This window comes from Antechinus flavipes, chromosome 5 (genome assembly GCF_016432865.1).
Source record: "Antechinus flavipes isolate AdamAnt ecotype Samford, QLD, Australia chromosome 5, AdamAnt_v2, whole genome shotgun sequence".
In the NCBI taxonomy this organism is placed as follows: domain Eukaryota; kingdom Metazoa; phylum Chordata; class Mammalia; order Dasyuromorphia; family Dasyuridae; genus Antechinus; species Antechinus flavipes.
Genome location: NC_067402.1, coordinates 143,152,927 through 143,297,105, shown reverse-complemented (window position 1 = coordinate 143,297,105; position 144,179 = coordinate 143,152,927). Strand labels below are relative to the sequence as shown.

Here is a 144,179-nt window from a genome sequence, read left to right as displayed (position 1 = left end):
AAAACAAAATGCAAGCAAACAGCAACAAAAAAGAGTAAAAATGTTATGTTGTGGTCCATACTCAATTCCCCACAGTTCTCCCTCTGGGTGTAGATGGCTCTCTTCATCACTGAATAAGTAGAACTGGTTTGAGTCTTCTCATTGTTGAAGAGAACCGCGTCCATCAGAATTGATAATTGTATAATCTTCTTGTTGCTGTGTATAATGATCTTCTGGTTCTACTCATTTCACTCAGTATTAGTTCATGTAAGTCTCTCCAAACCTCTCTGAAATCATCCTGTTGGTTTTTTCTTATAGAACAATAATATTTCATAACATTCATATACCACAATTTATTCAGCCATTCTCCAATTGATGGGCATCCACTCTGTTTCCAGTTTCTTGCCACTATGAAAAGAGCTTTCACAAACATTCTTGCACATATGGTCCTTTTCCCTTCTTTAGTATCTCTTTGGGGTATAAGCCCAGTAGAAACACTGCTGGATCAAAGGGTATGCACAGTTTGATAATTTTTTGAGCATAGTTCCAAGTGCTCTTCAGAATGACTGGATGTATTCACAATTCCACCAACAATGCATCAGTGTCCCAGTTTTCTCACATCTCCTCCAACATTCGTCCTTGTCTTTTCCTGTTATTTTTGCCTGACAGATATGTAGTGGTATCTCAGAGTTGTCTTAATTTGCATTTGCTTGAATTCTTATAAATTTGAGGCAATTCTCTCTATATTTTAGAAAAAGGCCTCATCTCTAAAATATATGAACAATGAGTCAAATATTTAAGAATACAAGTCATTCCCCAATTGATAAATTCCCCAAAGGATATGAACAGACAGCTTTCTGATAAATAAATTAAAACCATTTCTAGCCATATTAAAAAATGCTCTAAATCACTATTAATTTGAGAAATGCAAATCAAAACAACTCTGAGATACCACTACACACCTGTCAGATTGGCTAAGATGACAGGAAAAGATAATGACAAATGTTGTAGGGGATGTGGGAAAACTGGGACATTGATGCATTTTTGGTGGAGTTGTGAAATAATCTAGCAATATGGAGAGCAATTTGGAACTATACTCAATGGGCTATCAAACTGTGCATGCCCTTTAATCTAGCAGTGCCATTATTGGGATTATATACCAAAGAAATCAAAAAGAGGGAAAAGGACTCACATGTACAGAAATGTTTGTAGCAGCTCTTTTTGTGGTGGCAAAGAATTAGAAAACAAGTAAATAGATGCCCATCAATTAGGGAATGGCTGAATAAGTTATGGTATATAAATGTAATGGAATATTATTATTCTATTAAAAAAAACTGGACAGGTTGATTTTTAAAAGGCCTAAAGAGATTTACTTGAATTAATCCTGAGCAAAACAAAGAGAACTAAAAAAACATTATACATAGCAACAGCAAGATTATGCGTTGATCAACTATGACAGACTTGTTTCTTCTCAGCAGTTCAGGGATCCAAAGCAATTCCATTAAGCTTTGATTAGAAAACTCCATCTGCATCCAAAGAGAGAACTATGGAGACGGAATGTAAATCAATACAAGCTATGTTCACGTTTTTTCCTTCTTCTTCTTCTTCTTCTTTCTTCTTCTTCTTCTTCTTCTTCTTCTTCTTCTTCTTCTTCTTCTTCTTCTTCTCCTCCTTCTCCTCCTTCTTCTTCTCCTTCTTCTCCTTCTCCTTCTCCTTCTCCTTCTCCTTCTCCTTCTCCTTCTCCTTCTCCTTCTCCTTCTCCTTCTCCTTCTCCTTCTCCTTCTCCTTCTCCTTCTCCTTCTCCTTCTCCTTCTCCTTCTCCTTCTCCTCCTTCTCCTCCTTCTTCTCCTTCTCCTTCTCCTTCTCCTTCTTCTTCTTCTCTTCTTCTTTCTTCTTCTCTTCTTCTTCTTCTTTCTTCTTCTTCTTCTTCTTCTTTTTCTTCTTCCTTCTTCTTCTTTCTTCTTTCTTCTTTCTTCTTTCTTCTTTCTTCTTCTTCTTCTTCTTCCTTCTTCTTTTTCTTCTTCCTTCTTCTTCTTCTTCCTTCTTCTTCTTTCTTCTTCTCTTGTGGCTTTTCCCTTTTGTTCTGATTTTTCTCTCCCAACATAATTCATTAGAAAACATGTTTAAGAAATGAATGTACATGTACATATTTTTTTAAAAGTTGTTTCTACATGTAACTGGGGAAAGTAAAAATAAAAAAAAAGTACAATGAAGGGTTAACATGTTTGTAAGTAGAATAATTAAGCATGTTTAAACTAGTCTGCAAAGATTGTATTTAGATTTTGTGAAGTCTTTGAGAACAAATGCTTTGGTTTGGAGACCAGATGATTCATTTATAAAATATTCTGAATGTTGATTTCAGTGAATTTGAAGAGATGGACAATATAGGAGAGCTCCTAAATGTTGGAAGAATTATGAAATATGCCTTGAAATAATAATAGTAATTTACATCTACACAGTGGTTAAAATTTTTACACTTTCATTTAATAGTATGAGTGTATTTTATTAATAATTTATTGTATTATTTTTCTCTTTTATTCTGACCAAAGGAAAAAAAGAAAAAAGGTAAAGCCTCTAGAAAAAATTTATAGAGGGAGAGAAAGAAGGTGAGGCAGTAAAGGAATGAGGAACAGGAGGAAGACTTCTCTGTGCTCCAAAGGAGTTAGGTAAGAGTAAGTACCCTCTCTGTTTCAGGAATAGGAAGAAGAAAGAATGAGTTTTAATTCCTTCCTTTCTCTTCAGCATTGCCTATCTTGATTTCTTCTATAGGATTTGCTTCCAAATTTTTGACTCCAAAGTGAATGGAAGGCTTCCAGGAAAAGCTCAAGCTAGAGCAGCCAGATGATGTCAGTGCTGTGATGTACTTCTCATAGAAAGTTGTACTTATTACCCAATAATGATTGTAGACTTTTAGACTTCATTTTTTATTTTAGCTTTTCCTGTCTCCCCATTATCAGGAAGAGGCAAAGAATAATTATATGAGTCTGACACACTCTGTTTCATTATTGAATTGTGATTAACACACACAGTGATTCAGTTATTGCAGTGAAAGAGAAAAAAGGGAGGCAATATGATATATATAATTGAAAAGAGTATATGTTCAGAAGAATTAAATACATGAATCACTGGGATTAGACTAAAAGGGAATAAGTATAGTGTTGCCAACCAGGAAGTCAAACCGTTGATGTTTAGAAGTTAAAATCCAAAATATTCTTGAGATTCTGGGCCAGTTTCACAAAACATTCTCAAAAGAATTAGTAGCTTTAAACCTTTAGTTCAAGAGACAAAGATTTTATTATTACACTCTTAGCAGTGGGCTAGATTCTGAAAGAGAAATTAGCAAAGTAGTGGGAAATAAACAGTGTATTTATGGAGGTAAAAAGATTTCTTGTTTAGGGGTTTGTTTAGATTAGGGTACTAACTTTGGGTTTAGTTTCAAAGAAAGCCTTTGATTTGTTAATTTTATGAAGACTACTGATATGCTAAAGGCTCAGTTCCAGTATTCTACTGATATGCTAATTTTATGGCTTAGAGATTAGTTTAGAGTTAGAGCTAGTCTTTTTCCTTCCAGAGCCATAAACTGAATCCATAAAAACCAACATTCTTTTGTAGTTAAACTAATACAGTGTTCTTAAGGCAGATATCTTGGAGTCAAAAAGTATACACTTAATTGATAGCCATGGTACAGTATCCCTGAGATTACAATCACATCAAAACCACATTATAAAATTAATGAAAATAAATCTGAAAACCAAAACACAACCCAGTTCTAAACTATTTTTTAAAAGTATATAAAAATGTTGGACAATGTTACATAAACCTGCAAATAAAAAAGTATCAGTTATTGGTGGTAACAGAGATTGGGAAAGAGGTTCCCCAAAAAGTCACAGAAAAAATAGAAAAGGTAATATTTCACTTATTTATTTATCTAAATAACCCATTAAGTCCTTACTATGTATAAGGCACCATGCTAAGTTGATGGGAAAACAAAGAAGAATAATCATATTATCATATTTCCAGAGCTTGAAGAGAATTAGATGGTCATCCAGGTCAATTTCCTTATTTTATAGATAATAAAACTGAGAACCAGAGAAGTTAAACTACCTGTTCAACATCACATAAGCAGCCATACATGACAGAGATGGAGTAGTAAAGGAATAAAATATTTATATAAATAAATATTGCAAATCAGAATGAGAAAAGTATAAGAGAAACCACTATTTCATAATATGCTAAGGCCATCCATGATCACTTTTCTCTTAACTCTGTATTTTTTGACCTGTTCCTTAACTGAACCCTTTAGGCCGCTTTCCCATTTTCATTTCCCTTTTAAAGATATTCTCCTTTAAAATATAAATTCCTTAAGATAAGGATTGAATTAAATGTTGCATCTTTCTGTCCATTTATCTATCTATCTATCTAATTATCTATGTATCTATCCATCCATTTATCCTCAATCTATCAGAGGCTAAATGCAAGCATAAGTAATTAGGGAAGGAGGGATCTCATTCAACTGTAAGGGATCATGAAAGGTTGCATGGAGGAGGAAGTACTTGCACTTGCTTCAGAAGAAAGGGAGGGATTTTAATAGATGAAGATACAGATGTACATGCTATAGATGGGAAGAAAGAAAGGATGTGGGGAAAGGGAATAAGAGATGGGGGAATGGCTAGTTGTCCACTATGACAAAAAGACAGAATGCAAAGAGCAAAGTTGGAGTCAAAGCATGGTGGACTTTGAGGGAGGATTCTGTGTTTTATATTGGGAGGCTACTGAAGTTTTGTTTGTTAAGGAGGATAGTGATACGATCACACTTGCAAATTGTTCAGTCATTTTCAGTTGCATTTGACTCTTCATGACCCTATTTAGGGGTTTCTTGATAAAGACACTGGAATAATTTGCCATTTCCTTCTCCCGTTCATTTTACAGATGGGGAAATGAGGCAAACAGAGTTAAGTGACTTGCTCGGGGTAGGAGGTATATAAGGCTCAATTTGAAATCAAGAAGGGGAAGGCAAAGCCTAGAGGCATAAAGATTACAAATCAGAATGAGAAATATCCAAAAGAAATAGCCATTTTATGAAGTGCCCAGGCTGTGTATGGTCACTACTCTCTTGATGCTCTGAACTGTTCTGCTTTCTTCCCAACAGAACCATTATGTTTCTTCTTTTCCTAGAGGCAGCTATACTGGTCCAGAGGCTTTTACAATGAGAGAAAAGGAGGATTGGTGACAGAACAGAAAATAGATAAGAATATAGATATTTTAGGGAAATAATCAACAGGACTTAGAAATTGATGACATGTAAAGGACTTGACCTTGAAAATAACACCAAAGTTTTGAGCCTGGGTGATTGAGAGAATGCAGTATGAGCAACAAAGAAATTAGGAGAAGGGGTAGATTTTTTTTTGGTGGGGGTGGTATCAGTAGGATATCCTAAGTGAAGACATCTGATAGTATAGTATATTCTAAGAATGGTGCTAAGGGAGGGGGAAGGGAACAAACATTTATATGGTTTGAGCTTTATATGCCAGGAGCTTTACAAAAATCATCTCATTTGATCTTCACAACAATCCTCTGATGTAGTGCTATTATTACCTCCATTTTACAATTGAAGAAGTTGACTTACCCTGGCTCCGTGAGTGTTTCAGATCAGATTTGAACTTGGCTGTTTTTGATTCTAAGCCCAACTCTCTATCCAATGCACCATCTAACTTTCTCAGATAGAATTGGGGCTGACTATGAATGCTATAAACAAAAAAAGGATAAGAATAATGTTATTATTTATCTCCATTTGAATGTCTCATAGGAACATCCAATGTAACATGTCCAAGATGGAACTCTTTATCTGATCCCCCCAAAACGTATCCATCTTAACTTCTATTGAGGGTATCATTACCCAGACTCATTTTTCCTGACCCCTGTATTTGATCAATGGCTAAGTCTTATCTATGTTCTCCTCAAACATCTTATACATTGATCTACTCTAATCCGTTAGAAGAGCCACTATCCTAGTACAGACTCTCATTACCTCTTATTTGGACTATTGTAATGGCCCCAATTGGTCTTCCTTACTTCAATTTTTCCCCACTCTGATCCTTCTTTCACATAGAGGCCAAAGTGATCTTCCTAAATGATATTCACTGCCTTTCTCAAGAATCTTCTGTGGTTCTATATTGCTCTACAAGATAAAATACAAATTCCAACCCACCTTTCCTGAGTTTCTTATTACTTCCCCTCATACATTCCATGTAACAGTCAATCTGGACAATTTGTTGTTTCTAATACATGATAATCATCATAATCTGAAACTGTGTTTTTGCATTTGTTTCCCATGTAAACATCTCTATGATTTTTTTTTAAAGGAAAAAACATGGAACCTATAGACTATGGACAATCAAATTTAACTTGGAGTACTAGAAAAATTCTAGATTTTTTTGTTTAGGCTGAGTTTATGCTTTCTCTAGATCTCTTTGGGGCTGAAGTGATACTGAAGGTTAGCAAGTTAGTGATAGTGCTGGTTAAAAGATGATAAAATATGTTTTTTAAAATATACAGAAGAAAACAAGTGCAGAAGGAAACATACACACATTGAATAATTTGGTTAATATCTTAAAATATTATCTTAATTTCTTAATTATCTTAATATCTTAAATTATATGTTTGTGTGTGTGCATATACATACACATACATACACACGTGTATATTTATATGGTATCCCATAAGTCAGTGCAGTTTAAAGCTAAAAGTTAAGGCTTAAAACTATGGTAAGACTTTTGGGACACCATATATATATCTGTGTGTGTGTGTGTGTGTGTGTGTGTGTATATGTACATGTGACTCCTCACCCTGTAGCTGATATAATTACAGAAATGGGGGAATAACAGAGATAATACCTTTTTTTTCAGGTTTTAATATGATAACAAAGGAATAATAATAGCATTTTTATAACTCTCCCTAAGGTATACAGTGTTTTATAAATATTCTCTCATTTTATCCTTGTAACAACCTAGATAGGTAGATGCTATTATTATCTCTCTTTTATAGTACCTGAGGCGGATAGAGTTTAAGTGATTTCTCTAGAATCACACAGCTGATAAATGCCTGAATGGAATTTGAACTCAGGCCTTTCTGACTACCGGTCTAACACTGTACCCCTCAGCTGGTCTGGTGCAAAAAAAAATGTCTAAAGCTTAATTTAGCATGGTTACTGGTACATAAGTGCTTAATAAATGCTCTCGCTATTTATCCATCTATCTAAACCCATCACCTTACATGAAAGTGTTGTCTGATTGAATTGGGCGGACAATTATCATCTGTCTCTCAAATCTCTCATTCAATAGGCACGATTAACTCAAAACCCAAGCATTTATTAAAATACACACTAAGAACAGTATCTACAGAATATTGTCCCCTATAAACCTAGTGGACATTCTCCTACAATAATTGAATTGGAAGAAAAGGAAAAGATTATTTACACTCTTGGAGCTCTTTAAGGGTTCCAAGCTTGGAACAAGTCCAATTGTTTGAGAGAGCGAGTTGCTTTGTGAAAATGATCTCTGAACCTTTACCAGAGGACATAAGGGCAAGATAGGTGATTTTCTCCCCTTCCCTCTATTGGCCATGCTTTCTTGTGGGTAGGAGACACCTTGAGAGAATCAGCAAGAAACAGAGACACCGGTACTCACTATGGAACCGCCAATACCAAGAAAAACAACATTTCTAGCAGGAAGTAACTTCAATAAACATGATTTCTGGAAGCAGAGCTAACTAAGAACTAATTCTGATAATGAAGAGCTGAGGTATGGTGAAGAAAGAGCCAAAAAGAAAATTTGAGTGACCTTTCCAACAAGATATACTGCCCCAAGAGAGGAGCAACCTTAAGGTTTGACACCAAAAGAGAAAAGGCTTTAGGCTTTTGTGGTGTTGGAGAACTGAGTTTCCTTGACCATATATTTTCCCCATTAGCACTAGTGTATTATTTGTGCCTGTTCTTCCCATGTATGCCATGTGTATTTGTAGGAGAATGTCTGCTAGGTTTATAGGAGAAAATATTTTGTGAATACTGTTCTTACTCTGCCATCTTAGTAAATGCTTTTGCTTTGAGTTAATTGTACCTACTGAATGACAGATTTGAAAGATAGATGATAAATTAGATAGTTAAAACATTTATTCATTTACAATATGCCAGACACTGTGCTAAATTCTGTGGACACAAATACAAGTAAACAAGATAATTTCTACCCTCAGAGAGCTAATATTTAAATGGCAGGAGACTGGGGATACAGAGGGAAAAGGGAAGAAAGAGTGCTGATATGGGAGAAGAGGTATCCATCCTTCCAATGCTCTCATCCCATTTGGCTCATCTCCATCCTTTCATTCCTGCTACTTTTCTAGCTTTTGCTTGCTTCTAGAACTCCAACTCTTTTAACATTTTCAAATTTCCCATTATTCTAGATCTTTTATCTTCATTTCTCCAATTAACAAGCATTTATTTTCCCTCCCTTCTACCACACTCTTCAAAACTCAAAACATAACTCAAAAAAATCAAAACTCTATGGAAAATATGTAATGTTAACAAAACAAAAAGCTAGCAAAGCAAAAACAAGTTAGCCACCTTATCTACATCTTAAAATGTATGTCTTGTCTTTTGAACCCACCACCTTGATTCAGGAGATGGTTAGTATAGTTTATCCTCATTCTTCTATAGTCAATTTTAATCACTGTATTGGTCAGAGTTTAGTCTTTCAATATTTTTTTCACATGATTTTGTTATCCTATAACTTGTAGAGATTTTAGATGTGATATAGAAATGGAGCAGCGAAAAAACATTTATTAAGAACTTACTATATGTAAAACACTGAGCTCAAGGCTGGTGATGTTGTTGTACAGTAATGTCCAACACCCTGGGTTTTTTTTTTTTCCTTCTCTCTGGTGTTTTCCATTCAGAGTTTATTGGGAGTTCCTTGAATCACTGAATTATTGAGAACTAAGTCTATCATAATTGATCATCACACAATCTTTAAAAAAATTTTTTCCAAATACATGCAAAGATAGTTTTCAATATTTACCTTTGCAAAACCTTGTGCTCCAAATTTTTCTCCCTTTCACCCTGACACCCCCCTCCCCAAGACAGCGAGCACTCTGAGATAGGTTAAACATGTCATCTCACAATGTTGCTGATGTCCAACACTGTGACCCCGTTTGTGGTTTTCTTGGCAAAGATGCTGGAATAATTTTCCATCCCTTTCTCCAGCTCATTTTACAGATGAGAAAAGTGAAGTATACAGATTTAAGTGACTTGCCTAGGGTCACTCAGCTAGTAGGTGCAGCTTGAACTCAAGACTTCTTGACTCCAGGCTCTGAATTGTACCCACTCTACCACTTAGCTGGCCAAGTTCTGTTTTTACAAATTAAAAATCAGAGACAGCCCCTATTCTCAAGATGTTTATGTATTAATTAGAAGAGAAAACATATTTTAAGAGGTTTCAGTTGCAAGTCACTTGGAAAAGATCCATTGTATTCTGGGTTCACTGTAAAAACAGGTTGTAATCTTTCTTTTTGATGTCATTTCACCAGTAGAACCATATCCATTTCTAATGCTGAACTATTTGATAATACCAATGATTTAGCGGTGAAAACTTTTTCTTTTCAGCTTTGAATGACTGTGCTGTGGATGATGGGCTCCTTCTCCATAGGGTTGTTTCCTTGGCTATTGTCTTTGAAGTCTGAACTGGAAAAGGGATGATTATCTGTTGGGGACTTGGAGTATTGCTATTCCCAGGACTCTTAGTCTCAAGGATCTTTCAGGGTTTGAAGGGAGGTGACAGTCAAGGTAGTACCAATGGTTTGACTCCCTTTGGGCATCTGTTCCCTCCTGTCTCTCCCTCAGAGTGCCTTGTTGCTTTAACTAGTCTGATTAGGATCATTGAATATCAGAGATAAATGGATCTTGAGTAAAAACAAAAAACCTTGGACAGAAATAAGCATTGATTAAGCAGTTACTATATGGCAGGTGCTGTGTTAAATCCTTCACCAATATTATCTTATTTGATCTTCACAATCTCCCTGGAAGATAGGTAGATGCTACTAATATTCATTTTATAGTTGAGAGATCTTAGACAGCCAGAGGTGAAGTGACTTAAGAGGTCAAGACAGTAAGTCTCTAGGGTCAATTTGAATTCAGGTCTTTCTGATTAGGTCCACCTAGCTGCCTTATGGAGGTATCTTAAGCACCTCATTAGGATTCAAAAATCAATGGAAATTTAATATGACATTGTTTTGTTTTGGCTGGAACCTTAGTTTTCTAATTTTTCAAAAAAAAATTAAGATTTATTTATTTATTTTCTTTAATTTATGTAATAAAGCATTTCTAAAACATGGTATAATAAAAAAGATGACTGCACACACAACTGCAAATTCACTAGGTATAATTTGCTATTCCTTTTCCCTACACAACAAAGTTATTTTGTAAATTTCCTATCTCATCTTTATTATTCCCCTCCATCAATTGAGGAATGATTTAACAAGTTATGGTATATATTTGTGATGAAATACTACTATGCTATAAAAAATGATGAACTCACTGATCTTAGAAAAACATGGAAAGATTTGCATGAAATAATGAAGAGCAAAATGAACAGAACCAAAAGAATACTGATTACAGTAAGAGCAAAATTGTTTTTAAGAATGACTTTGAGAAAATAAGTTATTTTGATTATCATAAATATTCAAACATAAAGGACATATAAAGAAAGATGCTATATATATCTAGAGAAAGAACTGATAAACAGAAGTATGTATAGAATAATTTTACATATGTGTGTATGTATATATATAATGTATATATACATATACATATATACGTATATGTATATATATATATGTGTGTATATTTGTGTGTAATGGTCATAATCTAGGTAGAGGAAAGGTGAGAGGGGAAAAAAAAAAGGCTGGGAATTTAGCTTTTTTTGGCCTAAGGAAATTAGGAAATTTCCCACCATGGAAATTTCTTTTATGAGTACAAATCAATAGATCCAAACTCATTGTCTTAGAGTAGCTGAGGCAGTTAATGATTTGCTTGTGATAATACTGCTAATGTGTGTCAGAGACAAGACTTTCAGTATCCAAGCAGTCCTTTATTCACTTTTATGCCCTGTCACTCATCCCTGGGTTAAGATCTGGATGAAGTTTGGCAATGTTTACATCTAGTCTATTCCAATCTTTCCTTGGTGATTCTTCCTAATTTCAGTTTCAATGACATCTTTGATATTGTTTTCAAATTCTGAGTGTACCCTGATTGAAACTTGTACTGACTCAATAATCACTTCTGATTTATTTTCTTCAAGGAATAAATCCTGAGAAGAAAAAAGAAGTGAATTGAATTATTGAGTGTTAATTAAATGCTGAGCAGTGTACTAAACACAAAGGTTAGAAATAAAAAAGTCTTAAGCCCCTGCTCTCAAAAAGCCTCCATTCTAAAGAGAGGATACAATCTAGTAGACAGAGTATAGCAAAGCTATATACTTTGGAGCAAAGCTGACCTGGGTTCAAAGTCTGAAACAGACCTTTCCTAGCTATGTGATTCTGGACAAGTTCCTTAACTTCTCCATGTCCCAGGAAACTCTCTACAATTAAATGGTATTGATAAATGTGGAAATGTGTTTAGAAGGATTGCACATGTTTAAACTATATTGGATTACTTGCTGTTTAAGGGAGAGGGAGGGAAAAAAAATTGGAACACAAGGTTTTGCAAGGGTGTATGTTGAAAACTATCACTGCATGTATTTTGAAAAATAAAAAGCTATCATTATTTTTTAAAAATTTAAAAAATTATATGCTGAATAGCAGGTTCATATCAGCATTAGTGCCTTGCTAAGATTTCCACATCAAATTCCTATATTAAAAAACAAACAAACCTGTGCTTGTAGATTCATCCATCTAGAACTGGAGAAGACCTCAGAGATCATTTAATCCAATAGTTTCATTTTACAGATGGGGAAATTGAGAACTAAGCTGGAGATTGGGGCTAGAGTCACCACTCTGCCCTTCAGAGATGGGTACAAGAAGAAGATGTGATAGCAAGCCATGATACTCAAGTGACCTTTCCAACATTACAGAGATAGTATCAATATTTGTCAAGAGGGAGGTATGGGGAGAAGAGTTGTTGAGAAGTGATGATGATATATTATTTTTAAAAATTATTAATTACATTTATTAATATTTTGAATTTCTATTTAATAAAATGATTTTAAAATGTGCCTGAAACTTTTTTCCACTCCCTGATCCAGGCTGTTGACTAGGTTGATCCATTTTCCATTTCTGCTTTGGTATGATGTAAGAGGGCAACTGAGGTTTTTGAATTTATATAGGAAGATTTTTTGTGCAAAATCCTAGAATCAACTAAAAAAAACAGTGAGGGTTCAATTTTCAAGCTTTTAATCCCATACTCTGAAAGTTGTTCCCAAGTTAACGCTTATATGATGACCTCTTTGTCTTTGGTAGGTTTGAATGACCTTAAATTATTATGTGTAGCTCCCACTCATTGGTTGTTTTGAGCTCTGTGCTGTCAAAATTTATTCCTTCAGTGGATAACTGTGGCAAAAGAGGTTGGCAGATCTTTCTCCCTCCAGGCTGAGTTCTTGAGATAGAAAATGAATTCAAAAATCAGCTTTCATTGGAATGTCACATCAGGCTTCCAGGAAGGTGTGTGTTTGTGTGTTGGGTAGGGTGGGGGAGGGAAAGAAGGGGGAGGACATGGAGAGGATACTTTTAAAAAAATTCTTTTTTTAAAGTTGTGTATTAAATTTTGATCCCAGGCCAATGCTCAGCTGTCTGGGAGATGACCAAAACCAATTCTCAGGAAAACACCTTAGAGAGAGGTGACTTCTCTGTTTTAGTTTGAAAAATGAACAAGGAAAACAAACACTTGGTCCTTTTAATCCACCAAGCAGGTGTTTCCCCCAAGGATAATTTCTTTTCTTCCCCTTCCCAGAATTCCTTCTCCATTGCAAATAAACTGGTAGTCTGTACAGAGAAGGTTGCAACCCTAAAATAGATCAAAATCAAAAACTGGCTTCTTTCTTATGCCAGATATTTTAACAAAGAAAAATATTTTTTCTTTCTTTCTTTTTTTTGAAGTGGGAATTAGATTCAAACAAACCACGATATAGTTCAAAGAGCATCGGGCTAGAAGTCAGGACATTAAAGTTGTAGTCTGTTTGGGCAAGTCTCTCAAACTTCCTGGGCCTTGGTTTCCTCATCTTCCAAATGATAGCATTGGATCCAGGGTAAATGATTAACAGGCTTTCCAAAACAATGTATGGTCTACATATTTTTTAATTTAATCTGCATTATTGTCATTTTCTTCATTACTTTCTTAAGTCTAGACAATCAACAAAGCAATAAATCAGATATGATTTGTAACATCTGACTATTGCTGAGGTATAAATGTTCACCATGAGAACTTTACAATGATTCAAGATCCCTTTTGAGATGATTCCAGCATATTTCTCTTGGATTGATTGCTTTGCCAGTTTTCTAAGGTTATTTCAGGCTTTAAAATTTTACAAAGGAGATACTTCTTTCTGTCCAGCTTCTCATCCCCTGATAACATTTCACCTACCATTACTCCAGAAAGTTAAGAGTTTTGGCAGAGAAACTGCATGCTAATTCCTTTATTCCTTGACTGAAAAATGAAGGTGGTCTGTCATGTCTCAGTTCAGAGAAAAGAAATGGGAAGCCTATATTCACACCCTTGTAAGGAAAGCTAATGGAAGGACCACAACATGTGGAATGGACTTTTTGAGAGGGGTTTATACAAAGCATGGACAAGGAGGTCATAGGATAAGATATGGATGGGTTGCAACCTGCATGGATCTTCATGGATCACTCCCGCCAGGAGTCCTCAAAGTACGGGCCGGCCGGCCAGATGCAGCAGCTAAGGACAATTATCCCCCTCACCCAGGGCTATGAAGTTTCTTTATTTAAAGACCCACAAAACAAAGTTTTTATTTTTACTATAGTCCTGCCCTCCAACAGTCTGAGGGACAGTGGACTGGCCTCCTATTTAAAAGTTTGAGGACCTCTAAAAGTAATGATGTTGTATGTGTATATGGGTATATAGGAGTGCATAAATAGAAAGACAGATACAAAGATAAATGGATGGTCAGATGGATAGATAGATAAATAGAAGTGGCTCCTACATGTATAGACAGGCGCACACATGGCAAAGCTTGTTGTATGGCTTGAAGAGAGGCAGAAGACATTTCTAGCTTCTCTCCAAGGGAGACTTTTATTTCTGCCAAGAGAAGCAGGAGATTGGGGCTAGAGTCACCACTCTGCCCTTCAGAGAGATGGGTACAAGAAGAAGATGTGACATAGCAAGCCATGATACTCAAGGTATTGCACTATAACTGGGTAGATGTATAAATTGAGAACTTGGGACTTCCACCAGACATCATGTCAAGTATATAAATAAATCTTCTGACATTAAATCTAACTTCCTTGCTGTGGTTGTCTGTGGATGACTGGAACTGAGAACAGGTGGCTGATAAAGAATTAAGAGAAGTAATAGAAGCCCCAAAGCAGGGTAATGATCCTACTCATCTGAAGGTCCAGAGAGCAGAAGGCACCTTACTTCTGAGACAATGGCAGACAATGGAGCCATGCAGTAGAGTGCCAATCATACAAGGGGACCAGGAGGCAGCAGGTGCTACTCAAAGCATATTGCTTAAGAGCTCTGAATATCTTGTATGAAGATTTTGGACATATGGGGCAAGAAAGGACCCTGGAGCTGGCAGAAGATCTGCAACACAAACAAAGAATCCTTGAAATGCCAGAGTGTGATATCAAGATCTTCAACAAGGAGATGTAGTTCTATTGAGAAATCAGCATTCAAGGGACTCACAATTTAGCAGGCTGATGGAAAGCACCCATACAAAGAAATTGAGAAACTTGGCAATTTGCCTTTTTACAAAATAGCCCCAGAGAATAGGGGTACCTAATGGAACTCCTAGGACACATTTAACCTACAGAGGTTGAACATATTGATAATGAACCTGATATAGCTGCCAGCCCAGGTGTACACATGCAAGTCTACCATGATCCCGACAATTAGCCCATACCAACTACTGGCTCTGGCACAGGAATAGAGAAATCAATCAGTGATAGGAGAACTAGTTAATAGCCTAAGTGATAATATTATAGGTAAACCTGAAAATGCCATTATACACTTCTTTGGGGCTGCTAAGTAGTGCAGTGAACAGAGTGCCAGGCCAGAATAATGAATATCAGAGTTCAAATCTAAGTTCAAACACTTATTAGCTGTGCGATGCTAGACAAGTGACTTAATTGTGTTTATCTCAGTTTCCTCATCTGTAAAATGAGCTAGAGAAGAAAATGGCAAATTACTCCAGCATCTTTGTCAAGAAAACCCCAAATGGGGTTCAAAAGAGCCAAAGGTTACTGAACAACTAAGCAATAGTGCTAGAAATTGCTCATGTGAAAACTGCCTTGTAAGTTTACTACATGTTTACTACTATACATATAAATTTCTGCAGATTTTAATGTGCTTATTATTTTACTGTTATGTTTCTTGGGCTGCACTCATGTTATAACAATGCCTGTTTATTGTTTTGCATATATGCTGCAAACAATTCTTGTTCTTTAATATATAGGCCTATTTCTAGTGTTATTGTTGCAACTAGCTAGATTTCCTTTGTTGGTTAGCCAAACTAGCTAGATTTCCTTTGTTAGTTAGCCAAGCTTTTTGCTTTTGATGATTCCTGTGTACCATGGATTTGCACGTACTTTTTTGCATGTGTTATATCCTGTATATAGTTAAACATACTGCCACTGTTTTATTCTAGGAGATGATATTCTTTATAGTGCCGTCTTTATTGTACATATTGTCAAAATTCACTTGTTTCATTTCAGTTTCAACAATCGAAAGGTTGATTGCCTATGACACAAGGGAAATCATCCTTGTTATTTTATGTTTGGGTTTATATCGTATATTTCCAATTTGGGATCTGTTCCAATTGATCTTTGTTAGGAACTGAAAAAAGTTTCAGCTCATGAGAGAAATATAACCCCTTTCCCAAACTCCACTGGTACAGGTCTCTATCTCTGTCTCTCTCTCCCTTCAGCCCTCCCTTCAAGAAGCACCTCAGGGATTTGTAATTTTTTCTAATTTCAGGAAGTGTGTGTGTGTGTGTGTGTGTGTGTGTGTGTGTGTGTGTATGTGTAACTAAGTGAAATTAGTCACTAAAGGAGGGAAAAAGGGGAAGAAGGGGAAGCAGGAGAATGTAGGGGTTGCACAACTTCCAGAGAATTTGGAGGAACTACCCACAGCTCCCTTCTGCAAGACCAAGAGAATGGACAAGCAAGAAGCTATGTGTGACAGTGTGTGTTTTATTATGGGCTCTCCCAGTGGTAGAACTGTGACTCAGCCAGCTGAGGAAGAAAAAACAGACTTGTCTTACTCTACTCCAACTTTATTTCTGCCCATGTTTTTAAAGAATACATTTGCTAGATTCAATATTATTTTTCAAAACACCTCTGGTTGGCCCTATCCTTTCATTGCTGGTTATCCTTTTGGTTGCAGAATGTGGGCTCAATGGGAGCCAGGGAAGAGAGAAGGATCTTTCTTAATGGTGGTTTAGAGTTCCACCCCCAGCTTATTGTTAAGAGTTGTCTCTTTAATTGGGGGCACAACCACAAGTTACTTCATATCTATCCTTCATGCAGAATAACTATGAATTTGGGTATAAATCTATCTCAAGTTGGAGCTAAATGTATATTTATACACATATATGTTTGTATAAATATAGAGGTACACATATACATACATACATACATCTATATATATGGATATTTTCTTGCTTTAAAAAAACCCATCATTCCTTTCACAGGCCCTGCCAGTCTTGCTTTCCTTAGAGTGCTCACAGTTCCCAGAATGAGCTCGGAATTCTTTAAAAATCCCATATGCTAGTTTCATTTTCATTTTTAAACATCTCAAGAAGATCTTACCACTTGAACATATTACAATATATTGCATAAAATTTGTCTTTCCAGTACAGTTACTAATTTAGACTGAAATAAAAATAAACCACCTGCCTTCTCATTTTATTATATGAAACAATTTTTTTCATTCTACTGATGGCAAATAAATTGATTCAGAATAAATGAAATTTTGAATGTTGTTGCCCAATATGTAGAAACCAATTTGCAGAAAGACAAGCAATAACATGCTCTGAAAGAGAGCTATTACCATCACTGACATGTCAAGTTACTCCTGAATTGTGATAAGTTGGGAAAAACAAACAAAGAACCCTTTTATTATGTCTGTGAGATATTCCTGTTTTCAGAAATTTACTTGGATATCTGTGAAGCAGTGGGATATAGTATTTAATCCTTGTAACTCGAGTCAGACATAATAGTCCTAATGATTTTGAATAATTTTAACAACAGTCTTTACTGGGTCAAAATATAAGTTTTTCTTGCTCTGTAATGAGAGATCTGTACTCAAAAGCAACATGTTCCTGTAAAGAACAGTTTTTTTTTTTTTTTAAATCCAAGCTTTTATTTCATAGTCAAGAGGGAAAGGAGAAAGTTCTGGGTAAAATTGCTTTGTTTTGCTTGACTGGATATAATTTCCTACATGTGAAGAACTCTCTGCTGTGAAAACAGCCTCCTCTGGTGTAGATTTGAAATTCATCTCTAGAGTCTAATCTCTGCTCAGGTTGCCCCTCCACAGCTGGAATGTCCTCCCACTTATTTTCTTTCTCTTTTAAGGCTCCCCTCGCATGCCATCTTCTACCCAAGTACTTAACAGGATTCCTCCACCACCATGATCTTTTTTTTTTTTTTTTTTGATAGTTACTTTGTATATATTTTGAATCTTTCTTTATCCATTTTATTTTCCATAAAATGAATCTATAGTACTTTTGATGAGATACATCCTACTTGTCCTCTCCAACATCCATAAATTGGGAGGGGGGAGGGTGGTCTCCTGAGAGAAGACTATCTCCAGTTCTAGGTGCTCTGCGAATATTAGAACTGTAGCTTATGAGTTTGCAACAATATTTCTTGTCTCTGGTTAACAAAGGACACAATTAGCTCAAAGCAAAAGCATTCATTGGAATAACTTATTAAGAAGTGTAGTAACTAAAAACTTTCCTCATAAACCCCATAAAAGAGACATACTTTCCTGCACCAATAAACAAAGTGTCAAAGAGAAGAGTGGATATAAAGAATTCACAAAAAACTCTTTGACACTTAGCAGAGAATAAATGGAGTCAAGGTAACATATCTTTTTGGTTGTCTCTGGATCCTGATGTATTCTCATTGTTTCCACAATATAACTTGTGGGGTGCAGTATCTCTTCTGGGCACATTATGTTGCCCCATTTGGTTTGCTCCTGGGCAAAGCAGGTGGATGGTTCTGATGAATAGCTGGGGTCTTCATTCACTACAATTTGGGGCTCAGTTGAAATCCTGGCCTCAGGTATTGCTATGTACCTAATTTAAGTACCAAAACCCACTTTCTAGAACTAGTAAGAGACTAAGCTCCTGGTTCTATCATCTCTGATTGGGATTCCAGGTCAAGATGCCAGACTCTTCTCTCCTGAACTTTTTTGTACTCATCTGGACTCTGAAGCTGGACCTTCTCATGACCTTCTGTTATGGCACGCCATTGCTGATGAGTCAAATGGGAGATCTCCATTGCTGCACTCTGCAGGAGGCACAAGAGAAAAGGTCAGGTGTTCACTGCCCACACCTGAGTCCTTTGCAGACTCTATTCTCAATTAATACAAAAGCTCAAGTGCTAATACAATTGGTTCCTCTGATTTTAAAACCTCTATTCTTCCAGTTTACCCCTATAAGTAAGTCCATTGTCTTTACCAATTGTCAGCATGTAGCCAAGCGCTATTTTCATTTTTGTCATCTTGTATCTTAGATAATTAATAAGCTAGAGTTCTGAGTTATTAAGTGACTTGTACTTTTAGTATGTGTCACAGACATGACTTAAATCCAGTTTCTCCAGACTATGGAGGTTAATTAACAATAACTTGGAAAACAATCTGAGTTATACAATTTATTAGCAAAACAGGTATAATAAATAGTTAATGGCCTTTTCTATCTATCCAAAGATCCTGAAAACAGAGACAGATTTTTATGTATTAATAAGTTAGTCAAATAAAACCACTTAATTATAAGAAAACAATTAACCAGGTTAGAAAATTAAGTGATCTTATTTGTAATTGGAGGAAAGATTGGAGACTTTCTGAGTTGGGAATACATTTGGGTGAGTTGGGAAGGGGTGACCAAGCTTACTTAAATTACTTAAATTCAGAGTTTTTCTTTTCCCAGAATTAAGGGATGCTGATTAATTGTATTTACCTGTACTTATAAAGCAGTAGATGGCTTATACTATTTAGTTTTCCATGGATGATTTGCAGAAAAGCAAGTTGTGAAAACATAAAATGAAGTCAACATCCATGAGCGATTCTAATTGTTCTCTTGATTCCCACATCAAACAACTCATCATGAGTTAAAGGGAGGCCTTCTATTTATTACCTCTCAAAACTTCTCACATGGAATTGTTATGAATCCTAAAACTAGTAAGTTTTGAAGATTTTGAAATAATCTTGTCACTGAATGCCCTAAACAGACTATTCCATAGTCACATAACTCTAAGAAATCAGAACAAAGATTACTGCCATCATTCAGTGTCATTTCAGGTACAGGGAAATATATTTCAAGTATAGGATGACAATCAAAGCAAAAAAAAAAAACAAACTGTGTAATCCTTCCTTTAGGTTTGGAAGTATTTTCTTATATCAACTAAACACTCATATTTCTTCATACCAAGTGGCTATGTAGGAGAGGTAGTGCGGTCAAGATCCCTCTCATAGTATCTATGTAAATCATTTAACTCTTCAAGACTCCAGGAAATTCTCTAAGACTATAAATTATGTTTTGATCTACATTTGTAGAAGAATCCCTGTCCTGGGAGCCTCCAAGTTATAGTAATACTCCTGAGTGGCTTGGTAGTTGAGAAATATGATTATGGGGGAGGGGGCAACCCGGAGTTCTCATATACATATCTAATATACATAATCTTAATGCAACTACATTCTTGTGGTATGAAGCAATGGTTCCATATGTACATCAAATCATTGGGGTGAGGGTAGAAGAAAGATATTATATCAATTGTCTAGCTAGTCCATAGCTATATGCAATGATAAGATGATGTCTTCTGCTAATATCACATGGAATCCTTCTTTTTGGCTCCCCTCCCCACCTTTTCTTTCTGATTTATGACTATTCTTGTACAACTGAGACTTCTCAGAAAAACAGCAAACTTACTTACCAAGGATTGTTGTGTCCTGTGGGTTTATTATGAATATAATAAATGCCCCTTTTAGAGATCTATTCAGTGTTTGCTTGGTTCAAAGTACTTAAGTATTAAAAACCGTGAACCAATATGTGTAATTTCCTTTCAAGACTATTGGCAATGGAATTTCTTTCTTTCTTTCATGCTTTCTTTCCTTTCCTTCCTTCCTTTCTATAATGATACATGTTTTTCAGTTGACTTTCTTGTTTAATTTATCTTGGTCTCAGGTACTTGGGAAAAACAAGTACAAGTAACTAAAAAAAGTTGCAAAAGCTCTAAACACACTCCCACAACTGGTGAATCAGAAGATTCACCAGAAACTGAAGTCATGAGCAACCAAAATGGCAAGATGAAGGTAAATGAAAATTTATTGAAAGCCAACTCAGTAGGACAATGAAAATAGAAGACATTTGGAAAAGTGACAATCTAATCAGGAAGACAGAATATATAGATGTATACAGACACAGAACAAAACATATGAGATCAAAAAATCAAAAGAGATCAGTTATCAACAATTGTCTACATAATGATAATAACTTTATGGAAAAGAATAATATTGAAAGATATTAAGAATTATGATCAGTGTAATGATAAAACCAAAGATGAACCATGCCCCTCGCCTCTTGCCAGAGAGATGATGGACTTAGATTGATCAGATATGAATTTTCAGGCATGGACAATATGGGGATTGGTTTTGCTGGACTACAAGTTTACGGGTTTTTTTTTTTTTTTTCCTTTTTTTGTTCAGTGAGGCAGAATGGGAAACATGAATTGTAAATACATTTAGAAATAGATTAACTTAATTAAAAAAATTATTGTGTGCTAACTGAATGAATGATGACATTTTAGTGAGAATATCTGAATCTGAATCCTGACTCTTATGACTTCTACCTCTGTGATATTGGGCAAGTCACATAATTTCTCTGGCATTCAGTTTTCTTACCTGTAAAAAGGGAGTTGTAGTGTCAGATCTGATGATTTCCCTTCAATTCAAAATCTGTGAATACATTGAATACTTAAATATCAGAATCACCAAGTAAGGGATTGTTTGAGCATTGATGGATAAACTAGAGCTGGAGGGCCAGATCCTCTGCTTTGCCTATTTTTATATCAATGAACTAAGAATAATTTTTGTGTTTCAAAATAAATTTTTATCATATTTTAAAATTTAAAAGCCATTCTTAGATGGGTGCATACAAAAAGAAACGTGGGCCAATTGAATCATAGTTTGTCCACTCATCTTTTAGGGGAGGAGTGAAGGTCACCAAGTTAGGTTTAGTTGAATGATTGAGTTTTGAAACATTATTTGAAAACCTTCCATTAACATTATGGCCTTATCTATCTAGAGTACATAGTAAACATTTGGCAGCTGGCTCTCCAGGCCAAAAAAAGTATGCTTGATAAACTTTTAAGTTTAAACTATCCTATTACCATTTTCTCTATCACTTACTTAAGTCTAGACAATCAACAAAACAAATTAATTCTTCATTTATAATGTTTGCCAATTTCTAAGGTGTAAATGCTCACACTGAAAATTTAATTACAACTTTTGAGAGTTAGTATGAGCTGGATCTGGCATAATCCTGCACAAAATCTACATTAATTACTATAGGGCAGCAAAGGAGTTAAGGGGATCCCTATATATATCATGATCATGTGCAGAAAAGCACAAGATTCCCCACTCATAAGAGATATTAGAGGCAACTCCAAATGCATAGATTATGAACAACCCAAGTAAATCTGGTCATTCCCAGGGTTGACTTGTTTTTCCTTCCAGGGTTTATCTCACCTCTAAAGGTTTGTCTATAAAATTAGAATACTCTGCTTATGGGATCTCCTGCTTATGGAAATTTGCACATACTAGGAATATGATATTAATACATTTCTCTTCCATGTGAAACTTCTAATTGGGACCAGAGGCTGTTTCTTCCCTCCTGAACTTCAGCCCACACTGAAGAAGATATGTCTCTCATCTTTTTAAATGGATAGAAATCTCTTCCCAAATGTCCCTAGCATCAGTCATACCAGACAAAGATTTGGCAATCTCTGGATTTTCTTTTGTTCTTAATCAGACATAGAATACACAGTCTAGTTCTGGGTGTGTCTGGGGATTCTGATTAGAAGGTAAATCACATAAAGGAAATTTGGCTTTAGCCAAATGGTAAGTGGTATGGCAAATCAGCCTTTAGGTTTTTCTGTTTCCTGCTCAAAATGAACAAGAATCAGGTACAGGAAATAGCAGGCATCTCACTGTTAATGAGTGTCACAAATCTACTGTATATCTAGCTAAAACCCTGGAGGAAAGCAATTGGGGAGCCAGAATGATGTGGCTTGACCCTGCCAGTGATATTCTCTCCGACATGGTAAAGAATGTGTGTCTCATATTCCACCTTTCCTTGTATTAGAAGCTTCCAAGGTCATAAAGGATGTTATCAAATTTCTGAAATCTCAGATAGTATCTTTCATCTCCATAGCAATACCATCCCAGTGGGAGCTCTAGAACTCAGGGTTACAACCCAATTTCAGTCATAAATGTAAATTAAACTTCATCTCCTACGTGCCTTTGATGTGTGTGTGTGTGTATGTGTGTGTGTGTGTGTTTAATCCAACTATGAATTCTCTCCCACACACTTCTCCTTTATTTTCTATTCTCATTGTTAGCACTGAAAAGCTGGGCCTCATTATTTCATGTCTGGATTACTGGTAGCTTTCTAAGTCATTTCCCTGCCTGCCATCTCTCTCATTTAAACCAACTTGCACACTTTTACAAGATTAACCTTGTTAAAATACAGCTTTCATCTTTTCATATACCTGTTCAAAAGCATTCAGTGGAATGCCACTGCTGCCAAGAAATTGATGTCAGGGTTTTTCTATTTTAAAAATAAAACATAGTGGCAAGAAATAGAAATAGAAATTCCATTTAAAATAATTCCAGATAGTATAAAATATTTAACAATTTACCTTCTAAGACATATACAGGAACTCAACACAATTACAAAACACTCTACAAAAATAAAGACAGAAGAGAAAAATATTAATTGCTCATGGGTAGGCAGAGCCAATGTAATAAAAGTGACAATACTACCTAAATTAATTTACTTAGTGTCATAATCACTCAAACTACCAAAGAGTTCCTTAATAGATTTCAAAGCCAAAATTCATCTGCAACACCAAAAGTCAAGAACATCAAGGTAGTTAATGTAAAAAAAAATAAAAGGAAAGGGGCCTAGTAGTACCAGAGCTCAAACTACACTACTAAAATGAAATAATCAAAACAATTAGTCACTGGTTAAGAAATAGAGAAGCTGATTGCTGGAATAGATTAAATATATAATATATAGAAGGAAGTGAGCACAGCAAGTCAATGTTTAATAAACTCAAAAATCTTAGCTACTGGGGCAAGAAATCATTATTTAACAAAATTGTTGAGAAAACTAGAAAGCAGTGTGACAGAAATTAGGCATAAATCAGCATCTCACATTATATGTCAATCAATCATCAATGAGCATATATTAAACACATAAATTAATCACAAATATATTAAACACATACTACAAACACATATACATAAACATTGGGGATACAAAAAAGTAGCAAAAGATAGTCCCTACCATAATGTCAAGGACTCATGATAAACTTATTTTTCTTCTTCCTTCCCCTCTTTCCTTTCTTTCTTTTTTTGAATATGACTAATGCAAAAATTTATTTTACATGACTATCCATATTGGTAATAATTTCTATTTTTTTCTTGCCTCTTTAATAGGTAAGGTGGATGTACAGATGGGAAATAAATTAGAACTGAAGAAAAAAATAAAAGTCTCTATGCTTTAAAAATAAATAAATGAAAATTTTAAGAAGAAAGAAAAAAAAAAGAATAAATCCGAGTGCCTTAGTTTAAAATTCAGGGTTCGTGTTATTCTTTGTCAATGCTATTCTCTTATCCAACTATTTCAGGGAATGACTAATACCCTGTCTCTTCCATGAAGCTGTTTGTGATATAGTGGAATGAGCATAGGCTCTGCAGTCAGAAGATATGGTTTTAAATCTTACTCAGTGCTTACTAGCTATATGATTTTGGGCAAATCACTTAACCTCCCTTAGTTTAAATCTTTTCATCTGTAAAATGGAGGAGTAAGATCTGGACCAGATGGGCCTCTGAAATGCCTTCTAGCTCCTTCAACCCTTTTTTGTGTTTGTAAAAAAATTCCCCATAATGCATCATTTTGGTGGTCTGTTATGGGGAGATTCTACACCCTGAATCTCAACAGTTTGGTCTAGACCTAATTTCTGCCATATTGCTTCCCATTTTCCTCAGAAATTCCCCCTCTTCCCCAGAGGGAAGAGCTTCAATAGCTGGGATCTTGGGTTTATCGAACACTATGTTACTGTTTGTATCTGCTAGTTGTATATTTTATCTGTGCCATGGATATGCCTCTCAATTACCCCATGATTTTGATGATTGTATTTGAGAAAAATTTGAAATCTTGTACTGTTGTGGGCCAGAAGTTGAAACAAGGTGCTAAGTAAGTGGAATTGAGGAGACAGTGGTTAAATCTAATTTAGCATTGATTTAATCCGACAACAAATAATGGTTTCCTAGTGATATAAATGTAATGTCGGAGAAACTGAGCAAGACAGAGATTAGAGAACAATTTAATAGTTTATTAAATGGAGAGATTTACTGGGACCAAATGATCCATGTTTGGTCCCAGGTCTCAAAGAATCCAGCCCTGAGTATCAGACAGCAAGACTCTTTTATAGGATAACAAGAACAATGACATAATGGGGGAGGGTACCTGGATGGGGATAACCTAATGGAGTGGGGAGGCTCCTAGGATGACACAATGAAGGGAGGTACTGGAGAGGTTATTGATATTCTAATGATGTCTAAAATGGATAAACCTTTATCCTGTCAAACATTAAGAAGAAATGATTATAGCCTAAAGATATAAAACCTTTATTTCATCAAACATTAAGAGGGAAAGGTTATAACCTGAGGCAGAGTAACCGAATAGAACAATTGGGAAACTGGGTCAGCACATTAAAGGGAACTGTGGCACAACATAATGGTTGGTGTATACTCAGTGTGGAACATATAAGGAGGAATGAATCTGTCTCCGCTTCCGAGAGCTTTTAGTGCACCTGTCCTTTCTGGCCATCTTCCACCTTTGTTGTGGTTGGAGACTGAAGCACAAATCCTTAGAAGTCCGGGAGATTCAGAAGCCAGAGAAGGCAGTTAGGCAGAACTAAGGAAGACAGAGAAGTGGTGGCAGGCTGTCCTGTGGAGAACACTGAAACCAAGATCCGGAAAGCCCCTAGAAAACTAGCGGAGCCCCAAGTGAAGGAGACAATAAAGGATTTGGACTTTAACACCTGGCTGCATTTGGGGTGATTACTGAACTAAAAAGAAGGCTTCCAGAAGCCCTCCAAGAAACCTGCTCCCGGAGAATATTACATTTTAGAGAAGAATATCACATGGTACTTTCAGGCTACCTTTTCCCTTCACTTCTGTTTTCATTATACTCTAAATTTTATTCTCAATGTTTGTTCTCCATGTAAATTCCATATTCTTCTAAGTTTAATAATTATTTGGTAACTTATTTAGTACAACACTAAGCAAATTAGTTATTATATATGGTTTCATCATTTTTATTTCTTTTTTAAATTAAAGCTTTTTATTTTTAAAACATATGAATAGATAATTTTTCAACATTGACTCTTACAAAACCTTATATTCTAAATTTTTCCCTCCTTCCCTCCACCCCCTTCCCTAGACAGCAGGTAATCTATGTTAAACATATTAAAATATGTTAAATCCAATATTTGTATACAATTTATATACAATTATCTTGCTGCACAAGAAAAATCAGATCAAAAAGGAAAAAATGAGAAAGAAAACAAAATGTAAGCAAACAACAAAAAAAATTCTATGTTGTAATCCCCACTCAGTTCCCACATTCCCCTCTCTCTGAGTGCAGGTGGCTCTATTCATCACAAGATCATTGGAACTGGCCTCAATCATCTCATTATTGGAAAGAGTCACGTCCATCAGAGTTGATCATCATGTAATCTTGTTGCGGTTTATAATGATCTCCTGGTTCTGCTCATTTCACTCAGCATCAGTTCATGTAAGTCTCTCCAGGCCTCTCTGAAATCATCCTGCTGATGGTTTCCTATAGAACAATAATATTCCATAGCATTCATATACCATAACTTAATTCAGCCATTCTCCAACTGGTGGGTAGTCACTCAGTTTCTAGTTTCTTACCTCAAACATTTTTGCACACAACATTTTTATTTTTTTAGTATTTCCTTCTATGAATATCTAAAGTACTATAATCTTGTGTTACTTAGCTGCACAAGTTCTAGGCTCAATCTTCTAATCCACATTTAGACTAGCAGGTCAGGTCACCAGGTGCCCTCCCTCAGGATTCTAGGGATGACCCTCAGGAATAACAGAGTTACTCTAATATTTCCAGTCATGTACCCTTCCCCCAGTGGGTCCCCTCTCTCCCAGGGTTAACTGACCAGTTAACATTTCAATAAATTTGTTCAGCTAATTTCTCTTTCATATCAATTCAAATGAATTAATCAATTAACATTAAGCTTTTTATAAAAGGTTATTGTAAGGGATGGACACTGGAAAAGTATAGCAAGGACAGAATTACAAAAACATTTCCCCTCCTCCAACCAGGGCACACTATTACCTGCATATACCTATTCTTACACTGGGAGAGTGAAATCAAATAATGTGATTACCAAATGCTCCCTCCACCTAATTTGCTTTTGGGCGTGTCGTTGCTGATGGACAAGTTGCTTTTTTGTATGCATTATAACTGTGCCTTGGCTACCTGGCTAATTCCCTGCTGGGCTCCATCAAATAGGTTTCTTCCTGGAGCTTTCACCAGACTTGGCTATTGTGGCTGTCTTGACTCTGCGTGATGGACCTCTGATGATTTTTCTGAACTTTTAAAGTCTCCAGATTTGTAACCTTGTCTATTCTGTTTCTGATACTGATTCACCTAAGGAGAAGAAGCAGTAAACATAGCAACAAGTAGAAAGAGTGATGCAAGGTACTCCTAGTCACATGGTGGCCCCAGGGGAGGTGGAGGGATAATTTAGGTAGCAGTGCCGGTTACTTTTTCTTCCCCAGAAGCTTCCAAATAAGCTTTATTTTGTTCAAATATTTTGTATACAAGTTCATTTTCAGCATAGCAGTCAATTAAATGGCTTTTTTTCCTCACCACATGGATGAGGTTACATCCAGCATGTAATAGGCTACCAGCTTATGCTCTCAAGTAGGAAGAGGAAGAGTACCTTCATCACGCTTTCCAGAAAGGTCAGTAAACCTGGAAGTGGGTTGACACTAGGCAGAGTATATAATATATGCTCTAAGGAACGAGCCTTCATTAGTTAGTCCCCTTAGATATTTTAGCATTTTATCATGTACTATTTTATCATCTGTTCCGTGTGTATATATATCTTTTAATTCTTACCAAACTATTTTAAAAAGTCATTAAAGAAGCATTTGTTATCATGTGTCAAACACTGGTAGGCAGTAGGGATACAAAAACACAAATTAAATAGTCCTTTGTCCTTAAAAACATATTCTTCAGGGGAAAATTTACTCTATAGTTTCTGAGGAGTAAAACTCCCCTTTTCCTACTCCCTCCCACATATAAGTCATCTTTGTCTCTAGAGATCAGGAAGGAATTAGGTTCATCACTTCTTATCTCAGTTCCCATGAAAACACTCCTTGTTCCAAATCTAAAACCATTCTTAGACAGACTTGAGTCCCAGGCATTCTGGTTTCTCAGAGCTTCCTTGATGGATAGGCTGGTTGCAACTTCCCACTTAGAATCGCACCTACAAGGATGTCATAATTCCAAATCCCAGGTGTAGGCTAAGGTGGGGTGTGGGGGCAGGATCACTACCTATACCTCGAAACAGAGGGCCAATGAAACAGAACAGAAACTAACAGCCTTTTTCTTGGAGCCATGGAATAAAAATGAAAGGGAAGGCAATCCTCTTTCTCCCTTCACTAGATCAATTCATGATAACCCAGTTGAAGGAGGCTATTCCAAGTCGTGTGATAAGATGAATTCTCCCAGAAGCGAGTCTCCAGAATCTTCCCTTGTTTAATCTTAGCATATACACAGCAAGCTCCAGTTATACAGATAAGTCTGGAGTAGCTAGATGGAACAGTGATAGAATATTAAGATTGGAGTCTGGAAAAAATAAGTTTAGATCTAAACCTCAGATTCTTAGCTGCATGATTTTAGGCAATCCACTTAATCTCTTTTTGCATACTGTGCCATTATTTGCAGTTAAATATCTCTTTAGAATATAATTTTGGAGTAAGATGTTTGGTTTAAAGTGAATGAACACATTTAGTAATTTTTCTTGAACAATTCCAGATTATTTTTCAGAATAGTTGAACCAATTCATAGCTACAACAAATCTTTTGTCAATTTAATATGGACATGTGATTATTTTGATCTCTAATTATTAGTGATTTGAAGCATTTTTTTTCACATTTACTTTTCATATGGCTGTGGAACTTCGGATTTCTTCTTTTGTGGTTCACTAAGTAAATAAATGAGTCTCAGTGTTATATAATTATGCCCATTCTTTAAAGATTTCATGTTAGTTAGAAATTAAATGCAAAGGTTTCTTTTAAATCTGTACCTTTTCTCAGAAGTTTTTGTAAGGGTCAATGTTGAAAAATTACCCATGCACATGTTCTATATATAAAAAGCTATAATAAAAAAAAAGAAGAAGAAGAAGGAAGAGTTGTTTAAGGTGACAACTAAGATCCATTCTAAAAAAAAAAAAAAAGTAGATGCACCAGTAATTGGGGAATGGTTAAATAAATTATGACTAAGTCAGTAATAGAATATTATCATATTGTAAGATAAAATTAACATGAAGAATTACGACAAGCCTGTGAATGTTTATAGGAACTTAAGGAAAGTTAGGTAAACAGAAGTTGCAAAAGAATGTACAAGATAACTAAACAATGTAAATAGAAAAACAAAAATATTGTATAATTACAATGAATAAATTTGGCTCCCTAAAATGAGAAAAAAAAATCTATACCTTTTCTGATTGTGGCTACATTGATTTTGTTTCTGCATAGGCTTTTTAATTTTATATTTTAAAAATATTTCTTTTTGTCTTTTCCAACTCTTTCTATTTCATTAGGAATTTTTTTCTTCACAATTATGGAAAACAAAACCTTCCATATTTTCTAATTTTTTCATGGTGTCATTTATCCATTTGAAAATTGCCTTTATATATGATGTAAAATGCTTGTTTACCCCTCCCCCCCCATATTTAGTTTTCCTAAAAGTCTTCGTTGAATAGGGAGTCCCTTTCCTAGACATTTTTGTTTTTCAGCTTTCTAAGTATTAGAATTTCACACATACTACATACATCTATCTGTCTTTAGTTTTTTTGTTTGTTTATTTTGCTGAGGCAATTGGGAATTAGGAAGAGTTTAGTGTCTGAGATCAGATTTGAATTCAGGTTCTCCTGACTTCAGGGCTGGTGTTCTATCCACTGAGCCACCTACTTGCCCGTAGGTATTTTTAAAAAATCTACTCTATTCTATTGTTCACCTTTTTTTTTTTTTTTTTTTTTCCCCCAGTACAAGACAGTTTGAACATTACTTGGCTGTAGAGGGCTGAAACTTTGTATGATTGATTTAAACAAGGTGCTAACTCAGTGGAATTGACAAGAAAATGGTTATCTAGTTTAGCATGGTGATTAATAATTCTTTAGTTCAATATGATTGAATTAATCTTACAACAAATAATGGTTCCCTAGTGATATAATGATTGGCTTATACTCGGTATGACGAATGGATTTAATTGTAATAGAATATTTAAGAAGGTCAGAGTCAGACCTAGAGGAGGATTGAATAGGACCAGAACAGACTTGGGAAAGACAGAGGACTGGAGGTTGGAGCACAAGCTCTCAGACTGAGACAGACTTCAAGACAGAGACCATTGTGGTGGTCCTTCTGCCTCCCCCCACAGAAACCAAGAAATATTCCGGAGGGCCTTCAGAAAGCAAGCCCAGGCCCTGGGCAAGGAGACAAGACTGTGAAGGAGACAATGAAGATTTTTGGGCCTTATCTCTGGTTATTATTGTGGTGATTACTCTGCTGAAACGAGGGCTGGTCCAGAGACCTCCAGAAAACCAACCAGAACATTACACCTGGTAATCAAAGCCTATTTGCAAAAAACTCTTGTTGATGATGATGCTTAATTACTCAATCCTCTATGTCTTCTCCAGGGCTGGAGTTAACAATATCTTAGGAAAGAAGAGATATTACAATTCTGATTCCAAGAGAGATTCAAGAAAGAATGCATATGCTTCCTAATTCTCTGCAGGGAGAAAATGACTTTAGTAAGTAGCAGAGGTATAACAGCATCTCAGTTATATCATTATCTCCAGCTAAGAGAAACTGAGGGATTTTCCATTGGGTAGAATCTAGAATTCTTTTTCTCTTAAGCTAAGATATATAGATCCCATTGGCAGAATTTATTTACTTTGTGTTTTATCTAATATAGTTTCATTGGTGTAACTTTGATTTTTCTTTGCTATTCAGATACACAGTCTTTGCATAACCAGCATTTTAGTGGGAATCAGGCCTTTAGTTATATAAACTGGGCCACTTCTTTGTCATTAAGGGAAAGTGATCAAGAACAAAACTTAATCTAAAAATTATTTATTAGCAAAACTTAGGGTGAAGTGGGGTGATAGCTTAATTTTAGCTAGCATCATTTAAGGAAGAGAGTAGAGGGTCTAGCTTTATGTCTCCAATCTCCTGCTCTTCTCCTGGGTAAGAATTAAGAATCTCCAGTAGAGAAAAGTAGATGAAGGAGACTCTATAACGAAGCCTCCCTATGAACCATATCTACACAGATCCCATGTCTATCATTAATAATGACATAAAAACATGTTTTATGATTATATATGACCTATGACACCAATAATTACTGCCTTATAATATATTTCAAGATCTTCTTCCTACTTTTTTCATTATTTCCTTTGATATTGGTAATCTCTTATTTCTTCAAGTAAATTGTTCATTTAATCTAATTCCATAAAAATATTCCTCTGAAGAATAATGACAATGTTGGAGGAGATATGGGAAAACTGGGACACTAATGCCTTGTTGGTGGAGTTGTGAACGGATCCAACCATTCTGGAGAGCAATTTGGAATTATGCTCAAAAAGTTATCAAACTGTGCATAGCCTTTGATCCAGCAGTTTTTCTATTGGGTTTATATCCCAAAAAGATATTAAAGAAGGGAAAGGGACCCACATGTGCAAAAATGTTTGTGACAGTTCTGTTTGTAGTGGCAAGAAACTGAAAACTGAGTGAATGTCCATCAGTTGGGGAATGGCTGAATAAGTTATGGTATATGAGAGTTATGGAATATTATTGTTCAAAGAAAGGATCAGCAATTTGATTTCAGAGAGGCCTGGGAAACTTACATGAACTGATGCTAAATGAATTGAGCAGAACCAGATCATGATACACGGCAACAACAAGACTATATAATGATCAATTCTGATGGACTCTTCCAACAGCGAGGTGATTCAGGCCAATTCGAATTGTCTTGTGATGAAGAGAATCGTCTACACCCAGAGAGAGGACAGTTTGTTTTCTTTCTCATTTTTTCCCTTTTTGATTTGATTTTTCTAGTGCAGCAGCATGATATTTGTAGAAATATATATAGAAGAATTGCACATGTTTAACATATATTAGATCACTTGCCATTTAGGGGAAGGGGTGGGGCAAGGGCAAATTAGAACACAAGGTTATGTAAAAATGGATGTTGAAAATTATCCATGGATATTTTTTGAAAATGAAAGGCTTTAATTAAAAAAAAGAGAGAAAAAATGATCCACTGGTAATTTGAATGCTATAACACAAAAATCTGTGGAGTTATTTGGGTAGCATTATTATATTTATTTCAATGGTATGCCCCAGACATGGACATTTAATATCTTTCTGATTTTTTTTTTATTTCTATGAAAGTTTTTTGTAGTTGCATTGTATTCCAGATATTTAATGTATTTTGTTGTTATTTTATATATAATTTATGGAAAAGCCATAGACATCGATATCCAGATGCCTCTTTCCTATGAATCATGCACAATTTCTTCAAGAAGAAATTAAGGTAATAGACATGACAAACACCAAACAATGTCACAAAACTGACTTTATTTATTCTAATAGAAAGTAAATGTGTCAGTGTCTGTATAGTCAACCTATTAACTTCAAAGACAAACATTAGTACCAAATGAGAAGAACAAAGCTAACATGCAATTGAAATAACTACAACCTAATCTATTTAATCAAATTGTTAGTGCTGAAAAGTGCGAAATGGAAAAAAGAACAGACAATGACATAAACTATCACCATGTCCTAAGTTTAATTGATATAAATCAATCAATACCATATGGACACCAAAAGGATCAAGAAACCATGTTAACTAGCGCACATAATCTTTAAGAGGAAAAACATGACAGTTAAGGATGAGAGCAGTTTAAAATGCTTTATCTTAATCTCATGAAGACAGTTGGTAGAAATTTATAGGAAGTGTCATTTCGTAAAATAACCAACAAAAAGACATAGAGCAAAAAACATATAGTCATTTACTGTCCTATGCAGGTCGCTAGAACTTGTTCCGATTTGCCATCTATGTACTTCCCTGAACTGTCAGAAATAATCACATTTTCCCCGAGCAATAACACTGCCCATTTAAAAAACAACAATCTCCTAAACTTCTCTAGAATATAGCTTCTGAGACTTCTTGGCTCCAATCCATACTGGCTTTATCAGTCGGTTATCTTATGGTAATAGAACAGGAAAAATACTATGCTTTGGCAACTTTGAGCTCCAGAACCTCAGGGTCTGAAGGTGTCTAGTCACCTCTCAGCAGTAGATCTGTAAAACTACAATGGGATCTTCTGAATTTTTGTGATCAGACCATCTGGATTGTGTCTCAGGATAGGAACTTCAGCTAGAAGGATATCTACAATCTTTGCTTCCTGGAATAGAAGAGGGATTGCTTCCTTTCACTTTGGCAGGGGCTGATATAGCTGCAGGGCAGCTTTTAGACTCTTCTTTCTTCTGATAACCTGTTTGAATGCATTCATTTTCTATCTCTTGTAAGAATCTATACTGTCTACCACTAGGTATCCTGCAAACATTCCTGTCCAGCCAGAATGCAGGTTAGGATAATGTTCTTACCGGCTACATTCCACACAGACTTGTGGAAGATATCGTTCTCAAGAATAACATGTTTCACTAATATCTTAATAAAACAAAAACAAAAATTAAAAACAAACAAACAAAAAACCCTCAAACCAAACAAAACCAAACAAAAAAATCAAATTGATTTTCAAATAGCAATGACATAAAACTACATTTTATTGATGTCCTTTGTTTAAACTGATTAGGCTTAGACCAGCATCTCATACCTTTTAACATAATAGTCACCAAATGAATAAGTGACTTAAATATAGAAGATTAAATTACAATTAAAAGTGAATATAAGGCAGTTGCTATTGAGTCATTTTCAATTGTGTCCAACACTTCGGGTTTTTTCTCCCAAGTCAATTGGGGTTAAATGACTTGCTCAGGATCACACAGTAGGAAGTGTTTTGTGTCTTAGGTCACATTTGAATTCAGGTTCTTCTGACTGTAGGGCTAGTACTCTATCCACTGCACCATCCAGCTGCCCCATTTGGAGTTTTCTTAGAAAAGATTCTGGAGTGGCTTGCCATTTCTTTCTTCAACTCATTTTACAGATGAGGAAACTGAGTCACTTAACAGAGTTAAGTGATCTGCCCAAGGTCATACAGTCAATAAATATTTGTCTGAGACTGGATTTAAATTCTCAGGTCTTCCTGACTCAGGGCTGAGTGCTCTACCCACTATATCATCAAACTGTCCCAGTTAACATTTATGTAACACTTATTGACAAATTAGTCACATAATTCTAAGCTAAATACATAGTAACAATTTAGGTCTTCCTAACTGGAGGCATGATACTCTATTCTTGTAAAACCTAGTTTTTCACATAATACATAAAAATGCATGGATTTCATGTAAAACAACATGTAGCTTAACATTTGGATGAAATACAAAGGTCATAAAAAGAATCAGAATACATGGTTATTTAGCAATAATACACAGAACAAAGATGAATAACTAAGATCTGTATTATGGCATAGCCAGTCAATAAGCATTTACTAGTATCTGAGAGTCTTTGAAATAACGTTTGCTCTCTTTGTGGTGGTAAAGAATTGGAATAAGGGGATGCCCATCAATTGGTGAATGACTGAACAAATTGTGGTATATGAATGTAATGAAATACTATTGTTCTATAAAAAATAACAAGTAGGTAGATTTCAGAAAAAAAAAATCTGTAAAGACAAATGAAATGATGCTCAGTGAAGTGAGCAGAGTCAGAACATTGGACATAGTCACAACAGTGTGCAATGATCAATTATGATAAACTTAACTCTTCTCAGCAATATAATGATCTAAGACAATTCCAAGAGACTCATGAAGGAAAATGCTATTTACAGAGAAAGAACTATTGAGTCTGAATGTAGATCAAAGTATACTATTTTTTTTTTTTTTTGGTCTGTCTTGTAGTTTTTCCTTTTTGTTCTGATTCTTCCTTTATAACTTGATTAAGGTAGAAATGTTTTTAATATGGTTGTACATATATAATCTATATTAGCTTGTTTGCTGTCAGGGGAGGGAGAAAAGAAAAATGAAAATCAAAATCTAATAAAAATAAATATTGAAAACTATCTTTATATATAAGTGGGAAAAAATACTATTAAGTGAAAAAGGAAACAAAAAACAGAACAGCAATGCTTCTAGCCACAGCCATTACCGGGGGAAGCAATCCCTGTGGGATATAACATGGCAATAGTCAACCGCTTTTAAAAACTCACCCAAAAGTAGTATCTTGTCACCAAAGTTCTTGGTACTGGTCATATGGTTTAAAGTAGTTAATCTGATTACAGTAAATTAAAAGGCTGTGTACAAACATCAGAAAGATATGATTTTATCAGTGAAAATGACATTAAAAAACATGTTATTGTCTGAGTTTTGTTTTGGGCTTTTTTTTTGGGGGGGTGCACACTAAAGTTCAGTGAACCAAAATGCCCCTTCTCCCTGACATATTGGCTTATTTTTCCCTAAAAACTGAAAAGGTTGTCTGGCAGATTTGTTGGGTCAGGAGGCTAAAAGTAAGGTAAAGCGATTCTTTCCTGAACAGGATTCCTGGTAGTCCCAGGCTACCAACAAACTATTAGCATATTGAACTTCCTTGTAACCTAAAAGCATAAAAATGTCCACCCTCTGGAGTCAGATCCCTTCAGAATTGCCAGATGCCATATCACAGGAGCCACCATATCACAGCCTACTCCACCCTGCTTGCCAGGTGCATTTCTCTATAGATATAAGGGTAGCAGTGTCTATTTAAGATTAGTGCTGTAGGATCTTTGTTGAATATTCTTTTTATGTTATGAATAAGGAAACTTCCTTTGATGAATTGTTGAATGTTCTCCCAGTCTTTTATTAATTTAAACCAATAGAGAACTGGTCTCAATTGTTCTTGTCAACTTCAGGAGCTGATGGGTAAGGATACCATTCATATAGTCTGGCAGTGATTGCTTCTGTGTTTGGACAAGGATGACTCACAAATCAATGGTCACAGACTTAGCATTAGAAAAGACCTTAGTCATATTGAAAAATATTCTAAATCATTATTGATTAGAAAAAATGTAAATTAAAACAACCTTAAGATATAATTTTATATCATCAGATTGGCTAGCATGATTAAAAGGGAAAGCAATACATGTTGGAAGGGATATGGAAAAATTGGGATATTAATTCACTGTTGCTGGGACTGTGAATTGATCCAATCATTTTGGAGAACAATCTTTAAATTATGCCCAGGGAGTTATTAAAGTGCCTATATACCCTTTTATCCGGCAACACCACTACTAAGATTGTTTCTTAAGATGATAAGGAAAAAAGACACAGAATCTACATGTTCTAAAATGTTTATAGCAACTCTCTTTGTGGTGGCAAAGAATTAGAAATTGCAGAGATGCCTGACAATTGGGGAATGGATGAACAAGTTGTGATATGTGATAGTGATGGAATATTGTCCTATAAGAACTGATGAGCTTGATGATCTTAAAAACACATGGAAAGACACGAAATAATGAAGGGGGAAATAAGCAGAACCAAGAGAGCAATATTGTTTTTAGAATGACTTTGAGCAAAGAAATTATTTTATCTACTATAAAAACTCAAATTAAATATAAAGGACATATGAAGAAAGACAGTATCTGCAGCCAAAGAAAGAAGTGATAAATAGAAGTATGTATGGAATACTTTTATATTTATCTATCTCTCTATCTATCTGTCTATCTATCATAGTAGCCATCCCTAGAGTGAAGGAAAGGAGGTAAGAAAAAAAAAGAAATTTAAAATAATTTTGTCATATATTTTATAGAAATAGCAAATTGCATATAATAGATTTGCAGTTTCATGTACAATCATATTTTTTATTGCACTATGGTAGGGAAATGCTTGCTTTATTTCATAAATTATGTGTCTAATGGTATATATAGCTAGGAGGTGGGAAAGGGAAGAAAAAAGAAAAAGAAAGTTCATTTATTAATTTAACTCTATTATATACTTAAAGCTAATAACCAGTTTTACATAATAAATTTGCAGATTTATGTGCAATCATCTTCCCCTCTTACCCATTCTATTATGTTATGGAAATGCTTGTTTTATTTCTTAAGTTCAGAATAAAAATTTTAAAATAAGAAGAGACCCTAGAAATATATATAGGAGCTATATGAACACAATTATAAAACACTTTTCATCTAAATAAATAAAGAAATAGTAATTGCTCATGGGTAGGCAGAATCAATATGATAAAAATGATAACGTTACCTAATTTGCTTAGAGTCAGTGCCATAATAATAAAACTGTCAAAGAATTATTCTATGGTACAAAAAAAATACCAAAATTAATCTGGAGAAACAAAAGGTCACGAATATTAAGCGACTTAATTAAAAAAACAAAACAAAACAAAACAAAGGAAGATAGTCTAGGAGCCTAGGGGTACTAGATCTCAAACTATAATCAAAACATTTTGCTATTAGAGTGATTAATGGAATAGATTAAGTTTACAATATACAGAAGTAAATGGCCAGAATAATTTAGTGTTTGATAATCTTAAGAATCTAAGATATTGGGACAACTCTCACTATTTGACATAAACTGGATAGCAATCCAGCAGAAACAAGATATAGACTGACATCTCACACCATATATGAAGACAAGCTCAAAAAGGGTACATGATTTAAACATAAAGAAGGATATCATAAGCCTATTAGGGGAAAAGAAAAAATTCAGATCTGAATGTCAATCTATGGATAAGAGAAGAATTTATGAACAAACAAGGGATAGAAAAGATCATGGGATATAAAACGGATAATTGTGATTACATTAAAAGTTTTTATGAAAACAAAATCAATTCAACAATAAAAGAATTTTTTTTATTTCTTCCCTTCCCAAAAGGAAGAATAGAGAATTTGGATTTGAAAATAAAATAAAAATTTAAAAAGAATCTCAAAAAAAAAGAAGGGAACTAGAGACCATCAAGTTCATACAGTTTATATATGACAAAACTGAGTCTTAGAAAGTCTAAGTAACTTGCTAATAGTCATACAGTTAATAAGTGTCAAGAGGCAGAGGCCCATGTGCTGAACCTAAAACGAATCCTCTATCCATTAAACCATACTATATTTGATTAGAAATGTCAAAACAAGGATTAGAATTCACATTCTCTGACCCTAAGATCAGCATTCTTTCCATTGCACCATTTTCATCTTAGATAATAAATTATATATAATGTTGACTGAATGCAAGTATAATGTGTAATATTTTAGTATGTGTAGTTACATATGCATTATCTATGTGGTCCACTGTGTGAAATTCTACAACAGGATATTAAAATTTTTTGCATGTAATCATACTATGTATAGTATGATTGTACATACTGCACCTACATACTATCTGCAAATTCTTTAGCAAGTATGTACAAAAGTGAGTAGCAGTGAGCTAAACTCTTTTCTATTTTTCACTTCCTTTCTCTCTCATGTGAGGGATAAGGGAAGGCAGCAAGATGACATATATTGATGAGAAAGGGCCTTATTTTATCATAATGTCAAAGACAGAGATACATGTACAAAGAAAAGGAGCAAGGAGTTTGGGGGAATAGGTATTCCTATTGAAGATAGACGAAGAAGAAAAAAAAAATTTCCCAGAGAGTTTACCATTAGATCTGATAAATTGCAAACATGAATGTAGTCTAAAAGTGATTTTGTAGAGCGATAGGACTGCAGAAAGATGGAGGCTGTTGCAAAGCATAAGAACAATGCCTGAGGACTCCAAGAAGAAGAATCTGAGTGACAATCAGGAATGAATGCAGAACTTGGATTTGTCAGAAAACTCATCCATCCAGTACACTAAGACTCCTGTTGGTTTTTTTTTTTTTTTTTTTTTTTTTGGTTTTGAGCTTTTCTTTGTTTTAATACTTTTTAATATTTTGACATAAGACAACTTTCTAGCAAATATCCATATCCACAGTGCTACAAAATACTGTCCTTGAAAAGAGTTGAACTGTTTAAAAAATTGATTGCAAAGAAATATACAAGTTATTATTATTATTGTTTTTTTCTATTGAAGGTTACCAATTGCTAACAGAATTATTTAACATTTATGTTATGATAAGTATTTATTTAGCAGCATAACAAATTGTACTCACTTATAAGTGGGATACAGATAATTATCCTTTTGTAAAAAGGATAATAGTCACTTCATAACTGACTGTTCTGAATATTCTATACTTAAATGTGCAATTTTTTTTTTTAAGGCAATTGGGGTTAAGTGACTTGCCTAAGATTATACAGTGATGTGCACTGTTAGTCTGTCAAAAATAGTACTATATATCTGTAAGAAAGAATTACGATGATCCAGATTCTAATATACTCAGAGAAAAGATTCTGAAGTTGAGGTCCTAAGTCTAAAAGAGAATTAAATTATTGAAAATCCCTTCAAATTTAACTTGGGGCTATTTAAGCTTCAATTATGGGCAATGGTTATAACTTTATGCAATTATCAATTTTGTTTTTGTTCAGTCACATCCAATGCTTTGTGACCTCCTTTGGGGTTTTCTTGGCTAAGATACTAGAATGGTTTACTATTTTCCTCTCCAGCTCATTTTATAGATGAGGAAACTGAGACAAACAGGGTGAAATGAGACTTACCTAGGGTCACACAGCCAGTAAGTACATAAGGCTGAATTTGAACTGGGGAAGATGATTCTTCCTAACTCAAGGGTCCACACACTACATACTGTGCTGTGTAGCTGCCCTCCAAGAATGTTGTTGTACTTGTAGTCAAAAAGTCCTAGAGTTTCCCATGTCCATCATTTAATAGTCATGTGACTGTGTAAGTTGCTTAACTTCTATGTACTTCAAGCAACTTCCTAGGACTTACCTACTAAACTCTATAGATGAATTGTCCATTTATGTTGGGGGAAGGAATTCTCATATGTGGAGTTACTCATGCTTATAAAGCCACACACAGTTCCTTCATGTGTAAAATCCATTAGAATTTTAAAAAATTAATACAATAAATAATGCAATAACAATAGCTTTTTGCTCCTTAGTATCACTCCCCCTTACCATGTTTCAACACATACCTCCTACTGATTCTAACTGATATATATACACAAGGGCTGCCAGGCATTTTTGCACTCTGTGTCCAAGGTCACCCAAGCTTGGGTGAGCTTCCCACTAGTTCACAGTTTGACCTCTGAATAAAAATATCACTATTTGAATGTAATATTATTTAATGTGTTTGTCCTTGGGAAAACGGTTCACTTTTTGTTTAGTAAGAGGACTCACCTAAAATTCATTAACTTTCCCTCCTTGATTTCGAATGCAGAACTGTGTTTCAGAAGTGTTATTTCTTTTGATACAAGTTTGAGACTAGATTCTCTAACCTTTATGAAAGAGAATTAGTCAATAGACTTAATATAAACTCTGTCTCATGAATGGGCTATGAAATTGTATCTGATTAATTCTGGATCTTCTGTTGTTACTAGAGCAAACTTTCCTGAGCCTAAAATAAAACAACTCTTTGCTATCACTGAGCAGTTTAAAACGTTCTAATTACAGGGAAGTAATGGAAAGATCTTTGAAACCAGAGTCAAAGAATGTAAGTTATCTCTGCCATTTACTAGCTTTATAACCTTGGGTAAATGAGTGTACCATTCTTCTGGATCTTGATTTCTTAATCCTTAAGATGATTCAGCTTATAACCTATGATACTAGGACAACAAAAACAACGTACATTTATAGAACACTGTACTTTCACCAGCACCAGAAACCAAACCCTCAAATAACAAGGCTAAACTCTGTTTGATAGTAGAGTAAATAGCTATTGTACCTAGTTTATAGATGAAAAACTGAGGCTCAGAGAATTTACATGACATGTTCCATGGTATCTGCTAGAAAGTATCAAAAACTGTGTTCATACTAAGGACCTCCTGAATTTAAGCCACTTCATGGCTTATATTGTATGACAATGCCTTTCTCAATATTTTATTATTAATTTTTTGCATTTCTTATTACAAAGTTTTTACTTTCCTTTTTTATGGAGGGTAAGAGATGGGAAAAGAAAACATATTTTTGTTCATTAAACAAAAATAAGATAAAGATAATTATTAATATGAAGCTAATTTTTAAAAAAATTATTTTCATGAATAAAATCTATTTTCCCTTATTTCCAATCCATTCACAATTAAAAAAAACAAAACAAGGAAAATCAAGTCCTTAACAGCAAGTATACATAGGCAGACAAAGCAATTCCCTACAATGGGTGTGTTTTTAAAAGTATGTATTATTCTTTACTTTGAGTATATTAATTCTCTTGTCAAGAAGTAGCTAGCATGTTTCATTATCTGTCCTCTGGAATTCTAATTGGTCTTTGCATTTATCAGAGTTCTTAAATCTTTCAGTTATTTTTATTTTTTAGAAAATAAGTTTTTGACTTCTGAGGGTGGAACTATAAGATGGTAGAGTAGAGGAAGTACCAATCTGAGCTCTTCCAACATTCCTCACCAAATTAGTTTAATTCTGGAGTGGCAAGAGAAAATCAGGGTGACATATTTGTGCTCTAATTCAACTTAGAAGCTTGGAAAGGGAGATCTGTGACATAAGGGTGGAGGCTGGCCTGGAGTGAACATGGATGAAACACTAGTGGTGGGAGTAGGTGATGGTAACAGAAGCAGCAGAAGCTTTGTGAATTCTCAGTGAAGGGATCTGGTCAGAAAGAGATAACTGGAGACCCTATGAGATTGGGCTTAATTGGCAGACTAAATCCTGAAAGGGATTTAGCGCCTAAAGAGAGTTAGAGTTAACTGGAATTGAGAAGTATAGTAGGGTTAAGGGAGACACCATGTAGAATGCAGAGCAATATGGGGAACAACACTATGAAGTAAAGTGCTATGGGGGACTGACCCAAAGGAGGAGTGTCTTTCCTCCCCTAATCAATAGCTTCCTTGAGGTTTAACCTCAGTAATACACTCTGGTTCATAGTATGGACTTTTTAGTCACTTTATTTGCATAATTCCAATTTGCTTTTCAAAAAGGTTGTGCTATTTCACAGCTCCAGTGTGTCTAGATTTTTCATAACTCTCTAACAAAGATGTTACCGTCTTTTTTTTTTTTTATTAAAGCTTTTTATTTTCAAAACATATGCATAGGTAATTTTCAGCATTCACCTTTATAAAATCTTGTTGGCAATTTTTTCCCTCCCGTCCCCCTACTCCTCTCCTAAACAGCAAGTAATCCAACATGTTAAACATGTGCAATTCTTCTATACATATTTCCACAAGTATCATGCTGCATAAGAAAAATCAGATAAAAAAGGAAAAAATAGAAAGAAAACACAATGCAAGTAAACAACAATAAAAAAGGTGGAAATATTATGTTGTGAACCACACTCAGTTCCCACAGTCCTTTCTCTAGATGCACATGGCTCTCTTCATCACAAGATCATTAGAACTGACCTGAATCACCTTGCTATTGAAAAGAGCCATGTTCATCAGAACTGATCATCATATAATTTTATTGTTATATATAGTGATCTGATTCTGCTCATTTCACTCAGCATCAGTTCATGCAAGTCTCTCCAGGCCTTTCTGAAATCATCCTTCTGATTGTTTCTTATAGAACAATAATATTCCATAACATTCATATATCATAACTTATTTAGCCATTCTCCAACTGATGGCTATCCATTCAGTTTCTAGTTTCCTGCCATTACAAAAAGGACTGCCACAAACATTTTTCATATATGAGCCTCCTTCCCCCTTTTCATCTCTTTGGGATATAGATGTGGCTGGATCAAAGAGTATAGTTCCAAATTGCTCTCCAAAATGGTTGAATCAGTTCACAGCTCTACCAACAATGTATTAGTACCCCAGTTTTCCCCACATTCATCATTAAAAGATGTTACCATCTTTTCTCATTTTTTCTAATTTGCAGGATATGAGGTAAAGTCTCCAAGTTATTTTGATTTGTATTTCTCTTATTATTAAGGAGTTGAAATATTTTTCATGTGATTATAACAACAATAATATTATATATAATAATACTTTGAATTTTTTGGAGAACTGTATACTTATATTCTTTGACCATTTATATATTGGGAAATGATTATTAGTTATAAATAAATTAATATATGTACATGTGCATACATATATATAACATTTACATATAAACATAAATAACATATAGCAAAAGTAATAAAAATATATATAAAAATAAAATATACAAATTTTGTTTATCGTCATAGATACCAAGACTTCATCAGAGAAATTTAACACAAAGATTTTTTTTCTCCTATTTGGCCACTTACCTTCTTATCTTAGGTATACTAATATTGTTTGGGGCAAAAGTTTTCTCAGTTTCAGGTTCTCCTCTAGATACAATATTATGTTCCTTTGGTTACTTAAAAAAATTTTTTTAAAGGTGGCTCTGTTATCACTGGCTCTCACACTCAACCCTAATCACTATTACTTCTTTGCTATTTTCCATTCTTCTCCTTCAGCTGGTACAATTCCTTGATTTTAAAATTTCATTTTTTATACTCAATCCCCACTTCTGAAGGGCCGGCAGCCTTTGAAGAGGGCAAGTTAGTAATGTAATTATTCCCAACCACCAGAGCATGTACTACTTAACCAGCTTGGACTAAACACTCCTCCCCCCTCCATTAGGGACAAGTTTCTCTTCCTTACTTTTCCTTTATCAAAATTAGGGGGAGATCTTACCTAGGGAGAAGATGACTGAGATGAACTTTGTTTTTCTGGCCAAGATTGCTAGAGGCAACTGGCTCTCATAAAGCAGCTAGCATTCCTTGAGAGCCAGAGAGGGTAAAATCAGTTCCATGTGAAGGCCAGCCTACTTTCCTCACCCGGAGACTAATCCTAGCACTTGAGGATTAGTCTCTTGAGCCCCTGGGAGGTGGGCACTATGATGTTTATCTTTAGTTTTTGAAGAGGACCAATGTCTGTTATAGGGAGCACTGGATTTAATCGAGGAAGAGTTGCACCAAGTCATCAGTAATGAGATTGAGTGTAAGCACCAAATGATGGGGTTCAGGAGCAATTCATATGTGACGAACTCACAAGGGCTTTCTTCTTAGCCAAAAGGTACATTTATTTAGAAGAGGTTACAGACAAAATGAAGAGGTAAAATAGATACCAGGATTATTTAAAATTAAACACACTTGGGATAGTAATAGGATTACTAAGGAAAGAAGTTTGGAAGAGTCCATTAAGGGAAAATGCCATGAGGTGTGAGTGTGCCATTGACTGGCAGGTTAAATCCTTAGGAGTTTAACCAGGGTTAGCTATAATAAGGAGAAAGATGCCATTAAAAGGAAGACTTATGAGGAGGGAGAAAGAATCTTGTAGAAGGCTTAGTCCTAAAAAGGATGTAGCAAAGCTCTTTATCATAAGTACATCTTTTATAGGGGAAATATAATCTTGGAGGTTTCTCAAGGGAAGAGGGGAAAGCCTGGCTTCCAATATAGGCATCTTAAAAAATGCTGATCCAAGGCAGTTTGGGCCCATCATGGTTGCCTTAGCTAGGGTAATAAGTCTGGGAAACTAAGTTCCCAGAATGTGTTTTTTTTAGCATTTCCTGAAAAAGGGAGAGAATAAGTTGATTTTAGGAATCCAATTAATTGATGTCACTCTTTCTTCCAGAATCTTTTAAATCCAGTGGCAAAGACAAGAATCAAGATGACTGGCAATGGTCTAGGATGAAGTGGATGACCTTATCATTTCTGATGTTTGACAAGCTCCCCCAAAATAAAGTAATAGGGAGGAGCTGAAAACTCAATCTACCTCCTCATTAAAATGTTTACTAATTGGGTTTGTCTCTGAAATAGCAAGGATAAGAGCAGTACCCAAGTGGTGACAGACCATTTCACCAGGTATGTTCAGGTTTACTCAGGCATTTGAAAGCTTCTACAGTTACCAAGTTGTTTTGATATTTCTCAGTTTGTGGCTTCCCTGCCAGGATTCATATGGAGCTTTGCTGTTTTAGGTCAAGAAACAACAACAGACATAGTCTAAACCGTTCCCCAAATCAGGATTAGGATTAGGACTACAGATCAGGGATTTTGTTCTTTTCTTTTTTCCCCCTAGTGCATTTTTTGATACCAAGAGGGAAAAACTGATAGAGGCTCTAGGACTGTTCACTAAGTGATTTTATCTTAATTCTGCCCCAGTCTTTCTTTTGAGCTATCCTATTGTTAATGTCAATCTTAAACATATGGCATACATTTTCCATGTTTAAAACAAAACAATTTGTCCATGTTGAGTTTCTTGAAATCAATCTTTGATATTGGCTTTCATATGTTAATTAATTTCGATTTAGTTGATAGAAAGACCTGAAAATTTGCAAGCTCATTGAATGTCCATTTTTTTCTCATTCAATATTGTAGATAATTAAAAATTTTTTTTAATAGCTTTTTATTTAGAAGTTATATGCATGGGTAATTTTACAGCAATGACAATTGCCAACCTTATGTTCCAATTTTTCCCCTCCTTCCCCTTCCCCTCTCCCCAGATGACAGGATGACCAATACATGTTAAATATATTAAAGTATAAATTAAATACACAATAAGTGTACATGACCAAACCATTATTTTGCTGTACAAAAATAATCGGACTCTGAAATGTTGTACAATTAGCCTGTGAAGGAAATCAAAAAAATGCAGGCAGGCAAAAATATAGGGATTGGGAATTCAATGTAATGGTTCTTAGTTATCTCCCAGAGTTCTTTCACTGGGTGTAGCTGGTTCAGTTCATTACTGCTCCATTAGAACTGATTTGATTCATCTCATTGCTGAAGATATTTTAGATCATTTTGCTGGATATGATATTTTTGGCTGCAAACCTAGTTCTTTTGATTGGTAGTATATGATTCCAGGACCTGCGGTCTTTTATTGTGGCTATACAATTCTAATTGTAACTTCAGCATATTTGAATTGGTTTTTTCTTGCTTCTTGCTAATTTTTCTCTTTGATCTGGGGGCTTCAAAATTTAGCAACAATATTCCTATGTGCTTTTCACAAAGAATCTCGCTGAGGTGGTGATTGATGGATTTTTTCTATTTCTACTTTCTCTTCATGGGAAGTTCTATCATTCCATGTTGAAATCCAGCTCCAATAGTGAAATAAGGGTGTTATGCAGGAGTCAGGTGGAGAGAAGTTTGATATGAACTCTTCAAATTTTATTGATCGAAGAGACAAATATATATATTCCTCTGAAGACGAAACTCAGTCTTCTCTGTTTCCATAGTAAGTTTCTATGGTTGGGTGGTTCTTTGCCAGTTCATTTTTTTTTTTTAATGAGAATTATTAGTATAAGCACCACTAATCATGGGATAGGGGAATCAGCTCTCTACTCTTACCTGGAACCCAAACCAAAAGTTCTCCCTCCTGCAAGTACCTGCAGCCAGCAGCATCTCTGCCCCACTGCTTCTGCAGTCTGCCAGCTCCTTCTTGGCATCCCCCCTATCCCCCAACCCTGCAGCACAGCTGGGTCTGGGGTTCCTAATGAGCAGAAGTTCATGCAGTATTTCCAGCCTCAGACCCCGACTTCACAAAGGGTCTGTAGATGAAAGTCGCTATGATTTCTGCTGAGACTTGAGCCAAACCCAGCTCACTCCAGGGCTTTCTACTTGATGTTTCTGCAGAGCTAGCTGGAAGATGTTTGCACTTCATACAGATTAATCTCTAGATTGCAGTCTTCCTTCAGTTGTACTCAGAAGGACCCTTTTCTGCCCCAAGTCTTCTGGATTCTTCACCAGTCTATGTTTGCCCTGAGCCACAAATTTGTTCTATTTGTGGGGGAAATCTGGAAAGCTTGAAATTTACCAACCTACTCTGCCATCTTCCTAAAATCTTCCTTCTCTCTGCAATTTCTAGTTGTAGTGAGTTGCTAGGAAGCACTGAGAGGGGTTTTCCCAGGGTCACAGTCAGTATGTATCAAAGACTGGATTTGAAACCAGATCTTCCTGATTCCAAGATGATTGACTCTTTGTCCACTATTCCAGAGAAATCAAATTCAGCCTGTAAAAAGTGCCTGTTGGAGCTAGATTAAAATGTAATTAGAAAATGTTAATTTGTGGTTTTCTAAATCAATATGTAGCAGGGATCCATTTCTTTTTTTCTTTTTGGTGGTTTCTATCCAAAGTTTATTGGAATTGCCTTGAGTCATTGAACGGTTGAGAAGAATCAAGTCTTTCATAGTTGATCATCACACAATATTGCTGTTAGTGTGTACAATTTATTCCTGGTTCTGCTTGTTTTGCTCAGCATCAGTTTGTGTAAATCATTCCAGGCTTTTTAAAAATCAGCTTGCTCGTCAGTTTTTTTTAATAGAACAATAATATTTCATATTTTTTCTATAAGAAATGATAAGCAGGATGATTTTAGAGAGGTCTGGAGAGACTTACATGAACTGATGCTAAGTGAAATGAGCAGAACCAAGAGATCATTATACATGGCAACAACAAGACTATAGGATGATTAATTCTGATGGATGTGACTCTTTCCAACAATGAGATGATTGATCTTGTGATGAAGAGAGCCATCTACATCCAGAGAGAGAGGACTGTGGGAACTGAGTATGGATCACAACATAGTATTTTCACTTTTTTTTCTTGCTGTTTGCATTGTTTATTTTCTCATTTTTTTCTCTTTTTGATTTGATTTTTCTTGTACAGCAAGATAATTGTATAAACATGTATACATATATTAAATTTAAGATATATTGGATTACTTGCCATCTAGGGAAGGGGTTGGAGGGAAGGAGGGGAAAATTTGGAACACAAGGTTTTGCAAGGGTCAATGTTGAAAAATTATCCATGCATGTTTTGAAAATAAAAAGCTTTAATTGAAAAAAGAACAATAATATTCCATTATTTTCATATACCATAACTTATTCGGCCATTGATGGGCATCTACTCATTTGCAGGGATCCATTTCTATTTTAATTTGACATCACATTACCTCTCAAGGTGTTACATACACAGGACCTATATATTTTCACTTGTCCCTATTTTTCTAGTCTTCTTATACTTGAGTGTCCTCCATATTCTACAATCTAACTACACTCACCTTCTTGTTCTTTGTTGAACATGACACTTTTATCCCCTAACATTGTGCCTTTGCACTATATCCCATATCTGGAATGTACTCTTTCCCAATTTTGACTGCTAGTTTTCTTGGGTTCCTTCAAAACTCAGCTCAAATTCCACCTATTGCAAGAGGCCTTTCTTGTTCTCTTTTCCGTTCCTAAAGCTTTTCCTCTGGAGATTATCTTCAAGTTGTTTTTAAAATCTTGTTTGTATAATTGTTTCCCTATATGTCTCCCTCATTTGAATGACTTTTAATAGTGGATATGTGATTCCATGAATGAAAGAAACATTTTAAGAGAAATTGTTTCGTGAAAAGTGCTATGCTAAGTCCTGGGAACACAAAAATATAGTTACAGCTTTCAAGGAACTCCCATTCTGAAAGATAAGACCACAACACAAATGGAAGATTTCAGCAGCATTATCAAATGGGAAGACTTTTAATGCCTATATCTATTTATCAAGCTCTCTATACACTCCAATTTACCTAGGGTCACATAGTGTTTGAGGCTAGATTTTTAACTCAAGTCATCTGGCTGGAGTTCTATCTGCTATGCTACTTAACTGTCCCAATGACTTTTAATGTTATTTCCACTGATAAAATATTATTTTTTGATGTTGAACCACTGATAGTGACAAGAACTTTATGACATGATTCTAGTACCTGCAGATGGCTCAATGACTGGCAGATAAAGAAACGATTTATGGAGGGGGGTTGAAATACAGCAAGACAAAAGTATGGAGAGCAATCAATACAAAGTGGGGCTTTTGTTTTGGCAAATGGTTTTGACTCTGAATAAAATGGAAAAGGGTATGAGGTTGATTTGTTTGCTGTTTTTAATCCATTAAGATTGGAAAACTACCAATTAATTGAGGTCCTCAATTTCTACAGCTTCCGAGGTAAGGGAGGATGAGGTTGGTAATAGAATCCTCTCTCTATGTCAGGTAGAACCAGTGGATGGTTCTGGATAGGTTTTTGGGCCAGTAAATACTTGGAGAATAGGTTGTCAGACTGAAGTCACACACACCACTAGTGGAGGTTCAGATAAAGATATGATGAAGGAAGAAGCACTCTCAGAAGATAACCTCCACATTGAGGTACACTAAACTCTTAGATGAGCTTAGTGGTTGTAGACTTTCCTCTGAGGGCCTTGGTCTGTATAACAGGGTTCTTAATCTTTTTTATATCTCAGATCACTTTGGCAGCCTGGTAAAGCCTATGGACCCTACCTCAGAGTAATATTTTCAAATGCACCAATAAAATACAGAGGCTTTACAGAGGAAACCAAAAAATATACAATTCCCCCCCCCCCCCCCCCCATCTAAGTTCAATTACTTGAAAGCTATTCACAAGAGCTGTTGTGGGGAAGGGGAATCTATGGACCCTAGATTAAGATTCTGGATCTCAAAAATTAAAGCTTAACTTTAAAGCTAAACTTTTAATTTTTAGTTTTAACTATATTTCACAATCTGGTTCCAACCTGTTTTTACTTTTTAATTCATATTACTCCATCTACTACATTTCAGCCAAGTGGGCCAGAATTTCACATGCTGTCTTGCATAATACATTAATATTAGCCTCCTATTGATAGGACAATATGTACATTTTCTTCATCTATGTCTTTAAGGCTTTACTCAGATAGATATAACCTCCTCTGTATATAGCTTTCCCATATTTCCAAGTGGATATGTGATTCCATGAATGAATGGAGCATTTAAAAATAATTTTGTGAAGTCTTGTGCTAAGTAAGCCCTGGGGATACAAAAAGATAGCTACAGCCTTCAAGGAACTCACATTCTAAAGGATAAGACCTTTTTTTCCTCTCTTTAAATTTTCTAATTTTGTCTAGATTTCCTTTACTTCCTACTTTGCATTATAATGATCTGTGTAATGGCTCCTATATTACCATAAACCTATTTCCCATAGAATGTCAGAATAATTGATTCTTCAGATGAAATAGGCTGGGTTGTTGGCCAAAACTATAGGAAAGGAGAGGTTTAGAATTATTTGAGGAATGAGATAAGGAGACGATAAGGGTAGAGTCAAGATTGTTAAATCTGTAGTGGGAAAAGACAGCCCTATTTTATGATTTTGCATGTATGATTCTGCAGGTATTAGCCAGTTCTTGAGTGACAAAAGTCAGATAGTTGGGGTTATTCTGAGTTAAACTTTGTTTGCAAAGTGCCAGTTTCTTTCTACAACCTATGGCCCATCAAAGTATTAAGTTCTCTGCTTCTCAGATCATTCTTCAATTCAACAGACATTAAACACCTTCTTTGTGAATTATGCTAATCTACATTACAAAGTTTAGATGAAAATAAAACAATAACTGCTTTCAAAAACTGTGTTGTGATGGGGATATAAATACAAAAGTGAAGATAGCTGCTACTCTTAGTGATCACTCTTGGAAGCAGAAAGGCCCTCAGCAGTCACATAATGAAACTTGTTCTTCAACAATAAACTTGTTACATGTATGACAAATAATCATCCAGTCTTTGCCTCTGCTAGGCTAAGCTAGTAAAGAGTTTTTCATTACTTTGACCTTAAATTTGGCTCAGCAGCTTCCTCCCATTACCTCTTCCTCCTGACTTAAGTAGAATGTGTCCAATTCCCCTTTATATATTTGAAGAAATTTCTGCTAAATCATTTCTTACCTGGGCTAACTATCCCTTATTCCTTTGACTAATCTTGAGGCTCTTCATCCAGGTTGATCCTCTTGGATGTTTACTGGCTGATCACATTCTTCCAGTTTATCGTTAAGCTGTGGTATATAACAATACTCTAGATATGATCCAATCAGGATCACAGTACGATGTGACTATCATTTTCCCCATTCTGGACAATATTCCTCTCACTGTATCATAAAATTATATTAGTTTTTTTGGCTGACAGAGCATGATGGCTCATACTGAGCTCACAATAGTTCACAATCACTAAAGCTCTCAAGTCTTTAATTAATTATTCTATATCCCTCCACTGCACCTATAAAGTTAACATGAGAGGTTGTAGTGATGTAATGAACAATGTTAGACTAAGGACACTAGAGTTAGGAAGATCTGATTTATATCCCAACTCAATGTATCATCTATATGACCATGGGTAAATAACTGAACCAAGTCTTGATTCACTTATACAATTATTCTATACAATAGTATTTACTGCAAATGATTTTTATGGGGTTCAAATAAAGATACATTGTAAATATTGAAGCACTCTGAGTGCCAGATACCGGCAAACCATACCTATCTATCAGTATTCCTCTGATTTACCAGTTCTGTAATAAACATATAGAAAAAGAAACGAATATTGAACTATTCTTTTCAAGGATTTAACCTTTAAGAAATGAAGTTTTCTGGTATTAGCTATTATTGACAAGGCTATGCTCAGTATCTGAAATTGCTACTTCCTCTTCTAGATGTTTAATAATAATCCCCTCAGAAGACAACACAGCTTTGAAGGATCTCTCCAAGGATACTCTAAGAACTTCTAGATAGTCCTTGGGAAACCACTTCAATTTAAGGAATTATCCTATGCTCTTTTAAGTGCTAAAAGTGGCTTTTGGGTTAAGTCACCTGTTTGTATTGCATCAGTAAGGTAAGGGGTACAACATTATCTATATGGTATAATTTGAAAGCCCACCTGCCCCAAAACATCTCCCTCACCAACATCACTCCTTTAGAAAGGAGTAATTACCTCCAGAAGATATTAATGTATAGATCTGCAAGGGTTAATATAAACAAAACACTACAGATACAGTCTTGAGTGATATTAGATTATGATATTGATGTCCACCTTTCACTATGGTGGAAGTAATCCAATTATGTGTAATGGGATACAATTGAAAAAAGGATATGTCACTAAGTTATAATGTTATTAGTTAAAGCACACAGTCATATTAATGTTTCACTAACATAACTAAACTTTATTTCCATGTTTATTACAGGTTTGTCTTTGATGCTGAATACATATTAAGATTGCTTTAACATATGATTTAGGAGAAGTGTTACCTTTCTCCACTGAATGGGTCAAGAAGGAATGTAAAACTACAAAAAACTTTAGTTCTGAATTTTGGCAAACAGAACAATAAATACCTTTCTATTTTTTTTCCCCCTTCGGATCGTCCATGATGGATTTCTTTACAAAAAAAGATTTTATATCAATTTCATAATAATTCATTTCAGAAAAAGAAATAAGGAATACTCATAAAAGCCATTTTACAAATAAATTAAGTCAACACAAAAACCTCCCACATTCTATTTGAATATAAATATTTTATGATATTATTAAATGGGGGAAATTAAAATATATCACTAACTACAAATCTAATGATTTTAAGCAAACCCAAACATGCTGTTTGCCTTTGTTAGGAAGAATTAGAATATATCAAGGTTCAAGCACAGCAGTAAGGGTTCTATATGTGACCTGGATATTAACCACTAGTGCCCAGGACAGGGATTGCCAAACACTAAGCACGTAGTGTCAGAAGTTCAGGGCTAAATTAGTTTTAAGTACTTAAATACTAACTTAAGAATAATGATTTTCAGGAAAATTGACATGTACATTGATGAACAGCTTTGAGCATTCATAGAAACTCAAATAAAATTCAAGTCTAAATATACGAAAACAAAAAACACTTCTAATTCATGGTACACAAAAGAAAATAGTGCATTCATAGCATATCCCCAGTGTTTAATCAAATATAAAAATATCAATTATGGGTAGTCAAGTTATCAAAAATTGTTATTGGTACAGAATTTAATGCAGTTTTTTTTTTCTTTTTTTCTTTTTTTTCTTCAAACTCAACAGGACAAAATTCTCTAGTACATTTTGTGGAGAAACACAAGCTTTTTTTTGTACTACTGAACTTGGATACATTTATTAGTTCAGTTTAAAACATTTTCTGGCCTAAAGTTGCAGGAGTAAGGCTTTCCCTGGGAGTGAGAAATGCTTACAATTCTCATTTAAAGTATTACTTTCTAAAGCAGTCCAGAAGCTAGTGTTTAGAGCATTCAAAAAAGAAAATAATTTCTTTCCATCACCCTCAAAAGTCAATTAATTTTAGAATCTACTACCTAATTAATAATCTTAGTGTTACAACATTTTGTTACATGGCTCTTTGACAAGACAAACAAGTTATGGCTTTTTCAGTATTAGAAATTTCATAATTATAGTATCTTGTTAAGATTTTCTAAACTAGTCTCCCATGTCAGCTTTCTAATGAGATAAAAATTGAAATTAAGTAAAACCTAAGCCCGATAGTTCTTCCAAAATGAATGAAAATTCCAATATGAACATTAGTCTTTCCCTCTCCCCTAAAATTCAAGGCACATTCCTTTAAACAGGAGACTAGTCTAACATAGTACAACATGAAAAATTCTGTAACTTCTTAGATCCACTGGCCATCTCATTGTCTAGCAGCCATTCAGTCTAGTATACGCTGAGGGTGAACTCAATTTAAATCAAGCCCAAAGTACTTTTAAACCATATTAACTTTTGCCATTAGTTACGATTTCATTCTGCCAATATCTGTTATCTTATATTTTCATAGGGTAATCTGCTTTCAGATAAGAGTATGCTTGTATGATATTTTATTGAAGTGTTGTTTATTTCTTTTAAAAGTTGATAAAATATATTTGTACAATTTAACATTCATTTTGACAAAAGGAAGAAAAATCCTAATGAGAAATATAAAAGTAAAAATGAAAACAAAATAGTGCACTACCCAGCCAGTATTTCACTCTGAAATCATATTTATCTATAGAATATGAAAAATAAATCCAGAAGTGTAATTACTTTAAAATACACCACTTCCACATCTGTCAATATTTTACATATATGTATATATTCTACAGTGGAAGAGTAATTTTCTTAAAAACATTATCTCTTTAAAATCTTGAGGTGCATATTAGATCCATAGGCAATATCTGACATACAAATTGCAATACTGTCTCCTCTCAAATTTGGCATTTCACTTTTATACCTTATACCCATTAGGAAGGTATGGACTCTGCATATAGTGCCTAAACATTCCAGTAACAACAATAATTTTCTTTAATGTAGAATGGTTCATAAATTCTACATGGGGCAGTGAGGTCAGTAATTCTAAAGGGTACAGTCCTGATTCAATTTTCAAATGGTACAATAACACAAACAACTTTGTTAAGGCCATGTTTTATTTGCTGATTAATGGACAAAAGGCAATGAAATTTATCTTCAAGTATTTTCTTGAAAGTCTGTGCTCATAAAAATCATGAAAAGTTGGAAAGACGGTTAAATCACTGAAACTTTAAATATATCTTACACAATATTGTTTGTACAAAAATACAAGTTAAATATAAACATAAAGCAATCATGATAATTTTATGTAAATCTGTTTTATGTGATATTGTTATATATAAAAAAGTTTTTCAGTTCTCTGTTATTTGTGAAAAGATCAATACCAGATTGAATCACTATCTATTGGCAAAGGGCCCTAAAAAGCTTACTTCAGCATTAAATCTTTTACACAGTTAAGTGCCATTTCCTAATTTGAGATCTTCTAAAGACTGGCAGAAAATAAAATAAAATAAAATAAAATAGGGCAGTATGTCCATAAACCAACAAATAATTTGGCTGTAATGTATCATAAAACACATAAACCCCACACACAGATCTGTACAATATTATCTATGCATCACACACTCACACACGCAGGCTCACACACACAGAGAACAAAGCTTAATGAGGTGCCGCTTCCAGTTCACTACTCAATTGGGCATTTTTCCGTACTTCATCAAATGAATAGCTTTTTGTCACCTTTCCATTCTTGAAGACAGTATGGAGAAGATCCTGTACAAACAGACCAATTTAATAATTTAGTGATGGGAACCAGAAAAACCATAGTTTGTTAGTGTTACTAAAGCCCTTTAATGTCACCTAGTTTATCCCCTAATTTTACATTTACTAACCTAAAGATACTGACAGAGAACTAACACTGTCTGAGCTAAGTGGAATCTCAGACTACAGATTCCTACTCCAGTACTTTTGCCATTATAATATACTGACATTTAAAAGGCTTCAAGAGAAGAGTAGATGTATGATTTAAGAACTACATGATTTACTACACAAATTTTTTTGATTAATTTAGGAATCTCTTGGTAAGAAGTTCTATTCTAGTGCTTCAGGGCATGGAAGCGACCCCAGAAAATTCTGGCAGTTTCTAATGAAGCTGAAAAAGCATCATGGACAAGACAAGCACAATAAAGAACTGTGTCAATTGTTCAGTGATCAGTCTAAGTAATAACCACAATAGTAACAGCTCACATTTTAACAGAACTTTAGAAGTTTTCAGAAATACTTGCCAAACCCTATCTCATTTAACACTGTGAGTCAAGTGCTATCTAGCTCATTTTCTTCATTCATTTTTTATTTCTGTCTACAATATACTGTCCATCTACATGCAACACTTGTTCCAAACACTGTATGGATGTACTAGAGCTCCATAAACTGCCACTGAAAAACATGCCATAATTATTATCTGTTTTACATATAAGAAAACCAAAAATCTATAGAGAGATGAAAGCATTTGCCCAGGTCACACAGTGGTTGTCTGAAGTGGTATCCAACTCCTCTCTCCTTTCTTTGATCACCAGAATACAACTCTGGACATATCCTCTATGCAGAGTTATGAACTACATGGATAAACTCAGTATGGAAAGGTAGCGATTTGTGCCAGTGAATGGACTACCCACTAACAAGATCATGGATGCAAGTGTAGTATTTAGGAATTGATAGCTTTCTCAAGACTGAGAACTCACTTTGTTTGAAGGATAAAACTACCTTCTCTTTATAAAATAATAAGTATAACAAAAAAATTTACCAATTTTTAATCAATAACATGGGTCTTAAGAAAAATGCAGGAAATAAATTTTGGGAGGCAATATTTGGGGTTTTACAGTTAGTCATTTACTGTAAATCAGTAGTTTAAGCAAAAGTTTAAGAAATTAAGATTTCTTTAACGGTGTTGCCAACTTTTAGGCCGAAAAATAGATTTTTATATATTGACTATTTTGTTGACCAACATATGATGATCTTAATAAATTAATTTCCAATCTATCTCACACATTTAGATAAAAAAAAATTGGGTAACAATAATTTATATTTATTAATTGCATTTTGAAGTTTGCAAAGTACTTTCTTTAACTCAGTCTCATGAGATAGTGAATAGTGAAAGTCATTTTTCTATTGCACAAGTTAAGAAATTTAAGTTTAGACAGGTTAAACTACTTGCCTAGGGGCATAAAGCTTATAAGTATCCAAGCTGAGTCTAAAACTTCGTTTTCAAAACCCAGGTTTTTTTTTTTTTTTAAGAAGCCAACTATAATTTAGACTGGCCTTCATAATTACTGTAAATTATGAAACATTTTATTGTCAAATCAATTCTAACAATTATCTATGAAAAAATTTTCAACATTTTTCCTTTTCATGGATCTTTCAAAGCTAGTATTGTTGATTCGTTTCTTATAACAATTGGAGACCCAGTGATAAATAACTTTAGGTGTTCATTTTTCTTTACGTTGCTGAATGTCTTGTATTTAAGTAAATATTTGTTTCTTGTCTGCAACATCTGACTGCACAAGCCACTGTGTACTTTACACAAAATATTTTTGCTCTTCATCATCTATGTGTAAGTCAATAATAGGGAGTATGTGGGAGAGGGAAGAGACTCTTTTTACTTAATATGGAGAATAAAACTATTATTATTAAAAATTCATTATAAAGACATACATGACCACATTCTTCAAGATCTCCTTTTCCTTCCTCAAGGGTAAGAAAATTTCCAGTAGGTGTCCTATGTAGAGATAGTCGGCCCTTTTTTGACCTTTTGTTTGGATCAGCAACTGGATCCTTAAAGACATTAATCTGAAATCCAAAGTCAGAAAATTAGTGAAATTTTAGATAGAGATTCTTGTATTATTCTACGCCCCCTACTTATCCCTTAAAAATTTACATATACACGTACATTAAAGCACAAAGCACCCCGCTTCTACTTTCTAGAATCCTCTTTAAAAAGATGTCTGTTTCAAATTAAAAAGTCCCCAGGAACCGTAACTATTAGGAATACATCCTGTCCCTCAACAGTGTATGAACATTTCTGAGATGGATCCTCTACTTGTGGGACAAAAATCAACAAAAATCCATGTAAAGCCATGGAAGATTTTTTTCTGTTATTTTATTTTGAATAATGGGTAGATAGGTATTTCCCCCTCATATAATACTATTATATAATTACCAAGTTGGATGATCCCATCCAAAATTCTTGAGAGCAGAGATTTTTATATTCTCAATGGTGTTTATATACAGTAGATATGTAATAAGGAGTTGACAACTGGCCTATAGGTACAATAAATTTTCCTACTTTTCCAGTGATCACTGCTGAATAGTTTCTTAGTTTTTGATTATCTTGCTTTTAAGGAATGTGTTTATACTGATTCTACTACACTGAAACGTGTGTGAATCTGATCAAATAAATCAAAATGAGAGGTATTTATTGCCCAAACCCGAAGCTGTGATGTTTTCGATAAGTGATAGTTTGACTGTATGACATTCATATTAAAAATCATTAATATACCAATCAATCTAAATAGTGAGAAAGCTCTAAGGACCTCTCTATCAGTCCAACTTCTCTATCTCTGCTCTCACCAAATTTTCTTCTTTTTGTTTCTTGTTTTCTTTCCCTTCCCTTCTCAATCTTTTCGGGTTTCTTTTCTTCCTTTGATTTTCCTGGGTCAAGGTCAGAGTAATTATATCAGTTATAGTACATCATCTTTTACTTGATTTTTGTGCTCCAGTATGGTGAATTTAAGAGGATTATGCTGAGAATCATTTTAAGGTTCAAATTCTAGTTTTGAGACTGACCATGGACAAGTCATTTAATCTTTTTGAGACTTATTAATAAAATGGGGACAATACTTGTACTACCTTTTAACAGGACTTTATAAAGAAAGTGCTCAAATTTAGCTATTATAGTCACAACTACCATTTTCTGCCTAATTTCTCCACAAAGATGTTATCAACATGAAGAATGAAAAAATAACATGGGACATACTCCAAGGCCATTGGTAACCACATAACTGCATTTAAAGGAACAATTCAAAAGATCTCTTGTTAACTTCTGTAATAAAGCTCCACCAGAACCAAAGGAAATATTTTCAATACTCCATTTTTTTTTCTTCATGCCTTCAACAATCTATGGGATAGAAGAACAGATATACAAAAGTGATTTCCCATAGGCAAATTCAAATAGTTAAAGACAAAAGATATTCCCTAACAATTAACCAATTAGGTTTAACCATTCTGGAAAACTCTGGAATGATGATGAAAAAAATACACATCCTTTATTCCTGAAACTCCCACTGCTGGTATACACACCTCAGAGATCAAATCAATTAATCATTAAACATTTGTTAATCAATCACCACATGCGTGCAGTCCTTCCTATAAAAGCTAGAGAGGTATACCAAAATAATGATAGCAGCACTTTTTGTTGTGGTCACGAATGAGAAATAAGAGGTTCACTGATTGGGAAATGATGAAATATACTCTGGCACATTAATGTGATGAAATATCAATGCACAGTAAGAAAAAGTAAAAGAATTCAGAGAAGTCAGAATATGATTGAAGAACCACCAAGAAAACAATGTAAAATAAATGCAAATGGAAAGAACAACAACAAAAAAATGAAACTGAATGATATATAAAGATATCAATTAAGTGTTGTCTCTGAGAAGAATTGAGGGATTGTACCCTACTACCCTTATTTTCTTGAAAAGTTTAAGTACATAGTTGTCCAACACTTCATATAGTGTCAAACTCCAGATGATGTGTTGATTAGTTTGATTTACCTTTTTTCCCCATTTCCACTTTTATTCTTTTGTGACAAAGAATGGCTTACAGATTACAGAAGTACATATTTAAAAACAAAGTAATAGAAAAATACAAGATAGGAATAAGAAAATTTCCAAGTCTAATTAATCAATTAGGCCATAGTCTATCAGAATCTTACTCAAGGGTTGTCAAGCCTAGAATAAATCACGTTATGTACTCCCCTTCTGTACTCACTGGCATAGTCTAAGAGGCATATGGATAAGGCAAGGTGTTTTGCTTTGCTTAAGGTGGGGAAAGGGCTAACATGAGTAATTAGAAAAGCATTTCATTTTTTAGCACCAGCTAGCTGGTATAACAGAAGGAACACAGGACTAATAAGTAAGAAAACTTGGGTTAACCAGAAGGCACTTATTTGCCACATGACTTTGGCCAAGTCCCACAGTAGTGTATTTCAACAAAAAGAAAAGGGGAAGGGCAGAACAGGGATGGATGACAGATCTAGAGCTAAAAGGTACTCTAGAGCCACCTAGTTCAATCCCCTCATTTTACAAATGGAAAACTGAAAGATTAATTGACTTTTCCAAGATCATAGAAAAATATTAAAGAAAAGACTGCATTTCGGGAGATGAATCTTACTTCAGGCTGCTTTACAAAAGCGCATCTACCATTATGACCCAGGTAAATAGGTCTCTCTTTCTTTGTAGGATCTGAGTCAGGGAAGAAGGAAGGTGAAATGAGCATAGGAGAAAGAGAGACCAAGGAAAAGCAGAATGAGGCTTTCTCACTGTTGCTGCTAGCAGTAAAAACTCTTTCAAAACCTAAAGAAGGTTCTTGGCTCCAGATAGAGGAAAAAAGAACCTCTAAGGAAGCATTCTACTTCATGGTAGATCTAAAGGAGAAACCTCAGGTTAGAAGCAATTAGCAGAAATGTAAAAGGGGATATCAGAAGCATCAAGTTCCAAGTATTAAGTGCTCTCTATGTTAGGTTTTGAGGATGAAAATACAAAGAATATTAATAATTCTTATTACTTATATTCCAATGAGGAAAATAAGTAAATAGACAGTATACACAGAATGAAGGTAAGGAGAATAAAAACAAATAAAATAATATTAACTGTGGTTGAAAAAAAGAAAGGGCTTCTATGAAGAGCAACATAGGAGGAGAACATTTCAGGCAAAAGACACAGAAATAGGAGGTGGAGCTTTCTGGAAGAGAGAATGTCTCTATGACATCTTGTTAGTGCCCAAAAGAAAGATGGGATGGGGTGTGAGGCTAGATATGTAGATTTGTGTCATCTGTCTAAATAATCAAACACATGGGAGCTGATGAAGTCACCAAAAAAAAGGGTATTTAAAAAACCCCAAGACAATGAAGAGTTAGGGAAACAGCACTTTTGCCAGGTATTGTATGGGTAATAAGCTAGTGAAGGGGACACTAAGGAAGAGCAGTCAGACAAACAGAAGATGAACCTGAAGAGGGTAGTAGCACAAAAATCCAAAGAGAAGACAATGTCCAGAAGGAAGGAATGGCCAAAAGTGTCAAATGTAGCAGAGAAGGATGACTAAAAAAAGATAATCAAATTAGTTAATTAAGAAAATCATTGATAACTATACAAAGCAGAGTTTCAGTTAAATGATACAGTCAGAAGATAGACCACAATGAGTTGATGAAAAAGAGAGACCAAGGAAAAGCAGAATGAGGCTTTCTCACTGTTGCTGCTAGCAGTAAAAACTCTTTCAAAACCTAAAGAAGGTTCTTGGCTCCAGATAGAGGAAAAAAGAACCTCTAAGGAAGCATTCTACTTCATGGTAGATCTAAAGGAGAAACCTCAGGTTAGAAGCAATTAGCAGAAATGTAAAAGGGGATATCAGAAGCATCAAGTTCCAAGTATTAAGTGCTCTCTATGTTAGGTTTTGAGGATGAAAATACAAAGAATATTAATAATTCTTATTACTTATATTCCAATGAGGAAAATAAGTAAATAGACAGTATACACAGAATGAAGGTAAGGAGAATAAAAACAAATAAAATAATATTAACTGTGGTTGAAAAAAAGAAAGGGCTTCTATGAAGAGCAACATAGGAGGAGAACATTTCAGGCAAAAGACACAGAAATAGGAGGTGGAGCTTTCTGGAAGAGAGAATGTCTCTATGACATCTTGTTAGTGCCCAAAAGAAAGATGGGATGGGGTGTGAGGCTAGATATGTAGATTTGTGTCATCTGTCTAAATAATCAAACACATGGGAGCTGATGAAGTCACCAAAAAAAAGGGTATTTAAAAAACCCCAAGACAATGAAGAGTTAGGGAAACAGCACTTTTGCCAGGTATTGTATGGGTAATAAGCTAGTGAAGGGGACACTAAGGAAGAGCAGTCAGACAAACAGAAGATGAACCTGAAGAGGGTAGTAGCACAAAAATCCAAAGAGAAGACAATGTCCAGAAGGAAGGAATGGCCAAAAGTGTCAAATGTAGCAGAGAAGGATGACTAAAAAAAGATAATCAAATTAGTTAATTAAGAAAATCATTGATAACTATACAAAGCAGAGTTTCAGTTAAATGATACAGTCAGAAGATAGACCACAATGAGTTGATGAAAAAGAGGAAGGCAAGTAGAGGCAATGAATGTAAGTTGTGGACTACATATGTTGCAACAGAGCCAAAAACTTGTTCTTCAAGCAGAAAATCATGTGACTATTTGATTTGTATCACTTGAGTATTGTGTATATTCTTGGTATAAATTTTCTATACTAAAATACTGTTTAAATATGCTAACTTTGTTAATTCTGATCTGAATGAATCTAAGAGGAGCAATAAGGTTTTAAAACAATTACGATATGGTTTTAAATTATATTAAAATATAATTTTAGGGATTAATATTTAAAGATAATTATATAGACAAACTTTAAAGATTTCAGTGAACAAGTAGACTTGAGATACTTACTAGTTAATCAGTATTGCTTTCAAAGAAGCCTCCCTATTTACTTACTGTTAATTACTGACAAACCATTATATATATAGCATTATATATATATATATATAAAGCAGATTTATGATTGATGATGAGTTAGCCAAGTAAGCTCTACTTCATGAAATCTGAAATCTATTAGGGCAGTGCCAGGATTTCCTTCATATTAAAAAAATCAATCTAAGAAATACTTTTCCTTGCTTAGTATTCTCATTTATATAAAGACATAATAATAAGACCATAATAAGACTTCTCCAGCTCCATTTTCAGAGTGGTGAAATAGGTAGAAGCAGAGAAAAGTTAGTGCCACATACTATTACTATTATTAAATAAACCATGATAGTTTAAAGACATGGACATTCTAGGAGTCATAATTAATTTCTGGTGTTGCTACCAAGCTAGTTAGATCTATGCAAAAGCCTAATTATTTTGTAATATATTGTTAGGAAATTTTGGATGTGAAAATACCTCTTGCAAAGTATTGATGTCAACTCCATCTCCCTGAATAACTCTGAGATAAGGTGGCAACAATTTATAGCCTTTTGAATTTTCAGTAACTGGAAACTTCTTACCCAGAATGTCCAAAACCTGTGAGGAAATAAAGTTAGAAGAAGTAACTGTTTTCTAATTTAAAAAGGTATTTTACTATCATATACAGCATAATCACTATATTTAAATAATTTTGATCACCTTAAATAATGTGCAATTTTTAAATTAGTTCTGAATAATTTTTGCCTTTATTTCTGCTCATAAATCACACTCAAAATAGCTCAAAAAATACTATTTTTCATTATATCTCTCATAAAAGGTTGAAACTCCCAACATAATACACAATCCTATGTATAATTAACATTTCTATAACTATATTTGCTATTTGGGTTTTAGTGGATTTTTACAAAGTACTATAGAATAAATTTACTTGGTTTTCTCTAAACAGTAAGTTTAATCTTACTGATATGATAAAACAGACTAAAATAACATCTGCCATCACAAACCTTTAGGTAGGAAGTAAAACAGGTAGTTCCTACTTATTCCCCTTTCTACTTAGAATGGGAAACATCACATAAAGACTTGGTTAGACATATAAAAGGTCTATAAAAAATGTTTCTCTAGAAAAAGGGAAGGGAAAGGATACAGAGGAAAATTTGGACAATGTAAAAACATAAGATATTAAAATATATATATCTATCTTTAAAAAATAAACCATCAATATAAATATTTATAAAAATATAAATCTACCCGATTAATAGATTTTCTCTTCTGAAAGAAAAAGTAAATATTTAAAGTAGAAAGGGATCTTAAAAATTATCTAGCCAGGGCAGCTAGATGGCACAGTGGATAGAGCACTAGCCCTGAAGTCAGGAAGATCTGAGTTCAAAGGTGACCTCAGACACTTAACACATCCTAGTTGTGTGACATTGGGCAAGTCACTTAACCCCAATTGCCTCAGCCAAAAAAAAAAAATTATCTCATCTATTTGCTTCATTTTGAAGATAAGGAAATGGAAGGTGGTCAGGGAGGTACAGTTACTTGTTCAAAGTTTCTCTTACAATAGCATAGCCAGTATTTGCCTATAGGTTTCCTATATCCAAAACCAGGTGGTTCTTTCATTCTGAGTATTAGGGAGTGAATTATTAGTAGATAGTGAGTGACTAAATCAGTTAAATAAAACACATTATAAAAGCTATGCCTTTTCAAGTAAATGAAAAAAAATCTAATTTCTGATTTGATCTGTTACAACTAGAAGAAATCATCCTTAGATCTTAGATACCTGTGTGAGTTTAAAGGCATAAATTTAAAAATTTTAGGTATTCTAAAATTTTGTTGCCTAAGAGCTTAAGGTGTCAACTTTCTGAGTTACCTACTAGAGTTTTACTAGTTACTAGTGCTTTTTATTTCTCTGAGAGGTCTTTAGAATATAAAATTTCTGTAGTTTAATAAGCATAAGTGCCTAAAACATACTTTCAAATTATTTTTATGCCATATGCCATGGACCAAAAAAAAAAAAAAAAAAAAAATCAATAATTTGTGCTAAGTGATAGAAATGAAGCACATAGAAGAATTCTACCACTAAATCATTTAATTTGATCAGTGTTTGAATGAAAATGGCACAAAAACTTCAGATCATTTTAAATCATTGCATACTAGATAGAAGACTGTCTTTGGAATTGAAAAAATATTAATTTAAGTCCTACCTCTGACTCACACCAGCTATATAACATTAGAAATTATTAAAGTTAATCTCTCAGGCAAGTCTCTAAGACTGTAATTGCTATGAATTTGTCCATTTCCATTCCTGGAAATTCTCACACTATGAGTTCCCCCACTGATAAAAGAAAAAGTTTAGTTAAAAAAAAAATCCAATCTTGAAAGATAACCAAATGCAAAAAGCATAAGCTTGAAAACAATTTTTAGATTTAAAATTTAAAAACAGGAAAGAGCCAAATATAATAAGTTATTTCAAATAGACAACATAGACATTTTCATATTTAAGTAAAATAATTTTAAATTTACCTTTAATACAGTGTCAAGAGGATTTCCAGAATCTGGTCTAATTATTAGTGGTGCTTCTGCACTCCTTGATACAATTAAATGTCTTAAATCTTCACCCCAGATTTTCTCACATGCATTATAAATGTCATAACTGTCACTGACCACAGACACAGGCACTGATGAAAACTGTGTTACTATATGTTCAAAAGCATCCTTTTCATGATCTTTGCCCCAGGCTGTTATGGTACTAGGGGGAAAAAAAAATCCCACTGAGAATTAATTTACTTAAGCAGTTATAGTTGCATTATTATTCTATCCTGGAGAAACTCCCACTATTACACAACACTTGCTGTCTCACACATTAAGCCACACAAAACAAGCAGAGTTTAAATTAATATACATCATATTGTGAACTGAATCTACAGATTAGCATCAATTTTCCAATTTGTTTCAAGAATGGCATAAATAACAATTCCTTTTTTGACTTATCAAGTTAGAAAGAAACCACCTTTAACTTTTTAAATTAGATTTTATTATCTTCCTGCAACTATAATCAACTGACAATTATTATAGAAGGCCTGATATACACAGAGGATTATGTTTCATTGTTTTGTTAGCACTGTATTATATAGTCGATGCACAAGACATTCATTTATTTTCTAAGATTAAGAGATGGCAAAATAAACTCATTTATTTTTGAAAATTATTTCCTTATTTTTTGGTTTTGTTATAAGAATTTACAATTTATTTCCATTCTAAGGCATCTCTTAACAATGAAATAAATTGGGGTAACTAGATAGTGCAGTGGATAGAACATCAGCCCTGAAGTCAGGAGGATCTGAATTCAAATATGACCTCACACTTAACATATCCTAGCTGTGTGACCCCGGCCAAGTCACTTAACACCAATTGCCTCAGCAAAGAAATCCCAAAACAATGAAATAAATTAACAAAATTAAGTGATTTCATTTAAAATAACATGCAACATTCCAAGTTTTAGTACTCTCCCCACTTCTCCCTTTTAAAATTGTTTTTTTAAGTCAATATTCTTTGCTTCCCACCCCCCTGATCCAATGGGAAAAAAACACATATAAAAAAAAATCTTGGTAATAGGCATAGTAAAGGAAAATAAATTCTCCATTGCCAAATTTCATTCTGCATTCTGAATCCATCACCTCCTTATTAGAAGGTGGATAGCATATTCTCTCACCGATTCATTGAAATCACGGAATTATTATTCTGATCATCGTTCAGTATTTGTCTTTAATATGTAAAGTATTATTCTTTTTCTACTCATTTTATTCTTCATCACTTTATATATCAATAACTTGGCCCAAGTGATAGCAAATCTCTAAGATTATAATTGCTATGAATTTGCCCATATGCATTCTTGGAAATTCTCACACTATTGATTTCCCCCATTGGTAAAATAAAATGTTTAATTTAAAAAAAAATCCAAACTTTGAAGATAATCAAATGGAAAAGGCATAAGCTTGAAAACAATTTTTATATTTAAAATTTAAAAATAGAGAATAGCTAAATATAATAAGTTGTTTCAAATAGACAACATAAGACATTTTTATATTTAAACATCATTCATCTTTATGATTTTTGTAACTCACTTGTAAAAGATTACTGGCAAAGTACTTGAGAACACTATCCCAAGAAGACATTCACATTACTTTGGGATTCTTTACATTACTTTGTAATTACTCATAATACTACTCGTATGCTGACCTTTAAAAATTCTATTTATCCTTTAAGTAATTTGAGTAACATCACGTCCATTAAATCTTTCCTGATAATCCAGTTAGAAAAAAATCTTTCATTCATCGGATTTAATCTTATCTCAAAATAATATAATTAGGAAAAGTCAATGTGAAAGCTTTTTGTTGTTTTAAAAGAATTCTAAAGTCTTTTCCACAAAAACATATAGCAGCTCTTTTTATAGTGGCAAAAAACTGGGAAAAAACCAAACATGTGCAGGGAGTAGAACAAGGAGAATAATTTATACAATAACAACATCATTTTAAAGATAAAGTTTGAAAAACTTAAGAAGTCTGGTCAATGCCACAACAAAGCCAGAGAGAACCAAAGATGAACAGGGCTACTCACCTCTTGACAGAGAGGTGATAGATAGACCTCATGATACAGAACAGGACATATTTTTGAACATGGGCAATTTGGGAAATTGTTTTAACTATCCTTATTTATGAAAAAAATTTTTCCTTCTTTCTTTTCAAATGAAAAGGGAAATATAGAAGGGAGAGAATAAATGTCTGTTAATTGAAAAAAGCAAAATGTAAATAAGTAAATTTGTAAAAAAAAGCCCAATTTATAAATTATCTAGGCTACTGTTTTCTTTTACCTTCTGACAAAAATAACAGCTATTGTAATTTTGACACTGCCCTTAATAATTCAAATAAGAAATATAATGAATAATTTACTATTATCTATAATGTAAAAAATCATTAACACATGAAACATCTCATTTAAATTGTAAAGCATTGGACAGACTCATTTTCCCACACTTTTTTCTTTAGAATAAAAAAAATACCATATGTATCAAACCCTTGAAAAACTGTTAGATATTTTCAAGATCATATCACACTTCTCAGTTCTTTCAGTCAAACAAAAATTGAGGCACTCATACTGTAATGAAATGTAATATAAAGTATACTTAGGCAGTAATTTAGATATTGCTATCAAGTATTCCTTAAAAAAACAACAAACTATGACCCTTTCACCTAGGGAAAGGTTGCTTTGAAGTTTTATTTAATAAAAATAAGGACTTGAATCAGTATAATGCTCTCTTGTTAAATATAAGAAAGGACCATCAGGAGGGTGGAGAGGTTTTATATGGTTTTTTATGGATGAGAGATTTTCTCCACCTACACAGATATCTCATAGACACCTCTTTATCTGTGAGAGAAGATTAAAGTTACACCCACTTGACAATGAGCAAATAATCCTAAATAAGCTGGCAGTTTTCAGAAAGCAAATACTCCTGGATCAAAAGGGAGGTTCACATTCAAGGAAATGAACATATTCTTTAAGGTGGTTTCACTTAGCTATAGCTATATATATAGAGCTATATATTTAAGTATGCTACTAGATAGCAGTAAGTTGTTAATCATTACATTATAATTAGTAATTTTTAACTCCAACTATAGCTAGGCTCAATAGAAAGTGTCAAATTTTCATGATACTTTTCCAAAGTTTATTTTGACATAAAACTGTATTACTAAACTCCATATTCATAAACACATGTGTACACACACACACATATCATTATACCAAAAATAATATTCTAGATTCAGTTCTTTGCATACAAGAGTTGGAATTTTAGAATCAAAGAATCTCACTTCATATCCTTTTCATATATTGCCTTATTTGTCTTCTATGTTCCTATGAGGTAAGATAAGTAAACATATAAATATGTAAATAGAGCATAGAAGTAAAAAAAACCAACAAAACTGACCTGGTTTATTTAGTAACTAAGTAATGGAGCTACTAAAATTCTTAACTTGCAGATTCCAAATTCTTTATCAGATTATATTCTAAGAATATCAAATCTCAGGAATTAAAAGGAATATTAGATATAATCTACTACACTGTGCAACAATCACCTCTACAATGTTTTCTACAAGTCATTATTGTCTCCAACTAAATACTTTCAATAATAGCGAAGCCATATTATATGTTAAAATTCTTGTCAAACTAAAAAAAAAGTTTAATGATTCTTTTTTTATATCATTTTCTAATATCTGTGTATCATTCCTCCCCAGCCCTAAACTCCAATCCTCTTGTCACTATTAAAAAATTAAACAAAATTAACTAAAGTATATCTAATTGCTTTTGCTTCACACCTTCATCAAAATGGTTTGTTGTACCAGCTTTTCATCAAAAACTGTTTTTTTTTTCATTTTTATCTGAAACCAAAATTGGTCATTGCAATTAATTTGTTCAAATGCACTTATTTATTTATTTTTAAAATCTACAATATTATAGTCACTTACATACATTGTTTTCCTGAATCTCTTTATTTGGCTCTTCAAATCTTTACACGTTCATTTTATATTCTTTATTCATTGTATTTGTCTACCACAATTTGTTTAGCCATTATTCTACTGATGGATACCTACTTTATTCCTGTTTTTTTGCTACCACAAAAAAGAATTGTAAATATTTTGGTTATATGACACCTTTGTATCTCAGTGCATTCACCAGGTTAAAATATATGGACAAATCACATTTAAAAAAATGATTAATTCCAAATTCTTTTCATAATGTTGGGTTCTACTTAAAGTTCTATCAACAACGACCAGGTTTTAATAATTAGAACATATCCCCTCATATAAAGCTAAAACTCAATTCCCATTAACTGCCAACCTTGATCTTTAGGGGCAAACAGGTCAAATCTGAAGTGATGTCCTACCAATGTCTAAATATGGCTAAACATCCACAGCTCCTTCAATTGGTCACTATATAGCATAGTCTTTTCATCCAAACATTTTCTAGCCTATCAATAACTCTCCTAATAATATGGTGCTCAGAAATGAACACAAAATTCCATAAGTAGTCTGATAAAAACAGATTACAGAATTAAAACCTCTTGGATTTAAAAAAAAAAATTTTTTTAAATACATGTACAACCTAGTTGCTCTGACATCTGGATTGGTCTGTAAGTCAGAAAAACAGGCCATCACTTAAGCCTATGATTCAGATTTATAACTGTTAAATTGAATCTTATTAAGATCTGCTTTATCAGTACACTCAATATTTCATACCCTTAGTCCCTCCATCTATCAAAAGATGTGAGGTATATTTTAAATTCAACTCATCTCAGAGATCAAACTTTATTATTATGTGAGACATTCAGTTTTGTTCTTTTTTCTTTTTTTACTACTGTAATTACTGTGCATTTGATACTCCTAATTCTGCTTATTCATTCTTTTGCAGTTCTCATCAGTCTTCCCATTGCTTCTCTGAATTCACCATTTATTATTTCTTATAGCATGTAATAATATTTCATTTTTGTAAAGATTTTGTAAAGATAAAGTGTCAATAGGAAATATTTGATTCTAATTAATATATAAATCATAACTCAACAGAATTCTCTTTTACAAAGGATATTTGATGCAAAATGTTTTCCCTAGTTGAAGCTTTCCTTTTTTATGGAAGCTGCCTTAATTTTATTCATGCAAAAGTCCTTTTCTCTTTTGTGACCACTTCTAATCCTTCTCTGGTTAAGAATTTTACCCCTAGTAATTCCTGGCAAAGTTATCAGATTCTCATTTTCATTTTTCTCTTTCCCTTCCCCCCATGTCATGTACCCATTTTGAGCTTATTGTGCTATATGATACAAAATGTTGGTCTAAACCTAATCTCTGTCAAACTGCTTTCTAGTTTCCTCAGCAGTTCCTGTGAGAAAGCAAACTTTTCCGCAAGTAATTTGTGTTCTTGAGTTTTATCAAGCAGAGTTACTGAATTCAATTGTTTCTAATCTGTCTTTATCTAGTCTATTTAACTGCTCTGCTTTCCTATTTCTCAATCACTATCAAAGATTTTTTGATTACTGCTTTATAATAAAACTAGGTTTAAAAACAGCCATTTCCCCTTATTTCCTAATTCTTCTCCCTCCCCCTCATTATTTCTTTTGAGATGCTTAGAGCTTTTGAAATTCCAATGAATTAAAATTTTATTCCACATGATGACTCAATGATAACAGCTTCCTTTTCTAAATGTTCATAATACTTTATGGACATAAGATTCTATGTGGACATTCCTCATTCACAGATGCAGATCACAAAATCTCCATATTTTAGAAGGTGATCTTGAGTCTTATAGAGATTCCTTTGCTTAAAAATTTATCTAGTGATGAGCCTCTCCAAACTTATGTATATACTGGTCCTTGGGCAATAAGCAATAGACAAATCCTTGGACAATATGGGCTGTCATAATAAACGATTCCTTTAATAACCATTTGTAGAATTTTTACAGGAATCAAAACTGATCTCAGTAGCCTCAAGTATAATGGTTCTACCTTCTCTTTCTTGAAAATTGGGACATTTGCTCATTTTAGTCTTTTGAAAAAGTATCCAGGAATTTCTAAGAGAGCATTTATAATGGGTTGGCAATCCGATCTACCAAAGTTTTTTGTGTTTTTTTTGAACCCTGGTGTCTTGAAGTTACTGAAGGCAACTAGGTACTCTATCTCATCAGTCCTGAGTTTTAAATTCTTAGTCATTTTTTCATCTTTTTAATCCCAAAGACCAAATGTGCAGAGAAGCAAATTAAAGAGCTAAGTACTTCTGGCCTCTTCTCTGTCATCTAGTATTACTGTACCCTTTATGAACATAGTTTATTTTTGCTCTTCTTCCCATCTTCAAAGATAAAAAAAGTTCTTTTAGTTATTCTTGAAACTTAAAGAAAATCTCATATCGTTATTAAGTTTTGCATTACTGACAAATCTCACAATACTATGTCATTCTTTTGTACTCACCCTTTACTACCTTTGCTTTCACTTTTATTTCTTAAAGTCTAAATAAATAAATTAATTATCTGTGCACCTGAATCAATTTCTTTAGTTCATCCTTTTAAAAAAAAGTTTGTTTTTATATCATCAGGATTTCTTTTTTCTTGGTAGACAATTGGGATTATATGACTTGCCCAGGGTCACATAGCTAGAAAGTATTAAATATCTTGAAGCTGGTTTTGAACTCTGGTGTTTTCCTGACTCCAGAGCCAGTGCTCTATCCACTGCACCATCTAGCTGCTCCGGGATTTCTTTATTAAGAGCTTCCCATTCTAACTGGGTTGATTTTCCTTTGTAATGTTTAGTCTATGTGGCATATCCTTGTTTAATATGGTATGGCATATTAAGTTTAAAGCAACAATAAAACTTTTTTTTAAAAGAAGAAATGATGAGATCACTGGGGATAAGTGATATATGCTCTGGACATATGCTGTAGTTCTTTCTGACAAACACAACAGTTAATAAATTTTTTCAGCAAATTCTTCCTGAAAAAAGATAACTGAAAAACTTTTGCAATTGCTGCCTGAATGAGTTACGGTAACAAGCCTCTAATGCTTGTTGACTTATAAATTTTTAGTTCAAAAAGTTAATCAATGAACTATAAAAAATAACAAATAAGGAAAATTTCATTTACGCAAGCTCTAATAAGACTTGGACCTCAAAAATGAAGCTATGTCTATATGGCTATGAGGGCAGTAAACATAAGATCACTCAAGTACTAAGTGGCAGCTTCAAATTTAATACTCTATCATATGGCATGAGTAACTGATTGTTGTATTTCTAACCAGGAATTTTTGTCCTGTAATTCAAATAACTTTTGTCTGGTGATGTCTATTATTATATAGCATTAGGCTGAAATGTTTTCAAAATACAGTGCAACTTCATTGAATTTTGTTTAAAGTGGAGAGAAAGTTTTTTAAAAAAGAAAAATTTGAATTCCACAAGACAAAAACCCCAAAAGTTATCACCCTGTTTATGCTTTGCTTCTTTCTTGTTAGGCAAAGACAGTGCTTTACTACTAAAATGGGTGAAGAGGAAGATAAAATAAGCAATTAATTCAATTGAAGGTAAAAAAGTGAGTGATATTCTAGTATGGTTCTCTCCCCCCCATCTCAAAACTTAGTATATTTTTTTTCTATCAAAGAGATGCACTTATAACTCTAAAAAATCTCCAAAAAGGATTTTTGCTGTTCTTGATAACTACTGTGGTAAAGCAACACATAGACGAACAAAACTGAAAGGAGAAGGGAAGAGATCTTGAAATATATACCCACATATATATCTTACTCTGATTTTATAAATATGTACATATCTGTATATATAGCTATATAGAGATGAGAGAAAATGCATACTTTTAAACACTAAAGAATAAGAAGACTTTTAAAGACTTATTTTAAGACAGAGGTAATTAATTTATAATTTGTCATTATTTATCTCCATACAAAAAAGTTGACATTTTCAAGGAGTTTTTGTTAAAATAGGTAAATGTCTTTTTGAAATCTTTTTTTAAAATCCAACACTTCTATCCAAATAAGGCAAAAGTAAAATGTAATCCAGTCCTTTATATAAAACGCAAAATTAGTATATTCCAAATGGTGTTTTATTATAGTACTAAATTATGGTCACACAAAATAAATACAATAAAAACACAAAAATCTATTAATTTTGACAATAATTTTAAGCGATTAGAGCACACAAAAAATAGAATTTTTACCTATGTTCTGCAGCGGGAACAGAATATCCAGGCACAGGGTCTTTTGTTCCATAATATTTCTTAATTAAAGCAATTCCTGCTACGGTATCAGTTCCCTTGAAGTTAACCAAATGAGCAGATGCTCCTATACCAGCTGTCTGAAAATAAACATAAATATACAATACATATATGTGTGTATTTATAACATATTCTTATAAACATACAAGGCAAAACCAAAAATGATTATTTTTCATAACTAATAAAGCAATATGTATATCAAACATGCTATAATTACTTATGTATTAGTTCACTTTTTCTAAATACTTAAGAGGTTTCAATGATCAGTGTCTCTTATTTTTAAATTTTAGAGAAGTGATCTAAAAGTCTATTTTCAAATTTTATTTCTATCTATAATCAAAGGTCAAGCCATAAACTTTAATTATTAAATCCCTTAAAAAAAAACCACACACACACAACAACAACGTACTAAAAGGTAACTTAGGTATAGAGGATGTTGAGGTTAATTTTGGTTTCCTAATTAAATCTGGGGTGTTGGCAGTGGTATTAAAATAAACCCCTTGAAAATACTCCTGGAACTCAAACAGTAAGCAGGGTCACCCAGGAAAGAAGAGTTGATCTTCTAGGTCCCTTTTGGCTCTAAACTTATGATGCATGTTGCCACCCAATCCAGATTGTAGTTAGATGAGTCAATGTCATGGAGACTGGACAGAAGAACTTAACACACTTAAATGTGTTAAAAGGTCTAATGAGTTTCTTGCTTAGAGTGAATAGAGGAAATGGCCCAACTAATGTACAAATGGGAAAGAAATCTATATCTTGGACTTGCTACCCTTGATACACCTGATACTATTTCTATCTGTGATAAAGATTATAGTAATAAAATGAGTGAATGGAACAATTTCTTAATAATAGGGCAAGAAACATTATTCTACTGAACAAAACTCTTCTTTGGGGAAATGTACCTTTCCAAACATCCTCCGTGGAATTTCATGAATATAATTAATTAGAACCAGTGCAATCAACAACCTTCCAGCTCCTCCTCCTCCTCCTCCATCACAAATCTGCATTAAAACTCATTTGACTGTTCACAAAACTACTAATTATGACATACCTCTTGTGAAGAGACTCCTCTGTAGCCAAAATCATGTAATTTGTACTCCAGGCCATCTAGGTTACCAGATGTTTCCATCAAATACTTTGCCAAAATTTTCTTTTGCTCTCTGGAATTTGTAGCTACTGTAATTGGATACCAGGACTGAACAAGGATAGTCTATATATTTATAAGATAAAACAAAACAAAATCACACATATGGATGCATGAAAATTTTAAGGAAAAAAATCATGCGTGGTATTGCTTAGATAATTATATCGTCTTGGGTAAGGATTCTTAATTTAGTATCTACAATATAACTGATTTCTTTGTAATCCCAAGTATTTGATATATTTTAATGATTTTATTATGAAACAGGGGTTCATCATTTCACCAGATGGCCAAAGGGGTCCATAACAAAAAATGATTAAGGACCCTAGATATGAGGAAAAATGAGAAAAAGAACCAAAATCTGAATACTTTTATTTTTGCTTATAAAAAAGAAGAAAAAAAATCTTTCTTCTTAGAAATTTCAAGAGACAAAAATAAAAGAAAAAGTAATTTTTGGCATTATTTTCATATCACAGGAAAATCACCAGAATCTTAAAACAATCTTTCATTAATAGTTCATTCATGACAGAAAGTTTGGATTTATTCAAGATTTTATGAATAGTCTCTGGTGAAAAATTTTCTAGGGGGCAGCTAGGTGGCACAGTGGATAGAGCACTAGCCCTGAAATCAGGAGGACCCGAGTTCAAATCTGGCCTCAAGATACTTAACACTTCCTAGTTGTGTGACCCTGGGCAAGTCACTTAACCCCCAATTGCCTCAGTAAAAAATGCTATCTATTAGGGTCATATTTACTAAGACCAAAACAAAGTGAAGCCAAATGCTACTATAATACTAAGGAACATGAAAATTCCACCTAAGAAATATTGCAATAAAATTATTGGAAGTTATCAAATTCAAACTTATTATCTTCTGAGCAGTGTGCTAAGTGCTGGATTATACAAGCAGAAAAGCAAGAGAAGGTTTGTTACAAGGAGTTCCATATAAATATAGAAAAAATAATAGCTAAGGGGAAAGTTTGGGAAGACACCATTATGGTAAAGGGAGCAGTTGATTTGATATGTACTCTCTAGGAATAATGACTGTATTGATTTAATAGTTTCAGAGCTAGAAAGTTAAGGGAAAAAGAGTATATACAGCATAGAACAGTAAGTTCTAAAGCTGTAATAATAAGTAAGGATGTAGATGGTGGCCAGTAAAGATATATTTTCTAGTTCTTTTTTAAGCCTGCCACCACCAAACCCTCTGCTCTTGAATCACAGAAAGCAAAACAGCACAAGAGATACAGTGACTTTAGGCAATATAATTCCAAATTTCTCAACCAAGAAGCATTGATACTTATTGCTCAAATTGTATGCATTGTGATATTTTTAACAAGTGAAGTATCTTTTCCTCTGTAATGGGTTACACACCTTCCTTAATTCCAAGAAAAAAGTGTTTAAAATTTTATGAGTTAACAATATAAGTTAAATTAGACTATAAAATACTATCTGAGATTATAAATAACTACAGGATAATTAAAAAAGCTCCTTGAGGACAGAAACTTTTTTTTTTTTTAATTCCTAATGCGTAACACAATGTCTAATACACAGCAGACATTTAATATATACTTGGATTATTGAGTAATAATATGATCTGTATATATATATACACATACATATAATTCTCTTTAGATTACAACAAATTCTTGATGAAGTGTATCAAAATAAGTAAAAATATGAAACATGCAATTTGTGAGGAAATATTAATGGAATTACTAGTTATTTAGACTATGGAAGAAAAAGTATCTTCAAGTACATAAAGGAAAGTAAGGATTCTGAACAATTACTTTCTAGTTCCAGAGTCCAAATGGGTTTAAAAAAAAAAAAAAGGACCTAAACACACCCCCACACACCCACACCCACCCCATAGAGCCCTCAACACTACAAAAATAAAAATGTTATAACTTGCAATAATTCAATGGATCCAAAACATAAACCACACCATGAAAGAATTTTTGTTTTTGGAAACATATGGACACTAGATTATCAACAATTACAATTGCTGAAGGGGCAGAGTCAAGATAATAAGAGTAAGAGAACATTTACGTTTCAATTTCTCCACAAAAATATAGAAAGTATGCTAGACTGAATTCTGAGTAGGAAATTCAAGAAAATGTCACAGTAGTCACTTTTTTCCAGGCCTAGGTATCTTTGAAAGACAGAGAAATATGTGGACCCTGGGGCAAGCTGGCCAGAAGCACAGCAAAAAGAGATATCAGGGGACCCCTGCCAGGGCACCAGCATAGGGAACAGGAACAAATGCTATCTGACAACTCTGTCCCTCATTACCCAGTTGGTCACAGATTCAAGACCACCAACAGTGGTCTCGAGAGAGCAGAAACTGTACTTGTTTTAGAAGCAAGGAACAAATTCAAGAAACATAGCTATATGACTTTGAGCCCAAGAGCAGAGTGAGAATTCTAACATTTAGTCCTGCAATAGAATAAACCAGGGCAGAAGACCTCCCTAAATCATACCATATTGGAAACATCAAAAACCTATAAGCCCCAGAGTGAGCTATGAAAGCAAAAAAGGATATAAAGAGACAAAAGCTCAGCTGAAACATCCCTTCCAAAAATGAACAGGACTTAACATTAACAAAGTTCAAAAGCAACAAATAAGACTAGAAAAATGAACAAACAAAAAAAGAATTTTACCATGAAAAGCCACTTTGGTGACAAGAAAACTCAAGTTACAAAGGGAATGGTTTGAAATATCCAAAAGCAAAGCTATAAAGAAAAATGCAGATTAGGCATAAATAAGCCTAGTAAGAATTCTTGGAAGATTTAGGGCAAAAAAAGGTAAGCAAGGTAAAAATAATGGAAGAAAAACTGGTTAAAGAAATAAGAACTTTGTAAGAAAATTATGGAAAGAGAATTAAAAAGTTGTTAAAAAAGATACAAAACATAATGAAGAAAAAATAACTCCTTAAAAATTAGAACTGGTCAAGTGAAATCTAATAACTCCATGAAACACCAAGAAGCAATCAAATAAAATCAAAAGACTACAACAAATTTAAGAAAATATGAAAGATTTCTTAAGAAAACAAATGATCTAGAAAAAAGATTGAGAAGAGATCTTTTAAACCATTGGACAACTTAAAAGTGATGAACAAAAAAAGAGCCTAGCAATCATATTTCAGGAATTTATATATCAAGGATAATTATGCAGATATCTTAGAACCAGAAGTCAAAGGAAAAACTACAAGAATACACTGGTCATCCCCCCTCAAAGAAATCCCAAAACAAAAAACTCCCAGGAATATTACAACCAAAATCCAGAACTCCCAGGTTGAAAAGAAAATATTACCAAGAAGTTATAAATAAAATATTAAAAAAACTATGGAACCACAGGCAACATCACAGAAGATTTAGCAACTACTACTATAAAGGAATAAAAGGCTTAGAATATGATATTATAAAAGGCAAAGGAGCTAGGATTACAGCCAAGAATAACCTATTCAGCAAAACCGAGTATAAATTGACAGGGGAAAAATGGGTATTAATGAAAAGAGGACCTCTAATCATTTCTAATGAAAGACCAAAGCTGAAGAAAAAATGGAGTTTTCAATCTTCTCTATTATAATTTTGCAAATATATTATTTCATTATACCATAAAGATAAAAAAATGAGCAATAAACAGGCCAACACATTAGTCATTTGGGAGAGGGAGAGAGAATAAAGGTATATAAAACAAATTTCAAATATAAGAGTTTCCATTTATCACCTAGACACCTAGATTAAACAATCAGTATTTCTCAAATTAATTAAGGGTAGAGGTTCTCAACATCCTTTCTATGTCATGGAAATGTTTGGCAACCTGGTGAAGCTTATACTTTCTCAGAATAAGTTTTTAAATGCAGTCATAAAGGAAGGCAATTAATAAAATCCAGTCATAAAATATTTTTTTAAAAATTTAGACTCAAATTAATAACCTGTGTTCTAAGTAACCTCCTCTTATGGATAAGTCTTTAAATGAAACCACTAGAAGGTTTAGATTTATCAGGCAAATATCAAAATAACATTGTTCAAGTGTTTGCGAGAAAGTTGATAATACAGATTTGAATTCTAAACTTATGACTCATAATTTGAATCCCCAGATTCACAGAACATTTAGTTCAAACTACCCATTTTACAGATGAGAAAACAGAAATCCAGAGAGTAACTTGCCTGAGGTCACAAAAGTCTCTAATGGGATAATTTGGGTTGATTATCTAGCTGTACTCTCAGTTTATAGGCCTTTTCTTTACATCATTCTCATTAAAATCCATGAAAACTCACAAATAAAAATTCACCTCAATCCAATTGGTAAGCCAGTAGCATTCTGGATCTGTGTTTTCCACTGTGAAGAGAACATTTCCTCTGGGAATGACAGAACCCTCAGGAACTGCTTTTACTTCTATGGGAAGATGGCCATCATATTTCTGTTAGGAAATAACAACTAATTTATTATACTGAACATTAACTAAATAAGTTTTATTTTACTATTACCTACATGGTTTTTTCACCAAATGCAAAAACCTTCACAACACTACATATGCCGTTAGTTTCTTTTATCAAATGAATGAATGATTATACTTTATCACATCAAAACAAACATATTTCAAAATATTACCATAATATATGTGGTATAGAAATAAATTCTGTAATATTCTATGGAAAAATACTTTAGAATAATGTTGCTAGAATGTGCAGTTACTTAGTTACAAATTCATTTAAAACACCTATTAGTTGCTCCTTTAATTTTAAAGAAAACAATGAACTTGTATTGTGACATTTCCAAAAGTATATCCTTTCTTGCTATATATGCTATAAACATAAAATGACCACAGATAGATTGTACTACAAAGAAAATATATAAAGTAATTGCTTCTGAAGGTGGGAAAAGATCATCTTAAACACTTTCTTTTGTTGAAAGAAACTAATTATGTTTTTCTTTTTAATCTTTTAATAACAGATGAAAGTACTTATAGGATAAGAAAAATTACCATTAACTCACAGAATTGGGAAGACTTCTGTTAGAGGCCATTCAGTACAACAAAGAGCTCCTCTATAATATACTCCAAGTCATCCATATATTGCTAGAAAATTTTCCTTTAGTGAAGGGTAACTTATCCCAAGTTTTATTTGCTTATGTAATTCTACCTAATGCTCTTGGTTTTGCCCTCTTGGGTCTTGTAGAACTTAAAAGACTCTCTCCCTTAAATGTACTCTTCTCCAACCTAAACATCATGAGTTGCTGTAACTGAGTCCTCATTTGGCATGATAGTGAAGCCCCTTTGCCATCCTTGTAACGTTCCTCCTGCTAATCAATGTCCTTCCTGAAATTACTACTTATAAGAAAATATACTTATGATATGGTCTCATAAGGTAAGGAGAGATTAATACTATCCTCTCTCTAGTCTTAGGCCTCTCTTAAAGCAATTTAAGACTGCATTAACTTTATCTTTTTTTTTTTTTTTTTTTGCTGAGGTTTGCCCAGGGTCACATAGCTAGGAAGTGTTAAGTGTCCGAGGCCAGCTTTGAACTCAAGTCCTCCTGACTTCTGGGTTGGTGCTCTATCTATTGCACCATCTAACTGCCCCTGCATTAACTTTTTTGTTTTTTATCACACTGACAATTTTGCAGTCCACTAAAACTCACAGATCTTTTTCTGATAGTCTTCTGTCTAGTCTTCCCTTCCCAATCTATTATCTACTAAAGTTGATTAAAAAAAAAAAAAAAAAAAACTTAAGTAAAAATAAGAACTGAGCATTCAAGGCAAATGAGACTGTTACCACCCTTAATCCCGGACAACATAACTCTTAGTAAAGTACTCTAATATCATCTTAATTTTAATTAGCCTGCCTTTGCCAATTGGCAAGCTTGCAATCTATTAAAACCCAGTAAATCTACTAAATCTATTAAAACACACATATACAGCCAAACAAACAAAAAATTGTACCATTTAGTGATGTTTCAACATCTTGTACTTTGGTTTTAAAAAAATCAACTGCTAAAGCAGCAGTTCCAAATCTGGCTACACATAACAAATAAATTCTTTTAATATAAAAAAAGGACAACAACAACAGCCAAAAAAAACCTATTACTAGTCTATTAAATTCCACCTCATTAGGTTTAGCCCTTTGTTTTATCAAGTTTTTTCTGAGTACCTAAGTTGTTAGCTGGCTCTCTCAATGGCATGCTATTCTAAAATTTGAAAAGCCTATTATTTTTTAATGGGCACTCTAGTCTTTCCTAGAGAGTGAGACATAGATCCATGTTTGACCTAAATGAATTTCTTGACTCTGTAGTTCTTCTCTCCAAAGAGTAAAAAGGATAACAACTTTAAGTATTGCACTAGTACCCAAAAAACATAAAAAAAAATTAAAAGAAAGGCCTCCAGCATGATGAACACAAACTCTCCAAAGTTTTAACCTTTGACTTTAAAATTCATTAAACTATCTGACATGTATTTTCCCAAACTTTATGCAGATAAAACTAAATTAATGATAAATCAAGAAAAATTTTAGAAGTCTGAAATATTTGTTTTGATGATTCAGAGCAAGATGGTTAATAAAAGTAAATGATAAGTAGATATGAAAGATATATTACAACAGAACAAGTATATATATAATTAGAGAATGCAGGAAATTATCAGACCATTTTCATACAATAAACAGAATGATATCATGTATGAAATGCTTATTATACTATCCCTATATACAAGTTACATTAAATATATATGTATATAGATTTATGTCATATAAAGCAAATAAAATTCTCATTATTTACTTTCTTGAAAAAAATTAAGTGTTATACAGATGAAATAGTCCATTCTTTTAAGCTCTTACAGCTTCAAGTAATAGATCCATTAATGTAATAAAAGCTAGTATTACTAACCATTTTAGGGAAAATAAAATACAGAAAAAAACTTCACCCAACTCTTCAGCCTATCCCAAAAGAAACTGATATGTTATGAATTTTAAATAGTAAAAATCCATCATGTTAACAAGAATGAAAGTTGTAGATAACCCAAAGGTTAACAAATATACATGTTGTCCACATATAGGTTGCAGAACTTATGTTTAAGAAATAGCCTTAGAAATATAATTTTAAAAAAGTTTAGTTGATTATATAAAAAGAGTAAAAAGGATAACAACTTTAAGTATTGCACTAGTACCCAAAAATCATTAAAAAAAATTAAAAGAAAGGCCTCCAGCATGATGAACAGAAACTGAAAGTTCTATGGAAAAATGTAGACAAAAATTTTACAGGATGAGAAGGCACTCATGAGCTGCAATCTTCACTAACAGAGAAAATAACTTATACTGTTATACTTTGATAATAAGAAATCTACTGAACTATTTTTAAAATTATGTTCACCATAACAATTTTCCCCATAGCTTTTGGATTCAAGACACAAAATAACCATGAATCTAAGAATTATCTTTTCATTCCAAGTCCCTCTGTGAGAGCCCTTGAATTAAAAAAAAAAATCAAAACACAATTTTTACCTCAAGAATATAACTCCATCCCTTTTCATTAAAGACATCATCTTGAAAATGCTCTCTGTAGACTTCTTTGGCTTCCTGGATTTTTTCTTTGGTCACTACTTTGCCTAAAAATAATAAACAACTCCTGTTTATATTGCTAAAAGGATTTCATGTGCTACTTTTACCTAAAATGTTGTCTGTTCTGGGGTTAACCTCTGAAATATTGTCCCCATTTTATAGACAGAAGAAACAAGAACTGAGAATTTAAATTACTCATCCAGAGCCAATGGCAGAGCTGGAAAAGGAACTCAGAACTTCCAACTTCTAGTCTCTTGCTCTCTGCATAAAAGATAAATCTTTATTTTAATAGGGGATATTATATATATGTACATACACACACACATATATATTTATATGCTCTTTTGTTATTTAACTATATACCATGCTTTTTACAAAAACTAAATTTGGGAGAACGATACAGCTGATATGCAATCTAATACATATCCCCAGGTGAACCTCTCCACCCTCAACCTCCCATTTTATTTGAGAAGAGTGGAGAGAGAATTGGATTACTTTAGGAACTGGCAACAGATTAACTATTTAGGTCACCAATTCTCATACAACCCATGTCACAGGAGACTGAAAGGCATTACCATCTGATGATGTTTGGTGGTCTATATGAAGTGAGTTGTTGGATTCAGTCCTGTTCTTGGTGGACAGATGTCCACAACAAAGCCATAACACCACCTGGCAACCTTGTGGCACTTAGCAGAGAAGCCAAGGACTGACTGTGATCTCTCCCAAACAGTGGTGAGGTACATTGGCAGGGCGGTGTGGGGAAAGCTTGCACTGCTATCTGTGATGTACCTGCCCTGGGGTTAAAATAAAGGATTTCAGTCTCCAGGACTGGCAATCCAGTGACTTTCACAAATACTAATTTACCCAAATAATATAAATTTAAAAAAAAATCTCTATTTTAAAGACACATTTATTTTGAAGAATCTAATCAAATGCCCTCTCAGTCTTTGGCAATTTCCAGTATGCAAGACAGTGTCTGACTCATTAAAAATACCTGGGCTGGGGCAGAAGGGTCAGTAATTGCTAATGATTTTAAATCTCTAAATTTTATTTAGATTTGTAGTTAGTATGTTCTGAGTTGTCTAGTTCTAAACAATAATTCTAAGGAAATGGGACTATTATTTGCAAAGAATTTAGTATCAGAATTTATACTCAAGTCAGAAGATATTTTCATATTAGAGAATTATAAAACCTGAGATTTTCTGAGATGTGTGAATTTCTTGGCAAAGAAATGTTAGTCCCTTTGAGGAACATTTAAATATTGTGAGACAAAGGACAGGGTGAGAAGGGTTGTGAGTTGTGTGAATGTGGGAATGTGGAATAAAAAAGATAATGGGAAGGGATAAAAGGGAGTGAGGTGAGGAGAGGGCAATTCTATAAATTTTATATTATTTCCATATTATGAGAACAATAATCCATCAATGCTTACATTCAAAAGGACATAATTTTAAGATACAGAATACTAAAAGTCATTATAATAAATTTTATCAGGTATTTATAATTTAAACATTTCCAAACTAAAAATAAACTCATTGATATGAATTAATGGCTTATTTATGTATTAGAAAAACATTAACATGACCATAATTTTTTTCTCCAAATTATAACTGAATTTTAAATTTTACAATATAAGGTTTAAATATCTTCAAAAGTTTGCTTTTGATGAGAATAATAGTTATACAAAAAATTTTCATAAAATGAAGTATATAGAGTTAAGGTGGGGCTCTTAAAAAATTTTTTTTTGTGTTTTATGGACTCCCCTTTAATATTTTGGTGAAGCCTATGGACCCCATCTCAGAAGAAAGTTTTTAAATAGATAAAACAAAATATATAGCATTACAATTTCAGGTACAGATTAGTGAAAATGGAGATTTAAAATTCTTCCCATTCAAGTACATGGATCCCCTGAAATATATTTTTATATATCCAAGGCCTCCAAATAAATAACTTATTAAAAGGAAGATATAATCAATATATTAATAGTCAAAGAGTGAATAAAAGAAGCTTGAATTGTAAAGTTTAGCTACTTTACAATACATATTTCTCATTCTAAAAAAAGTCAGCTGGAGAAAATTAATTTAGTAAACATCCAAAGTCAAGCTGCTCAGAAAATGATTTTAACTATCAGAATTCAGCAAGATTGGAGAAAGAATTATGAAGGTTTATGTTAAGGGAGTGGCTTAAAAAACATACTGGGAAAATAATAAATAATACCTTTTAAGTACTTATTAAGAATGTACTGCAACCCGTAAAATACAGTTTCCTCATATTTCACCTTCCTTACTTTGGAGTTTTCAGTCTTCTTTTCACGGCATTCAAAATAGGAATAAACTTTGCTTGTGTTGGGTGGATATTGCTTATAGTGAGTAACCTATATAAAGAGAAGTATATTAATAAAAAGACACAATGACTAACAAACAATTCTATAATAAAATTTTTTTAAAGTATGAAATATTTCAAAGCTTGAAAAGAGAAAACAAGATCAAACAGTGGAAAGAATGGTGCATTTGAAGTTAGTTCTTGCTATTTAGTATCTGTGTGACTTCAGACACTCGCCTCATCTGTAAAATGAGGGGGATGGAATAAGTAGATGAATTGAGGTAACTTACAATTCTAAATCTACTATGCTACAGAATTAAATTTGGCACAACTCTTTACTGGCTCTTGATCAATCAGAATATTATTCTGATGGCTACTATATGAAATTCACCACATTAGGGGAAAAAAGTTTACATAAGAATTCAGTTCCTAATATTGGCAGCTAGGTGGTACAATAGAGAAGAGTGCTGGACTGAGGCAGGAAGACCCAGATCAAATATGGCCTTACCAGGGTCCTCAAACTTTTTAAACAGGGGACCAGTTCACTGTCCAGACTGTTGGAGGGCCGGACTATAGTAAAAACAAAACTTTGTTTTGTGGGCCTTTAAATAAAGAAACTTCATAGCGGTGGGTGAAGGGAATAAACATCCTCAGCTGCTTCATCTGGCCCACGGGCCATAGTTTGAGAACTCCTGCCTTAGACACTTACTAGCTGTGTGAAATCGAGCAAATCACTTAATCCTATTTGACCTAGTTTCCTCATCTATAAAATGATCTGGAGAAGAAAATGACAAACTATCCCAGTAACTTTTTTAAGAAAACCCCAAATATTGTCAGAGTCAGCCATGACTGAAGTGACTAAACAATCAGTCCCTAAAATAGAACACAACACCATTTAGCTTTATAAATTTACTTAGAACAAACTTTTTTTTAAATTTATTTTTTTTTAATTTTAATTTTATTTAATAATAACTTTGTATTGACAGAATCCATGCCAGGGTAATTTTTTACAACATTATCCCTTAGAACAAACTTTTAAGTACTGGTCCAAAAACTAAGATCTTATTAGAATTTAAAAAAAAAAAAAGAAAAAAGGAATGCATTCCAGTAGCAACTGAAAAAAATTCCTCATGCAGTGATTATATCCCTAATTTAATTTTCTAACTGGGATAGGTAAGGCACCAAGGCCTATACAATAAACATCAAACTACAAATCATGATAAAAATAAGGGAAATTTTTACACAACCTTTCTTTTTCAAGAATTTAGGTGACAGAACAAGATTTTTCTGCTTCAGTTTCAGACAAAAATTTTAAGTAGTAACCAGACTAATTTTAAATAGAATTTTATTTCAGTGCCCTACCATTTCACCAATGTAAAAATGGAAATTATGTTCATTTTCACAGAATAAAGAATATACTAACTTGCTGCCTAATTAATTTCTATGGCAGAAAGGACCTTTTTTTTTTTTTTTTGGCTGAGGCAGCTGGGGTTAAGTGACTTACCCAGGATTATACAGTTAGGAAATGTTAAGTGTCTGAGGCCAGATTTGAACTCAAGTCCTTCTGATTTCAGGGCTGGTGCTCTATCCATTGCACCACTTAGCTATCCCTGGTAGAAAGGACTTGCTTCCCTTCCCATTCTACCCCCCACTTCAACAAGAATGATGGATTTCAAAATGGAACTACAAAAGAAAAAATAGCTTTTACTTTAACTTGGCATGTTAAGCATATGAGTCTTTGCTTAACAAACTCATACTCATACTATAAGCCTGCAATGTCCATACAGATAAAGAGAATATTTGTACAAAATACAAATGCTTATATAGTCAGAAACTGGGCGCATTTTGTGTAGATGTGGTGACAGTGCAGAAATCTGCCATACAATGTAGATGGATCTACTATCTGTAACTGATGAATTAAGAATTACTTTGGTATACTGAGAGGTTAAGTGATTTGGCAGCAAGATGGAGTAGTGGATAGCCCTGGGCCTGAAGGCAGGAAGATCTGCTTTCAAAATCAGCCTTGGATACTTACCGGATTTATAACCCTGATTAAGTCACTCAAATCTGTTTGTCTCCCATTTCCTCAACTGTAAAAGGGGGTAAGGGATTGTTCTGAAGATCAAATAAGATATTTGTAAAGTGTTTAATGTGCCTGGCACATAGTAGGTACTATATAAGCATTTGTTATCTTCCCTTCTCTTCCTCTTTGGCCCATATAGACATTAAGAAAGCAGGACCTGAATCCAAGTTTTCCTGATGCCAAGACTGGCTCTCCATTCACAATGTCTCACTGCTTGTCACTGCTTTTTAAAAGCCAAAAACAGCTTATTTTCTAAGTTATGATGCATAAAAGCAGAAACTTAGTACAAATTGTTCTAACATACAACTTAAAAGATGATTACCTAGTTTTTCTAGGTCCCTGGTTTAATCCCTTTCTTTTTGCCAATTAGGCCACTTCACATCTCTTTATAACTTATATCAGGCAAGTCCACAAATCAATTTTGCAAATTTCTAAGTAGTACCTGAAAAATACCAGAGCTAGGAGATCATCAAATTCAACCCACTAATTTTACAGATCAGAAAGAAACCTTGAAAAGTTTGCTTAAGGTCACAAAGCTAGGATCTAGAACAAGCAATTGAATCTAGACTCATTCTAAATCCAATTGTCTTTGCACCATGTTACATGGTTCTTGAAAAAGGGGTGAAAGGAAAAAAAAATATTGTTGTTCAATTATATCTGAAGATTTAAGACAAATGGGTTTTCATGAACTTATTTGGGGTTTTCCTGGCAAAGATGCTGGATGTTTGGCCATTGCCTTCTCCAGCTCATTTTTACAGACGATAAAAATGAAGCAAATAGGGTTAAGTGACTTACCCAGAGTCACAGAAAGGAAAAGAAGTTAACACAAATAGTGGAAATTTGTAGATTATTCCCCCTAAGGTCCTAGTCTGATACCTTAGAGTGGTATAGAGGGTGACCTGACATAGGGTTCTCAAAGCCCATGCAATAGTAATATAACTTCCAATTAGTCTTATTATATAGGAAAAGCTTCAAATATAACCCCTATGACAGAACTGTGTGTCTGCCATACTGAAATCAGTTTAAGTTTGGAGGCTCTTTGCCAGACTACCAAATTAACTGTATAAAAGTATTTGTGTTTGCATGTGTTTAAATGTGCATGCAACCCATTGTTAAAGCATGGGATGGGGTAAACTATATTAGAAGATTACCAGTACTGATGAAATCAGAGATCTTTTAAGTATGGAAATATATGACAATGACCATAACAAAAAAACAATCGCACAATGGAAGGTAGTACTGATACAGAAAATAGAAAAATTTTTCCCAAGGAAGGACATCTGTAGGAATGGCTCCTGTATCACTTTAGATAGATGAGGAATTAAGTTTTAATCTATGTATACCTGTAACAAAAAGTATAGGCTATACTTGTTTCTACATATGTTAGCATGGAATTATGTTTTTAAGAGCTGAATACATACATACAGCTTGGTGGAGGAAAGTATTTAACTCAACAGGGAAATCAAGGCTTGAAAGTGGTAGTGATGGTTAAATGGGAGGATAATACTCTTGTCTTATTGAAGGAGACCGAGTAATTACAAGCAAAAATAACTTCCTGATTGTGAAGGATTAATGGGGAGAGAGGGGGAGGGCTCAAAGAGGGAGAAGAGAGAAGGTCGAGAATGGAGTAGTGGAAGGGAGAGAAAGACTCTTAAAGAGGTGTCTCAAATTGTCTCCTATATAATTTGGAGAATGAGTTGTAAGTTGTGGTACATGAATGTAATACAATTGTTTTGGGGCAAAGACAAAAAACAATTTCAAGAAATATTCAGTAGCATGAACTGATACAGAGTGAAGTGAGGATAACCAAGAGAACAATTTTTATAAAGACACTAACTGCAAGACTCTGGATGAAGGATATTATCTATCTTCTGACAGAGAGATGATGGATACAAGGTGCAGAAAAAGATACATTTAGACATAGTCCCGATCTAGATTCAGTTTTGCTTGATAATGCTTATTCATTTTGTGTTGTTTTTTTTTTTTTTTCTCTTGGTTTTTAATTAAGTAGGGGTTGAGGATAGAGATGGAAGGTTAGCATTAGTAAAACCAAAAAAAAGAAAAAAAAAGGCCATTGTGTTACATTAAATACATATATACAAATACTTTGAAGAGAATTGATGGAAGTCCTGAAGAAGCATAGATAAGCATGATAGTTTTGAAAGTAATGGACAGACTTTAATATTCTTAAAAAGAATAAGTGGCACGAAATGAAAATTTGTGATTTCATGCACAGTAGTTTGATTTCTACTCTGTCTATATCGAAATGCTCATTTTGCTGTTTTTAAGTTCAGAATAAAAAACTCCTTTTAAAAACAGTATATGACTTACTCCAGGAAAAGATGGACTATTATAGAAATTATCTCTGTGTTAGTATAAGATGTAGTCCTTCAAATTATTCTGGTTCCCTATTACAAATGAGTCATGTTGTTCAATCACATCTGATTCTTTGTGATCCCATTTGCCATCTTGGTAAAGATGTTGGAGTGCTTTGTCATTTTCTTATGTAGGTCATTTCACAGAGGAGGAAACTGAAACTGAGGTAAATAGTTAAGTGACTTGCTCAGGGTCACATATTAAGAATTATCTGGTCCACATTTTAACTTTATTTGAGATAAATTTAGTCTTCTTGGCTCCAGGCCTGGCACTCTAGCCACTACACCACCTAGCTGCCATTATATATCAGTACAAGGGTAATATTTTATTATCACATCTAGGTAGCATCACTCAGTGCTATAGTCTTTTGCATACTATAAAATTTCTAGTCCAAACCTACAAAGAGAGTTTTCTTAATTATGAAGAATTACCCAAACAATTCAACAGTGAAGAACAATAAAAGCACTGTACCCCAGAAGTTAGGTATGCTTTGATCCTCTTCTGAATTACATTTCAATTTCAAAACCACCTTATAAATATTTAAACTATATTAGCATATTTCTATGAAATCAAAGTCCAATTTTCTCAAAAGTGTTTTTAAGGTTATCCCTAATTTGGGCCATCACCTAATCAACAGCTTTCCTAGTATTATGGGACTATATGGACAAAAATTATTGTCATTCTATTCCATCTTCCCTACTTGGCTTACCACTCAACTATTATATGCTAGGAAATATTTAGAGTCCACCATTTTATAGTCCTAATCAACAGCAAAATACTCATTTTATGAATACGTACATAACAGCATGTAAATTTACCTACAGAAATATCAAGGGGTAGAGTTCTAAATCATTATATAATACCTTTCTTCTCTGAAAGGTAATAGAAATTGGATTATTCAAACTTGGCTCTAGTACTATAAATGACTGAGACCATATTTGAACTCAGGTCCACCTGACTTCAGAGCTGGTGCTCTATCCACTACAACAACTAGGTGCCCCCAGTTTATAGCAATTTAGTATCTAGATACATAGCTCTCCTTGTGCACTAGAATCATCTCATTGCCAGCTGGGTGTTTTGGAACAAATCATTAAACTCTCTGGTCTTCAGTTTTCTTAAAGAATAACATAAAGGGAAGATGGACTAGTTCACTGAATAGGCTTTTCAAATAGAAGAAACCCTTTGTAATGCATAAAACTTTCATAAACTCTTAAGATAGTAATTTTATTATTAGTACATTGACTGATAAAAGAGAACAAGGCTAATATGAATTTATAAATGCTTTTAAATGATTTTTTATTTTGTTATTTATACCTATGTAATTAGAAAAATAATAATATATGTACTGCTAAACACTCATCACACTTCAAAAATCTTTGCTTATTTGTTACACTGAGTTATGGGGGGGGAGAGGGTGGAAACTAAGGGTTGAAATGCCAATGCTAGGTGCTCAAGAGTTACTGAGAAGTTGAGGCTTGGCTAGTGTCACATAGTAACTGAGAGTCAGAATTTGAACTCTGATCTTTCTGATGTCAAATACAACATTGTATCTAATATGCTAAACTGGGCTTGTTATGAAGAAAATATTTTGTTAATATTTAAGGTTCAGTCTGAAACAGAATAAAGTAGGAATGGGAGAAAAAAAAGAAAAAAAGCATCATTCCTTGATTCTAAATAAATTTTGACATTTTGATCAGGAGCTCCATTAATTGTTAGCATTGAATTGGGAGGGTCACACACAATAATGATTGCTAATGCTATTACATATTTTAGAAAAAAAACTTTTATTTATAGTATTTCACTTAATAGTAATCTACCCTATGAGGTAGATATTATAGATATTATGTAAAACTTTCTGGGAATATAGCTATTTGGCAGAAATAGACAAATAGTCAAAGCAGTACCAACTGCCAGTCATTTGCAAAGAAGAAAATGAAAACAGGCAATTTGGGGCTTTTAGAAAATGTGTGTTCTGAGGAAGAAGGGTAGAATCCTAATGGGGTTGGGAGTAAATTCCTGGCAGGAGGTACCTTGCATGCCCACATACAATTCCCATTCCTACCTCAATCCTCATCTCCAAATATATTGCTTCCCTTATACTATCTTCTACTTTATTTTGTTATTGTCTGAATTTCACTAATAATAAAGTTGCTTTAGTCAGCAGCACCCTTTAAGAATTTATAAATCTTGAGAAACTAACATCTGATTATAACAGTGTTTCTATGAAAAACCAAATTAACAAGTTTAAAAAAAAGCCATTTAATAAATTACTTTTTTATAACCTAAGTTAAAGACTAACTTTGAGATTTAAGTAACAAAGCTGATTGTATACTGACTCAGTAGTTTTTAGGCAATATATAGACAGCACCGATCTTTGGGGGGAAAAAAAACCCCAACAAACTAATCAGTATATGTAAGAAGATTCAATTAAGATTAGCTACTTTCTGCTAAATCTTTTGATTTTTATCTATTAAATTACCTTTATCTATTAGACTCCACTAGTGGGAAATCATAAACCTGAACAGAATGTTGAAGTCTGAGTTCAAGACATCAAGGAAATCACTTAGATAAACCATTAAGGAAAAAAGTTTGATGTTCATATCCTAGGGAGGAATAAAGTTTGTTCATTTTCAAGATTCCCCAATCCCAAGATGATACAACATAAGCATGTTCCCACTGAACATTACCAACTGGTCTAGCAAACTGTGAATATGTTCAAGTGGGTTATTAATTCATTACTTTTCCATTTTGTTAGTATGATGATAGGGGTTCTTTTTTATGACTAGTTCCTTAAGATTCTTGGGAGAAAAATAGCTATCTTATACATCAATGTATATCTTAGACACCATCATAATGTTGAAAAACTATTTGTTGAATAAGAGACAAAATGCAGTCACAGGATCAACAGGTAAACAGGTTACAGAAATATACATACAAATATAGCACAAAATTCCTATTTTAATCATGGATCAGTGCTCTAAAATCTTAAAAATTGAAGAAAAATTTAGCTAGTGGTCTCCACTAAAATTAACTCAGGATGATGTATATTTCTATGTACAAATCATGGTCACATACCAATCTCAGGCAATTTCAAAATTAAATTGTTCATTATTCCTACCCGAAAAAGGCAGCAAAATTTTAAAGAGGGCTTTTCCTCTATATAATTTTGAAACATTGTCTCTCAACTGCTAGGAGAAAGAGAGTCAGATGAGTTGAAAATCAGCAAAGGATACCATCAGATCATGATCACAGACTATTAGTTATCAGTTTAAAAAAACATACCTACATCATTAGATCAAAAGGTGTTTGTAGAATTTAAATATTCAGTTTTACATCAGTACTTAGTTAGGCTTATAAAGTCCAATAATGAGGAGCAGCAATACATGGTGGGTAGCAAAGTAGATTTTGAGTCAGAATAAGGGTACAAATTTCACCTCAGACACTTACTTGCTATGTAACTATAGGCGTCAATTAATCTCCCTAAGCTTCAGTTTCCCTCTCTGTAAAATGGGGATAAAAAATAGCATCTACCTGACAAGATTGTTATAAATATCAAATGGACTATGATTGTGCAAAGCACTTTGCAAACCACAAATCTCTATATAAATGTTATTATTATAGAAAACCAAAATTTTTAATCTATAATATGAAATTTGTTTCATAACCTTTCACTTGTCTTGTTTAGCACAAAATAGGCCTATTATCTCAAATGAAAAACATGTTAGATCACGTAAAGGAAAAAGACCAGAATATAAAATAATTGTTAATGGGAATTTACATAGTGTTTTATGTATATTATTTTATTTAAGCCAAATGAGTTTATATTTGCTACAGTTGAAGAAAAAAGTCTAAATGTTAAAGTACACTAAGATATAGGAAAATAAACTGCTTAAAAAAAAAAAAAAAAAGTACCATACTATAAAGTTAAAGCCTGTTGGCTTGATTTGAAAGATGCCTGAATAAAGAACCGTATAGAAACCAAGGGTGTGGATTAAGCACCAGACCAGTAGTCTGATGTCCACATCAATATTTTCTAATCCTATCTCTACACCACATTCATTATTTAGCTGTGAAATCTCGGACAAATGATTTCTCAGTCTGTTTTCTCATCAGCAGAATGAGATGGTTATGAACTCTTAGGGTCCTGTTGCAAATAATCTATAATTTTTGTTTAAATAATACAATATAAATCTGCCTTGTTAGGAGATTAGAAAATATTAGTTTAATATAGTTTATAATTGTGCTAAAACTAATGTGAAACCACATTAAGTCATCATAAAAATACGTTATTGCCATATTTAGCTTTTATTAGAAGGCACTAAAGGAAAAAAATAAAGTGTTAAGCGTTAAATCAATCTCATTTTTTTTAATGAAAGCAACATACATTTTCCTTATTATTAAAATGTATGTATTTTACAGGCTGAGTTAAGAAATAAATTCTTTCTATCTATATAACTATATATATATATACACATATATATATATACACACACACACACACAATATATATAACAATAGCTAACATTTACATAGAACTTTAAGGCTTGCAAACTTATTTACATCTTATCTCATTTAAGCCCCACAACGACTCATTTAATAAATGAGGAAACTAAGCCCAAGAAAGATTAATTGACAGCTAAGTGTTTGAAGCAAGATTCAAATTCTGGTCTTTCTAAGACACTTTCCACTAGTGGAAACTTAGATAATACTTAGCTGCCTTAATATGAGTATATTTTCAGGCAGCTAGATAGTATAGTGGATAGAGTACCAGGCTTGGAGTCAGAAAAACTAATCTATTTCTCCAAGTTCAAATGACTCCTTCACTTTCTAGCTGCAAGACCCTGGGCAAGTTTGCCTCAGTTTCCTTATCTGTAAAATGAGCTGGATAAAAAAAAGGGCAAATCATTCCAGTCTCTTTACCAAGAAAATTCCAAATGGGGTCACCAAGATTTGGACAATTGAACAACAAGATGTCTAATAACTACTTAATATATCTAAAACATCACCATTAATCCAATGGAGCTGTACTGATTGAACAACAATCTGATAATCTGTTTTAAGGGTAGTGAGATATTTACTTTTAGCATGGAACAGTATGGATGGACTTTGAAATCGGAGTTCTAACTTACTTCTACTAGACTTAGGTCACAATTTTTCTGAGTCTGTTTTCTCAGGGGGTTGGACCAGATGACTTCTAAAGTCCTTTTCTGCTCTATATCTATGATTTAAGATCTCCTGATAATGAATAGCAGTACTATTCAAAACTTCAGGGGTCTTACTTTAATGAACCACTAAAACTACCTGAACAGACAATATATGATTTTAGGTCTCCGAACATTTAAGTTTCTGAATCAGAAAACGTATTTAAAAATAACCTTGTTTAAGCCACTGTCAAGATTAAGGGAAAATACAAAATAAACAGCAGAATGATTTTATATTAAGTGAAATATAATTCTAAATTATTGTTAACTCTAATGTTCCAGTTGCTATATTTAGGGAATTATAGTTCAATTAAATATACTTAAATCACCATCTTGATGGTTAAAAACCTAAATTTCTCCAATGAACACACGTGAGTTTTTGTCCAAATAATATGGCATGTCTTTGAAGCGTCAGTCTAATAAAGCAGAACAATATGTACAATGATTTATGCTAAATTTACTCCTTATTAGACATTCCTCTGAATTTTTGAAAGCATAAGTAATGGGGCAGCGTCAGTACACGTGTTTAATAAGTAATATTCAACTATGCTATGTCCTCTACTAGTATTAACTCCACAAGCCGTGAGGACTCCACTAGTTTCACTTTCTTTTCCTAACTTCTTTTTCCTAAAAGTTCAAACGAAAGTTTCTGTCTCTTTATAGGGCAAAGGACATTCCTCATGATGACAGACAGGGAAGAGTCCAGTGGACTGGAGCAAGGATGAAAAGAAAGCAATGGCAACTTAGAGGAAGACATGCACTGGACTGAACAGACAATATATCCTTAGGCTCTTTAAAAAAATTTTTAAACCACATTCCTCCCCCTATTTCCTCCACCATCATCCCCATAACTTCTTTTAAGAGGGAGGTTGTACCTGCTGATTACAAATTACTGCCTGAGACCAGAAACATTTTTTTTTTTTTTTGTCTAGTTCTTTTAAAGAGAGGAAAGTACAGGAAAGGAAAAATATGTGTCTGAATTCCCCGCAGGGAAGGTCTGGAGGGCAAGGTAACTCCTTCCTTTCTCCGAAGCCAGGTGCGCCCGAGATTCCCCCCACCCCAGACTGACCGAGGGAGGGGGGCAGCGGCGTGGGCAGACCCAGGGCCTCCCCCCGCCGCCGGCGCTGCAGCCGTTACCTAACTGACCCGCTTCCCCAGCAGGATGCCCGCCCTTCCTCTCTCCCTAGCTCGTTCGCTCGTACCCCAGGCCCGGCCTGGAGAGAAAGGGACGCGTTCCTGGGGAGGCCGGGGCGCGGGTCTGCGGAGGTGCGCATCCGTGCGCGGTCCCTTCCTCCTCGTCGCCCGGCCTCCCACGCCCCCTCCCCGCACCCGCGCCGCCTCAACATCCCCTCCCCTCCCGCAGGCCCCGCCTCCTCCCCATCCATCGCAGTCAGGGAGCCCCGACCTCACCTGCCCCACTCGGGCGACAGCGGCCTCCCTGGGCCCCGGCTCTGGCCTCGGCCCGGGCCCCGAGCCATCTCACCTGCCCCGGGCCCCCCGCTGCAGCGCAGCCTGCCCCCTCCCCCCCACCTCCCCGGCCGCAGCTTCTCCACTCCGTCCGTCCACCCGCGTCTCCCCGACCCTCCTTCCTTCGACCGTCACCTGCCCCCACCCCAAGCCCCAGTACCTTGTAAGAATCAGTGGCGAGAAGGATGTTGAACTCGGCTTCAGCCGCACAATTCATCTCGGGGCGGAGGGCGTGTGGGGGGAGGCGAGCCGCGGGCTCGTCGGCGCTGCGAGGAAGGGGAAAAATGGGCTTCGCCGCGCTCCGTTGCTTAAGTCACTGCACGGACCGAGGGGGGGGGAGGGGGCGGAGAAGGAGGAGGGGAGGAGGTGGGGTGCAGGAGACGAAGCGGGAGTGGGAGCAGGAGCAGGAGGAGGGGTCGAGGGAGGGAGGGCGGGCCGGGATTGGGGAGGGGAAGAGCCGTGACGCCAGAGGAGGCGGCGGTCCGCGCGGCTCCCGAGCCCGAGCATTCGGCTCCTCCCCGCCCCATCTCTCCACCCCACCCCCCAGGGCGGGGAGCGCCGCGGAGGGCGGGGAGGACATAGGAAGGGGGTGAGAGGCGGAGCCGGGCGCACGCGATAGGATTCGGAGGTCAGGAGGAGGAAGCGGGGGACGGGCTGGACGTGAGGCACGCGCTTTTCCGCAGGGATGGCTGCCTCCCGCCCTCCCTTGGGGGCGCACGGTGTCCGCAGATAACCGGGGCAGCGGTCCCGGCACGTGACTCCTGAGAGACGCGCGAGCGCCCGCCTCCCCTTGTCTAGCGCAGGCTCCTAGAGGGGGAGGGGAAGAAAAGGTTAGGGGAGGGGCTTCCAGCCTCGCCCGGTCTTAGAGCTGCCTTTTGGGTGGGGCGGGGCAGCTTGAGTAGGACTGTCCCTTGCCCTTTTTCTTGCACCTCCTCAAATCACGCCACCGGGGTTGGGTGCTGAGCAGCAGCTAATCCTCCTTCTTCTCCCCACCCCCTCCCATTCTCCTCGGCTCTATGGTCCAAAGGATGCTGGAGGGGGGGAGATTTATTCCTTATCTTTGTCTTTGACTCTGAAGGAATCCATGCTCTTCCCTCCCCCCCACCTCCCATTTGTCTTCCAGCCAACGCACTTCCAAATTCTGAAGAGCCAGGAGAAAGGATAGCATGGCCACACGGGACTCTTAAACCGAGAGCATCAAATGCTCTTTGCTCGAGCTCTTTTGAGAGCCGAGCTAGTCCAGCTCTCTCCGTGCTCTATGGGACATCTTTACCCATCAGAGAAAATGCCTAGAACGCTCCTTGGTCCTGAAACGGAGGGATATTGAATGCTTTTCGAAGCCAATAAGTAAAGGAAGCGAGCTTAAATCTAGTTACGTACGGAAACAAAAGACAAAGATCAAACAGTTGTCACGGTGCATCACTGATAGACCCGGTAGTCTTCAGATTGATGTGTCACTCATTCCACTAAGGGAATAAATAATTTGTCCTTTCGGTAAACAGCTCCTGCCCCGTATATTTGTGTTATCCTCCCCTCAATATATTTCCTCCAGTCACCTGCATAATAACGGTTTCCACTTTTAAAAGCTTAACCTTCATCTAATTCATGCTTGGGGAAGTAGTTTAGGAAAAATAAATACAATAAACCACTTAATTAACCTCAATTAGTTAGGTAGGTGGCTCAATAGATGGAGTAGCATAACATGAAAATCTGGATTCACATTTTCCTTGAGACATTTACTAGCTGGGTGATCTGGATTCAAATGTACTAGTTGTGTGACCCTGGGCAAGTCACTGACTCTGGTTACCTCACTTTCGTCATCTATAAAGTTAGAAGAATATTAATGGCAGTACCTAGCCTCTCAGTAGTTGTGAGGAAAATATGAGATATTTGTAAAATGCTTTGTAAATATTGAGATGCTATCTAAATGCAAACTAGTACTATCATGTTTCTAGAATCTCTTTTCTCAAAAATTGATAAGTACCTAGAAAACAAACTGATAGTGAGGATTTTGTTTAGGGAAGGTAGGAAACGAGACATCCAGCTATTCTTTGATCAGTGCAAGTTCTGGAAATTTCCCTGTAAATCTCACATTCTCAAGAAAGACCGTGACAAGTTCCTCATGTAGTCAAACGTTTAAATTTTTTAATTTGAGAAAATGAGAACTTCGTGTTTATTTCAAACTGAAACATCTCAAGCTCACCTGTCCTAAACTAAGCCCAATATCCTTTCTCCTCTCTTCCAAACTTCCCCACATCTGTTGAAGGCATAACCTTCTTTTCTTCAGTTATATCCCTGTATCTCATACTGTCTATGGGGTTTTCTTGGTAAAGATACTGAAATAATTTGCCATTTCCTTCCACATTAAGGCAAACACTTCTCCAGGGTTACACAGGTTTTTCTAATTCTAAGCCCAGTACTCTATCTACTAAGCCATGTAACTACCCCTAGCAAAGGGCCAATCTCTTTATTATGTGTACTTGCTCCCATCAACTCTTGTCTGTCATCTTCAGTAAATTGCACCCTCAATTCAGGGGTGACCCTGCTATGTCAACTATTATTCCCTGTCTCACCACTTTAGTGCATCCTCCATATATCTGCCAAAGTGATTTTCTTTAGACAGAAATCTGATCGTGTCACTTCCCTATTCAATAAACTATAGTGATTTAATGTGGTTTACAGTATAAATTCCTCTACCTCAACCTATCTTTCTGGTCTAATTGGATGTTGTTGTCTCCCTACACTCAGCAATCCATCCACATTGATTTATTTTTTTCACACAAGCAACTTATCTCCTATCTCCATGCTTTTACATCAATTTCCTAAATGCCTGAAATCCACTCAGTCTTCACCTCCATTTCAGAGAATCCTATCCTTTCTAGACTTGGTTCAAGTACTTTCTTTCTCTTCCTAAGAACTTTGGGTACATTTGTATTTCTTCTATGTACTTGTATATCTATCTGTTGTCTCCTTCCTTAGAATTCCTACTTTTTGTGAACAGGAATTATTCATTCTTTGTGTTTGATTCCTCAATGCCTAGTACAGCACTATACCGACAAGTAAGTCTTTAATAGTCCTCCAATCTAAATGTTCCATCTTTCCTTGATCTTTATTTCTCCAAGTTTCTACATGGTTACATAAGAAAAAGGCAAAGAATATCTCTATATACTTCAAGTATTGCACTTCCTTTCCCAACCTTCCTCTTCTAATTATAGGCTAGCCCTACTTAATTAACCTATTGCATAGTCTAATAGAATCTTAAGTTTTTAGGTTTCAGAACCCCTTTAAAATTTTAAAAATATTGAAGGCCTGAAAGGGCTTTTGTTTATGTGGGTTATACTCATCATGTTAGAAATTAAAACTGATAATTTAAAAAAAAATTGTTTAATTTAAAACCAACAATAAAACCATTTTATTTTATTTTAAGCTTTTTATTTACAAAACATTTGCATGGGTAATTTTTCAACACTGACCATTGCAAAACTTTCTATTCCAAATTTTCCCTTCCTTTCCACCACCCCCTCCACTAGATGGCAGGTAGTTCAACACATTAAATATGTTAAAATATATGTTAAATGCAATATATGTATACATATTTATACAGTTATTTAGCTACACAAGAAAAATCAGATCAAGAAGGAAGAAAAAAATACTGTGAAAGAAAACAAAATGCAAGCCAACAACAACAGGGAGAGTGAAAATGCTATGTTGTGATCCACACTCAGTTCTCCTTGTCCTCTCTTTGGGTGTAGATGGCTCCCTTCATCACTGAGCAAGTGGAACTAACTCATTATATTTTAGCAAAAGATATTTTAATGAAAAACAAAACTTCCCCCCAAAAAAAGTTAGTGAGAAGACTCACATTGTTTTATATATTTTAAAAAGCTTTCTAATGTAAGGATAATAGAAAATAGATTCTCAGATGGATCTTGCATTTAGTCTCTTGTAATATGTTGCTTTATGAAGTATTTGAAAATCAGGCCTCACTAAGATATGTAACTGCAAAAGAGATAATAACTCCTATATCTTAGTAGGCAAATAAATGTGAAAATAGTTACGAAAAAAAATTTTTTTTGCCTTAAGGACTCTCTGAAAGGGTCTTGGAGACCCATTGGTATCTCAGAACTATATCTAAGAACTCTTACTCTAGGTCTATAGAACTGCATTAAGATAGCAGGATGTTTCTAAGCCAGTGCAATTATGTTCATTATACTTATGGCAACATATTCTATGGATGTAGTATGAAGTGATTTTCAACAAAATTTGGATCAATAAAATTTTTGATTAACTGTCAGTTGATTAATAAATCCAATTATGCAGAATACCATAAGAAAGAGGTTTTACTAAACCATTTTTATCATAACTAGTACAAAGGAAGAGAAGAAATTTTTTTTTGTCCTCTTAGCATTTTTTTCTATGAACTTTAAAAAACTTCTATAAACAATTTAAAGAACAAGTACTTCCTTGTTTATCTTCCTACAGGCATTATATAGGTTATTATACAGTAATCTTTGTCCTGTTTTGCTTTGGGCAGAAAAAAGAATTGGATTGTATTACAAAATGGCTATAGCTGATGATGTTAAAATCAAAATTACAATCTAATCTTAAAATCCTAAACTGTGTCTTCAGTTCAAAATGGACAAATCTAATATAGGTTTACAGTAGTTCAGTTGTTTCTCACTTGTATTCAACATTTTGTGATCTCATTTGGAATTTTCTTGGCTAAGATACTAGAATTATATGCCATTTTCTTCCCTAGCTCAGTTACTGATGAGTTTACTGAGGCAAGCAGAATTAAGTGACTTGCCTACATCATATAGCTAGTAAGTATCTGAGAACATATTTGAAGTCATTAACCTGAATCTTTCTGTTGCTAGGCCCTGTTTCTAGGTTTCTAGATTCTATCCATTGTGTCACCTAGCAATCCAATTTTACAGTAAATAATAGTGATAATAAAAATGTTATTTACAGAAAAGCATTCTATACTACTCTGGAATTAAGTAAATTTATTCTAATTTCTTTAGCCTCATAAATGGCTTCAAATAGTTCTAAGGGGATCAGTTTTGAAATAAAATTCATATTATGAATTTATTACTCAATCTGAACTCAAAGGTTTCATTTTAAAATTACCTTCACTGGAAAAATAATTTAATAGCTATCTTTAATTGGCCTATGAATTTAATAGTTATCTTTTTCTGATCTATAAAAGGTTAAGATACTATTTCTTAATATGGAATTTTAAAATGAAAAACTGATTGTGGTCACATAATAAAGGCTATATGGCATGATGGATAGATAATTCACCTCTGAATCTGAAAAACCAAGGTTCAGTTCCTATCTTAGACACATACTGGTTGTGTAACCCTGAGCAAATTTCTTAATCTATCAATGACCCAGGCAATGCTATAAGACTATCAACAGCAAACTATTTTCTATCTGAATTATCCAAAGGAGTTTCCTCCCATGGGATCTCTAAATATGGATGACCTTTCATAAGCTCTGGCTGGCACATATAGTATGTGTAATAGTATACCATAAGTTGGGGATATACAAAGTTTAGGTAAATGAAAGTCTCTTAACCTCAAGAAATTTGTAATCTAGATTAAAACTGATTTTATCTCATTTAAAACTCTCTACTCCCCTTTGTGCCCTCAATCTCATTTAATAGGAAAAGAAAAATAAAACCAAAATCTTTGTGACAAATAGTCAAGCAAAACAAATTCTCAAGTTGTCTCTGTCACAAGATGTATGCCTTATTCTGCATCTTGAAACTTTTATCGTTTCTCTATCAGGAGTTAGACAATATCATCCTATCATTATAAAATAATAATAAAAATAGAAGTTACATATCACTTTAAGGTTTACAAAACACTTCACATATATTATCTCATTTGATACTCATATTGAAGTGGGAGGGAAACTGTTCCCTTTACTGAAGCTGTGTTCCCTTTAAGATTATCACACTGAACTGTATTTCCTTTTGATCTGTGATCCCTTTTGAAGTCTCAGCCCCTCCTGGGGAAGGCATATCCCCCCAGATAAGTTATCTTTCGGGGATGCCAGAGCTTTTGATTCAATTAGAAATCCTAGTCAAAAAGCACCTCTTGAAGTGTTGTTAATTCCAATAGGAGATCTGGGCTGGATACTGATAAGCATCTAAGCCTGGGAACCTTGGCTTCCTGAAACCTCAAGACTCCTTAAAGGGCAATTTCTGGACTCATTCCTTGTAGAAGGCCTACAATAGCTTGCTCAGCTGCTAGGACCCTCTGCCCACTGAGAAGGCATTTTCTTCTCAGCTCTAGATTCCATTTCCCTAATAGGACTTTGCCACTATAGAAGTCAGTCTCTTAGTAAACTGGTTTCTATCCAACGATACATTTTCATTTTTTGCAATTAATAATTTGGGATAAGTGAATTCTTTCACTTTGAACTTATGGTCAACTGAAAGGGGATTTTAACAACTCTCTTATTGCCACTAACCTCATCACCACCAGGAATTGAGGGGATACAAAACTCATCAATATGAGGTATTACTATCCTTATTTTGAATGTTATATTCTCATAAAGATGCCCAGCAATATTTGAACTCAGGATACTGGCATATAATAAATCCTCTGCATGACTGTATGTATTCAAATTTGCAGTATTTTCAAAAAAAATTAATCTGAGACCTGTTAAAGACCTTATCTTAAATAGGCCACAGTCTTCCACTGCAGTCATTTCCAGTTGTCCTGATTTATATCTTGCCACTGGACCCTAGATGGTCCTGGAGAAGAAAGTGAGGCTGGTGACTTTGTAGTCTTCTCTCACTTAAGTCCAAATCATTTGCATATCATGGTATCACCTCCCTGATGTATAGTACTCTTTGAGAATAAAGGACAAACAACAATTTAACATTATAATTATGTAAAATGTGGTCATTTGTTCCAACCCAGAGGAAATAAGCTGTACCAATTCAAATAATGAGACTATTCATGGTATTCATTTTCACACTTATCAGGGTTTAGCTATATTCTAATTGGTATTGTATTCATCTCCCCTACTAGATTTTTAAGGTCCTTCAGGTGATATATATATTTAATATAATATCTTAAATATTTTCATATTTCTCCCAAGGTTTCTAAAGGAATTCTGTGTATAATAAGTGCTTCAAAATATTAATTGATTTAATGAATTTGTCAAGGAAATTGTATTTTCTTTAAGATAGTCCTGGATCAATTCAGCCTAAAACATCCTCTACAGAATAGACTTTTGCTGAATGAAGCATCACAAGGTTATTTTGCAATTGATTTCTTTTTCCTACTTTAGCAAAGAAGTTAAAATATCCTGACTTGAATTGCAAAAGGTACAGAAAAACCTCATATACAACAGAATCCTTGTAGTTTCCAAGACTAATTCATGTGTGTATTATTTAAAAAGTACACAGGAAATCAAGAATGGCTAAGCAAATTATGATATGATTATAATGGAATACTATTACATAGTAAGCAATGAATGATGAAAGAGATGAATTCAAAGAAACATGGAAAAACTTGTATGAACTTTTATAGAGTGAAGTGAGTAAAACCAGGAGAATAACTTATACAATAACAACAACATTGTAAAGATAAGCAACTTTTAAAGACTTACAAACTCTAATTAAAGTACAGACCAAACATAATTCCAGAGTATTGATGTGTTGCTGACCTTCTGATAGAGAAATGATAGATTCAAGATGCAAAATAAGACATATACATATGTTTGTGTGTATGTGTGTGTAAATAACATGTATATAGTGACATGGATAATATGATAATTTGTCTTGCTTTATGATGTGTATTTGACACAAGAGTTTTCTTTTTCTTTTTCTTTTCCCATTAAATAAAAATGAAGATAAAAGGGAAATGCTTGTTAATTGGGGGAAAAAACTTCACCAAAATTGGGGAGAAGCACAGTGATAATTCTTAGATGTCAGGGAAACTTACTAAATATTTTCATGAGATCAATAAGCTAAAAATCAATTGCCTAATAGATTATAAAATAATGGGGTCTGTATGTTATCTTCAAACCATGCACTTGTTTATAAACTATATCTGAATGAATATTGCTGATATATATTTGCTTTAAGTATATGCCAATTTCAATTGGATAGTATTCTAAAAAAATCAAATTCATAGGACATCATGTAGAATAAAAGCATATACAGGGAGACTCATACTTGTGAAGAAAAACAAGAGGACTGTTTGGTCCTCATGCTTCATGATATGCAAGATTATGGGGCTGCAAGTTTGTTCCCACCAAGAAACCTTAGTTCTGTGTTCTGGTGAATACCATATAAAATTCCCACATGTGATAATGGTCATTCCCATTGGTAGATAACCTTTCTAGGCTTTTGCCTCAAGGGTTTATCACTTGTACTTGGGCTAGAGGTATATACACACATATATTTTCTATATACCTACTCTTGCTCAATAAAGACCTGAATAATCAAATAAACCAATGAGAAACTATGGCAAGTGACTTCTTTTATTCTAAAACTACATAGAGTAGTTCTAAAACTACTGAGACCTAGGTGACCTAGGATAAGTTGAAGCAAAGCTGACTATCTCATCCAAAACAGCAGCTACAGTAGGAGACAGAGCTAGACCTGGCATAGCTCTGATTTAAGAACCAAAGCAGGAATGATTATTCAATCAAACAAAACACCAACTAAAAAAAAATACAATAGATCCAGAGCTGCCTAGAAAGCAGACTCATTAGAGGAAAAAAGTAAATTTTCTAGAACTATGTGAATACCTACAAGAAATAAAGAGATAAAGACAAATGAAACAAAAGCTCTTAAAGAGTCTAATAACTTAGAAAAGAAAGTGGTAAATCTTATTCAAGTAGCAGATGACCTGAAAACTAAAATAGAGAGAAATCAGTGACTTCATGATACAGCAAGAAATATTAGAATAAAATAAAATAAAAAGATTAAAAAATAGGAGAACATGTAAAATATCTGATAAAAAAAGTGTAATTTGGGAAATAGGTCAAAGACAGAATTTAAGAGTCACTGGGCTCCTTGAAGATCATGATTTAGATGGGAAAAAAAGTCTGGGCATTATTTCAAGAAACCATAAATTAAAGCTACCAAGATCTATTAGAAGCAAAGTGCAAATTAAAAGCAGAAAAAAGGAACCTTAAGAGGAAGTATAATAGGAATATCATAGTTAAAATCTAGCCCTTTCATTTCAAAGAAAAAAATACTATCAGCTTTCAGAAAGAAACATTTAAGAAATTACAATATGGACTATACAAGACATGGCAACTTATATTAAATGAGAGGAGATCTTGTAACATAATATAAATGAGTCGAATCTTGGAATATAATATTTCAAAAGGCAAAAGATACAGAATTATAATCAAGAACAATATATCCTGAAATCTTTCATGGAAAAAAAGGACTTTCAAATATTTTTGATTAAAAACCTAGTACTAAAATACAAATATATGAATCCAGAGAAATCTAGAAAGGTAAATTTAGTTTCTAAAACAGTTGGAAGAACCTTATGGTGCCAACAAATTAATAGAATGAAAATAAACAAGTTTCAGAATCTTAATAAATTCAAAGTTTATGAAAAGAGTTAAATAAGAAAACCAGAAGAAATGGGGTGGATTGGTTCTGTTTTGAAAGTTTTAGGAGGAAATATAGAAGGGAAAGTAAAAGGAATGCACTAATGTAGAAAGAAGGAAGGGGGTAGAACTTGCTATATCATATTTGGAAAGTGTTAGAAGAATATATAAAGATAGAGGTGAGGAAGGGTGGGCATAAAATAAATCTCATTTATCTGAAATAGACAAGGAAATGTTAAAACATTATTCTGTGAAGGTTGTCAATGTGATAAAATCAATCAATATTAACAATTAATATATACAGTCCATTTTAAAGATTTTTTTATTAAAATAAAATTGTTTAATAGGCATGTTATTGCTCATCTAAAATAACTTATTAAGCACTAAAACAGATTGCACAGCCGACTTAAAATCAAATACAGACAAATGAAATTAAGTTTTCATATTATATTGTAAATGTGTGCATGCAAAGATATATATGTATATATTCATATAGACAAAAATAAAATATAATTTCATGGTTTCATTTTGATTTCATAGTAAACCATATTCACTCAATTATCTTTTCTTTGTTTTTAAAAACAATCCCAAATGCCAAAAATTTGTTGCAAATTTCATTTACAAGTGTTTTTTGAGCTAATGCTTTCGGAGGCTCTTTTGGGGGGGATGAGAAAGGGACAATGAAGCAAATGGAAAATTTTATACAAAATTTTCCTGCATAAATATGTAGCTCTCATTAAGGGGTCATATTTTAATTTTTATGACCTTGGTGCCCATGCCCCAACCATGACTGATGTTTCTAGGGCACTGAGCTGAAATTCGTGACCTTGGCATGTGCTGTTTACATATTGATTTTGACAGGCTCATTCTGTCATGCACATGTTAGTAGAATGTCATGGTGTCTTTCTGCCAAGTAAATGTCATTTTTGAAGACAGTTTTTTGGATGTTAACTACTGTCTACTAGAAACTAAACAGAAATAATAGCTTCATTTCCCACGAGTCTAAAAAAGTTGTCAAATAGCAAAAGCATTTGAAAACAGCTGATCTGAGTCAGATTTTAACAAATGATAGATAATAATTTTAATCTGAATTTTATTAACCTTTAATACCATTCAGTAAGTACAAAAGTAATTTTCTTAGAAACAATAAATAGCCCACCATACCATGACAAAATTCCATATTGGAATATTAATCCAACTGTGACATTAGCAGGGAGACCAAGAACATTCTCAATCAAAGCTTCATACTTGTGGAACAGAGCACTTATTCAAGTTTTTATTGTCATGAGTCCAATTATCATTTTACCAATGATTTCCTGTGTAGAAAGTTTATATCTCATAGTGGCAATAGGATAGTATCCATTAAAAGATAGTAGGCAGTAAGCAAGTAGAATGAATCTCTCAGAGCAAAACAGACAAATGACCAATCATGCTTCAGCCTTTGTAGAACACTTGCACAATGGCAACAATATTAACATAGCTAATAGTTCTAGTATATAGACTTTTCAATTGCTAACTATTATATTCAGATGAAGTACACACAGAATAAAAGTGTCTTGAGTTGTTGGCTGTGTTTATTCTTCTCATTGCTTTATGTTTTTTTCCTGTTAAAAACTGCTACTTATTAAAGGCTTTATTGAGGATGATTCTGAAATTAATAGTTATTATAATTTCACAGATCATTACATTTTTTTCTAATTTGCTATTTCAATACACATGCTGTTTACTGGGAAAGACTTGTTTGTATTTTTAATGTGGAGTTCATGCTACCTAAAGGGCTTAGGCTCAGTAAGAGAAAGGGGCTATTGGGACAAAAGGAAAAAGGAACAGAGGAAAGGGAACTTTAAGGTCTTACATCTTCTATAATCTAAAGCTGAGTTTATTCCAAAGCCAACTGGACAGAAAAGAGGTAAAAACTTGGAAAAGTTACTTAGGACCCATGTTTTTTAAGATGCATTTAGATATGTGTGTATATGTGTGTGTATATATAACTGGGTAAATATATTTAAAAGATAAAAGCCTTGATGTAGGCACAACTATTAAAATGCTTTTGAAAACTAGAAGCTTTAGCATTAGTAAAAACAGTAAATTATTTATTAAGAACCTAAAATAACTGACATTTTATATAATATTTTTATATACATATAAAATGCTAAATTTAATTTAATTAATTGCTAAATTGTATGGCAGAGATAATAGGTGCTATTTTATAAGGAAGGGAAAGAAAGAGATCAGATTTTTATAAAATCTTTATTTAGGAGGTAGAAATGATAAGGACCTGAAAATATTTAGATAGATAGTAGATAGAAGAAGCAAAGGAAATCATTTTGGATATGAGGCATGGCTTGAACAAAAGTACAAAGGCAATAATGAGTATAACATAATCAAGAGATGGTAGAACATTAGCTGAAGCATAGAGGGTAGGTAGTAGATAAAAATCCAAAGAGTTTGGGAAGTTGTGGAGAGCCATGAAGATCAGGGTAAGAAGTATAGATTTGACTCTATGAACAATAAAGAGAGATTGTAGGTTTCTGAATAGGTTTGATATATTTAAGGGAAATTCATCCTGTGTTCATGGGAAAAGGGTATTGGAGAGATTGGAGGTAGAGAAACCGGAAGACCTCCTTATAGAAAACTTTGAATTTTAGTTTAAAATCAAATTAGATTTAATGTATTAGCAAATGTAAGTGACATGTATCACCTCTGTCACAAGAGACATCCCTCCACTCTTTTTGTCCTCTCCATATCCCCTATTATTCCCTACCCCTCCACAGAACCCTGGGCTCATATGAATGAGATTGGATCCTGTGGGCCTGAATTTAAAGAAGTGAAATGTTTTTTGGCCATTAATGTCCCTCTCTCCCAGAATAAAACACCCTCTCCGCCTCCCCCCCTCCCCCTTCTTTAAGATGAAGCTTAGTTAGAACACCAACCCTGAATTCAGGAGGACCTGAGTTCAAATCTGGCCTCAGACACTTACCACTTCCTAGCTGTGTGACCTGGGGCAAGTCACTTAACCCCAATTGGCTCAGCAAAAACAAAAAACAAAAGAAAAGGGGGGAAAAAAAAAGATGCAACTTAGTCGTTATGATTACTGAGTTTCATTATTTTGTTCTTTCTGCTTACAATGTTGTAGTCATTGTGAATTGGGGACAGCTAGGTGACTCAGTGGACAGAATGTCAGGTCTGAAATTAGATTCCTCTCTTTGAGTTCAAATATGGCCTCAGATACTTCCTGGGCAAGTAATTTAATTTTGTTTTCTTCTGTTTCCTTATATGTAAAATAAACTGAAGAAGGAAATAGAAAAAAAAAAATTGGTCAAAAAATCCCACAAGACTCCAAGCTGGGGGCAAAGAGTGGGACATGACTGAAACAACTAAATTAACAACAAAGTCATTATGAATATTGGGTTTTTTTTTTATTATAATGTGTATTTTACTTATGGTTACTTATTCAGAGAAATTTTTCATATTGCTGTTATACGTTGCTGTAATGTTCTGGTTAGCTTTCTGGAGATCTCTCCAACCAGCCTTGGTTTCAGCAGAATAATCACCATGTGAATAGTCAGGAATAAAGTCCAAAATCTTTATTATCTCCTTCACAGTCTGTCTCCTTTGCCTGAGGCCAGGCTAGCTTTCTGGAGGTCCCCTGGAATAGATCTTGGTTTTAGTGTAGGAGGCAGGAGAGCCACCACAAGGGTCTCTATCTTGAAGTCTGTCCGAGTCTGAGAGCTTGAGCTCCAGCCTCTAGTCTCTGTCTTCTCTCCCTCTGGTTGAGTTCGTCCCAGTTTATATACTCTATTACAATTACATCATTACCATATACTGAGTATAAACAAATCATTATATCACCAGGGAACCATTATTTGTTGTAAGATTAAATCAATTATACTGAACTAGAAAACTCACATGCTAAATTAGATAACCATTGTCTTATCAATTCCACTGAGTTAACACCTTGTTGTAGAATTAAATTGATCATACTGAGCCTTAAGTATATTTCTCCAAAGTTCCTGCCCTTTCCGTCTCCTTTCTTTTGTTTTAGAAGATAGGTAATCATGACCTCCCTGACATCTCAGAAAGGAGGGTGAAAACACCAAAGGAAAATGGGAAGTCAAACCAGATTTTGTTAGTGGGTTACTGAAGGGTCTCACTTGAAACAGGTATACATAAATCCATCAACATGGGAGGTATTACATAAGCACATAGTAATATGACACAGGCTAGTAGTGATGGAACAAACAACATGAATCAACATGAGGAATTATACATGTCCATAAGTCCTAGAAATAGTCCAAAACCAATCTATTGTCCATTACTTCATGTGTTAGAGAATCCAATGATTCCTGAAAATTTTTTAGTTCTGCAATAGTCTCATCATGTATCAGGGTATCCTATGATTCCTGCAAGTTTTGAAGTCCTGTATCAGTCTTATCATGTCTCAGGGAATCCAATGATTCCTGCTGGTTTTGAAATTCTGTAACAATCTTATCAACAATTATTGATGTTCATGAGTCAATTGCCATATACATTGGGTTAACAGCCTTGCTTTTTCAGTGGCACATGTAGTCAGAGGTGGAACTACCTGATGTTTCTTGAGTTTTCTACTTTGTTTCAATGTTTTTCACTTTTTCTGTCTCTCTCCGATGGACAAGGCGAATATGGCTCATTGGTATCCATCTGATTTCTTCTCCATCTGTAGAGATACAAACAAACCCTCTCCCCCAAGCAGTTAACCTATCTGGCCCCTTCCATTCACCACTTTCTGGATCTCTCCACATCATCTAAAGATAGTGGCGATTATCTAAAGATAGTGGAGCCGCTTGCCCTGGACACTGCCCTTCTGATGGGTTATAAAACCTGTCTGCTGGAGCCAGTGCATCTATATCAAAAATTAAAAAATTAATGGTATGGAGAGCTAAATGTAAAAGTTCTTTAGGATTACCTGTAGCTACCCCTTTCTTTTGTTTTTGGAGGAGTATCCTGATGTCTCTGTTTCGCCTCTCTACTATTGCCTGTCCTTGAAGATTAAAAGGTATACCAGTGGTATGTAAAATCTTATACTGTGCACAAAAGTGTGCAAAATGCTTGGAAGTATGTGCAGGTCCATTATCTGTTTTTATTGCTTGTGGCACACCCATAATTGCAAAAGCTTGTATAAGATGTCTCAGACACAGAAGACTCTTTCGGCCACTGCTCTCAGTCACAGACACAAAAGAACATTCCAGACTCCATCTTTGAGCAGCCACGTGGCCCTCCTGCTTGCTTTACTTCTCCACTAAGATCAAGGACTCGAGCTGATCCCAAGGTCCTCCAGAGAACTAGTCTGGACTTTACATTTTGCTGCCCAAACATGGGGTTCTAGGTGAGGTCCTATATAAATCAGCAATTTGTATTTCCTTAGTGTTTCTATGGTCTTTTGTAGATCTGTTTCTAACATATGCCTCTCAGGTGCACATCCCAATATCTCATCCATGTAATGTAATAGCATAACTTTTGGAAATGCTTTTCTTACTGGAGCAAGAGCAGCAGCAACATACATTTGACACATAGTAGGGCTATTTTTCATTCCCTGTGGCAAAACTGGCCATTCATATCTTTCATAAGGGTCAGCTAAGTTAATAGTGGGCACCGAAAAGGCAAATCTTTTCATATCCTCCTTATTTAGAGGGATAGAATAGAAACAATCCTTAATGTCTATAACCCAAAGAGGCCTTTCTCTAGGCAATTGAGTAGGAGATGGAAGTCCAGGTTGAAGAGTTCCCATAGTTTCCATTTGTTTATTTACTTTTCTTAAATCAGTGAGCATCCTCCATTTTCCAGATTTCTTTCTTACAACAAATACTGGGGAATTCCAAGGACTTTGAGAAGGTTGTAAGTGTCTTTGGTCAAATTGCTCCTGTACTATATTATAGTTATTCTTATTATGGTAATTAATTTAATATTTAATAAGGTATAGGCCTGAATAATATCTCTTGTTAAGGGCCACTGTTCTATCCACACTGCTGGTGTATAAGTTTTCCATTAAATGGGAACGGGTGAAAGTATAGGCAGGCCTTCAACAGCAGCCCTGCCTAAAAAGCCGAAGTACTCAATTATAATCCTAACTGTTGCAAAATGTCTCTTCCCCACAGATTGATGGAGATTTTTTTTTCAACTACAAAAGGAGTAAAAACTCCTGTTTCACCTTCAAATGTCCATCTCACAGGGGCAGAACTAACTTTAGCTGCTATTGATCCTCCTATGCCAGACATAAAGGTGTCTGTCTTAATCTTCGGCCAGTGACTGGGCAGCTGGCATCTCTAATGACTGTGATAATGAATGTAATAATGATCTGCATCCATGTCTACCAACCCTTCCCAAAGTTGTCATTTACATAGATAGTGAGCATAGGATAACTGCTGCTGTCTAGAATATTCCTGAATTCTGTTGCTTGGAGTCAGAATCTGGGCAACTATTTCCAGATTGCCTATTAGGAGTCTGTATCAGTAAACCTGATGCTACTACTTCTCCTGGGTGATAGGTCACACATTGTCTACCTGTATAGTGACTGGGATATTATCTACATATTCCCCAGTTCCCCACCTTAGTGTATGGATGAATACTGTTTTGTAAGTACTCTCAGAAGGTGAAATGGTCAAGCTTATTGTGGCTGGAAGAAAGGGATCCATAGGCTGGAGAGGAACAGGTTTCACCTTTCCAGGGAATATCTCAATAGTCCCAGCTGCATACAATTCTATTTTCTCTAATTGCAATCCCTTTCCCCTATTTGATTGCTTCTTGGCTGATTGATTATGTAATCCCTTTCTCCCATTAGATTGCTTCTTGGCTGATTGGTCATGTCTGAGTACTGAACTTCTAAAGACCCTCTGGGTGTAGCATCAGCTGCCATCATGCCCTGAGTATTTTTTGCTTTGGACCCTGGGGCTGGGCCCCCCATCCCATTTCCCTGAATCAGTCTGCCTTCTGATGCCTAATGGAAGCCTCTGTTGCATTTTGGACATGGGGATTTGGGTTTTGTTCTCCCACCCTGTTTTCTCACTCTGTCTTTATGCCAACATTGAGCTTTCAAATGCCCTACTTTACCACATTGAAAGCATTGACGAGTCGCTCTAGAAGTCCCTTGCCAAAAGGGACCCTGTCTTCCCATGTTCGGATCTTGGGGAGTCTGCATCATAGACTGAGTATAAAAGATATTTGTGCTTACTGTAGCACAGTGTCTTATGAGCTCCTCTAAAGGAGCATCCTTGTGTAGTCCCAGTATAATTCTTCTACAAACCTCATTAACATTTTCTTTATCAAGTTGTCTTATCATAATTCCTGTTGCTGCATTTTCATCAATAGTTTGAATGACAACTGTTTGCAGAAATGCTACAAAATCAGCAAAGGATTCATTTGAACCTTGCTCTATTTTCGTGAAGGCTCCCACCTCTTCCTGGGAGGGTGCCCCATGCTTTGATAGCAGCAGAAACAATTTGCTCACATGATGCTGTGGGGTAATTAATCTGTGCTCAAGTGTCTGCAAAAGGACCTATACCTGTTAGTGGTCACAGGTGATTGGTGTATTAGCTCCAAGTTGCCTGTTTCATTGGGCTTGTATCCTACAGAGTTCACTATATTCAGAAAGCCACAACAAGTTTTGCCCAGGTTCTAAGCATGTCTTTGCTATAGATTTGCAGTCACTAGGGTTAAAATTTCATAAGCCAAATTCTGTAATAACATCTTAACATAAGATGATGTAGATCCATAAAGAGTGCAAGCCTTTTTCAGATCTTTGATAATTTCTACATTAAAAGAATTGTAGCTTATCCTTTCTTGACCTGAAGAGTTAAGCTGTTTAATCATGGGATAAACTTCTATTCTCAAATCAGCTATATTCTATTCTTCCTCTTTGGCTTTAAATAGTGCCTTTTCCAATGAATTCATAGGGGTGGGTGGTTGGTGGAGGGAAGATGCTGGTGATATCACTGCCCTTCCCGCTCCTCTTCCTTTCTCCACCCAGGAAGGTGAAGTTGATGGGGGAGGGTCAAGATCCTAGTTGGGTGTAGGTGTAGGTGAAGCTGGGCTGTGAGAGTGAGAAACACCACACCCTTTAAGTTTACTCAACTCCCCATGCCTTTCAGTGATTTTTTTTTTTTTTTTCATTATCCTCCCCCTTCTCTTTCTCATTCTCCTCATGCTTCCTTGTCTGGCTATTCTTTTTAAAACTTTTTCTTTTTTCTAGAACTTGTGGGATTCTTTAAGGCCAATTGTATTATGTTGAACTTATAGAATGTTTTCTTAGAAATTGAATCAGGACCATTATCATTGTAATATTCTCTTAATTGTTCTCCTACTAGAAATTTGTTTACAATTATCTGCCTCTATTTCTTCTTCCTTTACGTGCATTCTAATTTTTCTAAGAGTCCATCAATCTGCTCCCAAGTTACAAGCAAACCTTGCCTCTTTATTAAGCATTCTCTCTATAGAGCTTCCTTGGAGTGGGGGAGGTTCTTTTCTTAGAATCTGCCCCATTTCAGCTCTTAACAAAGTTTCCTGCTTGTCTATTTTAATACTCATCATACTTCCTGGTCACAGGGACTTCTTCATTGAAATTACAATTGAGCTTCATGTTCAGGTCCTTAGTCCACATTGGGGCACCAAATATAGTGTTCAGGCTTGCTCCCTGGAGGGCTTCAGGGTCAGTCAGAATCAAGATCAGTCAGAGTCCTTGGTCTTTAGGGGGAGAAATGAAGGAGGCAGGCAAGCTGCTACACGGCTTGCCAAAGATGTATCCTGGATTCTAGATTCCAGAGTTACCAGCCACTCTCCTTGTCCTGCAGCCAAGTGAGGCTGACCTCTCTTCCTCAGCCCTCCAATCCTTGCCTACAATTACCTTACCACCAAACATTCAGCAATTGCCAATGGTGTAGAGAGCCATCACATCACCATCTCATCTAAATATGTATATAGAGCCATTATCTCACATTGAATAGGTAATTAAACTTAAGTGCTCTGCTGTCTGATTCAAGCACACCTTTTCAGAGTTTCAGCCCTCTACAGAGCTCCAATCCTGTCTTCTTTGGCTGAGTTTGTCCCAGTTTATATACTCTATTACAATTGCATTATTACTGTATACTGAATATAAACCAATCATTATATCACCAGGGAACCATTATTTGTTGTAAGATTAAATCAATTATACTGAACTAGAGAACTCACATACTAAACTAGATAACTATTGTCTTATCAATTCCACTGAGTTAATAACTTGATGTAGGATTAAATCAATCATACTGAGCCTTAAGTATATTTCTCCAAAGTTCCTGTCCTTGACACTTTTGCAATTCTTCTTTTAAGAATTCCCGTGACCACTTAGACCATTAGAAAAGTTCTTGGTATTATATATTTGTGTTAACTCTTATGTGATACAAAATTTGTATGGCTTTTCTCCTTCCTAATTGACAGTTTCCTTAGGATAAACCTTAGATACATTGATTTTGAATGAGGGAAAGATTTTCAATTTCACATAACTAAAATTATCTGTTTTATTTTTTGTATTTTATCTCTTCTATTCTGTTTGGTTTATTTTTTTAAAAAATCAGCTTGGCACAATATAATAGGAAGTCATGCCTCTGGACAAGTTTTTTTTTTTTTTTTTAAGATACGGGTGAATGGGTGACCAGTTGATTTTATGGCATGTGATGTGTTCCATGATAATAAGATGATGTGAAATAGCCAGCTCTGCCCTTGTAGAATGTTCTGGAAATGCAACTTCAAAAACATGAATAAATGACAAAGCAAATATTAAGTGCATTCTGTTTGTCAATCACTAGACATTCATTCTCTGAGTTTGCATTCTGATGAGAAAGTGGTGGCTAGAGAGGGGCATTTTGGTCCAGAAAGTTAAAGAGATATCAAATGGGACTATAGTACAGTAGAATTACACATTCCATCTAGGAATAATAGCAAAGTTGGTTTGATCATGGTATATGGTCCCAGAACCGGAGAAGTGAGGAAAGAAAGGGTACTCATAGAGAGTAAGGCAAATGATAAGGATGTTGTGGAGATGGCCAGAGAGGGGGAGTAAAGTGAATCATTGGTGGAATTTTCCTAAAATAGAGATCAAAAGAGACAGTCATCAATCAGGAAAGCCAGATCCTAGGATTAAAGTTCCTTCAGGGTGTTGTTCACGATGTCTAAAATGATTGGCTAGAAGACCAGAGAGAATGTAAGTAGTTCAAGACTGGTCTCATATTTATAGTACTATTGCCCAAGAAACTTTAATCAGACAGTATTAGATTTGACTAAAGACAAGCCTTTCCCTCCTGTAATTGATCAACGAGGGTCAGATTTTTTATCATGGTGCTAAAACATGCAGATATGGTAGTAAAATAGCAGATTTTGCCAATTCATAACAGTCTCCAGAACTGGAATTTGCAACTTGAAGTTTAGATAACGTCAGCTGATGCTTGTTTTGCGAAGGGAGAAGGGAATGGCGCAAATAGCACCAAACAGAATTGCACAATTTCATGACATCATTCCACTCCTAGGTTGAGCTTGGTCTTTGGAGAATTAACTATTGTCTCTCCTATCTCTAGTTAACTGTGATCTTCAGTTAAGATGCTGTTTTGTGTTCTACTAGAAAGAAGAGAGGCTCATAGCTTAAGACAGCAAGAAACTCCCCAATTTTTCTCCTTCTGTGTGCCATCTCTGAGGTCTCTGACTTCTTACACAGGAGATCAGAAAGAGAACATGGTTACCATGACAAACTAAGTACTTAGGCTTATAAGCTTTTCCTTCTGACAGTTATTCCCGTGACAGGACTGCGTGTCTTTTGGTGTCCTAATTTATGGTGACAATTTTGCTTACTTTTCTAATTTTTTTTTCTTCAGTCTAGACTGTAATGATGCAATGATCATTTTCTATTAGTCATCAAACATCTCTGGGGTTCAAAGTTTCCCACTTTTTACACTATAAGTCACCTTTATTTGTTTATGCATATGTAGGTGGGGAAAAGCTATATAAGTGATATATAGCCAAAGGAAAGTTAATTTTTTCTGCTATCTGTTTAACATCTTTCCTGGCCTTTTCATTTGCAAACAAATCTACTCAAAATCTCATGTCCTGTATTAGGTGAAAAATGGCTTTTTCAAAGTTTAGTGTTCAATATAAGGTGCAAAATTATCTGCTCAAAATCTGACCATTTTTGCTCTGAATGAAGTATACTTTTTATCTATCTCATTGACTTCTGTTATTTTTCTTTTGAAAACATGCCAACATCTGAAAGGAGCACAGTTTTATAGATCCAACTATGCAAATCATTGACAAAAATATGAAACAGCACAATGACTGAGGATAGACACTATAGACCTTAAGAATTTCCAAGTTGTCAATAAAATGGTCAAAATTTATTACTGTGTGTATTGTAATAGTATGTGTATCAGTTCTTTGAGAATAGGGTTTTTTCTATTTACTTTTGTATTTGTAGTGTCTAATATATTGTCTTGTACATAGTAGGCACTTAATAAATATCTACTATATTGGATTGCACTTTGTTAATAGCTGAAATTCTTTCTCCTCTTTGCAGATTATGGGTATGTCATAGATTGTCAGAAACAATTGATGTATTGTTTCATTTTTACTTAATTGCATTTTTCTTTCTCTTTAAATCTTGGTTACAAAAGTTGTCTTTTTGCACAGGGAAAAGAAGAAGGGTATTTTCAAAAATTAAATATACATAAAAATAAAAGGCAATAATAATTACATACATACATTACATAGTTACAAAAGAAATTGAACTAGAAATACTGTGGAGTATATGCAAAAATATTTATAGCAGCATTCTTGTCATAGCAAATCACTGGAAACAAAATGGGGACAACAATTTTCTGAACAAAAGGAGAATATCTATGACGATGGATCAGATTGATTATTTGCTAATGAAAGAAGACAGAATTGGATTACTCCTAGTACTATACCAATTGTTCAAAGAATAGATACAAATTTTTTTAGGCTACTTAGTGAGTGCTATCCCCTTGACAAAGAAACTATTGCCAATGATTAGTACATTTTTTTTTTTGGAGGATTTGTTGATATTTTTAGAACAGAGAAGATGAACAGCTCCTGAAATGTTTTGCATCATAAACAATTTCTGGAACTGCATAAAATTATTTAACTAATGGAACTTCTTATAAAGAAGATCTTTTCAAACCAAAAAAAAAGTCAGCTCATCATGAAGGTTGATTTTGTTCCTACAAAATAATTCCCCAACCTTGTCACTTGTGCAGAAGGTGGAACTGATACATATGCAATTTCAAAGAATTGTGAATTCAATGACAAAGTCAGCAGAAGGGAGAAGGAGTATTTTAGGATTTGGTGTATTTGATGAGAGACTCAACAGTCAATTAAGTAGTTTATTTAGTTTATTAGGAGAAATAGGAAAGAACAATAGTAAAGTGTTGTTGTCGGAGCCCATTATCTGTTGATAAGAAATCATTGTTCCATGATTGTGGGAAAGCATTCTACATTCTATCTGTGGTGAGTGAATTCTGAAGAGGTAGGTCAATCTATTTGCATTGTGAGAAATGTATCCAGTTATCAACAACTGCAAGTTTGACAATGGTAGAAATAATTAACAGTACTTACTGAGGTCCTTCCCATTTCAGATTTAACGTCCTTTTGTACAGATGCTCCTTCCAATAAACTTAGTCTCCAGGGTTCAGGCAACATAGTGGGCCATTCATTGGGGCCCAAGGCTGAAGCTTTAGTAAAATTAATTAAGAAAGCTTCAGATAGAGCTTTACAATAATCTCATATTGTAGAATGTACTACAGGAGAGTCAGTAAGCAATGGCCTAGACTCCTTGGCTAGCCTGTTACTATTTCTTAAGGAGATAAATGATGTGATCCTTGAAAAGTAGGTCTGAAGATCACATAAACTTCTGGTGGGGGTGAAGCAGGGAGGAAGCCTGGGTAAGGTGGTGGGATGGAAAAGAGCCATTATATAATTTGGTTAGTCTAAGTTTCAAGAGTTCCATTAGAGTTTTTAAAACATATTCTGAGCTCTGGAGGCGATTTAGCTACTGGAAAAATCAAAGAGTGGGAAACTTTTAGCAGCTGTTGAATGGCCTTTCCTATGAAATGAGTTCTGTGTTCGCTATATATATGACATGGAATTCCTCATACAGGAAATATCCTATTCAAAAAAACCCTGATTACTGTTATGGATGTAGCTTTTTGAACAGAAAAGGCCCATCAACTAGAAAATACACTTAATTTAAGCATGCTCATATCTTTTAGTTTTTGATAATTTTTAAAAGTTTAATTGTACATGTTTGAATGGAAGTTATTCTTATCTTTTCTTTGTTTTTATAGGTTTGCCAGGATTGCACAAACTCAGGGAGAATAAAGGGAAATTTCCTTTTTCATCACAGTTTCTTAACATTTCTACCAGAGTATTTTTGTCCTAATGTATTAGGCTCTTGCTAACAGATGCAGAGTAGAATTAGGGACCACCAGGTGACTGTTCCTAGACCTCCATATTCTATCTGCATCAATGAAAGGATTGTTTTGGAGCCACATCTGTTTCTCTTTAGGTGAGGCAAGTATGTGTGTGTGTGCGCGTGTGTGTGTGTGTGTGTGTGTGTGTGTGTGTCTTTCATTTCAGCTGTTCAGTACCTTGGTATGATTAGGAGTGTCTGAATCTGGAGGAGATAATAATCTGGAGCAGAAATTTATCAAAGACAGAAACTTTAGCTTTCATATCTGCTAGATTATTCCCGATTGTTTCTAGATCTAGATCTAACCTAACATATCAACTTCTGTGATTTATTAGCTTCTTTTTCCTACATCAGTGCTTCTTTACCACTCTTACTTATACTGACCAAATCTATAATGTTAGAGGCAACTCAATCAGTTTTTTCCTTTTAAACATTTTTGATACCTATTTACTATTTATTTGTCACATGCACAGTGGCCATACGATAGTAAAAAATACCTTGGCAGATGGGCTAAACTAGGTGGAGGGTAGCCAACAGATCTCAAATCCATTGGTGAGTTAGGGGAATATCTGCCCCAAGGGAAATGGGCAGATGATAACAATTTGTTCTAACAGCCATGTAGATGGCTGACACAAACACTGTGGAGTAATTTGGTGAGGCAGTGGAAAAGACAAGGTCATCCACTGAATCCTGAGCCATTGGCAGTCATCCTGACTTTTGTTTTGCCACTGGATTTTCATGACTCTGCAAGAGATTATAAGGATGATGACTTTGTGCAACTTTGTCTCTCTTAAATCTAATTCATGCATGAGTCAAGATATTACCTTATGATGCCATTGATCTACTTTGAAAACAAAAGACAAATAACTGTATCAGTATTTGACAATATTTGTGAATACTAGTGGACAATTATTCTGTAGTAATAGAAGTTCTCTTTTCCTCAACTGATTTATCTTTTTTCTACATACAGTTGTGGTTTTGGTGAAGGTGGCAAGGAAGTAATCTGCAACTTCCATGGCATTCTTTATGATTTGTGCAATGTGAGGCTGTATCATTAAATCTAATTAAGATATAATGCCCTGATCCCAATCTTCTTTTTTTAGTATACTATTTTGCTTTTCTGAATATATACAAAGATAGTTTTTAATATTCATCTTTATAAAACCTTGTGTTCCAAATTTTTCTCCCTCTCCACTGCCTTCCACCTCCTCAAAATAGTAAACAATCTGATATAAATTAAGTATCTGCAATTCTTCTAAGCATATTTCCATATTCTTCATGCTGTGCAAGAAACAGATCAAAAGTGGAAAAAAAAACACAAGAAAGGGGAAAAAAAAAAACAAGCAAGCAAACAAGCAATAACAACAACAAAAAGGTGAAAACTTTGATCCATAGTCAGTCTTCATAGTTCTCTCTCTAGATTCAGATGGCACTCTCCATCATAAGTCTATTGGAATTATCTTGAATCACTTCATTGTTGAAAAGAGCCAAGTCTATCACCATTGATCATCACATAATCTTGTTATTACTATATATAATGTTTTCTTGGTTCTACTCACTTCATTTAGCAATAGTTCATGTCAGTCTTTTTCTGGGCTTTTCTGAAATCAGCCTGTTCATCATTTCTTATAGAACAATAATATTCCATAACATTTATACAGCATAACTTATTCAGCCATTCTCCAACTGATGGGCATCTACTCAGTTTCCAGTTCCCTTACACTACAAAAAGAGCTGCCACAAACATTTTTGCACATGGGGGCCTTTTCCCCTTTTTTTATGATCTCTTTGGCACACAGGCCCACTAGAGATACTGCTGGATTTGATAGCTCTTTGAGCATAGTTCCAAATTGTTCTCTACAATGGTTGGATCATTTCACAATTCTACCAGCAATGCATTTGTGTTCCAGTTTCCTTACATCCCCTTCAACATTTGTTGTTATCTTTTTCTTCATTTTAGCCGATCTGAGTGGTATAAAGCAGTATCTCAGATCAACCTTTCTTCTTAAGCCACTTTTTGACTACTAATGGTGAAAGTATCACTTAAGTAACTGGAGAAGGTCTAGAATACATGATCTAAGAAATTCTAGTTCTTTCTTAAATTTTGAACTGTAATCTTTTGGTTTGTAGAAATCCTTAATTACAACCATAAGTTCAGATGTCTTTTTAAAAACCTTAACTTAGTTTCTTTTCTGTCTCCATATATGTGTCACAGTATGCCCTTCATTGGGGATTCTTGCTTTCTTTATTCTCTAATGCCCATCTTAAATGCTTTAGGATGGGGAAAGAGAAAGATTATTTAAGAGACTATACATTTTCATTACTTGTTATTAAGAAATGCCATTTCCCCCCAAATCTGCAAGATTTCAAACATAAACTTAGCAGGAATACTCTTGGAAAATAAGGAGAAAAAAACATTCATTAAGTACCTGCTATCTGTCAGATACCGTGCTAAGTACTTTGCAAATATTATCTTATTTGATCATCATAACAACTATGAGAAACAGGTATCCTTATTATCATTACCATTTTATAGTTGAGTAAACTGAGATAAATAGGAAATTTAAAAATAGAAAAAGATATATAGAAATAAATAGGTTACGTGACCTGCCCAGGATTATACAAATAGCAAGTGTCTGAGGTTGGATTTGAACTCAGAACTTCTTGATGTCAGGTAGACCCAGAACTTTAGAACAGATTATTTTCATTTTGCAGATTTTTAAAAAAGTGGCAAGAAATAGACAATTATTGAACAGTTGCCTTTTGGTTGATTTTTGATGTGTTTTGATGTGTTATGTTGTATTTCTTCATGTCTGATTATGGGATCAGAACCTAATCTTTCAGGACTTAGAAACTAGATAATTCTGGGCTTGGACTGAATAACTGGAAGTCATTCAACTTTCAAATGATGGAAAACAGACACTTGGAAACTTTGAGACCTCTGAGTTATTAGGAAGTCAAGATCTTCATTTCTATAGACTTCTGAGTCTTATTCCATGAACAAGGAAAACATCTACAAGGATACTAACATTTTGTGAAATTTGTGGATATGTCCTGGAGCAGATAAGAATAGCAGTTTCCAGAAGTTTTACTTTATAAACAACCTCTGTAGTTGGTGGTGAACAGCATCCTTTCACTAATATGTTCAGCATGGAATTAATTCTGCTCTCCTTTTTTAGCAAATTATGGTATATGAATTAAGTAAAATATGGATTATGTGGTAAGAAATTACTAACAGGAGAAATTTAGGGAGACAGAAAGTTCTGTATAAACTGATGTAGAGTGAAGTAAGCAGGAACAGATCAATTCATACATTTACTATAATATTGTAAAGGAAAAGAACTTAAGAACTCTGAACAGGATAATGATCAGTCATGACACAAGAAGACTGATGATGAGTCATTCTTTCTTTCTCTTGGCAGCAAATTGATGGGACTAGAGTTCAGAAGGAAATGTACATTTTCAAACATGGTCAATTCCTGAATATAGAGAATATGCTGTTATGAAGAAAGACATTATTATTGAGAGGAAGAGAATAACAGGGAAGGAATGATAGTGATGTACAAAAAAGAAGAAAAGAGAATTAATGAAACATTGGGAAAAAAAACATACAGAAGAGAACAAAATGAAGTTCAGAAAGGAACCCAGACAACAGGGGTGTTACCATTTTGAATTTATCTCATACTTAAAACAAACAAAAAGATTAATGATTTCATATAAAATCCTCTTTTTTCTATTCTTTTCTGTATATGGAAATTTTTTTGAAATAATTAATTTAGATTGAAAAATAATACTAGACAAAGTGTTTGCCAAGAAAAGGCCTATCATAATGGAAAGCTATAGGTATTTTTAATTTGCTTTAGTTGTTTGTATGTTTTGTCATTTTATTTCCAATTTCCTAGCATTTTAGTATTCAATCATATTGACATAGTAAGACACAATCTAACTAGCCTTACAATTACAATTGTCTTGAAGACAAGGAACTATGTATACTGTACCAGCCACTTTGGTTATAAACCAGGTGGAAGGCTGAAGTCATTTTTAAATGGTACCCCAACTCAGAATAAAAAGCATTTTTAAAAAGTCATCTATTTGTTCTCTTTTCTTTATTGTATCTACATATTTGGTTGACTTTTGCACTTTCATTTAGATATCTAGTCATTATTACAAATTTTGATAGTCCCAGACTTGAGACTATAGGGAAGAAAATGACAACAGCCACACAGGAGTAGAAGACATAGATAGATTATACTCTGAATTAATGGAGAAAATACTCATTTTTTTCTGACCAAAAAATCCATGAAAAAACTTTGCAATACTAAAGAGCAATTCTAACCCCTTATGATGGCATGGAGATGACCCTGAGTTCTTGAGAGGTATGTACATGAAGTTCAATCTCTGTTAAGTATAGCCAAGTAAGGAAAACCTTGTGTATGAATACAGTGGTTATGTTTGTGTTTATTATTCCAGTATCAATCTAGCTTCAATAAGTGCAGAAAGATCCATTCCCCCTTCAATAAATCTCTTCTCCTTCAAGTCTAATTTTCTCTCTTTCATCAAAACAGAAAGGATACTGTTATCCTATAATCAATTAAACTTTATATTACTAGTTTTTCTTTCTGAAGAATTTACATATAGACATTTTGGAATTGCATTTTAGAACTAGAAGAGCCCATAAGCATTTAGAGTTCAAAAGAGAGAGACAGACAAACAGACAGACAGACAAAGACAGAGAGAGAGAGAAACAGAGACAGAGAGACAGAGAGACAGAGAGATAGAGAGACAGAGATAGGGAGGGAGAAGAGAGGCAAAGAGAGTTACAGAGACAGAGAAATACAGAGAGAGGAGAGAGAGAGTGAGAGAGCATATAGAGAATATTCAAGTGCTTACTATGTGACAGACATTGTGCTAAATGCTGGAGACACAAGTACAAGCAAAAAGAAAAAGTCTCTGCTCTCAAAAAACTTACATTGTATTTGGGGGAAGACAACACATAAAACTGTCCCTGGAGGACAACATATAAAACTCAACTCTTGGAAGGGTTCAGGAGTTCAACTGAGTTTAAAGTGACTATGGATGGCTACTTCTTCAAATGAAGGTTTCAGGGAGGAAGTTACCAATCAAAGTAAGACACAAAAGGGGGGAGCAAATGTCAGACTGAGAAGGCCTGAAAGCTAGACAGATGGAAAAGTAGTCAGCTGGAGTCAGGGGCTAAGCCAGGTTTGAAAAAATCACCTTATATAACTTAGAGATTATATAGTTAAATCTTCTTATTTTATGGATGAGGAAAGGCAAAAATTACTACTGAGCTCTTACTAGCTAGGAAGTAGCATGGAATAGTGGATAGAGAGTCAATTTTGATCCAGAAGACCTGGGCTCAAGTGTTACTTCTGACATATACTGGCTATGTGACCTGGGGCAATTCCTTAAATTCTCAGTTTTCTAAGCAACTCTCTAAAGATGATAAGATGCAGAGAAGGTGCCCGAGTAGTTTGGTAGAAAGACTTTCCTCATAAAGCAATTCTCTATATCAATGGAATCATAGAACCAGTCCCTATAGCTATAAAAAAGTAATGATAAAGTCATTTACATGGATTTCTTTTTATTTTTACCTAATAACTATACTGAACAATAGTTATTTTACATGCCATTGAAAATCAGATTAATTTTATCATAGCTTTTTTGGACTACATTAGTTTATATGTATTGTTAAACTTCATCAACTGTTGTTCCAGAAGTCACCCATTCATACCCTAAGAAAATACAGGAAGATTATCATAGTATGGTATCTAATATCCTGAACCTTTGTTGATCCCTATCTACCCACAAAATTTTCTTATCTTGTATATTATTCCCTCAGGGTTTTGTTAGTTGGATGACCAGCTATTTTTATAACATGAGTTATTGGTTGAGAATCATGTCATTTATCATTTTCAGATAAAATGTTTAACTTTTAACATGTCTCCCTCTAGTTTTAAGAAACAGGAACCATAATCAAATAAACTCTATATTCTTCTTAGATGGGGTGTATCACTCTATTTTCCTAGCTCCCAATGGGCATTTTTCAAGGCTCTGTCCTGGGACCTCATACTATTTCATTTGGTAATCTCATCTTCTCCCTTGGATTCAATTATCTTCTTGCAGAAGGTTCTCAGATCTATTTGTCTAGCCGTAACCTCCCTCTTGACCTACAATTTCACATCTCTTACTGCTTATTAGACATCTCTACTGGATATTCTATAGACGTCTAAAATTCAATCTGTCCCAAACTGAACTCATTAACTCTCTCCTAAAACTCTCTCTTCTAAGTTGTACAGTAGATAAAGTACTGTCTGGGGTCAGGAGCATCTGAATTCAAATGTAGCTTCAGACAAGTCATTTAACCTTTATTTGTTTCAGTTTCCTTAACTGTAAAATGGTGATAATAGTATTTAAATCTCAGGGTGAATCAAATGAGAAAATATTTATATAGGACCCACCATAGTGCCCAGTATGTAATAAAAGCTTATTCTCTTCTAATTTTGTTTTTCTTCACTATCCCCATAACTTTCTGGATCAAAGGGCTCCTCTCTGGCCACTACTTCCTTTGGTGTCTTGTCTCCCTGTTTTATAAAGTAATCTTTGCTTTTATTTTATAGCATGTTTAGCACATAGTAAATCTTAATGTTGGTTTTTAAAAATTAATTAATCATTCATCATGATTACCAACATCAAACCAACATCAAAATTATGGTGGGCATTTCAACAACCAGTTCTGAGAGGAGAGCAATTATTTTCCTATTGAATATTTTTCTATTTTTAAAATCATACATGTAGATGGCTGCCTATTGAGTGTACTGTTTCTGAGAAATATTTGTATCTATGTGATTGATTACTAAATTGTTAATTAAGATGGTTTCAATGTAGATTTTTCAGTCTAGAGAAAACTTCAGTGGAATAGGAGTAAGGAAGATATAGTAGGGGAAGGTGTCTGAGTGATATTACCCTGTGTCCTCTTGGGCAAGTTACTTCTATTTGCTTTAATCCATTGGAGAAGGAAATGGAAAATTATTACTCCATTATCTTTGCCAAGAAAACTTCATATTGGATCATGAAGAGTTGGACATAACTAAACACCTCAATGATATCAATGACAAGGACAACTACAACAATCTTTCTATTAGTCTTGTAAGATCTTAAAAGGCATCTGGCTTCTGTGACAGACAAAAGGCTGTCAGATACTGGAGCAGTTGTAGTAGAACTGCTGAGAAAGCAGAATACTACACAAAGAGAAAGCACTGGAAGGAAAAGAGTTCTTGGAACTGGGCTGTACTAAGAGAAGGTGAAAATAAAACTGAAAATAGCAAGCTCTGTTCCAATTGTCCCAAAAGAACTTGAAAGCTAACTTTAAAACTGACTGTAATCACTGTAATTCATTATTGCTTAGCATTCCCTTTTTTTATGTGGGCATAAAATTGACATTATAATTGATAGGTTTTTCTGGTCTGGGTATCTTTTTACTTCCTCTCTTTCTGTTGAGAGAATATACCTTAGACTAGAGTCAAAAATAAAATTATTTGTTCAGGAATCTGAGGTGGAGGTGCTGCGTATTCCACTGAGAAGACAGCTCATCTCAGAGCAATGGGCCCAGGATAAATTTTGAGGACAGATAAAGGACATGGGTTGGCAAGAGTCACCAGTCTAGCAGTAATTGGCAGGAATTTATTGTATAATTCTATCTATAATATCCAGTAGAAAGATAAGCACATTGTAAAAATACCAATAAATATTAAAATTATATAAATAAATATGTGTAATTCATATTTTTCTCTTGATTTAAATGAACAATAAGATGTGGGTAATATTCTTGTTATTTTCATTTTTATAGCATGTACAGTTTTAGTGGTTCAAAATACATGAGGTGTTTATGGAATTCCTGGAATGCCTTTAGTTTGCCTTTATTCCAATGCTTGATTGGTTGCATCCCCTCAGAATAGTATTATGAAAGTGTCTGAAAAGCAGTTCATAAAGTACAGTCTATCAGTAGACATATGCTTCTTAGAAGGAAACTTTTAAATTTAATTAATTAACTGCTTATTCAACCCTAAACAAAAGATACTTCCAGCATGTATTCAGGAATCAATATTTCTATAAACTGAAATTCACCTTAATTATATTTGTTTTATGCTTAATTAAATTTTTTTTCAAGAGAGTATTGGACAAAGGATCAAAAAACTGAGATTCCAGTTATATTTTGTCTTAACAAATAATGTTACTTTTTGATATTAGCTGAAACTTCTTTGAGGGCCTCCATTTCCTCATTCTAGAATGTGGCTTCTCTTATCTCTTATGGTTTTATCATTCTTAGTTCTATGTTTCATTTTACTCTTTGACTTCTGTGTTTCATTTACTCTTCCCTTTATGTCTTTTTTTTCTGCTCATGAACTTCCTCAATTTTGTCTGTCCTTCTCTTGTCATAATCCTTACTTCCTCAAAAGTAAAATTGATGCTCTTTAGTAAGAACTCTGATGCTCACATTATATATTCATTTTACATTCAGAGATTACTTTCACATATACACTACCAAACATCCCTTTTTCCTTTGCTTATAGATATTTATTTTTTTCATTCTTTTAAAAAAAGGGAAATTCCTTAGTGTATAACCAAAGATACTGAAGTAATCTCTTGCTTCTCTTAAAAAACAAAAAAAAACAAAAAAACAAAAAAAACAACAACTTTCATTTTCTTGTTTTTTTCTGGATTACAGGAAGCATATTGTGACATAAAATATCTTTAAAAAATTTAATTTAATTTCAGCAAAATACTTATGCTTACTTATATTTTCTGGGCCTCAGTTTCCTCATCTATAAAATGGGGAGAAATCAGATTATCTAATGATTTCTTCTAAATTCTATGAGTTTATGATTTCACCAAACTGAAAACATTAATGTTCATTTCTTTTATTCTGCTTCTCAATTTTTGTGAGATACATATTAATTTTATTAAAAATCCTTTCAAATTAAACAAAAATGTCTTTTAAGACTCAGTGACTTCAATGTAAAGATGGGCATCTGAGACAAAAATGCAAAGTAGAATGGAAAATATGACTCAAGAATAAGACATGGAAGTACAAAAACAATTGGTCATTTAGAAGTCCTGTCTATCTAAATATCATCTATCTATCTATCTATCTATCTATCTATCTATCTACCTACATATCTATCTATCTATCTATACATCTGTCCATCCATGTAATGTATACTTTTTTCAAGAAAAGAGTCAGAAAATACTAGATCAAATAATCAAGCAATGTAGCCAAAAAAGGTATGGATTCTATTTTAAAGGACAGGAAACTATTTACTGATATGGGAATCATTTCTAAATCAGGTATTTTGGTGTCATCAAGTCACCAATGTGTTAGAGCAAAGACTAAAATCAATGTCAAACTAGAAGAATAAAAATAAAGCAATATAGCATGAAATTGGAATAATTCCACATGATCTCCTTAATATTGGGGTTGAAAAGTAAGAAATAAAAAAAAAGATATTGACACAATCACCATCTACAATGAAGCATAACCACTGAAATCATAAGTTGCTATAATGAGATTGAATGAGCCTGGAAAATGCCTCATATACCAAATATTCAATTCCTTTTTTAAAGAGAAAAATATGGATGACAAGGGCAATATGGGTTTAGAATAAAAATTTCCTGATAAAAGATTATGAAAGATTGTCTTTTATGCAATGAGAAGCTGAGGAAGGAAAATAAAACAAGTTTAAAAGTTTAATGGTAGACTCAATTGAATAAAATTATTCTGAGAACATTAAGAATGAAATTAGAAGGAGAATATCAAATGGAATAAAAATAGTATCTGTAAAAATCTTTAGGGCAGCTGGGTGGCACAAGGAAAGAGTGCTGGTCCTGGAGTCAGGAAGACTCATGTGTGACCCTGGGCAAGTTCCTTCACTCTTTGCTTCAGTTCATCACCTGTAAAATGAGCTGGAGAAGGAAATAGAAAATCACTCTGACATCTTTGCCAAAACCCAAACCCAAATCTAAACCCAAACCAACTTAAATGGGGTCACAAAGAGTTGGACAACTAAAAAATGACTGAACAACAAAAACCATTTTTAGAGCAAATTTTCATCTCTGTTAATAGGAATGGAACCATTACATTTGGATTCTACTATCATTGGTGGTGCTATGTGAAGAAGAAAAAAAATGGCACTGAAAATTTAAAAAATAAGAAGAGAAATTGGACTAGACAGTTTAAAAAAGGAGAAATAATATTAAAGAGGTTGAAGGATTAATAATTAATTAATAATTAATTAATATACATATATAATATTAATTTATATGAAAGAGGGAAAGATGCCAAAGACTTGGGAAAAAAGGAAACCAAGAGACTATCAGGAAAACTAGATGGAGCAGCCGGCCTAGAATCAGATACCTCAGTTCAAATCCAACCCCAGACACTTACTACTTGCGTGACCCTGAAAAAGTCATTTAACCCTGTTTACCTTGGTTTCCCCTTGTGGAAAATGAGCTGGGGAAGGAAATGCCAAGTCATTACCAAAAGGGATCATGAAGAATTGGATACAATTGAAAAATTACTAAACAACAAACTATTAATAACTACTGATCCTACCTATTTTCCTCATTTCTATATTTTTAAAATAAGAATAATATTCTTAAGAATGAATAAGAATATATATATATATATATATATATATCAAAGGTATCTTTAATGATGGTTTAAGAAGGGAATAAGCAGGCTTGTAAACAATACTTTTATATTCTCACAAATGCTAGAAAATTTTAAAGATTCCAAGGATGAACTGTGATAATTGTTTGTTGACTATAAAAAAAGCATTTAATTCAGTTTAACAAATGTCACCTTAGAACAAGGAGTTACCTCAGAACACCTTCCAACAAGGTGTCTCTTCTGACAAGAGAATATAACTAAAGGAAATATATGTCAAAATGTAACCATATGGATTGAAATATCTGACCACAGCAATACTTTTATTTGAAGATTGATTATAAATGTCAGGTGAAGAATAAAACTGGGAAATTTGTCTACCAAAAGTTTTTTTCATTGTTTTGGATGACAACTAGCATAGAATCCAAGTAGAAGAATTCCCAAAACATAATAAGGTCCCCCACACAATATTTAGTCATTAGAGTGAAAGCTTGAAAGATTACTGGACCTCCTAAATAAGATTCATTATCACTCAAAAGTTTAATGCTACAATCCTCTGAAAAAAAATAAAATGGTTGAAGAATTCCTGGTGTCCAAACTAATTATCCAGTTGAATTGACAACCAAAAGAGCCAGTCAACCAATATATCTAGCTTGGATAGACTAGATTATTATATATTGTCAAATGAGCTGACATTCACAAAGCATTTAGGAGAGTATCTGGTTCACAGCAGGTGTTAAATAAATGTTTATTCTCTTTCCATTCCCTTCTCATTGATGTTAATTTTTCAACATTCTAGAATACATTATCAAAGGAATGCTTAATAAAAATCTAGGAAAGAGAGAATGATCACAATCATGACTATCAAAAGCAGGCAATACTAGACTAATTTCCTTTCTCTTTTAAACTTGGTTAAGGATCACTGGAATTATAGTTTATCTAGACATTAGCAAGAAAGTTGATGAAACCTCACCTGATTTTCTTTTGGACAAGATGGAGACTTATATGATTTCCTTCATGGATTCTGGGCATCAAATGGTCTAATAAAAGCAGTTCACATTCATAGAACACTGTATTGTATCACAGAAAAAAGCTGAAGAATACATAAAAAGCACCTGGTGTGTACCAACTGCATGAACAAGAAGAACCTCCTATAAGGTTTTAGCACAACTTCTAATGTGAATACAGGTGAAGAGATAAGGGAGTGTTAGATAATTATCTCTTTAAACTGGATATCTATATGAGGCAAAAGAAGAATTTTGGGAAAGAACTGAGAAGGTTCTTTTCCTTTGTATATTCCAAATGAATTGAGACCACTGTTAATGTTTTTTTTGGTTGTTGAAAAAAAAAATTATAGTAACATGTGGGGAGAGCAGCATTTTAATATCAACTATGCAAATGGAAAATTAAAGTAATTAGCTCTAATCCATATCTGTAGGCTTGCTAAAGTGAAATTCTCAGGAAGGGGTGGGTAAATTATAGCCCAGTAGCCAAATCTGATCTACTGGCTTTCTTTTGTATGGCCAGAGAGAAAAAAGTTTTTATGTTAAACAAATATTTTAAAATAATAACAAAATATTATTTTAACTTGCTAGCTTTACAAAATGAGGTAACTGTCAGGATTTGGCAGACCAACTGTAGTGTGTCAATCCCTGCTTTAGGGTACAACCAGTGTTAGCCCTAAAAGCATAATGGGAATTGAAAGAGATTTCTTTATTCCAGCTCAATTGGTAAATTAGTTTGGAGGAGTCGTTGCTGATGCAAAAGCAAAATAAATCATAAGATAGATCTTACTAAAAGACTTTTGCTGAATGAGTGTTGTGACTATAGATCTGACTCAAAAAAGAGTTGAAATTCTGTAATTTTTCAGTCATGGCTTGCTTTCTAGAATATTATATTTTAAGCCTCGCTATTCCTTTAATGTAGAAACTGCTAAATCTTATGTCTGTGGCTTCATGATATTTGAATGGGTTCTTTCTTGTTTGCAATGTTTTCTTCTTGACTTGGGAACTCTGGAATTTGGCTATAATATTCTTAAGCTTTAATTTTGGAATCTCTTTCATGAGATCATTGCTGGATTATTTTAATTTTAATTTTGCCTTTTAGATCTATGATACTGGAGCAGTTATAATTTATTGAAATATGATGTTTAATTTTTTTTTTTATCATAGCTTTTAGGTAGTTTAGTAATTCTTAAATGATTTTTTTCCATCTATTTTCCAGGTTGTTTTTCAAATGAGGTATTTCAACATTTTATTCTATTTTTTCATTCTTTTGACTTTTACCATTTGGCTAATTATGTTTTTGAAGATATGCTATTTTCTTCAGTAATTTATGGTTCCTCTTTTTACTAAGCTGTTGATTTTCTTTTCATATATTTTTTTCTTCATTCTCATTTTTCTTCTACTACATTTTTTTTCCTTTAACACTCTTACCTTCTTCTTCTAGTCTTCCTGCAATTCTTGTTGGGCTTGTGTCCAATGAGCATTTTTCTTTTTAGCTTTGTTTGTAGCTCTTGTCACATTGTTGTCTTCTTTCAAGTTGGTATATTTGTCTTCTCTTCCAGCATAGTAGTTCTTTTTATGTTGTTTGATGATTTTTCCAGCCTATTTTTTGACTTAGAAATTTATTTTAAAGTTGGACTTTGTTCACTTTTGGGGAAGCATTACCTCAACCTTCAGACTTTTTTTTTTTTTTTTGTGCTGTTATTTTCAGAGCTAGCTCTCAGGGTCTGCAAGTTTTCATTGCTTGCAAGGTAGTGTCTGAAGAAATATGTCTTCACTACTTTCTTGGTCTGCATTCTGATCTTTACCCAGAAAGGACCCTAATTAAATGTCTTTTGCTTTTACTTGATGTGATCTGTCTTTTTTTTTTTTTTTGTTGTTGTTTGTTTGTTTGTTTTGTTTTGTTTTTAGGTAAGAGAGAAATATCACTGAGAGAGATTTATGAATTGCTCTCTGGTGTCATCATGTGATTAATTTCTTGAATGAGTTGCAAATTATTGGTATCTTTTACTGGGTTGTATTCTTCGCTATGCTGTCACCTGCTGGTTCTTTGATGAATTTCTATTGCTACATGATTTTTTTTCCTCTATGAGGAAGTGGCCAGAGCTTCTTCATAAAAAGAGTTCACACCCTAGAGCTATTTCAGCTCTTTTTATTTTTTATTTTTTGAGTTAGACTCTTCTAACTATCCTATCCAATAATTAGCAAAAACCCTTACTTCATGTCAATCTTTGGAACTATTTTAGTTATTCCTCAGCAATCAATTTCCTGAAGAATTGTCCAATATTTATTAGGTGACGACATTTTTTTCAACCTCCATCATACTTCTTGTAGTTGCCCCAATAATTCAAATTGATCAAGAATTTTAATTTTAAAGAGTATAATGTGGACCTAATGACCTTGTTCCTATGATTGTTCTCAAACTACTATACTTCCTACAAATATACATGAAAACCAGTAATTTAAAATATTCTACATCTTGAACTCTCCTATTATATTTACAAAAACTATTTTTTTCCTCTGTTCATTCCCTAAGTTCTTATTTCTTATTTCACCCTCTTCATCTACATAAAGAGTATGTTGTGATCCATTGGATGCAACTTAGAAGGATGTCCTCCTAGGTATTCTCTCAGAGCTCAATTTTTGACCCTATTATCTATTTGCCTTCAACAACACTTGCCAGTGTAGGATGTAAAAGTACCTTTTTGGAAGCAAAGGTTAAGAAAAATACATGAAAGAGATAAGCAGACAAAAAACTTCCCTCTGCATTTGAGAAATTTAGTTGCCTGATGTTGTAGTATAAAGTAAACAGAAGGTTGAATATATCATTTAAACCCTAAATATTCTGATTTTCTTTACTAAATTCTTTATCTTTTCTCCAAGAACAAATAATACTGTCATCACTTTCCCCCCTCCTATTCTAAGTAAGTTTACCCTTTGTTTATTTTGGTACTTGCTTCTATTCTTTATTCATCCTGGACACTAACCAGTTTATGTATAGAATACACACATATGTATGTGTATGCGTATGTGTGTAAATATATACACACACACAGACAGATACATATATATATGAAATTAGGAATTGGAACTGAGTTCTTCCAATTCCCAGGCCCCTGTTCTTTTTACTGAACCAGGCTGCTTCCTCATTGCCATTGCTTTTTAAGGGAATATTTAGTTAATAAACTTCAAAGTCATTTTTATAAAGCAGCAATAAAATAAATTTAGTTGCACTGTGGCAGAACCTCTTGGAATTATTCTTCATCCCTCTAAAGTTATTTTGTAAAGACTTTCTAAAATACTAGAGTGAATTAAAGACAGAAATCCTAGCTATTGTCTTACTCAGGTTGATGGGTATATATATATATACCTATAGGAGTGGGGAGACTGTCAACAATGAAGTTCCTGATTCTCTGAGATGAAGGCTCCCTTCCCCATTGTGAATAAAGGAGGATTTTGTTTTGTTTTGTTTTGTTTGTTTTTTTTGGTGGGGATGAGAGGGATAGCATAGTTTGGGGTAAAGGATGTGAGGCAGTGTAATATCAGCAAAGTTGAACATATATCAGGGAAGGCTTTACAATCTAGAGTAGGTCTTGGTCTACTAATTGGGGACCATACACTATTGTGATTCTTTGTGAGAGATTTAATTTTCCATACTTTACAAAAAGCTCAAGTAATAAATTGAAATCTCTTCCTAAAAACACTTTTCTATGGAGATTTTAAGGTCATTGATTTAAAGGTGGGAGAGACCTAATCTAACCTTTTCTTTTCTTTTCTTTTTTTTTGTTGAGGCAATTTGGGTTACATGACTTGCCCAGAGTCACATAGCAAGAAAGTGTTAAGTGTTTGAGACCAAATTTGAACTTAAGTTTTCCTGATTTCAAGGCTGGTGCTCTCTGCACTGTGCCATTTAGCTGCCCCCAATTTTTTCATTTTATAGTTAAGAAAACTGTGGCTGTGGTTCATTGAGATTGTCAAAGATGTTGCTCTTAATATTAATTATATGATATTAATTTAAGCACTAATATAACTCAATCTATAAAACTTTCTAAGTCCTGTACTCCTGTCTTTATAAGATTATGTTTATTATGATTAGAAAATATATTAACTGACTATACACACACACACACACACACACACGTATTGCACATATGCATATGTATAGTCATACACTTATTTTATCCTTTCAAGCTGGGGTACAGGGTGAGAAAAGTATATGGAAGGCTAACTTCAGTTGCATAAAAACCTGGGTTCAGGTTCCTACTTTTGACATATATTAATTGTGTGATCATGGGCAAGACATTTAATCTGTTATTACTTCAAAAATCTTTTAAAAATTATACATTAGAGAACTAGTGTCTATCTTCATCAATGTAGGGAGTATACTATGTATTAGTATATATAGAGTTTACTGTAGATTAGTATAAAGATCACATTCCATGAAGTGGTCATATGTATTCAAAATGATAATTATGTAAAATACCATCCTAACTTCCAGTCCAGTGTAAATATGTAGTGAGAATTTAAATAATATGATCACTTTGGAGGATTCCTTATTAGTACTAATTGAGACATGACTGTAAGAGTTCTGAATAAAAAAAAATCCTCACATCTTTGAGATTTAATAGATGAAGAACTAAAATTCAGAGAAATTAAATGATTTGTCTGAGGTCATATCATTAGTCAGTGGCAGAGGTAGATTCCATTCTATACTAACTATATCTTCTTGAAAATTCAAAGTAACTTGATTAGCTGCAGAATTCAAAGGGAGTTATTTATTAGCTTTTATGAGCAGTTTATTAGTACAAGAAGTAACTGCTAAAGCAACAACAAGAAAGAGTAGTAAATGATTATCAGGTTTTAATTTTACTTGTATTAATTCCCCTTCACAATGACCTGAAAGAGGTGAGACTGGATTATGACTTTCAAACTGCCATTTGTGGGCCAAAAACTATTTTCTTTTCACACATTCTAAGGATTTGTAGACCTTGCTCACAAAACCAAAGACTTTAGAATTGAAAGAACTCAAGATTTATCTTTCCAGTATGATAAAGTATTATTTTCCCTATTTCATTTTATTTTTAAATTTTTTTATTAAAGCTTTTATTTATAAAGCATATGCATGGGTAATTTTTCCAGCATTGACCCTTGCAAAACCTTTTGTTCCAAATTTTCCTCTCCTTCCCTCCATGCCTTGCCCTAGCTGGCAGGTAGTCCAATACATGTTAAATATGTTGAAATACTTGTTAAATCCAATATATGTATACATATTTATACAGTTATCTTGCTGTACAAAAAAATCAGATCAAGAAGGAAAAAAAAGAAAAACTGAAAAAGAAAAAAAATGCAAGCAAATAACAGAGAGAGTGAGACTGCTATGTTGTGTTCCACATTCTGTTCCCACAGTTCTCTCTCTGGGTGTAGATGGCTCTCTTCATCACTGTATAATTGGAACTGGTTTGAACCATCTCATTGTTGAAGAGAGCCACATCCATCGGAATTGATTGTCATATAGCTTTGTTGTTGCCATGTATAATGATCTCCTGGTTCTGTTCATTGCACTTAACATTATGTAGGTCTCTCCCAAACTCTCTGAAATCATCGTGCTTGTCATTTCTTACAGAACAATAATGTACCATAGCATTCATATACCATGATTTATTCAGCCGTTCTCCAATTGATGGGCATCCACTCAATTTCCAGTTTCTTGCTACTACATCAAGAGCTGCCACAAACATTTTTGCATATATGGGTCCCTTTCCCTCCTTTAAGATCTCTTTGGGATATAATTCTAGTAGAAACACTGCTGGATCAAACTGCTCTCCAGAATGGTTGGATCCATTCACAGTTCCACCAACAACAAAACCGTTTTCCCACATTTCCCTCCAATATTTTTCATTATCTTTTCCTGTCATCTTAGCCAATCTGACAGATATGTAGTGGTATCTTAGAGTTGTCTTAATGTGCATCTCTCTGATCAATAGTAATTTGGAGCAACTTTTCAGTGACTACAAATAGTTTCAATTTCTTCCATCTGAAAATTGTTCATATCCTTTTACCATTTATCAATTGGAGAATGACTTGAACTATTATAAATTTGAATCAATTCTCTATATATTTTAGAAATGAAGCCTTTATCAAATCCTTTGGATGTAAAATGTTTTCCCAGATTATTGCTTTCCTTTTAATCTTGTCTGCATTAGTTTTGTTTGTACAAAACCTTTTAAACTTAATATAATCAAAATTATCTATTTTGTGATCAATAATGATCTCTAGTTTTTCTTTGGTCACAAATTCCTTCCTCCTCCACAAATCTGAGAGGCAAATTATCCTATGTTCTTCTAATTTGTTTATAATATCATTCTTTATGTCTAGATCATGAACCCATTTTGACCTTATTTTGGTATATGGTGTTAGGTATGGGTCTATGCCTACTTTATGCCATGCTAGTTTCCAATTTTCCCAGCAGTTTTTGTCAAATAGTGAATTCTTATCCCAAAAGTTGGGGCCTTTGGGTTTGTCAAATACTAGATTGCTATAGTCATTGACTATTTTGTTCTGTGAATTTAACTTATTCCACTGATCAACTTCTTTATTTCTTAGCCAGTAGTGAATGGTTTTGATGACTGCTGTTGTAATTATAGTTTTAGATCAGGTACAGCAAGGCCACCTTCATTTGCTTTTCTCTTCATTAATTCCTTTGGAATTCTTGATCTTTTGTTTTTCCAGAAGAATTTTGTTACTATTTTTTCTAGGTCAATAAAATAGTTTCTTAGGAGTTTGGTATAGCACTAAATAAATAGACTAGTTTAGGGAGTATTGTCATCTTTATTATATTCACTCAACGTATCCAAGAACACTTGATATTTTCCAATTACTTTATTTAGGTGGAAAACATTTTATTTGTGTTTCCACTTTATTTGTGTGGAAAGTGTTTTGTAGTTTTGCTCATATAGTTCCTGACTTTCCCTTGGCAGATAGATTCCCAAACATTTTATACTATCGACAGTTATTTTAAATGGAATTTCTTCTAGTATCTCTTGCTATTGGATTTTGTTAGTGATGTATAAGAATGCTGATGATTTATGTGGATTTATTTTGTATCCTGCAACTTTGCTAAAGTTGTGGATTGCTTCTAACAATTTTTTAGTTGGTTTTGTAGGGTTCTCTAAGTATACCATCATATCATCTGCAAAGAGGGATAATTTGATTTCCTCGTTACCTACCCTAATTCCTTTAATCTCTTTTTCTTCTATTATTGCCAAAGCTAGCATTTTTAATACAATATTGAATAGTAATGGTGATAGTGGGCAACCTTGTTTACTCCTGATCTTATTGGGAATGATTCCAGTTTATCTCCATTACATATGACGCTTACTGATGGTTTTAAATAGATGCTACTGATTGTTTTAAGGAAAAGTCTATTTATTCCTATTCTTTCCAGTGTTTTTAATAGGAATGGGTGTTGGGTTTTATCAAATGCTTTTTCTTCCTCTACTGAGATAATCATATTAATTTGGTCATTGATATAGTCAATTATGCTAATGGTTTTCCTAATATTGAACAAGCCATGCATTCCTGGTATAAATCCTACTTGGTCGTGGTGTATTATCCTGGGGGTGATTTTCTGTAGTCTTTTTGCTAATATTTTATTTAAGATTTTGACATTAATATTCATTAGGGAGATTGGTCTATAATTTTCTTTCTCTGCTTTCATCCTATTTGGTTTAGGTATCAGTACATGTTTGTGTCATAAAAGGAATTTGGTAGGACTCCTTCTTTCCCTGTTTTCAAATAGTTTATATAGTATTGGAGTTAATTGTTCTTTAAATGTTTGGTAGAATTCACATGTAAATCCATCTGGTCCTGGGGATTTTTTCTTAGGGAGTTGATGAATAGCTTGTTCTATTTCTTTTTCTAAAATGAGACTATTTAAGTAATTTATTTCTTCTTCTGTTAATCTGGGCAATCTATGTTTTTTGGTAGGTATTCCTCCATTTCATTTAGATTGTCAAATTTATTGACATCAAGTTGGGAAAAGTAACTCCTTAAAAATTTTTTTTAAATAGCTTTTTATTTACAAGTTATATGCATGGGTAATTTTACAGCATTGACAATTGCCAAAATTTTTTTTTTCTAAAAAAAATTTTTTTTTGTTCTAATTTTTCCCTTTCTTCCCACCACCCACTCCCCTAGATGGCAGGATGACCAGTAGATGTTAAATATATTAAAGTATAAATTAAATACAAAATAAGTATACATGTCCAAACCTTTATTTTGCTGTACAAAAAGAATTGGACTCTGAAATAGTGTACAATTAGCCTGCGAAGGAAATAAAAAATGCAGGCGGGCAAAAATACAGGAATTGGGAATTCTATGTAATGGTTCATAGTCATCTCCCAGAGTTCTTTTGCTGGGTGTAACTGGTTCAGTTCATTACTGCTCCATTGGAACTGATTTGGTTCATCTCATTGCTGAAGATGGCCAGGTCCATCAGAATTGATCATCATATAGTTGAAGTATATACTGCTCTCCTGGTCCTGCTCATTTCACTCAGCATCAGTTCATGTAAGTCTCTCCAGGCCTTTCTGAAATCATGCTGTTGGTCATTTCTTACTAAACAATAATATTCCATAATATTCATATACCACAATTTATTCAGCCATTTCCAATTGATGGGCATTTACTCAGTTTCCAGTTTCTGGCCACTACACAGAGGGCTGCCACAAACATTCTTGTACATACAGGTTCCTTTGCCTCCATGAAGATCTCTTTGGGATATAAGCCCAGTAGTAACACTACTGCATCAAAGGGTATGCACAGTTTGATAACTTTTTGAGCATAGTTCCAAATTGCTCTCCAGAATGGTTGGATGTATTCACAATTCCACCAACAATGTATTAGTGTCCAGTTTTCCCACATCCCCTCCAACATTCTACATTATCTTTCCCTGTCACTCTAGCCAGTCTGATAGGTGTGTAGTGGTATCTCAGAGTTGTCTTAATTTGCATTTCTCTGATTAATAATGACTTTGGGCATCTTTTCATATGGCTAGAAATAGTTTCAATTTCTTGGTCTGAGAATTATCTGTTCATATCCTGGCAAAGTAACTCCTAATAATCACTCTAATTTCCTCTTCATTGGTGGATTCTTCTTCCTTTTCATTTTTGAGACTAACAATTTGATTTTCCTCTTTCCTTTTTCTAATCAAATTAACTGCAGGTTTATCTATTTTGTTGGTTTTTTTTTTTCATAAAACCAACTCTTAGTTTTATTTATTAATTCAATAGTTTTTTAATTGCAACTTTATTGATTTCTCTTTTTATTTTTAGAATTTCAAGTTTGGTATTTGATTGAGAGTTTTTAATTTGTTCTTTTTCTAGCTTTTTCAGTTGCAAGCCCAATTCATTGATCTCCTATTGCTCTATTTTATGCAAATAAGCATCTAGAGATATAAAATGTCCACTTATTATCATTTGGGCTGCATCCCACACATTTTGGTATGTTGTCTCATTATTGTCATTCATAGAACCTGTACAAAAATTGACCATATATTAGGACATAAAGACCTCAAAATCAAATGCAGCAAGGCAGAAATAATAAATGCATTTTTTTTTCAGATCACAATGCAATAAAAATTACATTCAATAAAAGGCCAGGGGAAAATAGACCAAAAAAATTATTGGAAACTAAAAAATCTGGGTAATTTATTCTTGGCTGCATTCCAAGTTCCTTTGCTTTTCAGAATATCAGAGTCTAGGATCTTTGATCCTTTAAAGTGGAAGCTGCTAGGTCCTGAGTAATTCTTATAGTGGCTCCTCAGTATTTGAATTGTTTCTTTCTGGCTGCTTATAATATTTTTTCCTTGGTCTGATAGTTCTGAAATTTAGCCATGATATTCCTTGGAGTTTTAATTTTGGAATCTCTTTCAGGAGGTGTTCAGTGATCTTTCAATAGAATCTTTCTGATTCTATGACATCTGGGCAGTTCTCTTTGATGATTTCCTGAAAAATAGTGTCTAGGCTTTTTTTTTTTTTTCATCATGGATTTCAAGGAATCCATTATCCAGGTCAGTTGTTTTCCCAATTAGGTATTTTACATTTTTTCTATTTTTTCTTTTTCTTTTTTCTTTTTGGTTTTGCTCGACTGATCCTTGTTATCTCATTGAATTGTTCATTTCCATTTGTTCAGTTCTGAATTTTAGTGAATTATTTTCATTTACCTTTTTTTTAAACTTCTTTTTGTATTTGTCCAATTGAATTTTTTAATGAGTTGTTTTGTTCTATGGAATTTTTTTCCAATTCACAAATTCTGTTTTTTTTAAGGAGTTTATTTTCTTTTTCTGTTCCACAAATTCTGTTTTTTAAGGAGTTATTTTCTTTTTCTGTTTCACAAATTCTGTTTGTCTGGGAGTTGCTTTCTTTTTCCATCTTATCAAATCTATCTTTTAATGAGTTATATGCCTTTTTGAAATCCTCTTGCAAAATTTCCATTTCTTTTCCCCATTTTTCTTCTAGCTCTCTTTTAAGATCCTTTTAAATTTCTTCTAGGAGAGCCTTGAATGATGGGGACCAGGTTATATCACCTTTTGGGACTGTATCTGGAGCCAATCTGCCTTTAGTCTCCGCAGGGTTTGAAATCTGTTCTTCTCTTTTACCATACTTTTTTACTCATTTTTAAAAAAAGTTAAGTTCTGCTTTTAGGAAAAGGGAAGTTTTCCAAGCTTCCTCTATAAACAGTGGCAGCTGTCCTAGGTCAGTGGTGACTCACTCCTGCTGCTGAGTGGGCATGGCCAGGTCCCGTGAGATTCTGACCTTTTGGGATTCACTATTTATTTTTGTGTTTGTGTTGGATGTTAACTTCTCTGCTGATCTACAGGCTTGCAACCAAGACAGAGCAGCCAACACTGCTGTAGATTCCTATAGATTGCTCCCCATAGATTCTTTGCTATGTGGAGTCCTCACTACCCCATAGAATCCACACCTGCCTGCAGAGTCTGTACTGCCCCAGGACTCTGTGCTGTCTATACTGGCATTTGGGGTCAGCTGTTTGTGCTTCGCTGCTTCCCTCTCATTTCCAAATAAAACAGATATATTCAATCTTTGAAATTTTCTTCTAATAATTTGTTGCATTCCCAGTATTTGTGGATTCTGCAGGTCCAGAGTTAATTCAGAAGCTGGATTTGCTAATTAGTCTGAGGGTTGTAAAAGTAGGTCAGAATGAAAGATCCTTATTTTATTTTTGCCTTTTTTTTCTCTTAGAGACAATTGGGGTTAAGTGATTTGTCCAGGGTCACACAGCTAGTATCAAGTGCCTAAGTCCAGATTTGAACACAGATTCTCCTGACTGAAGGGCAGATGCTGTATCTACTGATTCCTATTACCCTTAACTTAAAGATAAAACAATTGAGATGCACATAGATTAGACAATTTGACCAAGATCATATAGCTAACAGATGTTGGAATGGTGACTAGATATCCTGCCTCCTATATCATAGGAGTTGGGTGGCACTTTGAATAGAACACTGCATCTGAAATCAGACACTTGAATTCAAACTTACCTTCAGACACTTACTAACTGTGACTCATTAAGTCATTTTCTTTCTACTTACCTTAATTTCCTCAAGAGGGATAATAATAGCACCTACCTCATTTTTATTGTTGTTGTTTGTCCTTTATTCTCAAAGAGGACCATGACATCTAGCAAGTAATGCCATGCCATGCAAATGAATTGGATTTAAGTGAGAAAGGGGTGGGCAAGATCACTTGCTCACTTTCTCCTTTATAGTCCTCTGGGTCCAGTGGCCAGATATATATCAGGATAGACTGGAGATATCTCTAGCTGCAATGGGAGATCTTGGTCTTTTTAAATTAAGATCTTTAACAGGTTTCAATTGGACTAAGTCACCTGCTCATTCAGTGATTAAGTATATCACTTACTTAAGAAATGAGGCAGAGAATGGCCTCTTTTACCTAGTCAAAAAACATCACAATGGGATGGGAAGACCTTTAGTACTTCTACCCTAAACAGAAATAATTGCTATTTACATTCACTCTGAATTAATCAGGACTTAAACATTGACCAACTGGGGCTTTGCCTGGAACCTAGAGGGAGTGGAGGGGGAGGAGGGATCAGGCAAGAAGGAATGGGAAGAAGAGGGGGAAGAAGAAAAAGAAAGGTGAGGGAAAAGGGAAGAAGGGGGGAAGGAAGAGGGAGTGAGAAAAGGAGGGAAAAGTGATTGGAGGAGGGGAGGGGAAAGGGAAAGAGAAAGGGAGGAAGAAAGGAAGTAGCAGGGAGGGAGAAAAAGACAGAAAGGAGTGAGGGGGAAAAGGGAGGAGGAAGCGAAAGGAAGGGAAATGTGGAGGATAAGGAGACAGGGAGGAAAAGATGATGATGATGATGAACATGGCACTCTTAAAAAATGATAGTGCATAATTAATTATCAAACTAAGCTAAGGATTTTTTATCCAATCGTGTGTGTGCTCCCAAGCTGAGGCCTGAAGGATCAATTTTAATCGTATTATAATCATGCCCCTGTTTTTTCTCCTATAGCAAATTTCTATAGTAAGAACAAGTGGTCAGTAGAAGCCATAAGCACAATTCAATTATATGATATCTTACTGTTTTCAATCTGAAAATAAGTGGTCACTCTTTTATAGCACTTTGGGCACAATTCCAAATTTCTGTCCAGAATAGTGGGACCAGTTTACAACTTCACCAATAATGTAACAATTCCATCATATAGTCAGACTCAGGAACAATCAGGTAGGCTCTTATCCAAAGAAATACAGCTGGGAAAATGAGTCAGAAGGTTCACATCTTGAGCAGAGGCAAAGGTTGTCCTCCCAACTCTTTTCCAGATACAGACCTCCAGCTGTAACTGTTCAGGATTACATTCCTCTGAGTAGCTCATGGTATTTTTCTCAAGTGGTAGATTACCTCCTAATAATTCATCAGACAATCACCAATCACTCCCAAGTTCAAAATTCAAAACAATATTAGTTACAGTCCCTAGAGATTTCATCTCAATAGCAAGTTTCACCAATCAAAGGCTGCAAATCTATGTTAAAAAAAACTTACAAACCATTGTGTCTAACCTAACACATGTGCCTGTAGAACACAGACAAAACTAAGTGCAGGAATATCAGGTTGAAGTTCTGCTCTAAGTATTTCAAGAAAGTTACATAGATCATATTTATTATCGTGTTCATTAAACAAAGAGACCATGAAGCACTTAAATAAATATTAAATAATTTTGCTGAAGACAGATGGAGACCTTAGTAGAAGTAATCATTTTCAGAGAACTTGTAGGTTTTTTTTTTTTTTTTGTTTGTTTATTTGTTTTTGTTTTGCTTTTTGCTGAAGCAATTGGGGTTAAGTGACTTGCCCAGGATCATACAGCTAGGAAGTGTTAGGTGTCTAAGGCCAGATTTAAACTCAGGTCCTCCTGACATCAGAACTAGTAGTCTATCCACTGTGGCAACTAATTTCCCCAGAACTTGTAGTTCTAACAAACCTCTTAAAAGTTTCTTGTATTGCTAAGTAGTAGAATCTTTCCTACGGCATCACAAATGACTTTGCCTTAAAATAGCCATACACTTGAAAAATAAAAAAAATTCATTTATTAACACTGAAACCATGAGACATTCTTTTAAATAATAGAAGCAATTAATGTCAAAGGAATTTCATTTATCCAGCAGGAGGTCCAGAGCAGGGGCTGTGTTCTTGGATATTTTCCTCATTTTGTAAGGGAAGGGCTCAAATTAGAGCATCCCATTATTCCCACTTATTCCAACTGAGCCAAAATAAAACCATGAAATCTTGCAATTTTTCACCCCCCAATTCCAGATAACTTCCTTTTTTTTTTTTTTTAATAACTTTTTATCGATAGAACTCATGCCAGGGTAATTTTTTACAACATTATGCCTTGCATTCACTTCTGTTCCGATTTTTCCTCTCCTTCCCTCCACCCCCTCCCCCAGATGGCAAGCAATCCTTTACATGTTGAATAGGTTACAGTATATCCTGGATACAATATATGTGTGCAGAACCGAACAGTTTTCTTGTTGCACAGGGAGAATTGACTTCAGAAGGTATCAGATAACTTCCAAAAAAATTTTTAATCAAACATTTTCAAGAGTGATAACCAAATAGTTACCTGGATTTTCTTCCTTGTATGGAAATTTCATATTCTATATAAACCTTATAATCCAATACAAATTAGTTACACCAGTTTTAAGTTTCATAGTCATAACTTCACAAAACAAAATTTACAAATTGAATAATAGAAAACAATAGAACACTTTATACAAACATGTAACCTCATTAGATTGAGTAAGTTATCAAGGAGAACCTTGCTTAGACACAGATTTAAATTTTCAATAGCACAAAAATTTCTAAGATCTTGTGT

At 34.3% G+C, this 144,179-nt stretch overlaps 1 protein-coding gene across 2 annotated transcripts; it reads right to left on the bottom strand.

The window, feature by feature from the left end:
• Positions 1-53,816: 53,816 nt before the first annotated feature.
• Positions 53,817-95,412, bottom strand: NAMPT (nicotinamide phosphoribosyltransferase). Of its 2 annotated transcripts, none has more exons than XM_051963633.1 (11): positions 95,168-95,412; positions 83,776-83,932; positions 81,505-81,608; positions 78,304-78,432; positions 73,921-74,079; positions 72,810-72,946; positions 64,579-64,804; positions 62,533-62,652; positions 58,318-58,458; positions 56,997-57,131; positions 53,817-55,058 (listed from the first exon to the last, which is right to left on the bottom strand). In XM_051963633.1, the coding sequence occupies exons 1-11, from the start codon at positions 95,222-95,224 to the stop codon at positions 54,948-54,950; spliced, it is 1,476 nt and encodes a 491-aa protein (XP_051819593.1). In that variant the 5' UTR covers positions 95,225-95,412; the 3' UTR covers positions 53,817-54,947. The 2 variants fall into 2 exon arrangements, with proteins under 2 accessions (XP_051819593.1, XP_051819592.1); XM_051963632.1 differs by lacking the exon at positions 95,168-95,412 and adding an exon at positions 94,743-94,940.
• Between the last annotated feature and the right edge of the window lie 48,767 nt (positions 95,413-144,179).

Bases quoted from the DNA above. Each gene is read 5' to 3' on its own strand.
- NAMPT (XM_051963632.1), bottom strand. From the start codon at position 94,925: ATGGATGGGGAGGAGGCGGGGCCTGCGGGAGGGGAGGGGATGTTGAGG. The intron at 72,947-73,920 runs GTATGTCATAAT...GTTTATTTTCAG, and splicing joins GAGGAGTCTCTTCACAAGAG to ACAGCTGGTATAGGAGCATC. The intron at 58,459-62,532 runs GTATTTTCACAT...TCTATCCCATAG, and splicing joins ACATCAATACTTTGCAAGAG to ATTGTTGAAGGCATGAAGAA.